The following is a 144,179-nucleotide window of genomic DNA, read 5'->3' as shown; positions in this document are numbered from 1 at the left end:
TCATTTTGACTATTTATGTCAAAAAATATAAATTATTTATATATAAAAAATTTTTTTACTTCACTTTACTCTCTATAATATAACTCTTTTGTGATGACTTTATGGTAATGTACATGACAATTCAAGAATCATGATAGATATTAGGGCAATCCCACTGATCTGCTCTTCCCAATACATTTTCTTCAATGTATTGGTCTACAATTTGACATATGTAGCACTTGATGAATTAGTTGTTTGAAGCTGATTGCAATAAGTTATGTGCTGTATCTGTTCTTTTGCATCACAGATGATTCAGGGAGGAGAGAGGATGTTGAGGATAGTACTAGAGTGGAAGATTTAGGAACTGTAGAAACAGGCCCAGCAAGAGCAAAACTCAAAGAATACCCTCTCACCAGCTTTGGACTACAGAGAAGTGGTTGCTACTGTGAAAATAAAATGGTCTGGGCTAAGCCCCGGATGTCCTTCAATGCTGGAAACGCCTCTGTTCCGGGTCCCTCCTCAGGTCCTCCTAATTCACAGATTCCCGGTTGGACATTGGCGCTGCGTGCATTTGATTAGTCTCTTTTTGTTCAGGACCTATGTCCCAGAAAATTTTTATTTTCTTCCACACCTCATATGACTTATGTATTTATAATCCCACCGAGGGTCCTTTCACCCTTTTTAACCATAGATTTGGATTTACACATGAATTGATCTAATTACGTCTTTTTACTTTCTCCTTTCTCTGACCACCCAGCCAAATTGCTGATATATGGCTCAGTATTATAATCTTATTTATTGCAAAACATCCATTATTTTGGAGTTTACTTCGATAACGGGCGACTTATTTCCTGTCCCATAATGCCACCCTTTTAATAATAATACAAACAATTTCCCGATCGACACGGTTCATGCAGAACAATAATGCAGATCAAATTCTCCGTCTTTTCCTTAGGACAATTACCGTCCTCTTCCTATTCATACCAGAATAAGGATATCCTTAAAACTGCTGCGGTCGTGGGGTTTTCCCTATATTATAATAGAGCAAAACCCTCCTTCCTATTTCATAACAGGGCAACGTCATCCCTGAGAAGGGGCCCCCGAGCAGAGTTATTAACGGAGTTAATATCGAGCCAAATTAAACTAAGTTTTATTCAATTTTATTCAATCTCTCATCAGACAGGAATACCTGATACTTAAATCAGTCTTACCTGTCTGGAGATATCCCGGACGAGCCCCCAAACTGTTAGATAATTTTGTCATCCAATGTATTTAATTTATTTGTTGATCTGCAATCCCCATCTCGATACGGCTCAGCTGAGGGAAGAAAGTAAAATTGATTGTAAACATTGCTGTGGCCATTAAAAGCCTTACCTGGAACGTCAAGTGCCCTGCAGAAAACTGTCACACTGGTGCCCGTGTGACAGTTTTCCCAAGAAGGACATGTGAAGCAGGGCACTTGAAATTAGACACCGGTGTTAGACATAATTAGCGCAGGTGTAAGCGCCCTGACAGCTTTTCTCTCCCGGACGGGTGCTTGACCACGCACCCGCTGCCACACACGGCTTGTAACAAAAAATACAAAATTTGCAGTAAACAGTAGCCTACCAAGAAAGTCATTGGTCACTATCTTCCTCGTCCTGTGCACTGAAACCACTGAAGTCATCTCCTTCGGTGTCGGAGTTGAATAGCCTCAGATTTAGTTGTCTTTTTGCACTGAGTCAATTCCTCACGCTGCTGTTTCCAACGTCTTATCATCGACTCATTAAGACCAAGCTCCCGTGCAGCAGCTCTATTTCCTTTTCCAACAGCCAGATCAATCGCCTTCAACTTGAAAGCAGCATCATATGCGTTTCTCCATGTCTTTGCCATGATGAGGGTGACAAAATGACTACCATAATCAGAATGATGGGAAGTTTGAGCGTGCTCGATTTAATCTAAACAGTAAACAAAAAAAGCTGTTTGACCTTAACCCGTTCGGCAATTTCATTGGTCTAATGAAAGCTTCATGCCGCCAAAAAACTGAGCACGTCACAGAATGTTTTTTTTTTTTTTTAATTATAAAATTTGAAAGCGGGAAAATCCATATATTAGCCGCGTCATTGTTTAAGCCGCGAGGTTCAAAGCGTGGGAAAAAAGTTGCGGCTTCTAGTCCGGAAATTATGCTACATGACCATCTGAATCCCACTCACTTAAACTCATTAACCGTCTTGTTATTGGACACTTTCGTTCTTGGATTAAATGAATCATGGCTGATTGTAAATAGTGAATTTCTAAAATGCATCTGTAACTGAGAACTATTGATTTTGAATGATGCTTCATCACACCACTAGGTGCCACTGTGAATCTTTAATTATGTGTGCAATGTGTTCAATGCATGTTTTAATATCTGTTTTTCTTTTATGGTGCTGTTTAATGTTGTCAAAGCCTGCTAAGGGTTGTTACTAGATGATCAATTCAAATGAATGACGCTTCAAAAATCATTAACATCAATTAATTCATGCATGGCTGATACCAGGATTCGTGCAACAAAATGCCAAGATTAGACTATACCAAAAACATATTACTTGAGTTATTGATACAATTTGCATAGAATTCAATGTAAATGTAAATGCATGTTTGCACGCAGGCCCATACATGATTAGAATAAGCTTGCTAGTAATGCCACAAATAAATACAGAATTTTCATTGAGTTGTATCGTTACTAGCCAGCAAGAGCAGTAAACCAAATGTTAAGAAAATAAAAACGAGAGCAGTTCACAGGGTTATTATATTCGTCACATAGCATTTTTACATTATCTCAGCCATCAGAATTTTCCAATCTGATAGAAGTCCTTGTATCCAACATGTTGCTATATTTGGATATTTGGAGGTTGGCACATATTTTATATGTAGCCAAGTGCAGAAATTTCATGACATTTAACTCTAGACATAAATTGCATGTAGCCCCTTTAAGAAGCAGAGTATTGCGTCACCTGTTTTCCGGCACTCACTCGTGTTGTGCAGGTGTGCTGGTTAGAGACATGAGAGAATGCATTGCTCAAGAGAGCTCCAAGGGTGTTTTGTTCATCGGTTGAAATGTTTTGTGTGAATATCAAATTTTACACAAAATGCTTATAAACTGCATTAAAAATGTGTTCAGAAGAGTCATATGTTAAAATTGAGTGTTTGTTATAGATCATTTTTGAAGGATGCATATGGATTGTATGTGTGGACTTTGACCATGTTTGTGCACATGCAAGGACTGGGTGTGTAAATTTAAAATGAATGTAAAGTTATTCATATCTCATTTAATGATATGTAGCCCAGAGTTTTTTCCAATTAAGTACACATGTTTAGTGAGAATTTTATTGTTTTAAACAATTATACATGTCCTGTAAGCCTGGTTAAAAATAAGTACAATTCTGTGAGAGTTTAAGCATGTTTAAATATGTATTAAGTATGTATGCATATGGGTGGGCTAATGCCCTGTTTGTATTTTCTTTTAATATTAGCCTCTACAGTATTTTTATTTTTTTACACACCTATCATATAACTTCTGAAGATATTGATTAAACCACTGAAGTCGTATGGATACTTTTATGATGCCTTTGTGCTTTTAGGAGAGTCACAATTTTAGCACCCATTCACTTGCATTGTATGGACCTACAGAGCAGAAATATTCTTCTAAAATCATAATTTGTGTTCTGCAGAAGAAAGAAAGTCATACACATCTGGAATGGCATGAGGGAGAGTAAATGATGAAAACATTTTCATTTTTGGGTGAACTATCCCTTTGAGCTTCCATGCAATTTGATTGCACTTGAACGCGCTTATAAATATAGTTACTTACGTAATGCAAATGTTAAAATGCATCGCCTTACATGTTATTTGATAGGTGAACTGATAATCTGTTGTTTTACTCATTATTTATGTGGAAGTGAATAAAAGTAATTGTTGTTGCAATGCTTCTAGTGTTTAGTTCACTAAGAAATCGCCACGATACATTCAACAAGCCACATTAAATTAATTTAGCTAAACTGTAGGTATATTAATGTGATTCCACGAGACTAGGTTGTTTCACAGACTGATCGGCCTGTGCATTTGGCAACATTAGGGCTCTGCTGCTGAAATCAGTCTGTGTTTACCAAAATTCAAACAACTGCCTCCATTGGATGAAGCAGTAAATATTGTTGAAACTATAGTCACATGTGATTTACAGTTTCTGGGTGAAATTTCCACAAAGTGGTGCCAAAAGTCAGTTGTATTTTAAGATGTAACTGATGTAATATACTCAACAGGAATGTATATTTCATTAAACTTACCCCTAACCCAAACCCTAAACCTAGCCATCATTGGAGTGTAACTTTAGAATGAAAATGCAACCTCCGAATCATGCTTTCCATTGTGTATAGGAACCTGATTACTTTCCAGTTCCCATGGATCCAGAATGTGCTATGAGTAGCACCAGAAAGAAAGGAGATCACATTTGATTGATTTCATTGATTAAAAAATGTCTGATGGGGATAGCAGAATGCAGAAGATTTCATGGTACACAATAAACATTCGGAAGCAACATGCCAATCCAAAAGTTTGCAGCTCTTTACTGGTAGTGGTGAACTTGCAGCAAACCTTTGGGAACAACGAAGAGTTTGCGCAAAGCTCATTTGCATGTGAAAATAATGAGTGTCGAATTTGCGGCAAGTTTGCAGCAAGGTTTCTAGAACTCTTGATTATAGTGAGTGGATTTGGGATTTCAACCCTTGTCTCAATTGTCTAAACAGACACAGTGATTTGGTTTGTTTTGCTGTTCTACAATACACTTCGAAGCATGGGTCCTGGACAGCCTCAGCCCCTTAATCACACATCTGAACAGCCAACAGCCGAGAGTTCCATTAGGGTCATTATTTCACCAGAAAGCTGAAACAACATTGTGGTGCAATGCACAGGAATCATCAGAAGACTAGAATTACAACCTTGTCTCATAGAATCACATTATTAAAGACCATATTCACGCTAGCACCATCTTTGATTTTTTTATGGGAATGAGATCAATGCTGTGAGGGATAGACTTACAGACTCTTCAGTCTGTAAGTGAGTGTTTTTGGATCGTTCCGCAGACAAAACATTGATAAAATATCTCCAAAGAACTCCAGACAAAATGAGTGGAAAATCAGATGTGATCTATGAGCTTTATCAAAGTCTTTCTAGAAAGTTTTTGATAAATCCTATCTTCTTCTATGGGGAAACACCGAAATCTCAAAAACGATAGGCCAAAATTATGATCAAATAACATATTTCAAATCAGCAAAAAATACTGGCAATGCTGGCGTCATAATGTCATGATTCCCTGGTTGTCTGCCCCATGTTTTCCGTGTCACCGTCACCATGTTTTCCGGTCCTCAACACTCTGTCATTGTTCGCACCTGAATGTCGTTTGTGATCATCCTGTGTCTGTGTATTTAAACCCTGCTGTTTCTCCATTCCCCTGTCGATCGTTGTTTGTGCATATCATGGTAGTCTGTGTGTTTAAATCCTGCCCGTACTCTCCGTTGATGGTTTTTCATGTTTATGTTGTGTTTTCCCCTCGTGGTTGTTTTGTTTGTTCCTGGTGTTGTTTTATTTTAGTTATCCTGTTCACCCTTTTTGCTCTTCTCATTAAAGAACTGCACGTAGATCCTCACTCCTCGCCTGCCTCCTTCTGCCAAACGTAACACATAAATTGTGCAGAAAAAACACAATTGTCCCGGCTTATATAGCTCATTGCATGCGCGTTTTGGAGATGATTGACAGGCGATGTCTGTATCTAAAAGATGATTGGCTCTTTTACCTGTAAGGCAGGACTTCCTTTCTACATCCGTTGGGCATTTAAATTTCTCCCATTCATTTAAATAGAAGTGGACCATCTCTGCTAGCTAGTCCATGGCTTTATACAGCTTTATACCATTCGTTCCGTTGAAGAGATGGTAAGTCTATCCCTCACAAAAGATGGCACTAGTGTGAATAAGGTCTTGTTGTATGTATTGGTCAGTTTCCTGGTGAAATGAACACTACAACATGTATATGCTACAATATACATGCTACAACATGACTTTTATTCCCTTTCAGACAAATCATGAGTAAGGTGAAATATGATCAGTTCATAAACCCTTATGTTTCACCCTGTTACTCACACAATGTTATCTTATGACATCAAGAGACTTTTACTATTTTGCATGACTGGTAAAGTGATAGCATTTGACGTTTGCATTAAATAACCAACAACATTCAAGCTTATTTGGGTGTGATTCAATTGTGCAGTAGCTCAATTCAAAGGACCGGAGTATAAGTATTAGTCCTAAAGAGCACCCATCGGGGCACGAATCAACACTTAAACAAAATGGCGTGGTTGCTTCAGCAATTGTGTTGTTCATTTCACATTTGCTTTTTGGTTTTAAGGTTTAGGCTAGGGAGGTCAGTTTTGTTGATTTAAAACTCGACAGAGCATTAACTTTAAAGAACATTTACTGTAACTTAAGTTTGGCAACACACAGTGGACATTTCATCTCAGAACTGCCACAATACATATAAGTAACCACATAATGTCGTCACATTATTTTAATATTTAGACAGATTACATTTATTCATTCAAAGGTATTACAATGAGCCTTCTGATGGTACAAAATATATGTAGGTGGACACTAAATAGCTATAACTGCAGGATAGAAATTCAGCAGGTGGTTAGCCATATCAAGCAGCATTCTTTAGAAGATAAAACAGACACTAAAGAAACTAAAAAGAACAATGGACTTTATGGTATTATTATGGTTAATAATTTTGAGTAATTTTTTAAACAGTGTCTATTTGCACCCTGGTGTAAATAGCATCTGTCACACCATGGGCACCTGCAGGATTTAATCTGAGGGTATGCACAGAAATCTGCCTGGAGGTCTGCATGGGCTTTAAAATTAAACACGACCCGAACCCGAGACCCCAGATTGTAAGACTGAACCCGAAATCTTTTACTATCTAATTTTTTCTCCTAGTAACTTCTCCTAGTATAGCTGTATTTTATGTAAGCAAATAGCCCACATTCTTAACAGTACTGAAACAGTAAACATACATAGTTTTAACAAGGCACAGCAACCCCTTAGTACACTAGAGCAGAAGGGAAAAAGCATTGCCTTACTGTTTCTTTGCTGAAACTTCACCTGGTGCAAAACAATCTGGAACAATATGAAACAATGCAACAGTCCCCTCTATACAGCCTGAACTTGTTTAGATTGTTGAATCTTTGTGATAAACTGCGCTGAAAACAATATAGACACATCACAAAGAATGAAACAGAGAGCAGGTGTCTCAAAAAAATGGGTTTTTGAAAATGTGAAGTTCTTTTTAACTTGACATGGTGTTTAAACAGTGCCGGTCCTGAGCGAGACGCTGAAGAAAAGCGAAATGAGGTGCAAATGTCAAAGATATTCGTCCAGCAAGTGTTTAAACAATGGGAAAACAGAACAGACGTACGCACAAACACATTCGGTGTGAACGGCCCCTAATTCGTCCGCTCGTGCATGTCTGTCAAATCAAATCAAAATCAAATCACTTTATTGTCACACTACTATGTACACAAGTGCAACAGTAGGTGAAAGTCTTGTGTGCAGTTCCGAGCAACATAGCAGTCATGACAGTGATGAGACATATACCAATTACAGTAAACAACATACTTACACAACACAATTTACATATCAAATGTACACATACTTACACAACACAATACTAATATACAATGTACAGTAAACAATACACACAATATAGAATACACATACAATAAAAAAAAAAAAATAAGAGTATATAAAAATATATATGCAGTAGTTATATTGTGGAGAATATATTTGACAGTCCAGTGTGAGATAATAAGATGAAGATTAATAAAGTGCAGTGCTGACTGTTGATCGTGAGAGATCAAGTGTTCAAAAGTCTGATTGCTTGGGGAAGAAGCTGTCATGTAGTCGGCTGGTGCGGGTCCTGATGCTGCGAGGGCTTCCTGATTTTGCCAAGTAGTTGTTGTCCTGAGACCAACATTTTGTATGATAATCCTGGGACAACAACTGCCTCAGCCAATCAACGTTTGCGATGCCATCACTCAGAGCCCTGCTCCCCTGCTGATCCCTAAAAAAAAAACGTCTCTTCAAAAACACCCCAGTTACAAGGTGAGAACAACATCAAAGTTTTCATCTTTTCTTATTAATTTATACTACTCTGCTACAACTGCTTTATTATTATGATGATAATAAAATGCATATTTGCTTTTTAGATTAATATTTTTCCACCATGGAAGTAAGGTAGGCCCTGCGATGGACTGGCGACCTGTCCAGGGTGTCCCCCGCCTTTCGCCCAATGTTAGCTGGGATAGGCTCCAGCCCCCCGCGACCCTGTACACAGGATAAGCGGTTGACGATGGATGGATGGATGGATGGATGGAAGTAAGGTAGGCCCTGCGATGGACTGGCGACCTGTCCAGGGTGTCCCCCGCCTTTCGCCCAATGTTAGCTGGGATAGGCTCCAGCCCCCCGCGACCCTGTACACAGGATAAGCGGTTGACGATGGATGGATGGATGGATGGATGGATGGATGGATGGATGGATGGAAGTAAGGTAACATTAGTTTGCATAGGTGAGTTTAGAGTTAGCCAGGTTGCTATCAGCCAAAACTGATGAGCATTGCTAACTTTCTGGCTCAAACTGAAACATTCTGAATGTAATATTTAGATGTTGATGGTTTTTTTAAAGCGTGCATAGCTAAAACAAAAAAAGAAAAAAGCTTAAACTTAGCTAGCTAGCAAACATGAGCAAGCTAGTAAACCATAAATCCAATACGATCCAGACTTTCAGTTATGCACTGGAAAATATCTAGCCTTAGCTAACAAAGCATAAACTTTCCTTCATTATTGATGTTGGTGGCGATTAGGGTAGTGCTACATTCTGCAAGTTTATGGGCAATGCTACAGGCAACAAGCAATTAATGCTCATTTATCAATGTTGATCTCAAGTCATCACTGCTTTATTCTCTGTTACTTGATGTTGACCTCAGACCATCATATCCATGTTGACCTCAAGTCATCGCTGCTTTATTCTCTGTTACATGATGTTGACCTCAGACCATCATATCAATGTTGACCTCAAGTCATAGCTGCTTTATTCTCTGTTACGTGATGTTGTCCTCAGAAAATCATATCAATGATGACCTCAAGTCATCACTGCTTTATTCTCTGTTACTTGATGTTGTCCTCAGACATCATATCAGTGTTGATCTCAAGTCATCACTGCTTTATTCTCTGTTACGTGATGTTGCCCTCAGACCATCATATCAATGTTGACCTCAAGTCATCACTGCTTTATTCTCTGTTACTTGATGTTGTCCTCAGACCATCATATCAATGTTGACCTCAAGTCATCACTGCTTTATTCTCTGTTACGTGATGTTGTCCTCAGACATCATATCAATGTTGACCTCAAGTCATCGCTGCTTTATTCTCTGTTACGTGATGTTGTCCTCAGACCATCATATCAGTGTTGACCTCAAGTCATCGCTGCTTTATTCTCTGTTACGTGATGTTGTCCTCAGACCATCATATCACTGTTGACCTCAAGTCATCACTGCTTTATTCTCTGTTACTTGATGTTGTCCTCAGACCATCATATCAATGTTGACCTCAGACCATCATATCAATGTTGACCTTAAGTCATCACTGCTTTATTCTCTGTTACGTGATGTTGTCCTCAGACCATTATATCCATGTTGACCTCAAGTCATCACTGCTTTATTCTCTGTTACGTGATGTTGTCTACTACTTGCAAAGGTACTTTTATGGGGCATTGGGTGAAGGGTACGTGCAGTCTGATACAGCTGGTCACAACGTCGACGTGAGAGACAGACGGGGAACAGATTTTTAAAATGAATGCGAAATTTAATAGGTAGCCAATGTAATGATGATAAAATTGGGCTAATATGATCATATGTCTTGGCTCTCGTCAGCACTCTGGCTGATGCATTTTGAACCAATTGAAGTTTATTTATTGATCTTGCTGGACATCCTCCCAGTAATGCATTACAATAATCTAGTCTTGAGGTCATGAACGCATTTTCGGCATCAGCAATGTGTCGTAATTTAGCAATATTTCTTAGGTGGAAGAATGCTGTTCTACAAACATTGGTAATTTGATTTTCAAAGGACAAATTGGTATCAAATATAACACCTAAGTTCTTCGCTGTTGAAGATGATGTAACAGTACATCCATCGAGAGTCAAATTATATTTTAGCTGTTTATTTTTAGAGGTTTTTGGTCCAATAATTAGTACCACTATTTTGTCAGGATTGAGTAGAAAATGTTTGGCCATCCAATCTTTTATATCATTGATACACTCAATTGTGAAATCTCATCAGGTTTTGAAGAAATATAAAGTTGGGTATCATTGGCATAACAGAGGATACTTATTCCAAGATTCCTGATAATATCTCCCAGAGGAAACCTATACAAGTAGAAAAGCAGCTGTCCTAAAACTGATCCCTGTGGAACTCCATACTTTACTTTTGTTTGGTTTGATATTACTCATTTACATAGACAAAGTGGTAGCAGTCTGCTAAATAGGAATGTGACAGGGCGGAGGACTGGGCCGGGTGGTGATTCTACACATCCGGTCGCTTATCAGGCTAATCAAGCCTCTGAGAGGGATAAAGGCTGACTACGGAAGATGGTGCAGGAGAGAGAGATCATTTACGGGCATGTCCGTCATGTGTGTGTGTTGTATCTTTTGTTTAAGTTTCTTATTAAACTATTTATATTGTCAAGCCGGTTCTCGCCTCCTCCTTGCCCATCTAAATCCCTTTACAAGGACCTAAACTATGCTACTGCAAGTCCACAAATGCCAACATAATTCTCTAGCCTATTCAAGAGAATGTCGTGATCTATCGTGTCTAAAGCAGCACTAAGATCTAAAAGCACTAGAAGAGAAATGCAGCCACATTCAGATGATAAGAGCAAGTCATTTGTAACTCTGATAAGGGCAGTCTCTGTACTGTGATGAGAAATAAATCCTGACTGAAATTGCTCATATATACTATTTTTCTGTAGAAATTAACATATTTGAGAGGATACTACCTTTTCTAGTATTTTCAACATAAACGGGAGATTTTAAATATGTCTATAATTAGCCAGCTCTCCAGGATCAAGCTCTGGCTTCTTAATAAGAGGTTTGATAACTGCCATTTAAAGTTTCTTGAGACATGTCCTAAGGTGAGTGAGGAGTTAATAATATTAAGAAGAGGTTCTGAGATTACAGGGAATACCTCTTTTAAGAGCTTGGGTGGTATTGGATCTAACAAACATGTTGTGGCTTTTGATGTTTTGATAAGTTTTGTTAGCTCTTCATGAACTATGACAACGAAGGATTGAAGTTGCATGTGAGGAAAATTATGAGACACTGTTTTCTGAGATGCTATGACAGATGATTGCATAATTCCTTTTTTATTTCTGATTATTTCCTTTTTTTTCAGTAAAGAAATGTATGAAGTCATTTATCTTGTGCTGCGACATAATATCTGTTCTGTTGAAGCTTTATTCCTAACCAATTTAGCCACAGTACTGAATAAACTCCTAGGATTGTTGTATATCCTTATATATTACTATATATTATAATAATTTATTATATTATAATAAATTATATTATAGGAGTTTGCTAAAATATGCTCACCTGGCAGCTTTTAGTGCCTGTCTGTAGCTACAGACACTATCCTTTCATGCACCGTGAAATACCTCTAATTTTGTATTCTTCCACTTGCGCTCCATTTTCCGAGCTGCTCTCTTGAGAGTATGAGTATGATCATTGTACTATGGTTCAGGGCTTTTTTCTTTTATTTTATTTAATTGAAGGGGGGTGAAACTATCAAGAGTGCTAGAGATGACTGTATTTATATTTTTTATTATTTCTTCAAGTTGGTCCTGTTACATTTTGGTTGACTCCAAGAGAGTTGAGAATATTGATAAATGCTAATCCCAATGTGTCATTTTCATTATCTATGTGGATGTTGAAGTCACCAACAATTAAAGCTCTATCTACAGTAACTACAAGATCTGATAAAAAAATGTGCAAATTCACCAAGGAAATCAGAATAAGGCCCGGCTGATCTATATACTGTAACAAGGGTAAAAGATGGCATGATCTATATACTGTAACAAGGGTAAAAGATGGCAGAGTTTTTTTTATTTATATCTGACGGTGTCACATTAAGCATTATTAGTTCAGAAGACTTACATTTATATCCTGTCCTCTGAGTAACCAATAAATTCCCTGTATATTATAGCAGCAACTCCTCGACCCTTCAGACGAGGCAAATTCACACACCTCTTTAACATTATCTCTAGTGACTTCCGACTTGTGAAGCCAGACATCATTAGTGCCGACATGAATAAAATCTTTAGAAAATCTACCTATAGCATTAGCCAGCACTTATAAATTTTATTTGATGTCAGATGCTCTGGCACACAAAATGCATTTAACAATAGTGGTTGGAGTCTCTATTTCCACGTTCCTTACAATAGAATCACCAATAACAAGGGCTCTTTTAAGAGGATTCTCAGTGGGTGAATCAATAAGTGTGGAGAATCGATTGGAAGCCCTAATAGGGTTTGCCGTTGAGACGTTACCCAAACGCCCTGCTGTGGGGGCTCTACAGCCGGAACCAAAGTGTGTGTGTGTTGCTCTCTGTACTGCCTGCATCCGAAACAGTATCTACTGGCTTCTCTTTCTTACTGACCTCCAATAGCATTCTGATGTGTGTCTCTAACTCATTAACCTTCTCTGTCAGCCTAACTAATTCCTTACATATATCACATGTGAATCCCTCACTGCTGACAGAAGTGGCTATTGTAAACATGTGACATGCAATGCAGGTAGAAATAATATGAGCGGATGCCATGACTTACCGCAGTTGTTTGTTTTTGGTTGTTCTTGATAATGGAGCTTTGAGATCGATGCAATAATCTGTGTAACAGAGGAGAAAAATGGGTGTGCCCTGTAAAATGCACGCAGTTTAATCGTGATAAAAATAGAAATCGGATGCACGTGGAAAATGCACACAGTCAAATCACGATAAGAGAATAATGTGGGAGAAAACTTGATGTGCACTGAAAAATGCCAGATATTAAGGATTAAAGGCTGAAAACAGATATATAAGCAATGCTAAAAAAGCTAGCAGGCTACAAACACAGACTCGAGCTAAGTACCAGCAGCAATAGGTAAAATACACACAGATGTGAATTTCGCAGAAAATAAATCACAGAAAAACCCAAAACGTGGTAAAATGACAAAGGATAAAAAGATGAACGCATGAGAATAAGAAAAAGCGGGCTACAAACACTTGTGCAGCGTGCCATCACCAATAGCAACAGGAAGTACAGTGACATGTCGTGATGTGGAGTTTTGCAACTCAGAGACACGTTTTAATCAGTTGAAGTCATCCTTTTTAACTTGACAGCATCTAAAATGCAGCGCTCGTGTGAGAGATGCTAAAAACACAGTGAAATGTGACACAGTCGTCAAAAGACATATATCTAGCAAATGTTTGCAAGGAAAACGATTGAAACAGCGTGAGCGGATGCATAAACACATTCTGATTAAAAAGCCCCTTGTTCACATGACACAGCACTAGTTGAATTTCTCAAAGTTACTGTATTCATAAATATCCCGATACTGTTTTACTGTGTGAGAATCCGCTCCCAATGAATTGTACTGAATCACAAATCAGACAGTTTTGTAAGCCTGTTTGGCCAATTCACTAAAAAGAATTATTCATTCAATTATTCATATGGGCATTGCTAGTTCTTTTAAACAGCCAACAGAAATAAAGCACACATTTCATAATTGATTAATTATTCTGAGTAAATGTTTCTCAGGTCAGTAGCGTTACACACAGTGCATACAGCTGTACAGCTGCAGCTATTTGCACCCTAATAGTCTGGAGGAACCACAGAAATATACGAAGTTGGGTGTAAAGAGTGTGTGACTGGTGTGTGAATGTGTAGTGTTGTCCTAGCGACTGTGGTTCAAATCTGTGTTTTGTACCACGTTTTTCCCCATCCAATTTCCTGTTTCCACTATTTCCTTTAATACTACTTTAGTCCAAAAGAGAGGGGAAGCTTGCACACAATGTGTAGAAAAAGTGCTTTTGGCCTCTCAATAAACTAAAAAATGCAAAGCCCTTTTTTACACATTGCACCTTTCAGTAGGCTATTTGGACTGGACGTCTTTACAGCTTTTGTTCTGCTGTTGGTTTACTTTATTACTACTTAAAGTACTACTACTAAAAATTAATAGAAATGTTTTTAGATATGTGATATCAAACAGATTTTCATATTTAACCAGTAGTGGACACCATCTGTTTTTGGAATTGTGTGAGTCCACTTTGAACCACATACTATTATGGCAGAGATTATGACCAATATGATTGTCATATGAATTCTTACAATAAGACAGTGTTGTGCTATATTAGACCAGACAAAGGATGTTGAGTTATTTTAGTGTATGCTGTAATGCTGAATGTACTGAAATGCTGAAGTGGAAAATACAACCTGGAAAAACCTGGGAGGAAATGGAGGAGATGTATGTAGTACTAAAAATGGATGAGGCTGGGATGACACGTGACGCCTTGCGAGAAGCAGAAATGTGAGCGACTAGCTGCGCACTTTGCTAGTTTTTTTTATTATTTTCATGTTATAATCTGGTGAGGTTCGATACATCCAGTTACATACTTGCTCTTCGAGGTAAACAAGTTAAAATCCTCAGACTCTGGAGACAGTAAAAGACACTTATGTGTTCAAGCTGAGGCCTCTGGCGGCCCTGCGAGCCGGGGACTCGATTTGGAAGGCACGTTGGGAGAAGAAATTCAGCGTCAACTGTCCAACATCTTGGTGATGCTGACAAAGATTGTTGCTGACTTGGAGGATCTCACTGTAATACATCGATCGATTACGGCGATGGAAACAAAATTATTGTCACAAGACGCAGATGTTGAGAGGCGAATCAATTATCTGGAGTCATCGAAGAGGGAATTATCCACTAATCCACCCGCGTCCAAAACAGACTTATAACACATTTTGAATTTTTCGAAAATATGAGCCAAAGAAAATAATAATATAACATTCCTTCCCAAGTCTGCTCGACATAACAGGCCATAAACTGGAAATTGAGCGAGCTCACAGATACTCGGCTTGCAGATCTGCTGAGGGAAACAGGCCCTGATCAATTCTGGCCAAATTTCTGAGATTATCCGATAAAGATTGTTGTTGTGCCAGGCGAGGAATAAAGGAAAGCTTTCTTGGAAGAATCACAATATTTTCTTGTTCCTGGTCTTTGCTAATTCGACAAGAGAGAAACGAGATCGGTTCAAGGAATGTTAGAAACTCTTACATCAATGTAAGATTGCTTTTGCGCTGATGTTTCTGGCAAGGCTGGACTGGTAATCTGGCATACCGGGCATCTTCCCGGTGGGCTGACGCACTTTGGGGCCAATCAGGGGCAAAATGGCCATCCGAAGAACCGAGCGGGCCGACGGGTTGGCTGCGAAATGTGCTGAATGGGCCGCAATAAGTTAAAATGCACTATCGTGTTATGCAGAACGGACCACAAAATGGTGCCGCTTGATTCTTAAAAAGGACAAAGATCCAAGCGCGTAAATATTACCGTCCAATTTCCCTGATCCAGCTAGATGTAAAAATTTTCCACAATTTCAACTAGCTGATTAGGTAAAGTTATAACACCTCTTATACATATAGATCAGGTGGGATTTATTTGGGCCATAGCTCTTCTTATAACATTAGGCGTTTCTTCAATATCATGTGGTAAGTAGTGAATGATCAGTCTCCGGTCGCTGCCATCTCACTTGATGCTGAAAAGGTGTTTGATATGGTAGAATTTACATTTATTGGTTGGATTAAGTTACTTTATAGACACCCTGTTGCAGATGTACAAACAAATTGATTAATTTCAGATTATTTTACTCTGAATAGGGGCACCCGACAGGGTTGCCTCTTTCCCCATTATTGTTCTGTCTTACCCTGGAACAATTAGCAGCTGCTATAAGAAAGAGGATGATGGCGGGAGGTATGGCACATAAACTTGTGGTATACACAGATGATATTCCAGCCGGGCACCTTCCAGTGGCCCAAACAGAGCATTAAGTATTTGGGGATTTTATTCCCAGCAAATTTGTATGATTTAGTTAGTGTTCATTTTGACTCTTTAATACAAAGGTTAATTAAAATTAATTTTGAATTTGAAATTTAACTACCTGAAACAATCTCTCCCTGTAAATGCCCCACTCTCTTATTTCAAGCAATTTGATAATACCATTTGGAATGGTAAACATCCCAGATTGCATTTCAATATGTTACTGTGGCAGCGGGGGTGTTGTCAAGTGCCCGTCCGGAGAGAGAGAAGCGGTAAGGGCATTTACACCTGAGATAAATTATGTCTAACATCTGTCTCTAATTCCAGTGAGCACGGGGAGAGCGGATAAAACGACCCACGCCACCAGCAGTCGGGAGACTGATTCTAGTTCCTGAACAATTGCAAAGCTGTATATGTGTAAATTAGAGTGTTAATGTGAAGCTGTAAGCTCAGAAGAGTTGACAATTAAAAATCCTTTCCTGAGAGGAGTTACTCGCCTTTCGTGTCCTCCTTCCAAACCTGTTACAGTTACATAGGCCGGTTGACAAAGGTGGGCTAGGCCTACCCGATTTTTTTTTTATTACTATGCATTCGGTCTCAGACATTTGGCTCATTGGTCTCTTCCTCCTGAGAGAGCCCCTTCCTCCAAAGTTCTTGCCCTTATTTCACCATTGCAAAGCCTCTCTTTCAAACTAATTGGATAAGTTAAGTCACACCCTGTTAATTCGCATGTAAATTCGGTATGGACAAAAGTGCCAGAATGTTTAAATCGGACATTTATTTAAATGTTGCATCGAGCATATGGCAGAACCCAAGATTGTGTATCGTTAAGTCCCCTTTCTGCTGGTTGGAGTGGATTGGGAGGTGGGTCACTACACTCGGTGACCTATATGAGAGTGGAGAGTTGAATTCGTTTGAAAATCTGGTTCAACATTTTGGGATTCTCAGATCTCAGTTTTATATGTATGTATGTGTGTGTGTGTGTGTGTGTGTGTGTGTGGGTGGGTGGGTTTGGGTGGTTTATGATAGGACATTTTATTAGGTTACAAACTGGTAATTACAAGGGTATTATGTTATAAATGTGTTTTATGAGGGCATTTCTAGTGTCCCCATAATTCAAATAACTTTAAAAAAAAAACATACTAAACAAAGTTTTATTGAAAATGCTAAGTTTCAGAAAGTTGTCCCCATAATTCAAACCACGTAAAAAAAAACATACTAAATTATGTTTTTTAAAAAATGCAAAAATTCTGAAATTTTTTGTTAGTGTTAGGTTTAGGGGTAGGGTTTGGGGATAGACTCTATAGTTCATACAATATAAAAATCATGATGTCTGTGGAGAGTCCGCATAAGGATAGCCGCACCAACATGTGTGTGTGGGAAGATCAAAAGGGCCTAATAACTGCACCTGTTCAAGCTAAAACTGTTCTCTCTCCATCTTTCACTCTTTCACTCTTTTTTCTTTTTCATAAAACACGATCTTAGTCCTTTCATTTCTGAGTACCTTTCCACTGTTTCTTTGTGCCTGTGTCTTTCCTTCCTTCCTGCTCTCCTTAGGAAATTTTATTATACAGACTTTTATCCATGCACATTTTATCCAAAATCACCTTTGTGCCTTTATCAACTCTTCTTGAGATTTTGTTAAAGGGTTTATTCACTCAGAAATGACTTTTTCATCAGCTTTGGCCTGTTTCTTTAGCTATATTCCACTCTTTTAACTCTTTAAACAGAGTTACTTTACTACATCTTAGGTAACTTGGATATCTAATATCACTAGTTAAACACTAGACTCTTTATGAAAGTAACGTTTTAAATTAAATTAGAATGTATTACAGTGTGTGAAAGATATTTGTCCATAAAACATTCCCTGAAAGACAAAGACATTTTTTTTTTAATTAATTTTCCAATTATCCCTGTAACATATATTAAAAAGAGGGTTTTTAATAACTGTTCAGTTGATTAAAAAGAAAAGTAATTTTCACTCCATCTGTAACCAATTACATGGAGGTAATTGATTTCACTATTCATATTTTGATTTTCATCACATGTATCCTATTATCTTGCAGCTGATAACAGTCATTAGAATTTGTAATAGAGACAGACAGAACATTAGATAGAAAGAAAGAAAGAAAGAAAGTAAGAAAGAAAGAAAGTTTAAATTCAGTCTAATTGAGGAAGCTAGAGAAGCTCTAATAATTTATTTGTGAATAACCCCTGGTGAAATTCAACTGACAGGGAAACAGATGGAGTAAAACAAAAACAACAACAACAAAATTTAATAATAGATAGTCTCTGTGTAGTACAGACTCATCAGTTTGATCAAGATTAAAGCTTTTGTGCTCCTGCCCTCTCCTGGTTGATAAAGAAAAAACAGCTAACCTTTTCACATGGTCATTTCTTAAATAACTTCTTTAAAGTTACTATATTTAGCAGTTCTGTCACCAACTCTCCTAATTAATTCCTTTAATTCACATTCATCAATAGTAATAAAAAAGATTAAAGAAACAGTACCCGCCAGGACCAATATTTTGTCAATTTTGGACATGCATTTGCCAATTCCTATTTAGAAAGTGACAGTAATCCTAATTTCTTCCGAAATATTTTCCCTACTAATATATTGCAAGGGGAAAACACTCTCACAAAACTGCCAAGAATAAATAAATCCAATCATATTAACAATTTAAAGAGAGTTTGGGATTCTTCTTACAGTGTTATAACCAGACACATTTGGAGACATTTTTTTTATAAAATCATAGTGTTTACACAATGAATGATCGTTGCAAAAATACTCAATGTGTGTTTATTGGTTTTTACAATGCTCTTTCATTGTGTATTACACAGTACTGTGTGGTTCCCACAAAGTCAAGTCACAAGAACACAAAATGTACAACAGCTTTGCACAACTTTGCATTGCCTTCCATTCCATTTAGATCAGACTCATTCCTGTTATGCATTTCCCTCGTCTTCATACATGTCTTAGTATATTAAACTCACATTTGAAAAATGAAAATCACTTAAGTTAGTTTTCTTCTATCACAACAAGTGGGCCTGGACACCTCCCTCTGCAACTGGATCCTGGACTTCCTGACTGGGAGACCTCAGTCAGTCCGGATCGGGAACAGCATCTCCACCACCATCACACTGAGCACTGGGGCCCCCCAGGGCTGTGTGCTCAGTCCACTGCTGTTCACTCTGCTGACTCACGACTGTGCAGCAATGCACAGCTCGAATCACTTCATCAAGTTCGCCGATGACACGACCGTGGTGGGTCTCATCAGCAAGAACAACGAGTCAGCATACAGAGAGGAGGTGCAGCGGCTGACGAACTGGTGTAGAGCCAACAACCTGTCCCTGAATGTCGACAAAACAAAAGAGATGGTTGTTGACTTTAGGAGAGCACAAGGTGAACACACTCCGCTGAATATCGACGGCTCCTCTGTGGAGATCGTCAAGAGCACCAAATTCCTTGGTGTTCACCTGGCAGAGAACCTCACCTGGTCCCTCAACACCAGCTCTATCACCAAGAAAGCCCAGCAGCGTCTCTACTTTCTTCGAAGGCTGAGGAAAGCACATCTCCCAACCCCCATCCTCACTACATTCTATAGAGGGACTATTGAGAGCATCCTGAGCAGCTGCATCACTGCCTGGTTTGGGACTTGCACCGTTTCGGACCGCAAAGCCCTGCAGAGGATAGTGAGGACAGCTGAGAAGATCATTGGGGTCTCTCTTCCCTCCATCAAAGACATTTACAAAAAAACACTGTATCCGCAAAGCAACCAGCATTGTGGACGACCCCACACACCCCTCACACAAACTCTTCACCCTCCTCCCGTCTGGCAAGAGGTAACGAAGCATTCGGGCCCTCACGGCCAGACTGTGTAACAGCTTCTTCCCCCAAGCCATCAGACTCCTCAATACTCAGAGACTGGTTTGACACACACGTGTCCTGAGTTGCACTTTAATAACTGTCACTTTATAACTGTCTGCTACCTCAATAACTGCTATGTGCATAGAACATTATCTCATAGTATGTTATGTTTACATTTTTAGAAACTGTCATCTTTTTGCACTACTGAGTACTGGTCGGCGCTGCACTGTCTATTGTCCTGTTCATTGTCAGTAATTTGTTGTACTGTCCTGTACTTTTTGCACATGTTTGCACGTGCACTTTATATAGGTATATATAGGTAGTTTATATAGGTATTATTTCGTTGTGTAGTCTCATGTGGTCCTATGTTGGTCCTTTGTTGTTTTTATGTAGCACCATGGTCCTGGAGGAACGTTGTCTCGTTTTGCTGTGTACTGTACTAACTGTATATGGTTGAAACGACAATAAAAACCACTTGACTTGACTTGACTTGAACAGGGCTCAAGAGACTTCTGCATGCCCACTTCAGCAGTATTTGAGATTCTTCCTGCCCTGCCAAAATTATTACAGTTTTTCTCAATTGCTTTGGCTCGATTCTCAAATGAGAATAATAATAAAAAAAAAAACATTAAGTTCAAATCTCTGAACAATTAGTACTTGTTCACGCCGGATTTAAATTTCTTATCCATTTAAGCAAACTGCAAGCGTTTTGGCACATGTGTGCAAAAGAGAAAGTACAATTGTCTACAGTTTGCACAATAACTAAATGCACACGGCTTGCTGATCAAAACTGATGAGTTGATTCTCAGTGAAACTGTCATACTCTTCACAACTTCTAAACATTATTTCATTGTGTGAGCCATCACATGCAAAATGATCCATTCAGTTATCAAAATCTATCAGACATGCATGTATGTTCCATAAATATCTATGACATGGAATGTTTTTTCATTGATGCGTCATTTTGTGGCAAGTTTCTGTTCACTATGTGTGATTTTACATGTAAGAAATGTGTAAAAATGGACAATCAAATGTGAATTGTCTGCTTGCATGTAACGCATTACTACAAAAATAAATGTACCGTATAAATACAAATGTGCATATCCCTTTTCTGTGTACTACAGTATTGTACAAAATTAACTTTTCCCAGTAAACTTCTATCTACTTTTGAAATCGGTATTTAAAAAGTTCAGTGTGATACACAATAGCATTCAGCTAGACAAAACTGACATTCTTGTATAGTACAGCAAGTAGTCAGTGTCAACAAAAAGTAGAACAAAAATGAAATTTGTATATAACAAACATTTCCAGTGTTCACTGCCATGGTGAACAATAATTTCAACATTTTGACCAGTACGGCTCACACGATGACTAAAATACTTTTCATTTTGGTGACATTGGCCAATTTACTGACACAATCACTAGGTTTTAAAGCATTAATTAAATGTTTTGGGTGAGTTACTAAATTTTACTCCATCTGTCCGTCCATCTGTCTGTCTGTCTGTCTGTCTGTCTATCTATCTATCTATCTGTCTATCCGTCCGTCTGTGTATATATATATATATATATATATATATATATATATATATATATATATATATATATATATATATACTACTTTTTTCGTACAAATTCACCATAGTGTAGACAATGCTGTACATCTTGATCAGACTTTCAATCTCTAATTTGAAACAAAATGATATACCCCTAGTTCCAGTTATGGCCAGATGAGGGAGTGTTGAGTTTAAATGCTTTTAAATTGAAACGGAAACTCCTCTGTTACAATCCATATTCCATCAACTACAGTTTATCCATCACCAATCAACCACCTACAGCATTACAATACCATATCATGCTAATGCAGAACATTTATATGTGTGATCATTGATTTGGTCTCCAGAAAAGTGTGTGAGAGTTATGGTACATTTAATTTTATAGAGAACAGTGGCTCAGACTGACAATATGAAGATTGGATGGAGACAAAGAAAAAGCATTATAAAGTAAAATAAAAATAAAACAAATAAAAATGAAGGACAGGGGCTTGGGGGATGACAAAGGGAGATAAACTTAATGAATAGATTAGTTGTGCGATGACGAAGAACCCTTAAGTAGACAAACAGTTGTATTGCACAACCAAGTACTGTGTTCTGAAGCAAAAGGTAAATAAACACTGCTGATAACAGTTCACTTGAGTTATTCATAAAGTCGAAAATATGTGTCATGTGCCATGAAGCTTAAGTTCAATTGATCTTTGTAGTAAATGTTCCTTTTTATGTCCATGAAAAGCCACAGATTATAAAAACATACAGAGCTCTCTAAATTCACAATATTGTCAGCATACAGATATAATGTTTGCTTGAACTTTTGCATACGCTTATTTTAGTAAAATAGTTATATTGTCAGTGTATTGGTTTTTGTTAACAGTATCACAAGTTATGTATTGCTACATTGACAAAATTAAAAGCTAAAGTTAAAGATGTTATGTTTGCTCATTTATGTTGATATTATGTTGTGCTCATTTATATAAAGGGGCTATGTTTGCTGTTTGCTTTTTTAAATGGATTTTTATCAAATGTTTATATTGCACCTGATAACTGCAAGAACACCCCACCAAAACATTTTAGAACATATAATAAATATTAACCTGGGTTTGTGGGAGGTGGCATAATTCACACACCCAAATGTAGGACTACGAAATCAACGGTATACTGCATAAACAGAGGTCATGAGCTGTAAAAAGTGCGTACAAGCAGATTTATCAGTAGGCTATATTTCCTAAACACCTTCATGTATCACCGTCACTTACCCAATGATTTTAGCTTATTTGTGTAGAACAATTTATATAAACCCAGAAGAATATAAAATCTAATTAGAAAAGGTAAAAACAGTATTCATGATTAATGTTATTTAAATCACCATAACAACACCTTGCTTTTAATGAATGAGCAATCTTCAAAACATTTCCAACTTTAGCTACACCCCTAAGCTGTTGTCTGATTGGTTAGGTAAACCACATGTTCATCTCACTGTAAGCTGATTGGCTACCAATACTGAGCCCATACTCCACATTGTTTTTCAAAACCAAACAAGAACAAATTTGAGCAGATTGCACAGCAAAGTTAAATACATTGAAAGTATATGTGTTGTTTTAAATTTGAATACAAAACAAGCTTTCCAAAATGTGCTTTTATGGATGCTGATTTTACTGCTGGAATATTTTGTCTCCAATTAACAACTTGCAAATTATTTCTAATGTGCAGTCTCAAAGAGCAACAATGTTTTGTTTTTCAAATAACAAGCTGTGTTCATTAGCTATTCAAATTGAGTACTTTTTTATTCAAAAAGTACTTGTTTTGTTCTTGTGTTCTTCTGAACAGAAACTATTTTCAGCAAATTTGTTTGGAAAGTATACAAGAGTGTTGATTCTAGAGGTCCCAACAAAACCTAAACAAAAAGAAATACATAGTCACTACATTTTAGACATCTGATTAATTGTTATAGACATACATCCAATGTAATGAAGTGCATTATAGTTATATTCATAATATGTTGTAATATGGTTTTTGATATCAGCAGTATCTATTTTAAACAAGAAACATAACAACATATACAATATGTTATTTAAAGGGTTAGTTTACCCAAAATGAAAATTCTCTCCTCATTTACTCACCCTCATGCCATCCCAGGTGTGTAAGACTTTCTTTCTTCAGCAGAACACAAGCAAAGATTTTTAGAAGAATATCTCAGCTCTGTGGTCCTTTTCAATGCAAGTAAATGGTGACCAGAAAAAGGACATAAAGGCAGCATAAAAGTAATCCATGAGATTCTAGTGTTTATATCCATGTCTTCTGAAGTAACATGATAGTTGTGGGTAAAAAAAACAGATCAGTATTTGAGTCATTTCTATTGTAAATCTACACTTTAACTTTCACATTCTGTTGTGGAAGTGACTTTCACTTCCACATTCAGCCACTGACTGGTTGGGGCTGGTCAAAGAAGGAGATTGATAGTAAAAAAAAGACTTTAATATTGAACTGTTTCTCACCCAAACCTATCATATCTCTTCTGAAGACATGGATTAAACCACTGGAGTCTTATGCAGGGCCGGCACTGACCAAATTGATGCCCTACACAGAGTTCTGCGATCGTCGGAAGGGGGGTGGGGGTGCACGAGGTAATAATCTGACATGGTGCAAGCTGCGAGGCGATCATCGGTGTTCTGTGACTGCTATCAGGTCCTTGAATAAAGTAGAAAGTGCGAGGAAGGGCAGCCGGTGAAGTTTCTGGTGCCCCTCTAGAGTATGTTTCTGGTGCTCCCCCCTAGGTAGTTATTGCCCTTTGTAGACTGTGTTTGCAGACCCTATTGTTAGTGGCGGTACTGGTCTTCTGGAGTACAGGTACTTTTATCCTGCCTTTATGTCCTTTTTGGACCTTCTGAGTTCTGGTCACCATTTACTTACACTGAATGGATCAACAGAGCTGAAATACTGTTCTAAAATCTTTGTGTTTTTCAGAAGAAAGAAAGTCATACTCATCTGGGATGGCATGAGTAAAAGAAGGGGTAACTATCATTTTTGGGTAAACTATCACTTTAAGTAAGAAAGCATCAAGAGATCGAGAGGAAAAGTACTAGGAGATTTGTTTAGGATGTTTCAACTCTTATCAAACCATTAAAAGCTAAATAAACAAAATTTTTATACACATAATGAATTGCTAAATATTTTGTGTTTTTCTTTGCATTTTTCAGTACAAGCATTCATGTATCTAATGATAAATCCAAGCATTGGAAACAACAGGAGATTTTAAAGAATAAGAGATCTAACTATTGATTGAGCTCATTCCACATATGTACAGATGAAGATGAGCTACACTGTATTTACTGCTAACAGAACGAGGGGAAAAAAACAGTGATAGAAATGACATTTGTAAAATGCAGAACATCAACAAGCATTTGCTACAAATTCTGTGAAAGAGGATAAAATTGGCCCTTGAGCTTAATCCCATGTCTCAAAGGATGGATTAGAATGTTTGAACCACATAACTTCATGTTGTGTCAGGGGAGGGTATAAGGATGTCTTTCCTGATGAGTCAATTTAAAGCAGTCACTTTAACATTTTCATCATTTTGAGTATGTTACTATTCCTCCCAGACATACTGCTTAATCTCTGGCATGCTTCATCTGGGATTCATTTGATCTGTCATAACATCCTGCTGCTGAAGTGTCTAGAGAGACTGTATGAGAGAAATGGGGTAGGCAGAGAGGAAAAAAGGGATTTTTACATTTTTGCTTGAATAAAGAGACTAGGCAGGTAATTTACATGCAGTTGTATGCAGGTATTTATGTATACAAATACTGTATATTGTGCCTTGAAAAAGTATTCAACATTTAAATGTTGTTGCCCTTATTTATACATTTGTTTAATTTTATGAGATGCTGGCATGCTGGTGTCCTTATCAGGCCTCTAAACTAGCTTTACCAGCATGCCTTGGCATGGAAATTGATGCTGGTCTTTTCAACAGGCTACTTTCATTTCACAATCACACTCTGCCAGGCATTTCAAGGCTTCTTTTTCTGTTTCTTCCTTACCATGTCCTCCAACACTTAGGTTGATTACAAAAAAAAACTATATGAAATCATTTGTGTGTGTGTGTGTGTGTGTGTGTGTGTGTGTGTGTGTGTGTGTGTGTGTGTGTGTGTGAGCGTGTATTTATCACTTTGTGGGGACCAAATGTCCCCATAAGGATAGTAAAACCCGAACTTTTTGACCTTGTGGGGACATTTTGTCGGTCCCCATGAGGAAAACAGCTTATAAATCATACTAAATTATGTTTTTTGAAAATGTAAAAATGCAGAAAGTTTTCTGTGAGGGTTAGGTTTAGGGGTAGGGTTAGGTTTAGGGGATAGAATATAAAGTTTGTACAGTATAAAAACGATTATGTCTATGGAAAGTCCCCATAAAACATGGAAACACAACATGTGTGTGTGTGTGTGTGTGTGTGTGTGTGTGGTATTGAAGTATGAGAAGTTGGGCAAGGTCTCACTGGGGCTTCAGTAGTGGAGGAGAAAGGATGGCCGTAGGGAGTTTCCTGTCTGCCCCACACTTCTGTACAACCCCTCTCCCTCCCCCTCCTCAGAAAATCTGCCTCTTCTCTCATGTTATCTTTCTCTCACACATTGCCACACATATGTTGTGCCACAAAGCACGGCCAAGTATCAGCCACTATTGGGATGAATTTCCACATGGCATTTTGTCATCTCAATTAGACAAAAATTTAATCTAGTCTGTAATCTGTGTTTGTATGTGTTGTTTGTGTATTTTGACACCGAATGCCATATACAGGTCAAGAGGCCAAATCAAAACTTGAATCTTCTAGAGGATAGAAAATCATGCATTTTAGGAATGTTTAAAGGTTTGTTCAGCTAAACATAATTATTCCTTGTTCAAAACTTAGGTGACAGAATTTCTCAAAATTGGTAGAACTGGGGAATTTAGACAGAATAAATGGTGGCCTAATTTATTTTTGGCTCAAAACAATTTAAAAGATAAATTGTGTGTTTTTATTTAATTTAATGTATTTATTTTATTAGTTTTAAAGTTTCATTCATTAAAAAAAAAAAGAAACAGTAAATCAATGGTTTAAGATAGGGTAAGGCCATTGTCAAAACATATAATAAGTCTCAAAGACTTGAATTAATGTACAGTATAATATGTACAGGTCTACATAAAATGTATGCAGTAAACATAGATTCAAGCACTAGCGTTACATTTTTTGTTTTTACTAAGATACTTTGTTTTGAACTGGATTACTGAGAAATTCCTACAGGATAACTTGAGTCAAGGAAGAACTGGTACAGTACATCTCTGACTTGTACTGAATTAGAAAAGCCCTCAAAACAGCAGCTCTTCTAGGTTTCTAGGTCATAATGTGCACAAAGATGACATAACTGAGCTTTAAATTCATTACTTAAGTGTGATCTGTCACCTTAAGTCAATATATGTTGAAAGAAAGATTGTGTAAACTGAATTTGCAATGTATTTATTGTTCATGCTGTAATGCTGTTCAAATTCAATGCCGTTTTTTCATTGCAATGTTAAAAATCAAGTATTAATAATTTTCAAATTAATGGAACTTTCTGCAAAATTATGGTAAATGACCTACTTTCTACAAAGTCAGTGTGTCTTTCCTGAGTGTCAGCAAATGAGAACGAGAGAACTATACAACCTTGAGTGTCTAAAATCAGCTGAACTACAATCATTACCCTACCAGTCATTGCATTTCTGACTGTTTGCCTGGGGCTTTGAAAAAAGTGTAAACATTTTAGAAAATCAATGTGCATGTTAAGATGGTTCTCTCTGGCATTAGCTTTCACTTGACTAAGAACATTCACATTCCAAAGCTGTCTGTTTCGGTTCTTTCACCCAGATAATTTGGAATAAATTCACAATGGATGTTTGTTAATCTCCAAACTAAACAATTGAATTGCGGTTATTTTCTTAACAATACAAATGGCTCGATGAGTAAGTCTAAAAGCAGAATACATTTGCCATTATGGAGTTTGAGATGTGTAAAAATGTGTGATTGATTAAGGCAAACACAACTCAAACCATACATCAGTTATGTATGTTGTTTTTGTATCTACGTGTCTACAATCATGTTTTGTGCAATTGCATATCCTCGCATGGAAGATAAGCCATGATGAGCATGTAGTTGTTCATTGTTGACAGTTAAATCTGACCTGTCTGGGAGGTGTGTACAAAGGTTCCACTCAGGTGAGAGTTTGAACTTTGCTGCTCTGCACTAAATCACTGGCAATCTGTCCTACGAGTAAAGAAGTTTGTTTACCATGGAACAGCCCACTGAGCATCAGTGACCCAATTCCCTCCTTTCAAAATCATGGACATCATCCAGCACATGCATCACGTACTGCACACAATGTCACGTATACACTTAAAGGAATAGTTTAAGGAATATTTTCACACTCCCATGTGTGTATGACCTAATTTCTTCTGAAGAACACAAGCAAAGGTTTTTAGAAGAATATTTCAGCTTTGTAGGTCCATGCAATGCAAGTGAATGGTGGCCAGAATTCGAAGCTCCAAAAAGTACATAAAGGAAACATAAAAGTAATCAATGTTTTTCCAGTGGTTAAATCCATATCTTCAGAAGCGATATGATAGGTGTGGGTGAGAAATCAATCAATCTTTAAGTCCTTTTTTGCTATAAATCTTCACTTTTACTTCCACGTTCTTCTTCTTTAGCGATTCGCTTTTTACGTTTTTTTACGATTTGCATTCTTATTGCATATCACCACATACTGGTCGAGGCTGGTTGAGATTTCTAGTAAAAAAAAAGGACTTAAATATTTACCTGTTGCTCACCTACACCTATCATATCACTTCTGAAAATATGGATTTAACCACTTTTATACCGCCTTTATTTGCTTTATGGAGCTTCAAAGTTGGCCACCATTCACTTGCACTGTATGGACCAACAGAGCTGAGATATTTTTCTAAAAATCTTAATTTGTGTTCAGCAGAGTAAATGATGAGAGAATTTTCATTTTTGGGTCAACTATCCCTTTTAGTCAAACAAGTGACTTTCATTAGAACAGAGAGCAAATCTTTTTAGGCATCCCTTCAACTATATATCCCAGGTCAGTGTAAAATGGTCAAAGACAAGCCATTAAAACTTCCCAGCAACCCAGAGGTATTTTGTTCTCACGTCAGTCAACAACCGTGCCACCTAACAGCTGACTGCAGACAACATCAACAACGCGTGTCCCTGAGAGGGAGGTGGTGTGCGCTCGCGTCATATGGCCCGCCGCTCTCTGATTGGCCAGCGCGACTCACCAGACATGACCGCGCTTGTTTTCTGCAGAGGAAGCGCGCGTCTGGGATGAAAGAGGCAGCAGCGTTTCAAGAAGAGGTGACCAAATAACACATCTGAAATTATTTTAGCAAAACATAGCAATAGTTTTAAAAAGCACCGGCGCGTGTTAGTTTAGACGAGGACACTGTTTAAGGATCAAGGTGAGTGTTCAAAACCTATACTTCCTCTGACATCTCGTTAAGAACAGGTTGTTGTTTTAATAGATGACTATTAAATGTATGGTACATTATACATACTTAACTTCCATCTTTGGTTCTTGTAGTGCCAAATGCCAGGACTAGAAGAACATTGTTGGACCTGCTCCCGTTCAACCAGTGTGAAGTCGAATGACCTGTCCAGCGCCAGCTGGATTGTTTGTAAAACGGGTGAAATGATGTCAATCATAACCTCAGTGCTCAGCCATGCATACGGCTCTGTGCACAGTCTCCAGTCTGCTAATTTAATTCGACGGGGGCTTGTGTTGTTTATTGTCGGAGTAGTTCTCGCCTTGGTGTTAAACTTACTACAGATCCAGAGAAACGTTACATTGTTCCCAGAGGAAGTGCTGGACACTTTGTTTTCGTCCGCCTGGTGGATTCCGATCTGCTGTGGAACTGCTGCTGGTAAGTCGAGTAAAATGTATATGTTTTGTTGATGTTAATAAGACAAAGGAGTGTGTGTTTTGACTACTCTGGGAAGAATCGCGTGCGTGTCTGTTGTTATTGTGTTTACATTATGTATCAGTCCTCAGACTTGTGATATCGGGACTGTTGTTGATATGCGTCGGACACTGGCCATTTTTGCTCAAGGGTTGTACTAGCCTGGAAATAGCCGGGCATTCGGGGTCGTTCTTGGGGTGCTGCTTTTTCATTGGTTGCACTCAGAACGGGTGAGCTGCGAGGGAGGCACGCCATTGGCTGTTGCGCTGAACATACCACTTACCCGAAAGTGAAACACGGAAGTCGTGTGCAGCAGAAATTATTAAACAATTCTGCCACGCTCGACTCCTCCCCTGCATTCCAGACAGTCCACATATAGTGGTGATGTGGACGCATACCAGCCCACATCCTTTTCAATAGAAAATCCCATTTAAAGAAGTGACATTTGCTATCTTTTATTTGGCCCCATGTGTATCTACAAAGCAAATGCAAAAAGTGTCTTCTTTAAATTGGTTTTGTATTTATTTACTTGTTGTAATAATAATAAAAAAAATGAATAAAAACAATGGAAATTAGACTCAGATTTCAACCTGAATATTTTGCCACCTATTTTTGACAATAAATGTTAATTGAAGTACTTTGTATGTTTTATCTTTCCTCAGCTGTTGTTGGTCTATTGTATCCCTGCTTGGACAGCCACCTTGGAGAGCCACACAAGTTTAAGAGGGAGTGGGCAAGCGTGATGCGCTGCATTGCTGTTTTTGTGGGCATTAATCATGCCAGTGCTGTATCCTTAACAGTGCCACTTAAAGCTTTTACTTTGTGCCTAATGAACACTTTTACACACATTTGTGGGTTAGTCAAAACATTTCATGCCTAGCACATCTGTGAATTCTAGTATGCACTTCATGTAGCATTACACATTGTTTCAAAACATTCCATTTATGTTATTCAAGAAAAGTGCTCCGCTCGAACAAACTGGCACATGTTTCCCTTTATTCAAGTTATCTCACAGAAACTGGACTTTGCCAATAATGTGCAGCTTTCACTAACTCTGGCTGCCCTGTCTCTGGGCCTGTGGTGGACATTTGACCGTTCCAGGAGTGGCTTTGGCCTGGGGTTGACCACTGCCCTGCTAGCCACACTCATTGCTCAGCTGCTGGTCTACAACGGTATCTACCAGTAAGTTATGACTGGCACATATTTAGAGATAAGTCTCATTTAGAAATTGCGGTTGTAAGTTAGTAGTTGTTTCAATGCTTTTTATTTATTGTTTATCAGGTATACATCTCCAGACTTCTTGTATGTTCGCTCTTGGTTGCCTTGTATATTCTTCTCTGGTGGAGTGACAGTAGGGAATATCGGGCGACAGCTGGCTATGGTAAGAATCTGTTCACCTGTCTGTAAAATGTTTACTCTAAATGCTTGCCCATATTTATGCCTGTTTATTTAATTAAATTTTTTGGCTGTAGGGCTCTACAATAGTCCTATGGTCATTTACACTTCCCTGTCTAGCTTAGATTTAAAAAAGAAACCTAAACTGGCGCACACACTGAAACAAAAGTGAAACGTAACAATCTGAGCTCACTGTGAATGCTTGCTTCATATCAGAACAAGCCTGAATTATAGGAAGCAAGTCAAACTGATTGGCAGATTATTATACACTTAAAGTTTAATATTTACAAACTGGAATTTTTTAAGATTCTGATTAGTTGAAGAATTGGCTTAGGAAGTACTTTATTTGAGGCTTGAAGACTGACATTCTTATGTGCACCCGTAGACAGTATTTTCTTGATTATCTTATAACAGCTGTGGCTCAGTTGGTAGAGCGGGTCAGCTGCCAATCGCAGGGTTGGTGGTTTGATTCCCGGCCCACACAACTCCACATGCTGAAGTGTCCTTGGGCAAGACACTGAACCCCAAGTTGCTCCCAATGGCAGGCTAGTGCCTTGCATGGCAGCTCTGCCACCATTGGTGTATGAGTGTGTGTGTGAATGGGTGATTGGGAAACAGTGTAAAGGTTTCTCTAAGGTTAAAAAAAAAAGCGCTATATAAGTGCAGACAATTTCCATATTTCCACATTTCCATAACACACTGTGTACTAGCAGACATACTAGCAGTCTTGCACCTGGGCTAAAATGTCATGCTTGGACATCTTAATTTATTGCTGGTTGTTTTCTGAGTCATGTTTATGCCATCCTATACAAGCCTTCTCAGTCAGCTGTGGCTCTTTGTCCTGCTGGCATAACCACCTCCTTTCTCAATAAGAGTGTGAAAGCAGATTACGTCCCTTGTTTTTCATGCTAATGGTCAGGGAGATGGAGCCAGTGAAGCAATTTGGGGTTTTTTAGGGTTTTTGTTTTGAGTTGGCAGTGGGTGATTTTGCTTGACCAACTGGGATTAGCAATATAGTATTTTTCTCATTTGCATTATTAAGTGTCCTGTCAGTTTGGTAGCAGCTGATCATTAGAGTGCTATAAAAAGTAGACTATCATTCCCAGAAATTATATATTCTAGACTGAAAATTGTTAAATTTAGAGACCCACAGATCAGATGTGCCTAAATATATCTGTAACTATGAAACTTTATGTATTCTGAAAGTCCCATGCTGATATCAGATCAAATCACTTTATTGTCACTCAACCATATACACGAGCGCAACAGTTGGTGAAAGTCTTGAGTGCAGTTCCGAGCAACATAGCAGTCATGACAGTGATGAGACATATACCAGTTTACAATATCTAATTAACATAATTACAACACAATATACAAATAATATACAATGTACAGTATACAATAAAAAAAAAGTTTATATAAAGTTGGTTGTTTCAGGCTGTCGGTTGATAGTAAGTTTCCAGTATGTTGTTAAGAGAAAATATAATTTATGACAATCCAGTGTGAGATTAATAAAGTGTAGTGATGATGTATATTAGTCGATATTGTAGTAATAATCTCTACCCCAGATGGCTGTATTTCAGAATATAGCTCTTGTGAATGAAACTTCTATATGTAATAGTACTGGGGGGAAAAAACCCACTAATAATTATGCAGAAGGTATTCTGACCACCAAATTATTATATAAGTTCATCTGGTTTTACTTTTGGATGCTTAAATATGGCAATACACCTGCAATTCATGTTACTGTAACTGGGGTCTATTGTTTTTCCTCTATTGGGGAGGTTCTGATTGCTCTCTGAGAGGTTGCATTCATAGAATTAGAACATGTATTTAAAAAAAAAAACAAATGGCTAAATATGTAGCACAGAGCCTGGTTAGGAGACTGGCCATGTGACATATGAACCACCAGACAGTCTTGACCTATGAAGGGCTATCATATTTTACAGGGCTTCCAATCCACTCAACAAGCCTTAAATAACTTGTGGATATACAAGGCTTGTGTCACATATAGTGCAAACTAATTATAACCATGGTGTTGAGGCACAAAGTGGTTCAGCCTTGTAACAAATTTTTTCCCTTGCTAGTTTCTGTGAGAACATTTGTTGGTGGCACCTTTTTAAATATACATAAATACACACCTAGGGTTCTGCAACATATTTGGGTAATAAGAAGGAAGCAAGGCCAGTGCTTTGAAGGTTAGTTTTACTTTTAGTGCTTGCTACATATTCTGGCCTCCTGATCTGAGTACTAATGCTTCTTTTTAGAGCCCTTATCCCTCAGCTACTGCTTTTGGTGTGTGTATTATACACATACAGTTTATACTGTGTGCACAATAATGTTAGGGTCTATGAAAATTAGCTACAAAATGCAAATAAAGCTTTTTCAGTTTTTATCTGTTTGGTTAAGCACAGCACTGTTGCTTCTGTATTTAATTACTTTCTCTTTCTCCACAGGGCTCGACTGAGAAGCCACATAACGACTAAGCAGATGTTGGAGGTCATGAAGTGAGATTAGTAGAGTGCCAAAATGGAGGGCCTTGCGAACTGAGACTCTATATTGGGTGTACCTGGATACAAAGACTTTTCTGTTCTAGCATAACTTCTGCTCTTAATTTTGCTCCTCTTTATAATGAAAAAGAACCTGAAGAGCGGGCTGGTCTGAGCTGACCCAGTGTGCCATGAACAGTTCCTCCGAAACACCAAAAGAACCCCTGTGGCATTCATTACAACTATAAGCATTGTCAATGTTACAACAGCTCATTGCAGTAGTGTTACTGGAAGCATCAGTCTCCTTATTACCAGGTTGCTGGTGTGCCGACTGTACAAACTCATAGCTAGTTTCACTTCTGAAATTGAAAGAGTGAAAAGTAGCGGTGAAGCTGTGTGTATTAGTTCTGGTCCTATGGATAAGACCAAGGAGATAAAGGTGGTGCAGAAGTGCACACTTTATTGTGTTTTACTTTTGCTGGAGAACTGATGGATAAATGAAAGGGAAAAAATTAAAGGCTGTGCAAAATACATAAAATATCCAAAGAGGTCCGTGTACTGACGATATAGGATTTGTTTTATTTAAAAAAAAAAAAAATGTATAACACTTGCAGCACTGCGAGGCTCACATACAGACTGACCTACCGCCCTGAGTATTACTATGAGTACCAGAGAGGTTTGATTGCCAATCACATTTGTGCCGACTGTTTAGTGTAGTCTATTGACTGAATGGATTGTTTTATCATACCTTTGAATATTTGTTGCTAACACAGACCAAAAGTAAAACTAGAAACATTAATTATAAAGTGGCACCTTGAAATAAGAATCAAACGTAAGTTAAAACATCATGGTTGCTCATATTTCTATAAATTTAGTTTGGAAACTTTGGATAACTGAGTGTCCAAGAAAACATACTTTATTACAGCAGCCTCAAAGTTTTGCAATCTGTGATTGCCTTTATATTAATAGAATTGAATGCTTTTGTCAGTACACTTGTCTTTTTTTTTGTACTTCATTGTGTGTTGCTTATCACATGTAGACATTTCTATATCTAATCTAAGATGTATTACTTGGCTAGTGCGTAGGTTTGGGGGTCTTGCCAAATGAAGTGCAATGAGTCATTATGAGCCTTAAATTCTTTGATATTTATTACATTTTACAATGTTAAGTTACCCCAGACGACTCAGTCGAATGCAGTATAGAAACAAACCAGCAATAATCACATTTATATATACATGTGAAGGAAATGGATACTATGACAGAAAACTAACTTTTAAAAGAAGTCACATACAAAAGATGCTTATGCAAAGAATACCAATGACCATTTCCACTGTTCTGAAGAAATGAAAAGAAGTCACATTGTATGTATTTACTAGCATTAGTAACAAAATGTTGTGTGCTTTGTTTCAGATCGTTTTAAATAAAAGGTAATAAAAAGGTTGCTCTAAGGAGCAACAGGCTCTTAATGAATCTCTGCTTCAGGGAATGAGAGATGTAAAACTGAATGAAAGCTTGAAAAGAATTGTAATAATTCTAGGATTATTATATTCATAGGAAGACATGGCACTGAACATTTTTGGCAAACATTGAATTCCTTAATTTTATGTATTGTTAACCTAGTTGCAACCATTGAAGTAAGTATAGACAGAAGGCAGACAGTTGCTTTACCAGTATGACATTGTTTATTCAAACAGACAACATAAATAAGATAGTGGCCTGTTATTAATCATACACTGGTTCTAAACTGCAAATTGAATAACATTAGCATAAAATGGCCTGCAAAGGCTCACTTTTCACCTTCTAAATCTAGGTCACAGTCAAGCCAAGTTGCCTAATAACCTCTGGCTCAGATGTCTGTTTGCCTTAAAAGGAGAAGTTCACTGAACTTTTTGAATTGTTCCCCACAACAGTGAGTCAACAACCACTGCACTGAAAACTGACCATTTTTTAGCATTTACATTTTTATTTATGATTTTGGTGATTAACATTAATGAATGGAACCTTGTTATAAAGTGTTACCAAAACTTTTAATGCTAAAAACTACAAAAATGACAAGCACATTTTTTTCATCTGTTGAATATTTTTTCGATGAAAATATGAATCACATTCAAGCAATAATTTTAGCTTTAGCTATATGTAATTACATCAATATTTACTGTAGATCAGCATGTCATGTGTTTTATAAAATATATTGTTTATACTCATTCTTGTATTTATCACACATGTATAAATGCAAATAAAAATGTAGAGACATATTAGTTAGATTAGATTCATTCCACTTTTGTAAAGGAACATTTATACAATCAGCACAGTTTTGATTACATAGTAGCTTATTTTATCATGTTTGTTTTCTTCAAAAAAAATAATAATTCCAAGAGATTACTAACATTAAATTATACAATATTTTGTGTTATGTGAAAACTGTGTCTATACATTGCTTTATAAATTTTAAACCTTATTTATTTATAAATTTTTTAAATTGAAAATAGTCAGTGAAAATAAACTTATTCTTGTGAGAATTCATTTCTAAAGCAATGTGAGTATTCAAGTTTTTCAGAATAATGTATAACTTAATGTGTTAGTAATCTCTAGATGGAATTATTTAGATATTTTAAGAAAAAAAGAATGATAAAACAAGCTAATCAAACTTGTGCTGATTGAATAAATGTTCCCAGCAAATCATTTAATGTGTGTGTGTGTGTATATATATATATATATATATATATATATATATATATATATATACATACACACACACACACACACACACTATTATTTACAATAATAGTAAAGTCATCAACACTATGGAATAACATAATTGTGACTAAATAAATCAAAACCCTTTGCCTAGAATTTGCTAATGTACTCTTGACATTTTCTCAACTCACTTCTTGAGGTATCACCCTGGGGTGCTTTTTCAACAGTATGTTGGGCACTTTTTGGCTTTTTTTGTATTATTAAATATTAGTTTTATAATTAAATAAATTAATATGGTGGCACAATTATATTTTTGTCTACAAAACTAATTTCAAACTTTTAAGCATTCGCCTTCAGATCATGAGAAACATTTCAGTCAAGTGTTTCAAACTTTTGTCTGGTAGTGTATATACAGTAAATACACACACATTTGGCTAAACTTCATTAATCAGAATGTGGTCTCAGATTAAGATTTCAGTCATTGAGGGTACAGCAATAATGGCACTGTTCCTCTTTTTTTTTGCCTTTGATAACCTAGATTCTTTTCTTCTACTTTTTATCTTCCTCTATACCTCTCCCTCTCCCTCTCTCTCTCGCTCTCTCTCTCTCTATATATATATATACACACAGGTTTGGGGAGTAACAGAATACATGTAACGGGATCATGCATTTACAAATACTGTATTCCACTACAGTTACAATTGAAATCATTGGTAATTACAATACAGTTACATTCAAAATGTACTTTGATTACTGAAGAGATTACTTTGCATGTTATTGTCATCTGTTTCATTTAATATTTAGTCCTTTCAGATAGAAAACATTTATAATATAAATGATGCGATCCAAAGTGCATTTGAACAGCAGTGAAACACTTTCTTATGATGTGTTACATTCATACAAGCAGACAGAGAAATAAGTTTGAAGTAAGTTTGGAGCAGAAGAAATAGAAATAAATCTTGTGTAAATTGTAAGCTTTACGCTAAGCTAAAATGCTATTTCTAGCCATTTTACATGCACATGTTACCAGACATGATCATATTTTTCATCAAGAAAATTCACGTTAGATCATAATTTATATTTTTCTAGTAAGACATTTGATATTAGGGCAAAAATTATATTCTTGATAATAATTTTACATTTTTTTTCCTGTAAAAATATACAAATAATCCTTAAAATGTATCTTGTTTTAGAAAAAACTGCATAAGATATTTTGGTTTTTCAGAGAATGTATTTTTAACATGTGTATTTTGTCTTACTGTACTGGCAGAGTTTTTATAGTCAAAACAAGTGAAAGAAATCTACCAGTGCTGAAGAAATAATCAAAAGTATTTAGAATATGTTACTGACCATGAGTAATTTAATGAAATATGTTACAAATTACATTTTACAGTATGTATTCTGTAATCTGTAGTGGAATACATTTCAAAAGTAACACACCCAACTTTGAGTATATATATATGTATATACTGTATAGATTGATGTTGAAAATGACCCTGTGTGAATGAGCACTTGGAAAGATGCATATACTGAAAATCTCAGCATACTAGATAGTCAGTCAGCAACCCAAATGCATAACTTAAAATCCGTCTTTGAGGAGGCATCCATTCTCTTTTGCTAACTTAACCATCAAGTCAAGAACAAATATAATCTTTCCTCATGCATGTTAAATAAATGTTAAATAGGATGGATGACAGAATTAAATGTTTATTCTCACTGAAGTGTCGTTAACTTGAGAAATAGTTGTGTCCATCTTTCAGAGCCTGAATGCTCTGGGTGTTAGGTTAAAGTTCTAAATCAGCAACAGTGGTATGTGCTGTTTGGAGAGTTCTCGTCCAGTAGACTCTACAAAATAGCAGAACAAAACACAATTACTTTTCACTCATAAATCAGAAGTGTTACAAATAGTGCATGTTTATTGTAAATTGGTCACTGTCATGACTGCAATGTTGCTTGGAACTGCACCCAAGACTTTCACCCACTTGTTTATATGGATGAGTGACAATAAAGTGATTTGATTGATATTGTTTGTTTGGTCTGGATTTCTGTGGATGCTCAGACAAATAAATACCTTGGAATAAACTAGGAGGACAAATGCCCAATACATGTGACTATTTAAAAAAAGTATGTGTTGCAATGTATCTTGCACATATTTATTATCTATTGGGTAACTAGAATGAGAGGACATGTTTTGCCCTCCTTTTACCTGGCAAAGAAAAGTTTGCTCCCAATTAAATTCAGTAGATGGCAGTATTGCACATTCATGAGGGTACACTTGGTTTCATGCCTGCTGCTAATCAAACTTCATCAGTGAATGGGCATGTCACTGTGCATACAAGCAAACATTATCCTTCAAAGATGAGATATCCCTCTACAATTAATATAAAAGTCAGGTAAACATTTCCTTGTGGATGTTTCATAAGTGATCCTGGATAGGGAATTCCCAGTGGTACAGGAACATGGCTTATAGCAGTGTTAACATGCCCCTTGTTTAGGATTTAAGCATCTGGTGAATGTGCCGCTATGAACCTGGGCTGTCATTGTGCAATTGAGCAAGACTCTTAGAGGTTTCTCTGGGTGGCTGTCCCTGAAAACTGCATATCTGTAAGTTCCTTTAAATAAAAGCATTTGCTAAATAACAGGTCACCAATTATTTAGTTAATAGCTCTATAGTACAAAACAAAAACAACAAAATAACAAAAGAAATGTTTGTGTTTGTGGATTTTCCATGTGTTTGTATGGAGATTACTTGCAGGGGCTTTAAAAGCCATTGAGGATTTAGATTGCTCTTTGGGCCTGGGTGAGGGCCCCCCACTGTTCCTCTAATGGAAGATGATTCAGCCGAACGGACGAGAAGACAGAATCGCAATTACCCAGACTTACTGAACTCACTCCTGACATTTCTTTGGCTTCTGACTGAACTAGCACAGGAGTACAAGAGGACAGGAAAGTAAGGGGGAGTGCTGAAGGGGGAGAGAAAAGCTAGAATATATTAAAGAAAAAGATATCTGAGACACTAAGAAAATGCAGATTAGAAACAAAGTCCACAAAAGCTCTTAAAGGTCTTCCACCTGAAAGATGTAATGTAATAAAACAAATACAGAGTGAATCGCCTTCTTTTCAACAAACATCTTAATTATCTTAAATTGGACAGCTAAGCTGTGAAATAATTTCTGCCTTAGTCAACACTGTCACAGTCCACAGTTTCTAGGGACTGACGTTTGCATGACAAGCTACAATGACAATATCTCTCCACTCCCTCACTCAGTATTTCAGTCTCTCATTCAAGTCTCTCATCAAAATCTCACTCAATCTTTGAGGGTAGCAAGATAATGAATAGAAGAATTAGACCTAATGGGACACAGACCAGCAACTCTAGATGGAGCAAAAAAAAATAAATAAAAATACAGCACAATTTCAGTCCAAATTGCACGCAATGCCATTCAAATGCCAGCCTGGCATTTAAACATGTCTTACCCCTCACAACTGACCAGGACTTCCATTCGCCTCAGTCAGTCTGATTCAGTCTGTTCTAATTTGTTTATGGATTCCATGGTCGATCACAAGACAAACTCTAACACTTTAAGATGGCATAGGGCTAGAAGGATTGTCAAGGTCACAGGCCAGATGTGTGCTCACTGTGGTCCAGACGTACATTTACCCACCTAAATCTGGAGGTTTCACTTTGCAATTTATTACATTTTAGATTTACAGATAATGATGACACATGAAGCGGGTGATCCGCGCAAATCTTTTACAGTGCAAACTAAAAAACTCATGGCAATACGGACTAGAATTAAAGTTTACTGTCATTTTAGTCCACCATTACAACAAAATCAAGCACGCACTGAGTAAATAGTAGCCTACACTGCAAATCCTCGTCGTTCAGTTACTCCGTCTTGGATGTACAACTAATAGATAACGATAAAGTCGAAATGAGTAGATAAAAGATCAAGAAAATAAACAGGCCTAATCATATCACCTGTAGGATGCTATCGACCGTACCCTCAAACGGGACACTAAGTTATATATGTATACACACACACACACACACAACTTTTCAATTTGGTGGCATTACGTTCATTTCCATGTCTTTTCCTAAATGTGTTGTCCCTGCTGTTGTTTGAAAAAAAAAAAACAATTATTTGACATTCTTCAGCGTGGGCAATGACAATTCACACTCTACTGGGTCTATTGAGAAATGATGCATGTATCCAAAACAGCCACAATTATGTTTGGAGAAGCCGGATAGGCCTACATCTTTTCACATAATGATTAAACGCTTAAAGAACAGCATCTTTCTTCATTATTGGGACTTCAAAATGTTTAAACCTAAAATTAAAGACAAAAATTTTAGATAGGGAACAATGAACTAATTGGGGTAGTCTGCTATAGGCTATTCACTCTTTTCATTTCCAAAGAAAAGAAATGACATAGACAACAACAAATTATGATAAGTAGAATGATTCTGGTTCGAATTAGTATAGGCTAACTGATCAATATGCTAACTAAAATATTTGTTGAATCTGAGGTAGCCACAAGTAGGCTACATCGTTCAGACACATTTGATGTGTTCGTTTTCTTTTTTTAGTGTGTGTTTGCAATACGACCTTTAGCCTGTTATTTAGAATGTATGTACATCTGCTCTTTTTAAGAAGTTTCTGAGATGTTTGTACACAAGAAATAAATTGAGAAGCTTTCCAGCCGAAACGCTCTTAAACAGGCATCTTGAAGATACGGCCTAACTGTGCTAGCTAGGATATTCCCAGCTTTCCAAACTTTTTAAACCAGCCTCCGAAGACCACTTCGAAGGGAATACAATCATGGTAGTCATGTTGCAAGATCGCTTCAAACTGATTTCCTAATGAACTTAATGACTTAAAAGGTGAGTTCAGAATGACTGATATTTTGGACAACTTTCATCTTCAAGTGCTCTCACAGTGCATGGTAAAGACGTTGAAGGGAGCAGGGCATATGGATGATCACTTCAATGGAACGCACCAAATTATTTGGGAAGCCATTACTGTGTCCATTACTCTCTCCATCGCATTGCATTTACATGTAACTTTCACCTTTCATGTTAGTATAGAGGCCACAGAAACAGGAGACACTTGTGTATGCGTGATCCATGGGTGCATAATTTAGGCTACCTACCCTTGCTTCCACCAATAGTGCATTATTGAATGTTTATCGGGCCACAGAGAGACGATTATTCACACTTCATCGTTGATCCGTTAGTTCAGCTATTCGGAGTGGTCAAAAGATTCATCCTAAAGCAGACCATTCAATTAATGTTATTAGCCAACAATTCGAATGTAAATTTGATAAAGTAGCCTACGTCAAACCATTGACATTTCTACAGTGGGCATTTTTCTTCTTTGAATTAACAAGTAGTGCTTTGAATTCATCAAAACACTTTATCACTGTCAAAACCCACAACAGTAGCCATCTTACCATAAAATGGAACGAAGAATGGAGAGAAGTGGAAAAACAGGCAACTGGAGATAAAAGATTAGTGAGTGAATTGGTGAAATGACGCATTCCCCATCACAAAGCAGCAGAGCAGCTGTGGATGAAGCAGGTTCTGGTCGAGTAAAGACGCACAAAAGAGGACTCAAACTTTCTCAGAGGGGCACTGGAAGGGAGACAGGGGTACAGACCATTCTACCCACCCTGAAAATATATGATGTACAAATTCTGCATTTAAAACTTTAAACTTAATCGAAAGAAACTTTCCAAAGTGACCTTTGGAACCCACCAGGTTCATGCGTTTCACCACGATTTGGCAACTGGTAAACGGTCTTTTTCAGTCGGATTTAGGATACCATCTCAGCTGTGGTCAAAACAAATATCTTAGGGGTTAGGTTAAAGGTGGGGCACACGACACATGGAATCAGCCTCTGTGCCAAAACACTCTTCCCTATATATATACATTTAAAATCTCTAAATATTAGCTGATGCCACACACGAAGAAACTCCAAGCCCATTTTCTTTCCTCACTTGCATAGAACTACATAATACTATACTACTACTAATAATAATAACAAACAGGCCAACAAAACAACGAAACCTAAGAACACGCGTCTATATGTCCACATAATGCTTCTTATAAAACTCGTTCAACATCTCTTTAGCGACGCGTTTTCATTACTGATTCATTGTCCACGTCTACTCTTTTATGCACGTGATCATTTTGCCAAACTGAACAGTGGCAAATGTGTTCATTATACTAATTTTATAAAACATTATTGCAAACTCAAGTGGAAGAAGAAGCAACAAGTGCACAGTAGCGTTGAGGTGGGCAAAGTGTTTAGAGACAAGTGTTTACTGCGCACATGTCACCTGCCACACTTGTCGCGAGGGTCGTAAACAATCACAAGCGTACGAAACAGGTGCTAACGGAATTCAAGGCATCTAAACTCCCGCGAAGTAACCAGTATAGTACGTTGTAGCCTAAGGACTATGAGCTGTCTAATGCAATTTCCATATATTTGTGAATTTTCAGGGGTGCCAACTGCCAACATCTTATATGCCGATTTTCTCTGGGTATTTTATGCTCCCATATATGCCCACATATAACGCCCCCTCCGCTTATGCGGGTGTTTTGGACAGGGACGTGAACCCCTTAACCCTATTGAAGGGTATGGCCATCACGTGGTTTTTATGAGTAGTTGTCACAAGTAAGACGTCTCAAAACGTGAAGGGTCCATTTACCCTCTTATTAGCGGTACTTACTTTACTGGTGATCTGGCCGAGAAAATAAATTCATATTCAGGGAGGGACGAATAGGCCTATTCCTAGAGGTCATATATATATACACAAATGGGTAAGAGCATTTTAAAGGCTATTTAACTTTATTAAATTATACCTTACTGATTTAAGTTTTTAATAAGCACGTCTAATAATTATTGCTAACTGAAATTTAGCAATCATCCAAGTAGGCCTATTAGAAAATAAATGTAAAGAAAATAAGTAGGAAGATGATTTCTTTAAAACGACAGTTGTTCAAAATTATCATCTTTGCATTGGTAAAATATGTTGGTCTCATCAAATAAACTGTAAGCTACATGAGAACAGGAAATGGCCCACGCTATTATTAATAACGAATTATTATCTCAAATGCTGGTTAGGCCTAGCAATATTAGACATTTTAAAATAAACGATGATTGTTAAATTAACCCCATCAGTAATTTTAGTGTGAAATAGTAGGCCTATATATATTTAAAAATATTTATTTAAATAAAAATGTAAATATAATATGTATATATTTAATGCTAATAATATTTTCAAATAAGTGGCCGAACAATTATATATTAAAATACCACTTCTATCAAAAACACTTATACAAATAAATATACCTTGGCAGAATTTCAACATAATGTGATTTGCGTTTTTCGTTTGAACCCAAAAGGCAAGCGACGCATTCCCGTTAATAACATTTATAACATGATTCCTCATAAGTTAGACAAAAAAAAAAAAAAAAAAAAAATCGTCATGCCCGTCAACGAACCTGACGTAAAAGTGAGACCAATTAAATACGGGAATTTTGCAAAAGTTACTGACAACTGAACAAACCAATTTGAGAAAAATGCGTTTGATCCGTGATGTTCATGAAATATAATTTGGGCTGACGTGTCTGAGAGGCACTCTAAATGCGCGTTTTCACGGTGAGAAAATGCTTGGTATTTGTGAGAGTGAAAATGCACCTGTGGCACTTTATGTCCTGTATTTACAAAGCGAACCATACAGTCCTGAAAACATTTTTCAAGTGTCTCCAATATATTTTGTTTAACTTTCAAGTTGTAAAAAGGTCCACTGAACCACGAAAAAACATTTTGTCACTCTGGTTCACTGAAATACGCGAAGTGGGATGCCTGAAGAGAGATAGCCTACATGGCTATAAAAGCTTTGACTGTCAATGAAGGCATTTTCTCCAAAAAGGGTCTCAAGATGGAAGCAGCATTCAATTAGCTTGATCCCATCTAAAGAGCCTTAATTAGGTTTGTGGAAGACGCCGCATGCACGGTGGGTCGTGGACAACAATATGTCTACTGAAAGAAGACTTATTTAGCCCTACGCCAGGACGATCAGACGTTTTAGAATTAAGGGCATTTAAACCTATCAACTCTATCCTCCCAGCGTTTTCAAAGTGTCCACTCTGCTAAGACCCGGACCCCGACAGTTCTCTGGCTTTGATGGAGGGATCTGGATTTAAAACAAGACGCATCAGTCAGGCATTTAGACCAATACCCACAGAGGTATTGGTTTCACTTCAAAACGGTCCGAATATTGGGTGGCGGATTATGGATATAGTTAAATATATTTAGGGGCGGTAATTGTAAGCAATTTTCAGGTAATAAACGACGGAAAATATTGTTAAAAGTGTACATTTAAAGTTCTTTCAAAATCTTTGGGTTAAAACATATTTGGATGTCATTTCAAAAGAAGTCCTAGTGTCTGTTATCGCAGATGCAGCTGAATGTAGGCTGTTGGATCCCCCCTGCATGGTGCAGGACTCATATCACAGGCGTGTTTTGACTGACCGTTATGGGGGCACGGCATGGGTCCATGGCAGTCGTGATACGGAAAGGGGGTCCATTCACAAATCGACTCAGCTCCTATTGTTGTGACTGAGCCAATGGCATATACTGTGACGTGAATCCAAAAGACAGAGCCCAAAAACAACACACCGAGGGTCAAACACTGGGCGTATAGCCTAAACGTGTTCATGGCGTCCATTCAAATAAAACTGACCTGTGCAGATCGCATCATTGATATCGTGACTTTATAATTTAAAAGGGAACCATTCGTTTGCAAGCACCTCCTGTTAATTTCCCACTAATTGGTAATAGTTTGATTTATTTATATGAAATAAACTCTGCAAAAGACCGAGCACTGCACTGTCGAAGTCCATTTTGTGCGTCTGGTTGTTAGATGAACACATCACAGAAAACACAACCAAAACCGTAAACCACCAAAGCATTTCAAAAAGAGTGTAATTGTGATGTGTACCTGTATTTCCTCTAAATCTGTATAAGCATTTGCAGGAATTAACATGTATGCATTAATTGCGCATAACCATAATTTAACCACTGCTTGCTAGCACATTTGACAGGTTTTGTGTGATCAGTATTTCTATTAAATATTAATAAATATTAAGTATATCAACTAAATATTCATTTTGCATAACCAAGAGTAGATTTTTAATTGTGTTAAAAAATATATTTACAAATACGGCTTCCATTGATCTAATAATGGATGCTGTGTAGCCTACCTTCCAAAGATATATTTTAATTCGTCTATACAAAAGGAAATAGGGACAACCGTACGCCTGTATGGAACTTAAATGGAAAATAATAATAATAGTAATAATAATTATTATTATTATTATGAACAAACAATCAAAAAACATTGGGACTACCTTCGTTTCAACAGCATCAATAACGACTATTAGCCTGTAACAAAAAGATGCTAATGACGAAAACACGAATGAATCACTTTGCAACATATCCACAACATCACTAAGGGTTATTAAAAAAAAATGTAAAAAGAAAGCACCCAAAGCACCAAAGCCATTGCTAAACCACAGTCAAGACAACCACAGCGAGAATTCTGCCTCTGGGTTTACAAACAAGTAGCCTAAAATTGTGCGCCAACTTAATGGGCAATCCAACCCAGTCTTATGAAAATTCGTACATATTTTATGAGTTGGTTATATTGTATTGTTGCGTATGACTTTATTTTATACATTTGTACGATTTTATCACCTGCAAATGCCCGGATGTGTAATGCGGAAGTAAGTGCTAGTTTCGTGGATGAGGCGTTAAGGACATACTTATTAATATTATGCCCATACCCAAACCCCTTATCTAAACTTATCCAATCAGTAGAGTGTGAAAACATGATAGGAAGCGTTTGTGTGTGTTAGAAGCAAGCAATTGTCCCATATTAGATGGAAACAATGTCCAGCGATGTCATTGGCTGTAGTGAAAGTCGTACGAATTTATATGAATTAACCAAATTTAGAAAGGGTATGAATCCTTACGATTTCAATGTGAGAGTGTGTAGCAACAATCAGTATCAGTGTCCTGGTCATTTAGTCAGCCTGGCTACACTGTTTTAACATTTCATAGGTGTAAAGCCAGTTGAATTTCTTGTAAATGTATAACACATTTACATAATAATAAAATTATAACAAAAACGTTTTGTACCCAGGAAATGGTGTAGAACCTCATTGTTAGCTCATTGTTTTGTTTGTGGGGATGACAGTGCTGTGAAATACATCTTTGTTGAATAAGGTGAAGTAGGCACAGTGAAAGCCTATACAGACAGAAAGCGCACGTGAACATGCCCTAGACACCACAGTAACACCAAAGAGTGATAATGTCATAATGACAAAACATCAAGGTATATAACCCTGTCCAGAGGTTTGCATTGCTACCATTGCAATTATGGCTGCATGATAGAGCAGGGCGTCATATGGAGTTGCATATTGTGAGGTGCACGTGAAATAAAAGTGAAATGAAAGACTTACATTCCTTGAGAAATTAAAAGCTTCCATAGGCCTGCGTAAATTAGCATCACAAACGGTTGTACCTATTATAGTTAAATACTCAGGATTGATATTTTAAGGATATTTTTTATTATTTGCTATTTATTGCATGCATTCAGTTACTATTTAGACGGCATTTGACCAGCTGTAGCCTATGTGCTTTCATTATAGCTTAATCTGTGTTTTGTAACAGAGGGTAAGCTTCATATTGGTTGAGTGAAATCATAGGGTAGCCTATACAGAACAGGAAAAAGAAGAAAAGGTGGGGGTAAACGAGGAGAGCGCTTCATTTATAGCATCGGTATAACACTGATCTGTTACATTGTTATAGGCTCACTGTAAAGTATTGTTATATGCACGCTCGATAATTAATTTATTTGTAAGAAAAAATTAAATAACTGCGTAAAATGCACGCGCGATCTCAATTCCTCGCCTAAACAAGGCCCGTGTAGCAGAAGAGACGTGGTTAGAGGGTAGATCTCGGCGCTTACGTTCTGTAAAATGTTCTGTTGTCTTTCATCCATTTCGCGCATCGAGATGGTGAAAATCTTGCGGGGGATTATTAATCGTCCTGTGTCATTATAAACAAGGCATCATTGAAGACCTTTCCACTCTTGACAAGACCTGTACAAGAGAGCAAAATCTATTGTCCCGTTATGGACTATTCGAAATGCTTGTTGTTGCGAAATCATCATCAAGCTACAACAGGCCAAAATGAATGTAGCCAATTAAAAGAAAATGACTAAATCTCTATAGCTATAGGCTATTCCTTGACAACATAATTACTGTGCAACAATTCCTCAGTTATTGTGCTGCAGTCAAACAACAGTAAACACAATACAAGAACAGAAAATATTGGCTATTCCAAAACACCTTAAGATGCAACACGAAAATTACTTTTTATAATTATATTTCTATTTTGGACATAAAAGGTGCAAGCTATGATACGGTGCAAGTTAATGTCATTTTCATGAGCTGGTTAGCCAGATATTTGACATAAGTTTAGTATAGGGGTGATCTTGCACGGTTTTGGCTCACCACAGAAACCTCTTAATAAGATGCAATTACAGAAGGCCTCTAAAAAAAACTCTTTTGTTAGAAAAGCCACACTGAACTTTCACTGGGACTACCCATCCATATTGGCAACTCCAACTGCAATGCCTTTACAGATATTATAGTGGTGTCTAAGATATTAATCAGATCGTTTGAACAAACATAAAAGTATTCAGGTCATTATGATACAATGTGTTATACACAGTAAAATCACAAACCAATTATAATCATAGCAGCATTTTATGGATTTACAGTTATGTAGTTCGTGTCGATAAAATGCAAAAAAGGTTTAGCTGTTGCCACTGTGCCTGCTTGGACATAAAATCAAGTGATAGAGAAGTCCCTCAAAGCTTCTTTGGCGCATATTATAATAGGCCTATGCTTGAAACTTTAGAATATTTTTAAAGAGCCGAAGGTATTTGTCCATAAAGCGCAATACATTTACATTTATGCATTTGGCAGACGCTTTTATCCAAAGCGACAGAGCCCTTATTACAGGGACAATCCCCCTGGAGCAACCTGGAGTTAAGTGCCTTGCTCAAGGACACAATGGTGGTGGCTGTGGGGCTTGAACCAGTGTTCTTATGATTACCAGATTACCAGTTATGTGCTTAGACAAGTACACCACCACCTGCAATAAGCATCCAATCAATGCAGAAATATCTCTGTATCTGGTTCTTTTTAGTGCTTAACATGTATCCATACATAGTTATGGTACGTGTATGATTATGTATACATATACAGCATGATCTAAATATCAGTACATAACATTTGTGTAGCACCCATTATTATATTGTACATTATATGGAGTAGCTTGAATTTCTCTGCATTTACAGAGCAAAATAGTTCTTAAATGGCCGGTTTGTTTAGTTTTGAAGCAAGAAGGCCAGTGCAGAAACCATTTGTCCCTCACACATTTTGCCTTGGCGCACAACCATCCTGTTTTAACATTAGGCTAGCTTACCAGTCTTTACATCTTCACCAAAACAGTGATTTAGTAACATAAAATTTTCTCTGCTAAACAAACTTAATAGAAGTCGATCGTATTGCAGTTATATCGTTAGGGCGAACATTTGCCGCTCTTGATTATGATTTTTTTAAATCGAATCTTAAAATCTGTGGTTTCACGAGCTTGGTTACAAATAGAGGGCGTTGACGAAATCTTGCTCATGAACGTAAAAGCATCTATAGCAGAAACGGCTGAAGTAAGCTACAAATAGGCTAAACCTCATTTTTTGAGGGGGTGGTAACAAATGTGTTCTGTATGCAGGCTGCGTTTTTGGCAGTGCCTGAATTTGTATTTTGGTGAAGCACTGTGTCTTTAAAAGCGCAAGGATGCGCGTTGTCTGTTACTCTCGAATCAGGGTCACGTGACTTGCTCTAAACTAATCTATTGGTCAAAGGCACGTGTCTAGGATACTGGAGTGTAACGTCACTGGGGGCTCGTATTAAAAATAAGATCAAGAATCCGGTGTGAAAGTATTTCAGGAGCAGTTAGGAGCCCCACTTCTCTGTAATCAGTCACATAAGGCCTATAGTTGCATTGCGCAAGAAACGGATAGCACCAAATTGACAAATTTCTGATCATCCGCCTTAAATAGAGTGCATTCCGTAATTGGAACCGAAAGGCGAAACTATGTTTCCCCTTTGTCACCACGGTGCGCAAAGGCTGTTTATTGTTCCCAAAACTTATTGAAAAATTTTCTTGCTCAGTTTTACATTTTCCTGAGGTGAACAAAGTGGACGGAGACGCCCGTGGAGTGGGGTGCGACAGCCCGAGTGCGGGAGAGCGATAAAGGGTTAAGTAGAGTGAAAAGCGCGTCTCAGCATGGATGAGAATGAGCAGAGCGCGAGAGACGCGGAACAGCGAGGAGCGGCGGACGAGACCAACAGTGCCATACGACCCCTTCTGCATGCTCCGGGGAATCTGCAGCTCCCGCACCGAATCACTAACTTCTTCATCGACAACATCCTGCGACCGGACTTTGGCCTTAAGAAAGACGCGAACATCAGGCGCGATGAGATCAATCACGGCGCGCAGGAGAATCACAGCCCTACGGGTCCTAGCACGGGACAGGTGGGAAGTATGGTACCAGCAGAGGGAAGTTCCACAACTCATACGAGCAGCGGGGGAAAGAAGACCGAGATAGTGAGCGAAGAGCCGTTGAAGACTCATGGAGAGAATGCGGATCAGTTCCTGAGTTCAGAAACGGATAGTTCAAAGGCCAATTCAAACGGACACTCTGCCCAGCCTATGTTGTGGCCCGCTTGGGTGTACTGCACACGGTACTCGGACAGGCCATCGTCAGGTAGGCTTTCCTTTGCAGCATGCGCCAGGAAATCTGTTGTTAAATGTATGCAAACCCTAAGCACTACATTGAAAGATTTTTTTTATCACGTAGCCTATATCTCAAATTTATAGGGCCATTGTAAATTTTAAACAAACTCAAAGTTGAAAATAGCGCCAAAGCCTGAAAATGTGAACAATTCGTAAAACAAATTATCTAAATTGTCGCATCTATCATTTTTACTGAACATTTACACTGAAGAAATAAAGGTAAGATTATAATCTATATGCAAAACAAAGTTCCAAAAACGAACAAACACAAGCGTTGCTTTTAAAATGTTCTAAAAAGCATACAACTTTTTACGTAAATACGACCGATACGTCTAATTGTCTTTAAATACCACTGGCTTTTGGTTGCTAGTCCAAATGATAAAGTAGCCTTTGAGGAGGGATAGAATCGAGTGGAACTGAGTCGAAATGGTTCCACATTAATAAAGAAGAGCAGTGCTGAATAGTTGTAAATTAAAGATGTTTGCCCTCTAAGCCTTCCGTTTTAGTTGATATTTAATTAGCATATTTTTGACAATGGAGCAGGCCTCGCATCTACGATAGTTGCCCATGAGTGTTTGTGTGTAGCCTTGAAGTAGCCTAAATTTTTTACCTCGTGTATTTAAGTAAAACTGCATTGTTTCGCTAGGAAATCAACATTTCATAACAGAGCACAATGTGCATATTCATTACAATAGTGGTCATTTACTATTGAAAAAAAAAAACTGTGTTGTATGAATTTGGCATTTTAATGCAGGCTTATTGGAAATATTCGGATCCGTTTTTGGCACCACATTCCTCGTCGCGCAACTGGTAAATTGCTTGAACTAGTGGAGTGTCCTGGTTGACAGTCGCGAGAGTGTTCATACATAACGTGTATACAATTTTATTTTCAACCAATCTTTCCATTTCCTACATTGTGAGGTAATAATGAAGTCACCAGCATTCGAACTCGCGTTGAAAATGTGCATTTAAAGTCAACGTCTTTTCGCAATGTTAACGGTGTGATTAGCTACTTTTTGTAAAGCCACATATACTCATGAAATTATAGATGAAAGACTAGAAAGTGTCTGTGCGTTTTTCAGCGTGGTACAGCTAATTTTGTGTTGCGTAAATTTTGTTTAGAGTGCTCTAAACAAGAGCCTCAAAACAGACATGATACTGAATGGGTTAATACCACGCAAGCTCGCGATATAACTATGGCCATGCCATTTCGAGGCTTCATTATAGGAAAAAAAATAGAAAAAAATATTTAACCAAGAAATGTCGAAATTGGAGCTAGCCGTGAATCCTCATCAATATTCCGCTTCATCTGTGAGATTTCCCGCATTACCTATTAATGTGCGAATCCGAGATAGGGGCAAACTAGCGCAGGCCTGCTGTTCTCACGCAAATGTGACGCAAAATAATAAATAAATAAAGCATACGTAAAACAGATTCATAAATTACAACATTTCGTTGAACTTGTTTACGCCCCCTTACTCCAGACCCTTTACTCCAATCATAAACAGATTACACACTGGGCCTGATTGTGCTTCGTTCTCAAAAGAATTCTTGTTGTTTTATTTCATCCACGCAGGTCCCAGATCTCGTAAACCAAAGAAGAAAAACGACATTAAAGAGGACAAACGACCACGCACAGCCTTCACGGTGGAGCAGCTTCAGAGACTCAAGGCCGAGTTCCAAACCAACCGCTACCTGACCGAGCAGCGACGGCAGAGTCTGGCGCAGGAACTCGGCCTCAACGAATCTCAGATCAAAATCTGGTTCCAGAACAAGCGGGCCAAACTTAAAAAATCCAGCTGCAACAAGAACAGTCTGGCATTGCACCTGATGGCGCAGGGACTGTACAATCACAGCACCACGTCAAAGGAAGACAAATCAGACAGTGACTGAGACAGAGAATGCGGGAGGGGTGGAGGTGCTGATGGTGGGGTGGGATAAGGTTATATTTACAATGCAATAAGAATGAAAGAATAAAGGGCCAGTGAATAAATATACCAGCATTAGCCTACTGAAGTTAAATATGGGCTCTACTGAATTGAACAAAAATACATTTATTGAATTCTGCTATAATAAAATAATGGTCGAGTTCTTTCAAACGGCTGTTATCGGTGCCGGTTTTTTGTGCACTCAGCAGAGGATTTCTTTTGAGAAACAAACGTTTCTATTGCGCTTCTTTTCATGCCGTCACCAGAACCAAGCGTTTGAGCAGCTGACGTTTATATGGGGTCTATCTGTGGAAAAAATGCGAAAAATCTTGCTTAAATCCAAAGAGTCTTTCTGCTGCATCCAGGCAACTGTGAATTGTATCAACTGCATTTAAGTCGTTTTTTCCCCACCATTGTTGTTTTGTTTGATTTGATACATTGGATGCAGCAGTCGTCGGATCTCAGAATATGATTAGTTAAATATTCCTTTTTATTGTAAATAAGTTCAAAGTATTTGCCTGTCTAATTTCAATGAGTGAATTGGAAAAAAATCGCGATGGACTATACAAATCGCAAGAACTTCTTTTACTGTGCATTACAAAATAGGTTTTATGCTTGAACTGTGTAATAGCCTAACATGTGTAAAAACAATGGATGAACCTTCATTGCCTGGTCAAAGCATTTCAACTAGGTGCGCTAAATAAATAAATAAATGTACCGACGCGTCTTAAATCGCATTCATAGTTTTTATAAAAGAGCAATATAATCATCTTTTGTAGCAAAGTATGTTTTAATCATTTTAATGCTGCCTATAAACGTGTAGCACACTGACAATTATTTACTCTTATACGCACTCTTGACAATAGCCAGGGTAAGCGCTCCAACACATTACACACTGAAATATAAATATACAACTATATATATAAACACAATATCAAACTATCAAGTAAAAAAAAAAAAAAGCAAACCAGCTGTTTACTGTATTACAGATGTTAAAATACTGTTTTATTGTTGACTTCATATTTGTTATGTATTTATATAGATTATATTAAGGAAAAACTTTATCCAATGAGCAGTGTTGCTTTTTATGTGAGAGTAGATTTCTAAAGTGTTACATTTGCTTATTTATATTGCAATAATTCTTTATGTGAATGAAGCAGTATTGAGGCCTTTGCATGAAAGCTGCAAATTGTCATATTAAGGCATATTCTCGCGTGTTTAGAAAGTAAAAAAAAAAAAAAAAAAGAAAGTATGATCGAGATTTAAGTTGCAGACTGTATATCCATATACCAAATTGTTTTTTTTTTCTTCTTTTTTTTTAAAAAAAACCTTATTTGTTTTATATCTGAAAAGAGTGTGTGACATAAAGCCACCAAACTTAACACACTTTGCCTTACAAGTTCAAGTGCGAACTTAATAACATAGAACTGTGCCGAATCAGATAACCAGTGTTAGTTCAACTGCATATGAATTATGGCCTTCTATCTGGTGTACGACCTAATGAATTTACTCATCAGCGGAGATCTATCTATAAAAATCTATGTTGAAAGCTAAAATGACAAAAGATGTGTAATACAATGCTATTTTTATTTTGTGTTTACAAGTACTGTTTGTTACTTGTGTAAATAATTTGTATCACGTACGTATGTGGAATTAACTGCCTCCTGAAATCTTGATAAAAAATAAATAAACAATAAAAATAATCATTTTAAATGTCTTATTAGCTTCCCATTTTTTGGTTCTTCTCTAAGGTTTAATAACTCTATAAGGATTATTAAGTTTTTAATATTCTCAAACGGCAGCCTTATCTGCCTCTTAGGTTGAGAAGAACGTGCCACCCTCTCATTAAATGGGAGCTGAGCCCAGCGGATCTGACGTCACGGCGCTGGCACACAAAGCTTTGCCAAATCAGGAGTGAGTCGGTAATGCACCATCAGCAATAAGGCATTTGAGGAGCACTGCAGATATCAGATGTTATATAATAAACACTACACAACGCCAAATGGGTGTTTGTTATACTTACGAATCCTCTGTTTAGACTCAATTTGGTTGTAAATAACTACACTGGTCTCTGACTGGGACGGCAGAGACATTACCATATGCACTGGGTAGTTTGTAAATGATTTTAATCCATAACTGAATAGACTCATCAACAGTATCGGTTCCAAATTTATCAGAAATATCACTGTGGCAATTAATGTTTACCTGCAATTTACTGAAATGCATGCCTAAGTGTTCACAAACGTATGTTTACACCAGAAAACAGTAGCTCACAGTCATGTTTATCCGTAAAAATATTTGTAGCTTATAATTATATAATTATAGGCTAACTAATATATATATATATATATATATATATATATATATATATATATATATATATATATATATATGTGTGTAATAATGTGTATATATATATATGCTAAATAAATTAATGCATCAATAATCGGAATCTATTAACGATTTCACCACATTTTTAGGGGCGACTTTTCGAGCAGAAGGTTAAGGTGAACTTCTTTGTTATTTTATAATATAATATATAATGCCAAATTATCTTCAGTTGGAATTAAACAAATAAGTCCAATATAAGCACATGCCAATAATTACTGGTTGTACAGGCTACACCAGGTAAGAAACAAATAGCCTAATGACTCTGACCTTACACACACAAAAAATACAAATCAAAAAAATAACTGACTAATTATTTTACAAATATATAAATGATTCAACCATCAGTGATTTCATTGTTTATTTTTTAAAACCCCTGAGAAAAATGTACAACTTCATACTTTCTTATAAACAGTTAAAACTTTAAACAGAATAAATTGTACAACTTAATTCACTTTCTGCTAACAATGTTGAACAAAATTCATAAAATCAATTCATAATCACAAAATTATGCAGATCATTAAAGGTCAAAATCATCACCTTCACAGCCTTTGCATATTGAAAGTCATGAACTCTGGGCATTCGTATTTTGGTCTTCTTTATAGACTAATTACTGCAAGATTTAGTCAAGAGTTAAGCAGCACTAATATGTACAAATGTGGTATATTGTGCCTATTTATTTAAAACAGAAAAAAATATTGAGCAGTTAATATTAGGCATGTAAAATCTAGAAAAATCTACTGGGGTAAAAATTAACACAACAAACTTCATACAAATATTAAATACAATGACTGCGGTATTAACAGGTCAACAATTATTTATATATAAAGTGTTAATGCAAGCAGGAAACATTGACTGTCTATAAACAGACAAAGTGAGTTAACAAACTTTCAGTTGCATGTCATGTGTAAAACTATTGGTTGTTGGAAAGCTCAGTGAGCCAACAAGACTCAAACTAAATAACATCTTATTACATATCTCAACAGATGTTATTTATTGGTATCAGTTTTGTATGCCACTCAAACAATAACTCGACTTTCCTCAAGAACATACAAATAAATAAATAAATAAATAATCTACCTGTCCTCTGGGGAAGGTGAAGGGGGGCACAGACAACTGGCGTTTCCCATGCACTGACCTGCTAAATGACAATGGCTCATCTACATTTCTTTTCTAGCACCCCTTGTATGAGGAAGTGATGCCCAATGGTTGAGGGGAGAGGTCCCTGACTGGCTCCTTTCTATAGAGCAAAATTATGTGTGTTTGTGTGCAAAGTAATGAGAGAGGCAGACAGAGAGAGATTTAGAGACAGAGAGAGAGGGAAAAAGAGACTCCAAAGAAGGTCAAAACCTCCTGTCATGGCTGCAGGTGGCTCATTTCATTTGCAAGGAGCAGACCCCAATCCTTCCCACTCCCCATTTAGATTTCACTCTCTCTATCTTACACCCTCATTTAACCTTTTTACACATCACCCCAGCACAATTTTTTTAATCTCATAGGGTAAGAGCGCACATTTTCAGCACATGAATCATGCTCAAATGTCTTGAACAAGGACACTACTGTCTGTGATTGCATAATGTAGTGCAAAAATCCAATATTTAAACTACTGTATGAACCTTAAACATTGAGATTAAGCTTTTCTGGTCATTAAATGATTTAGATTGTCCAGTCTATTAGAAAACTCCTAACATATGTAGTGTAAACAAAAAAACAGTCAAAAAAATTCTCAACTGTAACTTTGTCTGAATCTTCAGAAAAGCCACAATACCATTCAAACAAGAGAAAAGCTTGAGGTGGAGGGAAAGTATCAGACTACGGATGTCTACTCATCTGCTTTCCATACAAAAGATACACACTCTCAAACTACCCCCCCCAACCCCACCCCACACCAAACACTCCCACTGTGCTTTTCTGCCTAGAGTTTTCCAAACGCTTCCTATGGACCAGCGAGGAATGCGCCTGCAAGGTTCGGAAGCGTCGTTAAAAAGAGTGAGGGATGCAAATGGAGGACAATAGGAATGACATCAGGCTGATTTCACACCAGGCCCTTGGATGGCCAGACCCAAGCCAGGGTCCTTACTACGCATGGCAGATCAAAAAGACTCCTGCACATATGCAGGCCAGTCCAGCAAAGGAACGAAAAGGATCGTGAAGAATGCTAATCCACAGGACAAATATATTTTAATCTTGTTAGAATACAAGTTAATGCTGCAGCTAGAAGATGGGAATACGTTGAGGAAAAGGGACGGATGCATTCACCATCTCAAACCCTAACTCAGCACTCTCATTTATCTGTCCATCCGTCCGTCCGTCCGACTGTCTGTCAATCTATCCATCTCCTTATGTACACACAAACTCAGGAGTTGGTTTTTCATTTAGGGGAAAGCTCCACTGGTAGTGTCAGTGACCTCTACTGAAATCCCAGCAGGGCTCTGACATGCAAAGGAAATGAGTCTGAGTGAATGTGTGTGTGTGTCTGTGTCTATCTTCTGAGCACCTTGGTAACTCTTGATCTCTCATGTATGGAACTCCAGCAATGGGCTCCTTAGAAGTCAACTCAGAGGACAAAAGGAAGCAGAGGCATTGACACTCAGTCTTTTGCTTTTTCTCACTCGGTCTCTCTAAGTTTCTCACACACATACCATTGCAACCATGCATTAGTCTAATTTAAAGAAAATCTTAATGACCATGAGCTTAAATATTAGTACTTGAAACATACACCTGTTAACATGACAACTCTTAAAGTGTTTTCAAATAAGTGGCTTTTGATGCATTGTGAAATCTGTACTCTGAAGACTAAAACCTTCATGAAGACCACAGAATAAATCTTTTGGGTGTCTTTAAAAAAGCAGTACAAATTCTTCAAATTCTAATGTATTACACATTCAAAGACATGGATGATGTCATATTTCATGCAGGAGAATTTCTAGCATTTAAAGGTGTGTGGTGATATCTGATTGCATGTACTCCTCGAGTTACTTTCACGATAACATGTTTCCTGACTGCTAGTGAAATATATTCAGTATATATACCAATTCTTGAATAAAATAGTAATAAAAACAAACAAAATAACAACACCATCACAATGCAAAAATCTGATCTAACTGCATCAACATCCAGTGTACTTACACACCAGAAGCTCTGAACCATCAAAGTGTGTGTTAGTGAGGGTTGAAGAATTGTCTTTACATTCAGAAGTGTGCTCAGTATCAAGTACAACATTCTAAAATTCTAATTAAAATAGTCATACATTAAAACTAATGAACTATAAAAAAGAAATGGAAAAAACTACTGTCCATATTTTGAAGTCTTAATGGACAGCTCTCACTGAGAACATTTGGATGAAGGTTCTCATTACACGGGGAGATCTACCATTGGAAACAAACAGAGTGTCTGACCTTTCAAGAATGGTTTGTGTCATCTTTTTATTACAGAACAGCGACTTTTGACCTTATAATGTACAACATTTGCAGACATAATTGGCTGTGGCCCCCACTAACCATGAGCAGGACAAAAATAACCATTTAAAACATTCATTTCATCTTAAAAGTCTACAAATATTAAGCAAGTGGTGTGTGTATGGGCCAGCTCCTACTTGTTATGAAAATTGAATATATGTCTACATATTTAAATTTAGTTTCAATAAACATTAAAGTCTAAAACAAAAAGCAGAGACAGTTTATATTACAGTGTCTGTGTTAAACATTTAACATGTTACTAACGTGTTTTTGTGTATTATTATTAATTATTATTAAAGTATTACTTTGATAAATTGGTCAATGTGACACTTTTATTTTGTCTGAATCTATAATGTTATAAAAAAAAAAAAAAATTACTTGAATACAATTATACTAAAATATTTTCAATTTTTGAGATAAAAGTAATTTTGGTATTTTTTTCTGGGGTTAATGTGAGAAATATGGTGTAACCTTCTGAAGTAAAATAAACAAATCAATCAATTTAAAAGCAGGAAATGTTGAAAAACAAACAAACAAATTTGTTCTTAGTTTGGAATACTCTTTTAGTATTGTCTTAAAATAAGCAGTGAATCAATAGTTTTATTAATATTTGAAAAAATGTTGTCCACCAAATTAAAGTCAGGTAGTGTAACCTGCATGCTGGTAGCCACTCCTGCACAAAACAAACAGGACCCCTTTAGACCCTCATGACTGTTAAATAATAAAATAAATATATAAAATGTAGTAACCCTAAGAAAATTCACAATATTTGTAAAGTTTTTAAATAAGTTTGAAAAAATATGTTTCAAAAAATATTAATGATAAAGTTGTGTCCAAGTATTCGAAAAGAAAGAAAAGTTTTTAATACCTTTTACTTGATGGTTACACAACTTGACACTTTTAAAGAATTTGTTTATTTATATATTTTTAGAAATACTACAAATGTTTTTCAAAAATGTACACAAAGATTACATTTATACAAGGTTGATGCATGTGTTTTAAACTAGATTTTAAAAGATTTCTTATTTTTATTACCTCCCAAATACACAGTAACGCAAATACTGTAAAATACAGTGTGACCCTAAAGGTCTACTGATATCCTTTATGAACACACCTGCACTAAAAGCACTACTGTTCAATAAAATCAGTATAAGGTAACTGCATCTTAAATGGCATAAGATTACAAACAGTTGTTGCATATTGCATATTACAATCTAATGGTACTTAATGCATCAATATGTGGTTTATGTATAAGTATTTTAAGCTGTTGTCGTGTGTGGTGCCATTTTAAAAAGCGACCATATGGATGAGCCTTCAGGTAATGATGAAAGGTCTTGGATGACCTGAATACAAGCTAAATACTAATTTATCTAACTTTAGACTCAATTACTTTTTAATATGTTCATCTGGATAATGACAACAAATAACAGGTGACATGACGTATCCACAATATGTAACATGTTAAAAGTACTTGAAAGAACTTACTATCTTTATTGTGTTTGTCATCACCCTGTTAACGTAAGCCATATTTGTATTGTTTATATGAAAGAAGTTAATAACAGTTCCCCATCTGTTGCTCACGCCGACGTTGTGTCGAGGAAGCAACACTAGGGGTCTCTCTTGAGAGCCATTTGCATCTCTGATCTATGAGAAAAGGCCAATGAGAAATTGGCAGACAGAATTTGGATGTCCCGCCCCCGGACATGCGGATATAAAGGGAGGGAAATGCGTCTGTTTCATTCAAAAAATTTCTTCCGAGCCGATCGGTTGTGTATGCAGCGAGCTGCGAGTCACAGTCTGTTTCCTCCCATCTCTGAGCGATTGCTGTTGGATCTACGGCGCATATCAGTGGCTTTCTCCTTCTCTGCACAGCAGTGCAGCTTTGCCCCTGGGCGCTTTGACAGCGCTAGTAAAAGAGAAATTTTCACTAAAAGAGTATTTTCTCTAAAAGCACAATACACAGCGGCATTGAACATCCTTTTCAGGACGCATCTTTATAAAAATGCCTTTCGCCCCTGTGTAGTTCCTGGATGCGGTCGAGTGCTCTCCGCTCCGGACGGTCACAGGCGCTGCCTCATGTGTCTGGGCCGCGATCACACCGAGGCAGTGTTTGTGGATGGTTTGTGTTCTCACTGCGAGAATCTTACCATGGCAACGTTGCAGTAGCGGCTTTCCTTCCTAAGAAGGAACGCCACTCCAGCTGCCCCCTGTGTCACTACTTCTTTCAACGGGACTGAGGAGGACTCGGTTGGCGATGGAGGAGATTTGGGGTTGGCAGCGGGCTCGGTTTCGTCGGGTACGTCCCCACGAACCACCCGCCCCCCAACACGCTCGTTGACTTCCGTCCGGGCTCGAGGCAACAGCGGCTCGCCTCACGGACAGCCTGCCTATCCTCTTGAGCCCCCCGAGCCGGATGAGCTCGCCGCTGCATCGGAGCAACAGACCTTGCCCTCAGGGGCACGAAGGTCACAGCGTGGTCACTCGGGCAGGCGATGGCCACTTTGGTGCTTCCGGAATGACATCTGAGGCTGAACCTGGTCGAGATGCGCGAAGCAGACAAAGCACGCTTCCTCGACGCTTCCTGTCTCCCAGTTCGGCCTTTTCGGCGACACCGTTGGGAACTTCGCCTAGCAGTTCTCAACAGTGAAAAAGCAGACGGAGGCCATATCTCACATCATGCCAAGTTGCAACTCCAGCGTGGGCCGTGCCCCGTCTGCCAGCTGAGGGCGTCCTCCTGCGGTGCCCAAGAAATGTGGAGCTCTGCCTCAACCCGGGCCCAGCTCTCAGCCCCAGCGTCCAGCACCCTGCAGGAGGCGCACGACCCTATCTCACGAACCCCTTCAAAGACCCAGAAGTCTCCCAAGCGTTCCTGAAACGGACGACCCAGGGACCAAGACATTTGCTCCGGAGCTGCTAAGCAGACCACTCTGTCCCCCAGTGGAGGGCTGGGAGGAGAATCATCAGTTAAGTTTATTTACTTTGCCGCACCCCCTTTGGGCTGCGGTACACATATTCTCAATAAAAGAGCAATTCCCTTTGTCTCTGGGTCACCTGGCCCGCAAATGCCATTCTCACGGCATTCTGCTGCCACACCTCAATAGTCCCGGCACATTGGACGTAGACCTCTCGCCTCCAGCCCCACGACTGCTGTCCCCTGGCCGGCTGGTTCTGACGAGTCTAGAGGACGCCTCCACCTCCTCCTCAGTCACTAACCCGACCCCCGCCGGGTGTGCAGATCAAGGTAAGTGCTTTGAGTCTTCTCTCAGCACCAGAGCCTCGGGACGCGTTTTTGCGGCATTACCTACTCCGCCCCGCTGCGAAGCCCCGACGGGTACGTCAAAAATAATCGTCCCCTTAGTGCCCCTAGCACGGAGCTTTGACGCATGGCTCTCTCTTCCCAATCCGTCATGCTGGCTGGCCAGGACCATTCGACTCGGTTATGCAATTCAGTTTGCCAGGCCCCCTTCGGGGCGTCCACTTTACCGCAGTACACGGCGAAGATGACAAATCCCTGCGGGTGGAAATCGCAACTCTCTTACTCAAAGACGCGATAGAGCCTGTCCCTCCAACCGAGATGAAGAAGGGTTTCTACAGCCCTTACTTCATGTAAGGCTTACGACCGATAATCAACCGGGCCTTGCACAAACTCCCGTTCAAAATGCTCACGCAAAGACACATTTCAACTTGCGTCGGTAGACCTGAAGGACACGTACATCCACGTCTCCATATTGCCTCGACATCGACCCTTTCTACGGTTCGTGTTTGACGGCCAGGCGTAGAAGTACAAGGTCCTCCCCTTCGGCATGTCACTGTTCCCTCGCGTCTTCACGAAGGTCGCAGAGGCAGCCCTTGCCCTGCTTCGGGAAGCAGGCGTCCACATTCTCAACTACCTTGACGACTGGCTCATCCTGACCCACTCCCGAGAGTTACTATGCGTCCACAGGTACCAGGTGCTCAGGCACCTCAGCCATTTGGGCGTCAAGTCAACTGGGAAAAGATCAAGCTCACCCCGGTTCAGAGCATCTCTTTTCTTAGCATGGAGTTAGACTCAGTCTCAATGTCAGCGCGCCTCTCCAACGAGTGCGTGCAGTCAGTGCTGAAATGCCTTGCTGCGTTCAGGCCGGGCACGGCGGTCCCCTTAAAACATTTCCAGAGGCTCCTGGGGCATATGGCATCCACCGCCATATGGCGGCATATGATGGAGGCTGTCCCCCTCCACCTTGAAGGTGTATGTAGCTGCTATCGCGGCCCACCACGACACAGTAGATGGGAAGTCTTTGGGTAAGCACGACTTAATTATCAGGTTCCTAAGAGACACCTGGAGGTAAAATCCCTCTCTGCCAAGCCTGTTCCCCTCCTGGGATCTCTCAGTGGTCCTCTCTGGCCTTCAGAGACCCCCTTTCGAGCCACTAGAATCAGTCGGACTCAGGGCCCTCTCCTTGAAGACAGCCCTCCTGATCGTGCTCGCCTCCATCAAAAGGGTCGGGGACCTGCAAGCATTCCCTGTCAGCAACACCTGTCTGGAGTTCGGTCCGGCAAACACTCATGGAGGAATTCGCCGACCAAGACCAATGCGGGTACTCAATTTACCCTGTACTGGAATAGGTGCTCCACAGGACAGGCTCCCACGTGGATTTTTCCCCTGTGTATATTTTCCGCGGTACAGTCCCCTTGCGAGCGGACCCGCGTCTCCCTTGGGTAGTCCTCACGGACCCCCGGTCGCCGTGTTTGTAGCAACTCCTCCCTCCCAATGAGGTAGGATCTACCACTGTACCATTCTCCACATGTGACCTAAAAGCCCATGTGATGTATTTCACCACTCTTTACCTCCCAGTCTGCATAGGTGTGGTCTCCGCTGGGTCTTTCCCCCCTGAAAGAATAGGAAAACTGGGAAAGAACGCCTTCCCCGATGCGTGTGATAGCGTTAAGATGGCTCCAGAGGCTTTTACACTATGAGAGAAACATAGAGAGAGAAAAGGTGCGGCTGGCGCAGCTTGCTCCATTGCTTGGAACGTTGCCTTGTTCCCCCTGTCGGGGTGTAAAGAACCAGAAGGTTTTGACGATTTTAAGGGGCGTTGGGGAAGGGTACGTGCAGCCTGGCACAGCCTGTTGTTTTGGCACGCAAGCTACTTGCCAGCACCTGTATCAGCGTCGCACGTACATGGTTCAGCGAATGGCCTGATTTAAATCGGACCACTAGTGTCGCTTCTTCGACACAACGTCGAAGTGAGCGACAGACGGGGAACGTCTAGGTTATGGATGTAACCTCCGTTCCCTGATGGAGGGAATGAGACATTGTGTCCTCCTGGCCACGTCGCTGAACCGAGCCACTGTTGCGGCCGAACCTCACTGTCGGCTCCTCAGAAAAATCCTGAACGAAACAGACGCATTTCCCTCTCTTTATACCCGTATGTCCGGAGGCGGGACATGCAAATTCTGTCTGCCAATTTCTCATTGGCCTTTTATCATAGATCAGAGATGCGAAAGGCTCTCAAGAGAGACCCCTAGTGTCGCTTCTTTGACACAACATCGCATTCCCTCCATCAGGGAACGGAGTTTACATCCGTAACCTAGACAGACGTTCTGCATTCACTAGAATTAAGGAAACAGTGACAGAAAGAAAATGAGGGAAGAGAGGAATGTAGTAAAGAGAGATACACATTACATACAATTACTTGAATAGTATACCCGTTATATCTCAGCAGGCACATCATCTCTGTTCCATTTTGCTATCCTGTGAATAAAACAGACAATTTCACAAAGAAAGCATTTTATTGAAAGCAAATTAATGTAAAATATATATATCACTATATATATATATATATATATATATATATACATTATATATATACATACACACATACATACATATTGCCTGGCCAAAAAAAGTAGCTGTTTGGATTTAAATAAGCAGATATTTAAGATCCTATGATTGGATCATTATTGCAGTGATTCATATGTTTAATCTGGCAACAATTCTTTTAACCCTAACTGATTCAGTGTGTAGCTTCTCATTTCTTAAACAACCATGTTGGAAGACATATCCTGTGGTTGTGAAAAAGATGTTACTGTGCTTCAGAAGAGGAAAATTATTGGCCTGCATCAAGCAAAGAAAACAACTAAAGAGATTGCTGAAATCACTGGAATTGGCATTATTAAAACCTGGAAGGATAGTGGTGAACCATCAGCTTCGTGAAAGGAATGTGGTCAGAAAAAATTCTTGAATGATACTGTTTGAAGATCACTAAAATGATTGATGAAGCCAGATCTTAAAAAAAATCGACAGCAGAACTCACAGCTATGTTTAATAGTGAAAGTAAGAGCATTTCCACAAACTCAATGTGATGAAAAATTCACAGGATTGGCACTAAACAGCTTTGTAGCCACAAGAAAACCACTTGTATGTGAGGATAATCAGAAAAACGGCTTCAGTTTACTAGGGAGCATAAAGATTTTACTGTAGAGAATGGTAAAAGGTCATGTGGTCTGATGAGTCCAGATTTACCCAATTTCAAAGCGAGGGGTGCATCAGGGTAAGAAGGGAAGCACATGAAGCGATGCACCAGTCATGCATCATGACCACTTTACAAGGCTCTGGAGGATTATGATCTAGGGTTACTTCAATTGGTCAGGTCTAGGATCAGCAACGTTATGCGGCAATAAAATGAAGTCAGCTGAGTACCTGAATGTACTAAATGACAGGTTATCCCATCAATGGATTTTTTTTCTTCCCTGATGACACGGGCGTATTCCAGGACAACAATGCCAAGATTCAATGGGCTCAAATTTTGAAAGAGCGGTTCAGGGAGCATGAGGAATTATTTTCACACATGTATTGGCCACCACAGTGTCCTTACCTGAACCCCACTGAAAGTCTTTTGGATGTGCTGGAGAAGACTTTACTGAGTGGTTCAACTCTCTCGTCATGAATACATGATCTTGGCCAAAAATGAATGCAACTCTGGACAGAATAATTGTTGTGATGTTGCATAAGTTTGTCGGAAAAATGCCACGACAAATGTGTGCCGTAATCAAGGCTAAAGGCAGTCCAACAAAATATTAGAGTATGCAATTTTTCTTTGGCCGGGCATTGTGTGTATATATATATATATATATATGCATATATATATATATATATATATATATATATATATATATATATATATATATATACTGTATATATACTGCATACTGTATATATAAATTGCAGGCTTCATATTTAATGGCACCATCTGAAAGTACGGCATTCAAGAATACAGAGTGTAATTGTGAGTCTGACATGCAATGATCTATTCATTTGAACTGCCAAGCTCAATTTTAAGATCAACTCAAACTGGAAAATAGGTAGGGTCACATGTTTTCAAAAGAATAACCTTGAAATAGTTTCCTTACATGCTCTCATACACAAACACATACAAAGAGAGAGGGTAATATCAGAGAGGGCATACATGCTCCACTGTAATATATTCAGGGAGAGCAATTTTACGTCCTTCGTGGAACATTCTGGTGTGTTGGCAAAGCCAAACACAATATAGGCAAACAAACTGGGTCATTGTTTAGACCATTTCTTGGTAACAATGATTTAATCAGACACTTCAGTATGTTAAACTATGACTGTCAAAAAAAGCTTACTTTGGACTAGAAATGTAGTAACACATTATTAAGCTGCACCTGGATTTCGGAATTTACAAGCAACTTTATGGAAATGGGCACACTTGTGTGAATAAGGCAGAAATTAAAAGATTCTGCAAATGTTCATGGTATCAGTAGTATGAAAATCTAGTATTTTATGCAATCTAGTATTTTATTTTCTATAAATGCTAAATAATATACATACACTAAATTTGGTAGTACAACCGTCCAGTTTAAAAAAACAAAAAAAAAAAACAATCACAATAAGTATGTTTAAGATGTTCAAAGAATGGAGACTTAGCCCTCTGCAAACACCTGAGTGTTTTCCAATCATTTGTCATGTGAGAGTACAGCAGCAACAAACCCTGACAACATCCATTTGTCAGAAATGAGATACAAATGACAGCATTCATTAAAACATTCATGGCGTTTTGACTGCCATAAAATGAATTTATTGGAGGATTCTCCGTATGAGGCCAAATTAGTCATAATTCATTCTTCATGGTTATGTGCCGTAGAGTATAAATTGAGAAGAAGTGTCTATGTGCAAGGATAGGCATGACCAAGGGATAACAGCTACTTTATTTTCTCTAATAAACTGCTATACGTGCAGTATGTTCAGTCTTCGTACACAAGCCTAGATGGTATTCAAAACATTGGCATGAGATGCGATAGTGGCAAAGAATATTTTGATGCAGTAGTGTTAATAGCATCAATGCGAAAAGGTTGAGACATTCAGACTGCAGAGGACAAAATAATCTAATTCATTTGACTGCAAAAGTGACAAAACATGGGAGAAGGAAAATGGGTGGGGGGACTGGGGGAAATGGAGGGGTGGGTGGAGAATCAGTGTTCTCTTGGCCGCTCACTGCAGCTGCCATTTTCTTGGCTCTGAGTGGCTGGTTAGAGGGCGGGGCAGGAGCAGCCACACAGTACAGTACGCCATAACAAATCCCACCCCGCCTGATCTACAATCCATCTTTAAAAAGGCATTCTCTTAAGACTGTTCCAGGGTCAGATTTATGTAAACCAGTCAGAAACACAATTGACAGAACACTTGACTTTTACAGATTCTAGGTCTGTTGGGGATACTGCTGCTGCATGACACTGGAGGGAACCGGCAAAGAAGTAGTAGTAGTGCGGGCACCCCCCCACACAGGAACAACATCAACGGCACTTCCTGGAGTTTCAGTGAGAAAACGATGCCTACAGCCATTCATAATGAAAGGAAAACCACTGTGTACACAATATTCACAGCAGCATTTCTGAAATATTTTGAAATTGCAATATTCTTGCGACCAAATATTTCACCTGTCATCAGGTTTTGTGTATCTAACTCCCAAAAGGTGCAATCATCATATTTTCCCAGAGCCCTTGACTCAGCATAATACAAGCAAGTAAGAACAGTGATGTAGTTTTAAGATGCAGTACCTTCCACATTATTTGTAGCAATTAAAAAAACATTACAAGAACATTATTCTATTTTGGAGGGGGTTGTATCTAATGATTACTCTATGCATGTAGAAATTTGTTTAGATTAATAATGAAATTAACATATATGCAATGCAGAAGAAACATAATACATAATGTTCTACTTTACTACCATACTGTATGTGATATTCCAGAAGTTAATTAAAAACGTCTGCTTGATCATGATTTAGAATCAATACAAACAGCAAAGAAAGGCTACATAATTAGAGTCATCTATTTGGTTATTAAAAAAATACTTACATTACATGTGGAGTTTTCTGACATTTGAGGCAAATGTCAAGAAAATTCACTGTTTAACAACCAGTTAAGCCAGTTTAAAAGTTTAGAAAAAAAACTCCTCAAACTACAGTGTAATTTTTGACCTTAGTTATCTCGAATACAAAAAAGAGAGGGCGGAGTCACATTATCCATTTGTTAACAACAGAGTCTAGAAGGGTCAAGGTGCATGATGTTCCTTCCAAAATGCCCTCTCTCAATATCTCCATCCCCCTCACATGATGCTCTTTGGAAGGAGGGGTCAGCAGTGGCCAAGTGCAGGCTAATCAGGGCAGAGGGTAGTGTGACCTCCCAGTGTCTTCACTTGGCTAATCAAAGCCGCTAGTGCTGGGTGTCAGGCTCTGGGATGCAGAGACCAATGGGGACAAAGATGATGGGGGAGTTGTATCCACTCTTCTATGTCTACTTTCAGACACAGAGACAAGCTTCCAATCAAACGGATGACACCAGAACAGGTTCTTTCACTAAGGACACCCCTGATTCCAGAATAAAAGTGTAGACAGATGAACTGACAAACAGAGGCAGACAAACAGACAGACACACTTACGTATAAACACATGCACACACACAAAGCTGCTTTCACACCCCTACACCATCTGGGGCCTTCATATCCCAAAAGGGCAGAGGAGGGAAACCAGGGTTTAGCACAACTCCTATTTTTCTCCCTCCCTCCTTCCTTCCTTCCATCTTCTGTTCTTCATTACTCTGGGCTTGTTTAAACAGATAGCCAAGACAGACACGGCAAACATACTGAAAAGCTCCTCGAAATCCTCATGCAAATCACAAGGCAATCTGTGTAGAGAGAGACAGAGGCATTTTGGGTTTGGGTGGAAATAATTAACTCCCTTTTCTTTGCTATTTCCACCAGACAGGGCTCTTCTAGATGAGTCTGTAAAGCCTGTGGAGGGTACAGTCCAAGTTTTCTATGCAAAAACTGGTTTTATTAACTTGTACATGGAGGAAGACTTATATTTTGTTTTTGTGGAAGAGCATTACTGAATTACTCTGATGTTAATCTACAGTAGGAGTATGCAAACATACATTTTAACAGAAATTTCTTGCACACCATCAAAACACAACCTATTACTGAATAAGTAGACATCATTTTTATCACATTACTTTCACTGTAACATTTTGCTACTCTTTTTTTCCAATGGCTAACACATTTCTTGCACAAAAGTTCAGTTTATGCTGATACGCTTTAAAAAATAAAAATAATAATCAGTCTATATGAACTGGTCACACATTAAAAAACATTGGAATTATTATATCCCTGCTAAAAAGAATAAGCAAAATTTAACCATTATTATCTTGTTAATAAATAAACCCCTAGTTTACTCAAACAACATGAGCTCACATTTTGCACTTTATTTTACAACATAAAAATAAACACTGAAATGCCCAATTTGATAATTTGTATGACTTATTTACACTGATGACTATGAAGTACAGCTGAATAAAATATGCTTTAGCTTTTTCCCCATCATGTCAAAGCTCTATCAAGTCAATTACATTGTCGCTCTTGAAGTTTAAAAAAAACATTGCAGGGTTTGATGGACATACACACAGCTGGAAGGCCGGAGACAGTGTGTGTGTTTTATTCCTGCATGTTTGCCTGAAGCAGCCAGTTAATGAAAGTCTGCGCAGCATCTTTATTAAAACGAGTGGAGAGGGAAAATGACTTAAGAACATGAAGAGAAGTAGTGTGCAAAAAACATCATACAACTACTAACATTATTTTTTAATATGCTAACTGACATCAGATCTTAAAAAAGAATCTAAGGCTGAAGCATGTAATGTGTATTTGACATTGAGTTACACGTTTCAGCTTCCATAAGTACATATTGAAATAATTCAGAAGTAACTGAACAGCATTTTGTTCTAATATGCTAACATAAAAATGAAGGATTCTGTCTGGCTACAAGAGATCGCATCATCGGTGCCCTTAAAGTTATTGAAACATATTACAGTTATTTTGGTTTGGAATGAAATGAGGGTGAGTAAATTATGATAAAATTCTCATTCACTGGTGAACTATGCCTTTAATATTGGACAACGTTTGCTTTCTCAAAGAGAGGCCCTAAAGTCCTTCTTATCTTAATCAATTTTGATAAAATAAGTCAAGCTAAATAAGGTAACTACAAGATGACACAAGAGAGGTGAGGTATCCAAGTCACATCAGCTACTTAATGGGGTACCTCAGGGCTCAGTGCTTGGGCCATTTCTCTTCTCTATATACAAAACATCACTGGGACCAATCATTCAGGCACACGGATTCTTTTACCACTGCTACGCCGATGACACAGCTCTACTCGTCTTTCTAGCCCAATAACTCCAAGGTGACTGCTCAGATCTCTGCCTGTTTGGCAGACATCTTGGCCTGGACCACCTGCAACTTAACCCAGACAAGACTGAACTCATAGTCTTTCCAGCCAACCCTGCTCTTGAACACAACATCACCTTGCAGCTGGGTTTAACTACAGAAATTCCATCCAAAACGGTCAGAAATTTAGGGGTAACCATAAATAACTAACTAAATTTCACAGACCACATCTCAAAGACAGCATGGCCATGTAGATTTACACTACAATATCAAGAAGATAAGACCCTTTCTCTCTGAACATGCCACACAACTGCTTGATCAGTCACTTGTCTGGACTGGACTACTGTAATACTCTCATTGCAGGCCTCCCTGCATGTGTAATTAGACCTCTGCAAATGATCCAGAATGCAGCAGCACATCTGATCTTTAATGAACCAAAAAGAGCGCATGTTCCACCACTCCTTGTCTCTCTTCACTGGCTGCCGGTTGATGCATGTATCATATTCAAAGCTCTGATGCTGGCATACAGAACAGTCACTTGGTCTGCTCCAGCATACCTTAAATAATTTCTGCAGAGCTACATTCCCACTAGAAGCCAGCGGTTTGATAAGGAACAGCACCTTATTGAACCAACACAAGGCACTTTTCTACTGCACGTTACGGTTCGACTCGCCTCAACTCTACTCGCTTTACTTTTAGTCCCACCTCAACGTGGCTGGGATTATAGGCTGTTTGTCATAGTTGTGCCGCCTCTATTGCCGTGACATCATTTTAAACATGACACAAACTGACCAAAACAATAACACGACCGCTAGCTGTTAGCAACTTGCTCATTGTGCTACATAAAGCAGCTGTTGCATGGTGATTTTACACAAGTGTAACAGTTAAATTGGCCTGGTTGTTTTAGAAGCAAGCTTCCAGTAACTGGTCAACTAAATAAAGCGAAGCTTTCAAGCAGAGTATAGAGTTAACATAACAAAACATACCATCCTCCATCGTGGATCAATGGTGTGGCACTCTCCCTCCCATTGCTCACCAGTTTAGATAGCGTCCATTTGGTCGAACCACTTCCACTATTCCTTCATGGTTCTGTAGTCACTTTTAATTTTTTTTTAACGTTTCCCTACACTGTCGGTAGGTCCGGTGGTAGCCGTGTGCGGCCAAAAGCTGATACACTTCCTGAGATACTTTTTCTTTTCGCTCATCACTAACGAGTGGACCGTCTGCACCTCGTTAATGACCACGGCGTGGTTTTGTGCACAGCCGTTTCTTTTTTCACCATTCGAACGTTGCGTGAACAAATTATACTGTTATCTCTGTTGCTAACTTTAAAACTAGTGGGTTGATGTCGCGTGTCGGAAATCCAGTGGTAGTGATGATTCTCTCTTACCAATCAGTGATCTGCAGGATTTTGACGTCACATTTAGTATCGGCTCTGCTCGCTTGGAACCTCGACCGAGGTGGTTCTAAAAATAGTATCAGGAACCAGGTACTATCCACAGTGGAAACCCCCCAAAAATCCAGCAGAATTGAGTTGAGTCGAGTTGTACCGTGCAGTGGAAAAGCCCCAAAAAGGCACCAAAACACTTTCCCGGACATTCAGTTTCATCGTACCACGTAGGTGGAATGAACTTCCTAACTCCATCCATGAAGCTGATTCACTTTCTGTCTTCAAAAAACGGCTAAATACACATCTTTTCCATGAGCACGTAACCAGTCACTAAATTAAAAACATAATAATAAATTTGTATTTGAAAAATAATAAAAATAAAATAATTCTTGTTGCACTAATCTGTTTTGAATACTATTCTGTTGCTAATGAATCTTTGTAATACAGCACTTTTCATACACTGTCTCCTAAAGATGATTCGCTTGCAATGTATTTCTCTTTTGTAAGTTGCTTTGGATAAAAGTGTCTTCCAAATGAATAAATATGTAAATGACACAAAAATTATCTGATATTATGTACATTGACCTTTTCAGTCAATAAAGTCAATAAGCAATCTTATTATCTTAATATGAATTAATACTACTAAAAGAATTAAGCTCTATCTTTCACTAAAATAAAAAATAAATAATATTGAGTCTTCAACTTTACATTTTGCAAAAGAGACATCGTCAAACACACACACACTAGACGATACTGGTATGTTTCTGTTATGCAGGCAGACAAAGGCAGACGAGGAGTGAGGATCTAAATGCGGTTTTTATTGAAAATGATAAAGACAAACAAGGCTGGAACAAATGAAACGTCCACGATGGGAAAACAAAACGAAAACACGAAAAAGATCCAAGACACAGGCTGGAGAAACATCCACGGAGGGCAAAGGTAACATTACATATGAACAAACAAATCCAAACATATACATTCAACGACTGACAGGAACTGAACTAACAACGGGGCTTAAGTACACAGGGAGAGTGATGATCAAAGGAGACAAAGGTGAGAACAATGAATGACAGGCAATGATGAGGGCAGGGAATTATGTAGTTTATTAAAGTGTAGTTTATGACAGTTGACAAGTGAAACACAGGACAGACATCAGGGGACCGTGACAGTTTCGTTAATTTTAGATGTGTCCGCTGATAAGTGACTGAGCCCCTAATCCATGGTGCATCCAATAATTAACTTGTTTGGAAAATATGAAACCACGCATGCACACACACACACACACACACACACACACACACACACACACACACACACACACACACACACACACACACACACACACACACACACACACACAAAACCTACAGAATATCAATGTCAGTACCTACCTTAAATAAGGGTTGAATAACTATATATTAGACTTCATTTGTAAGGATTTAGAGCTTTCACTGCTAGTAATCTGATGTTGTTATATATTGATCTTCATCAGCTTTAGCTATTAAAATTATTTTAGCTGCATTTTCGGTTAGTTCTCGTTAGACCTTTTATAGAAATTGTAAAGAGTTAAATTATTTTTCTCAATTGATTTTTGCATTCAATTGAATTTTCCCATGGTAACCCAATAATAGAAAACAATCTTCTGCATTTTTATTCACCTATGAAACACTTCTGATAAATGCTGAATATATTCAATAAACAAAGAAAGAAACAAACACCACACACACACACACACACACACACACATGTTGGTGCGGCTATCCTTATGAGGACTCTCCAAAGATATAATGATTTTTATACTGTATAAACTATAGATCCTATCCCAAAACTTAACCCTAATAAAATAAATTCTGCATTTTAACATTTTTAATAAAACATTGTTTAGTATGTTTTTTAAGTGATTTGAATTACGGGGACAATAGAAATGTCCTCATAAACCACATTTATAGCACAATACCCTTGTAATTACCAGTTTGTAACCTAAAATTTTTTTCCTTGTAAATCACAAAAACCTGCCCATACACACACACGTCAAAAAGCATGTTGAACGTTAGAGGTGCATTTTCCTCTCAAATGCAAAGGATAGTTGCAATCTTATATGTAGGACTACTGATTGTTAGGTAGGACTATAGATTTAGTGGCTAAAATTTGGCAGCATTTTATTCTAAAAAAAAGAAAAAAAGAAAAATTGAGGTCCAAATGTAATTAATTATTTTATAAACCATGCGCTGCTGTTAGCACACTAGCACACCAATGAAACACACAACATTCTGTTTCATAGAGAATACATATTCTGTGCTACTAATGTTCCATGAATTCGTCTTCTTGGTCTTTTACAATTTCAGTTAAAAATGGGGAACATCTCTGCTACTCTATTGATAGGGCCATTTGGTATTATAATATTTCCTGTCAATCATCAATTATTATGTATTCACACTATCTACACAAAATTTAGGATTTAAATGGAGCTCAATTCCAACCCAAAATTCCTGGTACACACAGAAATAAGAATATATATCCAACTTCTTGCAGAGAACATCCATCCAACAGCCAAGAGAAATTACAAGTGTTCTTTTCCTTACTGGACCTCCACCTTAATGGAGTTTTGCCTGGGACATGTTGTTCTTCAGGAACTTTTGCACCCATCTACCTAGAGGCAAATTTTGAACACACAAATGCATTTTTATAAATAAAGGTTTATAGGAATTGTAATTTAACTACTGTACTTGACCAAAATCCAAACAATTAAACAGGATTCCTTTTTTTTATTGTTAAGCTCCAGAATGATCTATTCCATAGCTTCTAACCCACTTATGCCTTTGTGTGAGGAACAGAAAGAAACATATGTTGTTGAAACTCTTGCCTTCCATCATGATGATATTGCCAAACAGCCAGAAGTGAATCGCTCTCGACACCATATAAGAAGGAGAATACATTATTAACTTCACTGGTTCTTGTCTTGTGACATGTCAGGTTTGAATGTGTGCAAGTGTGAATGAAATTTGAAAGCTAGGGAAGAAGGCAATATTTTCGGTCTTTTTTATACACAAAGTTTAGATGGTTTTACAAGACTTGGAATATTGCACATTTGTCATATGGACCACTATTATGGTGTTTTTGTTATGTTACGTTTGGCCTTTTTGGAACTTGGCAGTGTAAACGACCATCTGTTTTAATAGTATGGAAATAGCAGCCTGGACAATTTTTTTAAATATCTAGTTTTTGCATTCCACAGAAGAAAAATATCATGAAGGTGTGCAGATGATAGATTTTCTTTTTTTTGGGGTGAACTATAGCTTTAAAGCTGAAGTGTGTAATTTCTGCACCACTAGCGTCACTAAATTATACAAAAAAATTTAACTTTTATTACTGATTCTACAAAAAACTTCCATTTGCATTTATTAAACAAACAGATAGATCCACCCCAAACTGAAACCACTGATCGAGTCCGTGGTGCTGTGTGTGGATGGACGGGCCTGCTCATACATACAGAGGAATGTTTTACTAGCGCTATAGACTCTGCGTAAGAAGCTGGCATTTGAGAAATAATTGAAACATCGAAGAATCGGCTTTATAGGCCTCTACACAAACCAGCAATCAGTAATGAAGAATTTTTCTATCTTTACACCTTTTGCGATTGTTCCATTTAAACTGCCAAGGCAAGCCTGTCAAAACTGAAAATGACTTATATAGTAAGGCCTTTTGTAGTTATTGTTATAACTACAAAAACAAAACAAAAAAAACTTTTCTTGAGGAATACAGAAGTTTTACTACAAGACCAGTACAAGATCATGAATGTAAAGGTCAGCTACAGTTTGTTCCCCGATTGCCACTACACACCAACATTAGGCAGACTCAAACTGTGAGTTTTATTCTGCTGGCCTTGTTATAAGAGAAATACTGTCAACACTGAACACATTGCTGATTCACTCTGACCTGAACAATGCCAGCATACACCCCACAGCATGACTTATCATCTAATATCTAACCATCCTTCCCAAAGACACTCATGATAACATGTCCACAAAAACTCTCAGCATATCAGTCTACATCCCCTATTAAAATAGTGAATAAAAAAGACAGACAGAGAGTCAGCGCGAAAGGAGAGAGAGAGAGAGAGAGAGAGAGAGAGAGAGAGAGAGAGAGAGAGAGAGAGAGGTCATCACTAATGAGGGAAGCAGGTGACCCCTGCAATTCAGCAGATGCACACATTGATCCTATCTGCTTCCTCTGTTTTGGAGGGGTTAATCCTCTTTAGGCACTAATTGATAGGGGATAACATGATACTATTGCCAAGGCCCTGTTTGGTCTAACCCCTGTACTCTCACACCTAGTGTGTCAGTGCGAGATGAGACGTGAAATTGATATTTGGGAAGTTTGTGTGCTTAAGCGCGGCTCTTTCTTATCGAAGAGTCGCAGTGTTCATTTAGTACTAATGTCACAGACCCTTTGCTGGGATTAACCACTTGGCCTTTAATCACTGTGACCAGTTCATTTGGTTTTCAACCCATCAACACAAGCTTTAGCAGACTGGCATCAAAAACTAAATTCACTCCCGTTACTGTTAATGAGTCTGAAATCTTTGACAGCTTGGTGAGCCCCAACACCTTACAAAATAAACATGGGGCCAAAGTTAAATCTGAGTTGTGTATCAATATAAACCCATATAGGAAAAATCTACAACCACTGCAGGAGACAAGGAAAGAACAAAACAGAACTGCAGTATAATATATGTTAATGAATATTGTTATTGTAACTTTTAACAAAATATTGCTAGCAAATATATCAATAGTTGGCATATCTGTAGACACAGTTAGGGATGGAGAGATCATGTTTGAGCATATCAGTGATTTAGTGTCAAATAGTAGCATACGGGAACTTATCCGCACCATTCAGACTAATTAAAAGGCCATTAGGTGAACAGCAGCTGTGAAAAAGGAAACAGGGCTGAGGGAGAGAAAAGAGACAAGAGTATCAGGAAAAAAAGAGATGCGATTTCATTCAAACAGAATGTCTTAAGGGACGGTGGAATGAATAAACCTTCAACAAATCATTGAAAACTTGATGAAATATTCAAACAACTTACGAAGTATGCCTATAACAATGAAGATTATAAAAGAGTGAAACTTAAACATAACTGGAAAGATGTTTGCAGTCAAAAAAGGAAACATAACTTATCCAATTTTACAGTTCTACAAAATAGGTGCCATGCGTGATCAGTTCCACAAATACCACCAGCAAATTTGGAAATCAAAGGGATTTGTCCACTCTTGATGACTGGCATTTTACCTACAGTGGGTACGGAAAGTATTCAGACCCCCTTAAATTTTTCACTCTTTGTTATATTGCAGCCATTTGCGAAAATCATTTAAGTTCATTTTTTTTCCTCATTATTGTACACACAGCACCCCATATTGACAGAAAAACACAGAATTATTGACATTTTTGCACATTTATTAAAAAAGAAAAACTGAAATGTCTTAAGTATTCAGACCCTTTGAAATATTGAAAAATATATTTCTGAACATAAGGGCATGTGCCACTTGCATCAAAACAGTCCAACTTTGTGTTTAGAATAACCTGTGCCACAGCAACAATTTTCAATGAATCTTCACATGACTTGAACTTCTGCAACACTTAAAGACAGACTTCTTTTTTAACCATTCTTTATTTACCATTCCCTGTCTACACATGTAAGCCCCAAAAGCCTTAAGTGTACAATGTTACATAATGTGTACATTACAACTGTGAGTCCTTTAAAAAAAAAAGTAACATTTATACATGTCTATCTGCTAGGGCTGACAAAAATCCTAACTGTTGATCATTTCCCTTGATACTGTAGTCACAATTATTCATTTTGATTAATATAATGCAAATGCAAACCACGGTCTTTATGTAAGCTACATTTCCAAAAATAAGCTAAGAACAGTTTTCCTAAATTCCTTCATTGCTATTATATTGTTAAATTACAATGGGAGTTCTAGTTCTGTTGCACCAGACTTTGAGGACTCTCCATGTACATAATGATTTTTATACTGTACAGATCCTCTAACCCTACCCCTAAACCTAACCCTCACAAAAACTTTCTGCATTTTTACATATTCAAAAAAACATAGTTTACTATATTTTTAAAAAGATTTGAATTATGGGGACACTAGCAATGTCCTCTTAAACCACAGTTATAGCATTATACCCTTGTAATTACAGTTTGTAACCTAAAAATATGTCCTCGTAAACCACCCAAACCCGCCCACACAGTCAATGGCACTGGTTTTAGCAGCTCATACACCATCTACACTCCAAACCAGTCTCACTCATATTTAGCATAGTTTCGACTTACATTGGGCATGTAACTCATGAATCCATCTTTTTATCAAAACAAGCAGACCCTGTTATATTAAAGCAATTAAAAATATATATTTTATTACAATTACAACTATAATTATTATAATTCTACTCACACAACTATCTTTTACTGTTCAGGTTATTGTACAATTATGTTAAAAAATAACATTAATTTAAGCATATATTGTTTTATCAGAGCAACTTAAAATTATTTTTAATTGCATTTACACAAACTGATAAAACAATGCCATTTAACATTTATGAATTTCCATGATTTAAAAAAAAAGAAAAAAAAAGCTTTGAGATATTATACTTTTTAAATTCTAAAAGACTTTTTTGTGTGTGTGTAATTTTTATTTACCTCAATGAACATTTGATTCAAAATCTGCACACATTTTCATTGCATCCTATACAACAAAATATTGCACCATAATAAAACACAATTTCTGAATTAAGCAATGACACATTTTATTCATAATGAGACAAAAATCAAATGAACAAGAAAAAACAAACAATCATAAATAAACGCTTACATGTACAACAAAAGACAGAATCTTTATAGAGAACTTTGAATTAACATTGTTGTATTACTGCTTGAACCTTGCAAAAGAAACGTGCAAGGTAAAACATTTCATCAGTCATGTTATCAGCCAAATGTGCATCTATGAGGATAAAGCAAAATATAACATATTTTATTCTATATTGCCCTTGCCGTAAACTAATACAAATAAAATATCACAGCGGATTAGAAAACATAACTGTTTAACTGTGAAATCCTGAGGGCACCATTATATTGGGATATTATGGGCTTTTTGCTTTGTAATATGGGCTTTTGCCATTTCAATTCCAGAAATGTGTTTTAAAAGCCAATTCAAATCTGTCAGTGTGGACATCCAAACATAACAAGCTCTTTAAGAGTGTCGAAATAGCAGCTGCAGAAACAAAAAGAAGTGTACAGCAAAAATACAAATTCTTAAACTGGTAATCTATGCACCAAAGCATGCTTCGTATTGCAACTGCAAACATTTTAATAACTTTTATTAAACGTTCTTATATAACACCACAAGAGCACATGAATCGCAAATGGGACTGGTTACAATCGAATAACAACTAAACACTACAGTTACAATTAAAAAAAAATAATATTTCGGATAAAAGCGTCTTCTGAATGACAAAATGTAAAAACATTGCAAAATAATCACAGATGTTGCCACAAGTCCAAACTGACTCGTGTTCCAAATTTTGGTAATGTAAAAAGGGTATCCATCTTCCTCTGCAAAACTCCTCCCTAAAATGGAGGCAGCTGTCCTAACACATCCAACATCTTGCTTCAGCACTTGGGCAAAGCTTTGAGAAGAGTCAGACGTTACACTGCCATCAGCACAAGGACATGAGTAAAAGGAAGAAAGCGAGTAAGCCAGGACAGCCACAAAAAGAGGAGAGGTTAGAGGAAAAAGAGAGGCTGTAAGTTTCTGGCTGCCTGCCAGTGATCCCTTTAAAATGCCATTGTGGCTTTGATATTGAATATATGCACGCAAAGAAAGAGAGTGAGAACCTTGTTCTGTCACACAGATACTCCAGAAGTTCACTCCATAAGAGCTTGAGATAGACCTGGGTGGCGCTGTTGAGCTTAGTGCATCTTGTCCTACTAACATTACAACAAACATGGCCGCCATCTTCATTTTGCAATAGCTTATTTCTCACAAAAAAGGTCCCAAAATAGATACGGGTATAAATGCAAGCCAAATCTCACAAACAATTTGTGAATAATCTTCTTGTATCCTTTTACATTTAAATTCGGCAATAGCCTCTCTTTATGCAAAGCTGCCTGAACAATATATTTTTAGTAACTGATCTATCTGTCAAATCATGGTGTTCAATGAAGAAATCGGTAAAATATTCTTATGAGAAGTGAACACTTGGAAAGATTGGTGCACCAAGCTGAAGATGCGATTACTCAGCAACATTTCAAATGTCACATCTGACAAAGAAAACAGTGACTCATTTCGGTTAGCATTAGCCTCTCTGATGCTCACTCATTAGCCTGCAGGCTTTAATGATAGCACCTTTGTACACCTCCCTGCATTCCTGCCATTCCTGCTATCTTTCTCTCCATGACAGGCCTAAATGTGCTTCACAGAGTACAGGGTAGGAAATGCCCTTTTAAACCTACCATCAGTACAGCAGCACAACTCCAAGAACATGGGTATCACCTTTTAGTGTTGCTGATTCTGTGACAACACCAAGAGGTCATCACAAGGTACCAGAATGCCATTCTTCTTGCCTGTAAAGAAAGACCAATTACAAAGTATTAAACTGATGTTTCTTTTAAAAAATATTTTAAATGTATTTATTCAATGGAAGCAGTGCTACTAAATACCACTTGTTGTCCAGATGCATATTTTCATATAACTGCCAATCAACAATCAAAAAATAAGTTATAAGAATGCTTCTTCTCCTTATATTGAGATAAAGTTAGAGATGTATTATATTTACAGATTTGTACATTTATTGTCACACACAATGAAATAAAAAAAATTGCTATTAAAATGTTATAAGATCATTTTTATCATGTTAAATAAATGTACAATTTTTCGGAAGGCTATAAGACATTTAATAACTATGTGCAAGCATAAAATGTCAAATAAAATTTCACCTGGATTGCCACCTTGACATTTTTATGAGATACCAACTTAAAAGCAAAGCCACTTGATGACGAAATGTATTTATTACACATCTAATCGAGGAGTATAATTTTACTAACAGGTTGTACTGTAGAGTACTTTTACAAACAAATGTTTTACAGGCCTGTGGGCTGAATAGACATGACACGCAAGCACACACACACACACACACACACTCACTTTCCTTGACCGGTTGAAACATGACATGGAGTACTGAAGTTGGACTGCGAACTTATATACAGATGTGTGCAATGGAGCATTTATAATACCATCAAACATTACAGTAATGAAAACCTTGAGTCAAGAACAAGTGAAAACGCACATCTTCTACACTCACTGAACAGCTCAAATTGGCCGAAAATATCTGTCCATCAGTTTGTGATGTATGCAACAAAAATGGCCAAACCGACAGATAACAAATTTCTCTCATTAATTGGCCGACGTATGCCAAAATGTAATACAATTTTGTTTACAAAATACTAAGGTTAGCAATAAAGTAAAAGCTTATTTCAACGTAATAAACAATAGGATACTTTTAATATTAGAGTCATTCAGTGCTCGGTTTAACTACTTTTGTGCAAAAATACTGCGACATGCAAGAATTTAAATTCTGCATACTTATTAATGTATTGGGTTGTAATGGTGGTTTGAGAAACATCCACAGCAAAGTATGCCTAAAAAAATAATATTTAGCAATTCAACCGTGCATGGGTACACATTTTACTTTTTTGTCTGCCACTTTGTCTGCAAATAAACAATTTTGTGCCGTAACCTTGTGTGACCGCCACCGATTATTAAAATGGTTCATGTTGATTCCTTGTGCTTATTTCATAAAATTATAAATATATTAATCACCTGCACCATGGAAGGGATGAAACGCGATACATCAATTTACAGTAAATCTACACAATATTTGTTTATATAATCTTTTTGTTTTTTTGATCACACAGCAGCTTTGGGTCAAGGCATGATATTACCCTGTGAATGCAGGGTTCCAAACTCTCCTTATGCTAAATAAAAACATTTTAACAAGCAAGGACAATGTATACACTTCTGTTTATACAGTAATTACTTCCTGTGAAGCAGCCATCTTGTTTTGTGTATGGCTGAAAAGCTGAATCATATATGATTCTGCTGCTTATGATAGCAAAACCAAAGACAGATATCTCCTTAAAACTATAAATGCGTACGCATATCCAACGACAAGACACAGCGTATTTATGTTGCCTTCTCAAATCTCAGTAAGGACATAAAATAGTTTAGAAAAAATACAATTTTGTAAATGTAAAGAGCAGAAAAACAGCACTTCTCTGGCTGGGTTGCAAAAACATTTAAGGAAGGAACAAAGACCTAGTCTGTTCCTCTACACCACACAATGGATACATGTAAAAGTGAGGTAATTAATGACAAATTTGAAAGACAGCAAGGATGCTTTTTTTTAAATCTGAAATGTTTTAGTCTGCACACCACAAATGCATCCTGAAAGAATGCAGAGCACAGGGTGCAATGATTAATATTCATGATTGTGAATCTAACACAATTAATGTAAAAATGCAAAGGGTACATAATATATTAGGCTAGAAAAAATTAAAATACCCACTTTACAAAAATAGATATATATATAGGCCTATATATATATATATATATATATATATATATATATATATATATATATATATATATATATATATATATTTTTTTTTTCAATATCCTTCTTTATGGAAATGCCCTCATTATTTTCAGGCACATTATATAACAGGACAAAAAAAAAGTGTTTTCCCACTCTCTCTCAGATGAATAAATTAAACCAACAAATAATTAGATCATCAAATGCATTTTCAGTACATTTATTTTACCATTACTAGGTCTAATGCTTTTAATATTGATGCCTTTTAAGGAACAAACCACTTTTACATGCTACCATCATCTAAGCGCGAGGCAACGCTCCAATAACTCCAGTTGCGCGCTGATCAGAGTCGTCATAAACAAGTTACCCCGTATTGCAGACACACAGACGCGTCACAGAATAGACACGTGAAGAGTTTTAGGGTTTAATTTTATGTGTTAACGCTCCGGGTGCCTCTAAAATGTTAAGTTCTGTATTTAGACTAACCACCCCTGGCTTTCAAACACGATATTGGTGCATTGTGTCTATATAATTTTTTATCATTTTTTTTTTTTTTTTTAAACATGAAATACGATCATGCGCGAAAATCTCAACTGAATGACCTAAAAGGAGGGGGGAGGGTGGGGGCTTAAAATGCACGGATAAACAGCAACTGTTATGGCGCATGGATGTGCCAGAGTATAGTCTTTGCTGAATATCCTCTCCAGACACACTGCAGTCTATTTAACATCACGAGGTCATGGGGTTAATGAGAGAACGTGCTCACGTGAGCACAGGTGCGTCATATGTCTGAAGACTTCATCGCGATGCTCTAAAACTCTTCGGACGACATGCGGTAACGCGTCATGTAGCCTAATCACATTAAAATGACGAGCTGGCAGCCGAACAGCGATGTACATGCGCGGATTTGTTTGCTACTTTTAAGCAACATCGCCCAATTTTCACACAATTGAATATATAGGTTATTCATGAACAACACAGTCACCAAAATAATATTAGATTTAAAAAGACTTGCGCCCCACAATGATCGTCTTACCTGTAAAATAATGAACTGTCTGATGAAAACATGGAATAAAACTTTGAAATGCGCTACAACAGGATCTAGTTTTACGGAGCTACGAAATAGCTACAGTGTAGGATGACTGCAAAATTCCGGTCTGTCATTCTAATGAATATGAGCGAGACTCTGGAAACTCCATCACCATTTTTATCAGTTTCAGACAGACTCCAGACACTCTCTGGCCACTTGCGTGTCGTGCACTGTCTGCGCAGCGCGTTCACGAGCGTCGGCGCGCGCAGACTGACAAGCAACAGACCAATAGCGTCGCGAATTGTTGCATGATATCCAATAACAACAGCCAGAAAATTATAACCTCTAAATGGTGAATTTGATGTCAAAGTTGAACCATATGAGGGAACAATAACAATGTTACATCTTATAATGGATTTCTTCTGCACGTGTGGCTTTGAATAAATATTGCGTGTATTGCAACACATCGATTGTTTTATATCACCCTAATAGAACTGAAGTCTTAAAATAAATGACTATGCATTACTTTTTTATATATGGACATTAATTGTATTTTAAGAAATTTGACAATGTCAAAATGTAATTTATCAGTAACATCAGTAGCTAACACTTTACAATAAGGTTCCATTTGTTAACATTAGTTGATGTATTAGGTATCATGAACAAACTATTAACAATAATTTATTCTATTAAAATATTTTTTACAGCAAATATTAATCGTCATTAATGTTATTTAATAAAAATAAAATTGTTCAATATTAGTTCATCGTGCATTAACTAACGATAACTAATACACATTTTTATTTAAAAAATGTATTAGTATGTGTGTTAATTAAAATGAACTAAGATTAATAAATGCTATAAATGTAGTTCATTGTTAGTTAATGTTAACTAATGTTAACAAATGGAACCTTGTTGTAAAGTGTTGTAAAAATCGGACATGTAGCCTACTGTTGTTTAATTGCATAAAATAAATGCTCTAGAAGGCCTAATAAATAAGCCAATCAACAAATTAATAAATAAATCCATGTTGGCATGTTTTGTTTAGATTCTTTGACGAATTCACATCATTTAAATATAGATACAGTAGCAATACTGTACTTTAAAAATAGCCTAACACCACAGAGCACAGTTACATTTATTAAACACTTTTATGTTTTGTTTTGATGTAGTGCTAATGCAGACCAAGGCTGATCAAAGAACTTTGATATTGGAAATTTAAACCCATTCCATTAGACTTGATCAATATCTTTGCTCATTTCAAGAAACATTTCATGAGTTTGTGAATATATTAACCTCATTTACAAATTCTAAAACCTACCTAAAAATGACATAAATAATAATAATTAAAAAAAAACCAAGGGAAAATGAAATTAAATACAAGACCAACTCACAAAATGTTTTCAGTACAAGTCTAAACATAATGGTTTCATGGGTTCTCAAAACAGTGAAGATGATAGTGGACTTCAGGAGTCCTGAAGTAATCCCCCCCAAGTGAATTACTGGGGCTGTCCATCTCTGAGCACTGTAGGCTACTACATATGGCTCATGTACTGTATTCCAAGATTTCTAAAGTCATACGATAGGTGTGAAGAACAGACCAAAATTGCAAATGTTCCACTAATTGCAATGTAAATATAGAAATAAATAAATAAATACAAATAAAAAAAATAACGACTGTGACTGTTACATACTGACAAGCGCTGAGAAAAGTAACAGATATGATGTGACAGGCTGTCAACTTGCTGATTTATCACAACAGCATTGACAAATTCAATGTGCTGCAGTAATTTTTGAATTTATATTTAATGCGAAATAAGGCACTGTTTATTTTTTTCAAAAGTATTGAGTTGCATTATACTCAATATTAGTATATTGCCTGGACAAGGCACCTCTGGGCTTGTGCCCAACTCTATATATGGTTAATGAACTTTAGTGAAATAAGAACAACACTATCAAATTGAGATGTTTTTAATATATGCTAGATGCTGGCTGTAACCTACCTCCCATGCCAGAGACACCAGTTCCGAGTCCCGTACGGAGCAGGTAGAACAGGAGCGTTACACCTGCACCCCTGAGTCTTCTCTTTACTGTTGTACATAAAACTGGTGTTGAGCATGTAGAATTCAATGAAGCTGTCAGTTGAGGACATGTGAGGCATCTATTTCTCAAACTAGAGACTCTGATGTACTTATCCTCTTGTTTAGTTGTACATCTGGCCTTTCACATCTCTTTCTGTCCTAGTTAGAGCCCGTTGTTCTTTGTCTTTGAACACTGTAGTGATCACCTTTGTATGAAATCTTCAGGTCTTTTCAGGGGCAATCATTGTATAGCCTAAAACAATGATTGACTGACAGGTTTCTAGAGAAAGCTGTTTCTTTTTTTGCAATTTTTGACTTAATAATGACCTTAACACATGCCAGTCTATTGCATACAGTGGCAACTCAAACACAAACACAATGTTAAGCTTCATTTAACAAGCCAGATATCTTTGCATTGTGTTTGATATAATGGCAAGATTTGATCAAAAATGATTTTTTTCAAATAGTGATGGTGCTGTTTTTTTACATCAGTAATGTCCTGACTGTGCTTTGTGATCAGTTGAATGCCACTTTGGTGATTTAAAGTACCAATTTCTTTCCAAAACAGCAAAATCTGTGCATTTTTCCAAACTTTTGGCCACCAGTGTATATATATAGGCTACATAATGTATAAACAGCATATATCCTATTACCATTGTACGTTCCTGGTTCGTTTTCTACAACATGCCATTAAAGCGCAATAAAATTAAAAACAAGACTGTGTTCTCTTTCTTTCGACATATACATGTGTTCTCCAGTCTGAAACCTGCAGCATCCCCCACCTCGATCGCACATCCCTCCTCTCAGTTTCATACCCATGATGCATCGCTGCTCAGAGCGGCCGCCATGATTCTTCTGCAGATGTTTTCAGTGCTCGGACTGAGGGGAATTCACGCTAAGATAACAGCCTGAAGCTCTACACTTAAACCTGTTTCAATGCACTCATCGACGTTATAGAGATACCAGAGTCTCCAAGATAACATACAGTATTGGGTTATGGCGACCAATACCGGTGGTATGATATATCAGTTATATTAATTTGCATTCAGTTTAGCTCACAGCTAGTGCTAACGAGTTAGCTGCTTTTGTTCCATAATTTGCTGGGCTTCAGATACCTGCTGCTCTGTTTACAGTTGAAATCAGATTGTCTTTAGATTAGATTAACTGTCTGGCTGTTTTAAACTGTAGTGAGCTTGTGTCATATTAACGGCCGTGGAGGATGAGTTATGAGCAAACGTGTATTTACATATTGCAATTCAGCTGCGGATGCGAACTGGCTAAATGAAAATATCAACTGTTGAAATGAAATGTCTCTGTGTTTAAACGCATTAATGCAGTTGCACGATTGTGATTATTTGTGTCTTCTGATATCATGAAATTAATGTGGTTAGTGTAGAAATGAGGTCGGGTCTGTGTTGGTTATGTAAGCATTTAAAGCGCTGTCTGAACAGGCAGCAATACTGTTGTTTTAACCAGGCCAGAGATACAAAACAGGCTTTAACCCGTTTTAGAGAAGATTGTCTTACATCACATCTTCAATGTCGTTATCGCTGTTAGCCACACAGATAGGATCTGACTGAAATGAGCTGCTTTTTAAAGGAGTAGCTCATTGGAAATAATTATGCTGGGAATTGTTTTCTTACATCTTCCGAAGATTAATGGTAGTTTAGTAGCTTAGGAGGTAAATATCCATGGAACTGCACTTGATGTAATCTTGTAGTGGCCTCTCATATTTAAAGATTACATCTGATTAAATTTTGATCTTATCTCTCTGGAATATTCACCCGATGATCTGTTTTCACTGTAGATGGTCGTTGCTGTATTTTGATTAAAGCCTAAACTTTTAAGACAAGTAGATTTTCTCCAAAGAAACATTTGCCACTTTCATGACTAGTGGGGGTGCACAGAAGAAAAGTCCTTGTGTCAGTTATACAGATGGGTATAAATACTTTTTATCTGTTCCATAGTAGGTGATTAATGTATCCCTGTCTTATGTCTGCATGTAGATGATGAGTTTGATGAATATGATAAGCCTGGTGCTGAAAGGTCAAGAAGACGAAGAGGAGATGACGACGATGACTTGGAGAGGTATGTCTTTATCCAAACCGATCTCATTAAAAGTCATACGTTATTTATGAGTTGGCTATTTCGTATTATCTCACATGATGTTGTTCGCATAAACTTATACGACTTCCATCACGTGCAAATTCCCGGAAGTCTAATGCGAGGCGTAAGTTCTGCACATGAGACGTTAAGGACATACTTATTAATATTATGCCCTTCCCCAAACCCCTTATATAAACTTAGCCAATCAGTAGAGTGTGTAAACATGATAGGAGTGTATTGCCTTTGCACAGTCTGAATTTTTTGCTCTGTTTTTCTCTTAACATTTCTAGTTTCAATGAGGCAGATTGAAAAAAATGCAAAAAGAGCATAATTTCCACAGAAGCCCTTATAGCATTTTAGGATAATGTGTCATGCCAGGAATCTAAACAGTATATATATATAGATTTATAGATTTCATTGTTAAGTTTGTTGCAATGCTTCACTCTGTAGAAATGGTATCAGGACATTTCAGAGAGACTTGGAACTACAGATGGTGATATTAGCACTTTTTTAATCATTATTTTATCAATTCATAGTGATCTGGAGGAAGACTTACTTGAAGAAGATTGGCTGTTGTCAAAAAAGGTAATTTTTTTTCCATCACTGCCATTTTCATTCTCCTCCATTTAAACTCATTATCCTCTGTTGTGTTAATGGTTGTGAAGATCGTTTTTGTTCTTTCTATTGCAGACTTTCAGCTGCTTTACTGTTTAACTGATTAATTATACTTTTTCCAGAAAAGCTAATTTTGCTCCTTTTTTCTAATTTGCTTTACTCTTAGAACCCATCAGAGCTTTCAGATGAGGAGCTGAACGATGACCTCTTGCAAAGTGACGAAGAGGACCAAATTGAAAGGTACTACAAAAAATAAAAGAAACCCTAGGCCTTTAAAAATCAATCGATGTGGCTTTGTGGTGGTTTTCATTTTTTGGCAATTACTGTTCAAAGACAAAGGTAATGATAGTGAGTTAAATGTACTGTAGCTTCCAAGACCATATTTGTTACAACAGCTGGACTAATAGTTTTACTTACAGTAGACCACTACTATTATCATTATGCCCTGATATAGTCCTGTGCTACACTATTACTTAGAGGTGTGAATCTTCACTGGCCTCACAACTCGATTCGATTGTGTTTCAAAGGGTAACGATTTGATTACAAAACTATTCTCAATGCATCACGATGCATCTTGTCCACCAATTCTTTTTATCAATAGACACTCAGTATTAAATTAATAATTTTGAATTAATTGATCCCTAGTCTATAACTATAACCACAACTATTGGTTCGCTGGTCCAGGATGGCTACATGAAATACTTCTGTGAGAGTGCAGATGTCAGCTTCTTATTTCCACACCACAGGTGGTAGTAAAGTGACACAAAGTAAGGTTGCAGTTTAAGAAACTAATCAAGCATCTCCAATGCTCTCTGTCCCGACAAGCGAGTGGTACAATGACCAACAGCCAAAGAAGTAGCGCTTGTAAGAGGAAAGAAAGACATTGGCAAGCAGGAGACAAAAAGTAATTAGAAAATAAAAAATAGCACCCTCATCACCCGAACTGCTGTCTCATTTTTTTCAGCAGTTTTTTCCCTTTCTGTGTAATAACGGGCACAAGCTTGTCTATCATGTTGTTTGTTGACGTGTTATCATGAATAAACTGTCCCGTTGCTATGTGCTTGAATTTGTGAATACATTTCAGGATCGTAGTTTCTATCGGGGAGGTTGGTAATGTTGTTGAACAACTACTCTGCGATCAGTATGTAGTGTGTGCTTGGCTTTAGTAGCGCGGTATATGCTAGTCTGACCATTTGTTTTTAGCATCTCACTGTGTTTCTGGTGCACATATAGGTGCCACTGCACTGCCTGATTCTGAATTTGAGAATCGATTCAGAATCGTTGAAGAAACACAACACATCAGAGAATAAATGTTTTTCTCTCACCCCTACTATCACTCTTTTGTTTTCATTCTTCCATTCCAGGAATGTGACCACACATGGTTGATTTTAGTGATTGTAATAAGCATTAGAGGTAGTGAATCAAAAATCAAAGCTAGTAAAATCTTTCTTGTCAGATGGTTGGGTTGAAAGATTTGGCCACAAAAAGCATTTATTTTGACATATTGTGATTGTGAAATGATCTGTGAGATGTTTTACATTTTACATCTCACATCACTGCTGCGTATATATCAAATTTAAAAGAACAAAGTTATAAGCTATCATGCTTAACAGGGTCTGCAAAAACAGAATTTTTCCTGGATCACAATGGTCTTCGTTGGTGGCTGACGTGTACTCCACATGCTCTAAGTTTGTTTATTATTTAACAACAATTAAATTCTAATACAATGACTTAATTGCATTCTTTGCATATAAGATACATTTTTATTTTTATAATCTAGAACTTATAGAATTTTTTAATTTAAGGTAGTATATGAAATCAGACTAAACTAAATTAATGCCTTGTTTATATAGGACTAGATATAATATCCTGAATTTACCCATGAGTAGACCACTTTAGGTTACAACTGTTGAGACTGTGCTTTTAGTCTAAATGTTAGTTTCCTACTCCATAACAGATACTGTTGTCCTTTAATCAGACTTTTAATAATTAAATTAATATTTAGGAAAACAAGGCCAGTTTATTTCCTAATATAAACATAATTCAAACAGAACATATATAACAGAGGAGGAACATTTTCTTAAGTCTTGGAGGTTCAGATTTTAAAACCCTTTATGTACAGTACTTGCACTTATATTTACATTGCAATATCATAAGCAGAGGTAAGACCATGGATGGCTCGTCATATATGTGGTTAGGTCAATGTAGCTAGTCTTTCTAAAAATAAATATAGTATTTAGAATTAAACAAATTGTAGCCTAAACACTAGGACTTGCCACAGACCTCCCAATTCGATATTACAATATTTACTAGCTGATTTGATATGTATTGTGATATTACAATACAATTACAATATTACAAAAGTATAGTGGTTTTCAAATAAAAACTTAATAAAAAGAAGATAAAATAACATTCCTTTTTTTTTTCAGAAAGTCATGTCTACTGAAGAACAATTGTGTTTGAAATGACAATTGTTTTCACTTTGTAATATATCATTTACAGGTAATGGGTAGGGATAAGCAAAACTACCAATTAAAAACTACCAATCGACAAGTCAGTGTGTTTTTTGAGCTAGGTGACAAGTTATTGCAAAGAAACCCATGCCTAAAGCTGCATTATTCCCATTTTATTCAACAAATAAATGTGTACAATATATCATTTTAACTTATCTATCTAATTTGTGAAAATAGCTTTTATTTCTAACATTCCCAGTGGGTCAGAACTTTACATACACTTTGTTAGTAATTGGTAGCATTGCCTTTAAATTGTTTAACTTGGGTCAAATGTTTTGTGTTGCCTTCTACAAGCTTCTCGCAATAAGTTCCTCCAGACAGAACTGGTATAACTGAGTCAGGTTTGTAGACCTCCTTACTAGTGTTGTCACAGTACCAATATTTCAGTTCCAATACCAGTGAAATTTTCGGTACCAAAGCAAAATACAAAAACGGGTTACTGAACAACACTCTTTTATTATCAAAGTTAACAATTTAACAGCATAACTAAGAACAGAAATATACCATTTAGCAACACTTCAAGTTAAATATATTATTTTTGAATTATAACAAAACTGTACAATGTATGCTTAAATTATTTTTGAACACTTATATAAGATTTGCTTCAACGTTTACTTTAAGTTTTTGCCAAGTACTAAAATAAAACCTAAATAAACAAGCATACAATTGCACAACAGAATGAACTAATGCGCAGTGTTCTCATGTTAATAAAGCTGCATATTGCCAATTTTCTTCATGTTAAGAAATACACAGTGACATATATTATGATTAAATAAGTCGCGAGCCATTGCGTTCTCTCCCCCTTAGATCGGGACATTCGTGCAACTCATAGAAGAGGCACCGACCACACAGAGAAATGCCAGTTTCTGAGTTTATAGTTATTAACATGAGCTGCTTCTGTATTACTTGGACTTTAATAAAGCTATAACGCATTAAATTAACTGCATTTAAGATGTAACGCATGTTTCCTTTAAAGAGCTCCGACTCTGCTTATTCCAAAACGAGAGTGCTTCTGAATTTATTATTATTATTATATATATTTTTTTTTTATAATTCCCTAATACTTTTGGATCTACATAAGATGAAGCTGTGAAAGCTTAGAGTGAATCTGGACTGTGATCTGTGTAATTCTTCTCCTCCATCAGGCGTGAACTGCAGCGCTGCTCTGGCGCTTCATCATTACAGTTTAATATGATTTCACGTTACGTTAATTGAGATCAAACGACTATTAGACAACTAAAAATTTTCTCGACCATTTTTTATTTTCGAAGTTGTCGATAATATCGACTAAAGGTTTCAGCCCTAATGCAAATGATAATATGCTTTTAAACTCACCTGCTTCATTTGCTTGAATTAATCTGGGTGTCTGTCTTTCAGGTGCTTTATTAAGTTTGATGTGTTTCCTCCTTTGTCAGAAAATTTTGAAAGCAGCGTTTACAAATAGGTTTTTGCTGATCTATGATGTTTCCCTTTTCATCATCCTCAAATCCAAAGAATTTCCAAACCTGGCTTTTTCCACTTTTCTTTTCGACAATATTCAGTTGAGACTCCTAAGCAGCTTTGCTTGTCGTCATCTTTTGCTTGTTGTGAACGTTCGAAAGTTCCCAACTCTGATTGGGAACCGGGTAGACTCGGTACTCCGGTACATTCAGAAATTCTGGCATTGTACATTTCTTTTTGTTTGAGTACCGAATTGGTACCGGAGTACCAGTATTTTTTACAACACTACTCCTTACTCGCACATGTTTTTCAGTTCTGCGCTAAAAATTTCCTATCGGAGGTATGCTTTAAGTCTTTGCCCATTTGGAAGACCCATTTGCGACCGAGCTTTAACTTCCTGGCTGATGTTTTGAGATGTTGCTTCAATATATCCACATCATTTTCATTCCTCATGGTGCCATCTATTTTGTGTAGTGCACCAGTCCCTCCTGCAGCAAAGCACAACATGATGATGGCACCTCATGCTTCATGGTTGGGATGGTGTTCTTCGACTGGCAAGCCTCATCCATTTCCTCCAAACTTAATGATGGTCATTATGGAGAAACAGTTACATTTTAGTTTCATTAGACCAGAGGAAATTTCTCCAAAACGTAAGATTTTGTCCCCATATGCACTTGTAAACTGTAGTCTGGCTTTTTATGGTAGTTTTGGAGCAGTTGCTTCTTCCTTGCTGAGCAGAATTTCAGGTTATGTCGATATAGGACTCATTTTACTGTGGATATAGATACTTGTCTATCTATTTCCTCCAGCATCTTCATATGGTACTTTGCTGTTGTTCTGGGATTGATTTACACTTTTCGCAACAAACTATGTTAATCTATAGTAGACAGAATGCGTCTCCTTCCTGACCGGTATGATGGCTGTGTGGTCCCATGGTGTTTATACTAGCATACTGTTGTTTGTACAGATGAATGTGGTACCTTCAGGCATTTGGATTTCAGGCAATTGCTCCCAATGATGACCCAGACTTGTGGAGGTCCACAAATGTTTTTCTGAGGTCTTGGCTAATTTCTTTTGATTTTCCCCATGATGTCAAGCAAAGAGGCACTGAGTTTGAGGGTAGGCCTTAAAATACATCCACATACACCTCCATTTCATTACACCTCCTATTAGAAGCTAATTGTCTAAAGGCTTGACATCATTTTCTGGGATTTTCCATGCTGCTTAAAGGTACAGCTAACTTAGTTTATGTAAACATCTGACCCACTAGAATTTTGATATAGTCAATTAAATGTGAAATAATCTGTCTGTAAACAATTGTTGATTTGTGGCAAGATCAAATCACTTGCCACACTTGCAAAACCAAGCTTCAGTCGCACCGTGCAAATGTGCATTTCAAATGAGAGGCATATTAAGAACAGAACACAAGATGAATATTGTTACATTTGTTTCTGCTGCACAAATATTGCTTGGGTGACCACTGAAAAATTTTCTAGGGAGAAAAAAACCTTGACATACAACAAACTAGCAAGCTATTCGAGGGAACCCACTTCTCTTTACAGTCACATTTTACCTGTCCACTTTGTCTTTGTCCACTTTTCACTTACCCTTATTTTCTGAACCCTGTCAAGATTCATATTATTTCAATATAAAGCCAAAATATATTTTAAAATGTCAATGTAAAATCCAGGGGCTATATTTAATATCAATTAAACATTGAAGGAATAGTCCACCTACAAATTATAATTCTTTGCTTAATTCCAAAACTGTATGACTTTGTTTCTTCTGCAGATCATTTTGAGTCATATCATATTAAATATTTTAGTCAGAATAACTGTGCACCTAGAATTTTGTGAATTTTGCACTGCCTTTTTTTTTATATGAATGCACCCGTGCTTGTTCTTAAATATTTTAAGTTTAACTGACTTTCACAAAAAAGCTGTTGTGCAAAATGGAAATACTTGCATAGCTCTGAAAATATAGCATTTAGGCTACATAGAATTTAGGGTACAGATAAGAATATAAGAGTAAGATTTGCACTGGGAGAAAATGCTGCCTTGAACAGAGCTTGCAGTCTGTCAAGCACTACATGGCAATCTGCTCACATTAACCTCCTGAGACCCGATCGTTAATGCTGTGTGCATTTTCCATTTCCCTTTTTGATTTGTAACCAGTAGCACTTAATAAACATGCAAAATATATTTTTTTGAAGAGCAAATAGTTTTGCTAAAAATATATGTCCTCCTTTGGACACAGAAGAACTAAGTTGTGAAATTTAAATCATAAAAAGCTATAGAAATTCTTATTCGGATTCTCTACTCACAGTATATAAATTGTTTTACAATATCGCCTAGTCTTTTACTGTTACCAGATAGTCCAGACACAGACAACAAGAGTGCAAAATGAATGAAATCCCTGATGCAGTTTATTGTGCTACTCCTATCCCAATCAATAAAGAAAAACAGTGGTACACAATACGGGACTTTTAATTATAAAGAAGCCCAATATACACTTGGGAAACTTATTTCGAAATTTCTGCACTCCCATTTGTGAGTTCACTGACAGCTGATTCACTGAGAAAGTGAATCTGATTCAAACTGCTATTCAAGATCTGGTTCAAAAGCGTAATTTGGGCATGACTCTCTCACACTGGGTTTGTTGCGTGTGGTGCAGCAAGCTCATCAGAAACCGAAAAGTTAAAAGTGGCATGAGACACACTGGTGCATGCTGTATAGATGCATTCAGTAACTCACAAGATGATATCTGACGAAACCGCATATGAACACACACTGTCGCCAATGGCGAATAGATTTTAAATTAAAGTCGCAATAAATAATTTTTGGTCGCATTTGCGACCATTTTATTCGCAGTCTGGAGCCCTGAAGTAATCATCCAAAGCTGAACCTTTGGTCAGTGTTAGGAGTGAATGCACTTGACTGCATAGGAAATCTATAGGATGCTCCCTATTTAGTGAGTGACTTAACCTCCAGTGTGCTGTCCATCTGCACTAGTCTCAGAAAAGTTGGATATGCACCTTATTTTCATCCTAACAATATAAAGCCTTTTGAAAGCAAAAATATTCAGCTTTTGGATGCGCCTAATATAGTGCACTAAATATAGGGTTTCTAAGAAAAGAATGGTGCTAGAGTCCACTTTCGTGGTCATTGTGTTAAACAGTGTGCCGATAAACACCCACGTTTTCAAAAAGACATATCGGATGAAACTTGAGGCTCTATTGTTACCAGATGTAGTTTTAGTGGCAATTCTCCCAAAAACGAACTCTGCTGTGATCAGCACCATGTTGTTTTGTCACATGACTCAAAGTGTAACTCTTTACTGACAGCCCCGATTGTCTTGAACTGAGATCAGTTGGTTTAAAATAAATAGCAAAGAAAAAATGCAATGTCTGCATAGGAGGATGTGGGGTTGCACGAGGTTAAGCTATGTGCTATGTATTTTCAGTGAAGTGTTTAATACAAAGTGCTGCCATGATTTGGACAAACGGTTGTGCTTCTTCTCCAGGGCAGCTTAAATGTTGGTTTCATCATTTTTCAAATGCATTTTTTACTGCTGCGAATTGACCACTAATGGAAGTTTTCTGAGCCACAGCACAGCTATTCAACTGTTTGATAATGAAATGTGTTGACTGTTTTCATTATACATTTTTCATTGGTTGTTGTTACTTAAATAATTTGAACTAAAGTAAACTACTTAAACATAATTGTTATTTTGGTAAAGATAATCTCACAATTTATATTAAATACAGGACTACTGTATGTACACTGTTCATAATCTTTGTTTTTGCAGTTTAGTAAAGTAGCTACTTTATAATCAAAACTGACTTTTCAGATTGTGGGGTCAAAATTGTCTTAATTGCCCATAATTTATGCAAAGCCTTCAGTATTATGACAAAATCAATAGAGCAGTTCATCCAAAACATAATTAGAGTTGACATTGAACTAACTTTGACACCTATGGTGGAGCTCTGAGGTTATAAAAACATCTGTTTTGGCTGTGTTTTCCCTCAGTTAATTGTCGTTCTGCATTAGTGAAATTGCTTTCTTTTTTGCAGTAAAAAATACTTGTTAAAAAATGACAATTTTAAGTGATGTGCTTGGAACATTGTTACAGAATTTAAATTGTCAGTATTTTACTCACCCTCATATCATTATAAACCTGTATGTTAATATTTTTCTGTTTAGCACAAAAATATTTAAGAGTCTTCACACAGCTCTATTCCATACAAAGACAATTCATAGTGGCCATGTCTGTCAAGCTTCAAAAAGGAACCCCGTTGCTCTCAATTCAAACATGGCGTAATAGATGCATTTAGTCAGGTTTGATGTCAATGAAGTTTGGACACGAGACGTGAGAACCAATGAAGTTTGATGTACAGTTACTGACGTTTAACTTGGACCATATTTGATTAGAGAGTCAAGGTGGAGAGGAAGATGTTTAAAGAAAGGCCTATTCACCCCAAGTCTGATTTACTCTACAAATGTACATTCTGTACGAGCCTTAGAATAGGAACAATGCATTCCTATGGCTCTACTCATATTGGGTCTGACAAATCAACCACCGACAATCCAAAGTTTTTGTATGAAGCAGTCTGTTTTTTTTTCTTTCTTCAGACTGCGATGAAAACTAACCAAGAAGATAAAGCTTTTTGTAATTTTCTTAATCCAGTGTGTTGGTCACACAAATCAACTGGTAAACTCCGGCATTGGATGTGCAGTTGATACACATCCCATAAAAATTTAAATAACTGCAGTTCATGAACCACATGTTCATGTACTACAAAATTAAACCTGGTCTTGTTTTGAAAGTCTGCCTAGGCTATAATAAATGTTTGTTTTATAAATGTTTATAAACAAAGACATCAGAATGTATTCTGGTGCTCTTTTACTTGTCTCATGCACAAAAACCCTGAATTCAATGCAAATACAGTGCATACGGAAAGTATTCACAGCGCTTCACTTTTTCCGCATTTTGTTGTGTTACAGCCTTATTCCAGAATTGAGTAAATTCGTTATTTTCCTCAAAGTTTTTGCAAATGTATAAAAATAAAAAAAATAAAAAAATAATCACATGTACATAAGTATTCACTGCCTTTGCCATGGCACTCAAAATTGAGCTCAGGTGCATCCTGTTTCCACTGATCATTCTTGAGATGTTTCTACAACTTGATTGTAGTCCACCTATGGTAAATTCAGTTGATTGGACATGATTTGGAAAGACACACACCTGTCTATATAATGTCCCACATTTAACAGTGCATGTCAGAGCACAAACCAAGCCATGAAGTCCAAGGAATTGTCTGTAGACCTCCGAGACAGGATTGTATCGAGGCACAGATCTGGGGAAGGGTACAGACAAATTTCTGCAGCATTGAAGGTCCCAATGAGCACAGCGGCCTCCATCATCCATAAATGAAAGAAGTTTGGAACCACCAGGACTCTTCCTAGATGTGGCCACCCAGCAGCATCATGCTGTGGGGATGTTTTTCAGAGGCTGGAACTGGGAGACTTGTCAGGATCGAGGGAAAGATGAATGCAGCAATGCACAGAGACGTCCTTGATGAAAACATGCTCCAGAGCGCTCTGGACCTCAGACTGGGGCGAAGGTTCATCTTCCAACAGGACAACGACCCTAAGCACACAGCCAAGATAACAAAGGAGTGGCTACGGGACAACTCTGTGAATGTCCTTGAGTGGCCCAGCCAGATCCCAGACTTGAACCCATTTGAACATCTCTGGAGAGATCTGAAAATGGCTGTGCACTGACGCTCCCCATCCAGCCTGATGGGAGTTTGAGAGGTCCTGCAAAGAAGAATGGGAGAAACTGCCCAAAAATAGGTGTGCCAAGATTGTAGCATCATACACAAAAAGACTTGAGGCTGTAATTGGTGCCAAAGGTGCTTCAACAAAGTATTGAGCATTTTTATTTGTAATAAATTTGCAAGGATTTCAAACAAACTTCTTTCATGTTGTCATTATGGGGTATTGTTTGTAGAATTTTGAGGAAAATAATGAATTTAATCGATTTTGGAATAAAGCTGTAACATAACAAAATGTGAAAAAAGTGAAGCGCTGTGAATACTTTCCGGATGCACTGTATGTTGTAAATAATGTAGACGATGTAACCACATTCTTTCTTATTAGAATATTTGTCATGTGCCGATACCTCATATTTTACAATATACTGTACCTTTTGTTTTGTCTTTAAGTAAGGTTTAATGTACAGTCAGCCGGTTGTTATTGCACAATAAACTGTAACACAGTGATCAGGACAGGGTCTTGCTTCAGCCTGAAGGAGTTTATTTTGCAATAACAACCGGCTTTTTTACATAAAACTGCTTATTACACAGCTGCAAACCAAATAAATAAATACGTGGACATATTATATTGATTTGTGTTGAAGTTATGCAATTTGAGAAAAAAGAAATCGCTGAACAGCTAAAATTCACATGTGGTTTGATTCTTAGTTCTGTTGTTGTTTATTTTGTGAAAATGACCATCTGACAGCTCATTATTAGCCTATTACAAGACTACTTATCAAATAAATAAATGGAAATGAAACATTGATTTGAGTTGAAATTATTTTATTAGCTTACTTGTAGAGATTGCACAGTGAGCCGAAAAGCAGGAGAGACTGCTCACAGAACCTGGATGAACGGTCTGAATCGTCTTAATCCCAGGATGTGTAGTTATTACAGAGCAATATCTGATCGCTGGATGGCACCATTGACCAATCAGAATAGAGTATTCCAGAGAGCCATGTAATAATATACATTATTTAATATGTAGCTTTATTTCTGCCATTTAAAATAACAGTGATGTTCAGCTATACGTTTGGACAAAGCTCGCAATAAAATATAGCATAAAAAGACTCTTTACATGCAATATTTTACTATGAGTGAAGAAAAACGTATTGTAGAACCTCATTGTTATTTTGATTGCAAGGATAATATAGCAAAGTATTCCTGAAATGGTGCTTTTTTTTTTTCCACCTTGGACAAGAAACCCTGAATTCAATAGAAATATGCGATCATTTAATATAGAAAAGCCTTGAACTTGTGTTTTCTTTAATAACATTTTTAATGTTATGCTTTAGGGCTGCATGATTTGGACAAAAAGTCATATTGCGATTGTGATTTGAACTGCGATTATTGTAATGTTTTCCACATGTTCAACTGCAAAAAGGCTACTGGAGATTTCACATTTGAGCCTTCTTAAAAAGAACCAAATTGAGACTTTTTTTAATTATCGCAAAAGGTCATATCGCAGTTTCGATTTCTTTCGATTAATTGTGCAGCTCTATTATGCATCATATTTTCTATATCTGTTTTTCTTTAATGTACTTTATTCTACATGTATTTATATTGAATGAATGAACGATACATTTATATAGCGCTTTTCTGACACTACATTCAAAGCGCTTTACACAGTGAACAGGGGACTCTCCTTAACCACCAGTGTGCAGCATCCACCTCAATGATGCAACAGCAGCCATAGTGCACCAGTACGGTCACCACACACCAGCTATTGGTGGAGTGGAGAGAGTAGAGAAAATTCATGGATGGGGATTATTAGGAAACCATGATTGATATGGCCAGGACACCGGGGGTACACACCTACTCTTTTCGAGAAGTGTCCTGGTATTTTTAATGACCACAGAGTGTGAGGACCTCGGTTTAACATCTCATCCAAAGGACGGTGCCTTTTTACAGTATAGTGACCCCATCACTACACTGGGGCATTAGGACCTTCACAGTCTGCAGGGTGAGCACCCCTGCTGGACTCCTTAATGCCTCTTCCAGTAGCAACCTAAGTTTTCACAGGATGTCTCTCATCCAGTACTAACCATGCTCAACCCTGCTTGGCTTCAGTAGGCAACCAGTCTTGAACTACAGGTGATATGGCTGCTGGTAAAAAAAATCCTTAATGCATCAAAGACATGGAAAAAAAACAATTAAACAGTTTTGCCAAATCAGGTAAATTAATGCCTTAACAGAATTAAATATATTAATCTTATGCATTAAAATGCAGAAGAATGTCTGCATAGGAAAACAATATCAACATGTTTGTAGAACAGCAACAGCACCACCTTCTGTACAGGGTGGAAACTTATTAATTTTGTCATGGTCTCTGTTTGAATACAACTTTCATCAGCAGTTTGTCTCACAAAGTTGTCAAGATTTTGGTGTGGGTAGGCCTTAATGACTTCAATTTCAGTCTGTTCATCACACAAAGTTATCGTATGTTTTTAGAAGACTGTAGCGCAGAAGTCGTATGGAACACATCTGAGGGGTTTATTTATTTTCATCCTTTTGGAGCTTCACGGACATGGCTACTATGATCTATTCTATGAAAAAGAGCTATTTGAAAATTCTTCACAAAATTCTTCTTTTTGTTCCACTGCTATTAATGACAGTAATAATGTAATTCATTCAACATTGTCATATTTAACACTTCCTTAAATATAAAACGTAGTTATTGTGGGCTCTTGGAACCAAAAATCGAACCAAATCTACACTTTATTGCCCAGAACATTAACACATTTTTCTCTGTTTATGTGTGTATGTCTGTGTTACAGTGGCCAGGGTGAAGTTTTGAGTTTAAATGCAACCCTGGGTCTGGAGACCTCAGGCCAAGTTCAGGATGAAGACACTGAAGGGGGCCAATATACAGAAGAGGCCTTTGAACAGACGGTTGGGCAAGAGGGTTTAGCTAATGATGAGAATGAGGAGTACCAAGCAGAGGAGGAAGGGATGGAATACACAGGAGAGCAGAATTATGATGGATATCAAGATGAAGTGCTGGACCTACAGATCGATGAGCCACTGGATGATGATTTTCAAGTAAGGAACTGTGTTTCTCTTGCTATTGCTTACTTTCACACACTCGCCATACTCCCCCCTCCACATTTCCCCCACTTCTACACCTTGACACCTCATGCTTTGTGACCCTCAGGCCTCATGGTTTTGTACAGGGTGAGAGTCTTTGTTCAGCAGATGTCCTGCCAATCCATGCTGGGTAATGGGAAGAGCTCTCAGACAGGATCTGATAAAGTTGGCTGTTGGTGAAAAGATTATTGACCTTTTTTAAAGTGGTCTTTAACTAGAGTGACACTAGGGCATGATTGATGAGTTGTGTCCTTTCTGTACATGTTTATTTATTTGCTTAACTTAAGATAACAGACAAGGAGCAATTTCAAAACACTTAACAGGGTTGTCATGAAGTCTTATTTTGTCCTGCATGATTGAGTGTGACAAAATATTTGCGACAAACACAAACGTGACAAAATATTTTGTCACATTTGTGACAGTGACAAAATATTTTGTTGTGAATACCAAGAAGATGAACCACATTTGTCAGCTTTTTGCAGCATCCTTGAAGAATATTTGTATTGCTTAAATCCCACTATGTGAGTGTTTTGTTTGACCATATGATATCTATGTTTACAAGGTCGCTTAGCTGCTGGGGCTTAGCATTTCCATGTTTGCTGTTATCCAAAGTTAATGTGTGGAACGGTTTAAAGGATTAGCTATGTGCCCTGTAGGTGGTCAGTTTATGTGCTCTGTGTGCAGGATACATGTCTAGTGATTTGGTCCTATCCAACTGTCTGTGTTAGGGTGGTTTACAAGCTGTTCTTCAGATTTAACCTCCTGGCACCCAGAATTTTATGTTTGTCCTCTGTAGGGGACATTTGTTTTAAGCGAATTTCTCTTAAGGAATGTTTTTTTTTTTTTAAGTAATGTTCCTGGTTCAATCAGAGATGGGCCATTTCTATTAAAACAAATGGGAGAAATTGGAACACTCAGCCAAGGAGCTCTGTGCACCCAATGGTCAACGGATGTAGAAAGGAAGTCCTACCTTATAGTTAAAACACCTTTTAGATACAGTTTAAAAGATTTGGTTGCTTGGGAGACCTGGCTAGAGTCACTTAGCACACCCTGGATTCGAACTCGCAACTCCAGGGGTTGTAGTCGGCGTCCATACTCGCTGAGCTAATGAATCACAATTTTGTATTGATTCCATTCAAGAGACAAACACAACATAAATAAAGAATCAATATATGCATAACCCTCCCCCCCATAGATTAAAGTCTCCTCCCAATATTATATCATGAGGGTACAAGCGGATTGCAACATCCCTTCAAGATCTATAAAAAAAGCCCTGATCATCAACGTTAGGTGCATAAGTATTAGCCAATATAAGACTTTGCTCTTGAATTTCTGCTAAAACAATAATGACTCATCCTAATTTATCTTTAATCTGTTTGAAACATATTAATTTTAGATGCTTACTTATCAATGTCATGACTTCCCTGCTCTTACTTGAGCCAGCACTAAAGAAAACATGTTCACCCCATATCTTCCCAAATTTTTCAACTTCCTGCAGAGAAAGATGTGTTTCTTGAAGAAACAGGATTTTGAATTCTTTGACATATTGTCTTCCTAGAACAATTAAGAATCAAGGTGTATAGAATCTCACCGGTTTATGACATAAAAAGTATTAAAATTAGTCAAGTGCACAGAGCTCGCAATTCACACGTCCAAACCGCGCATGGTGCCACGCAACTCTCTGAAATATGTTCTTTGATTGTAACATAGATTGTAAAAAAAGATGGACGACACCCCTTCGCTCTTTTCCATTGGTGAGAACTGAAGCCGCCAGTGTCCCCCCGATATTGCGCTGACATCTTGGGACTTGAGTCTGTGCATCAATGTGATAGTTTCTTTAATTTACTGTAGTTTCTATCTTTGGAAAAAAGATATGTGAAGTGTAATTGAATTGTTTAGGTGGTCTCACGTCCCGTTGAATAACATGGGGAGGTGGGGTTTATGACCTATACTAGGACCAGTCACCGGGGGCGATCGAGACGTTTTGGCTTCACTTTTGAGGGCTTGTGCGGCACACTTGGATTGTAATCTTGACCAACCGTTTTTTAATTTTGGTCTTTTCCCCATTCAAGTAGATGGGATCTGCACTGGCATGACTGGAAATAGCCTTCCAAGATCATTCCAAAGATACCCGACAGTGGACTGACTTGCTAGAAAGAATTTGGTTCAATACAAGCTCAGTCGACAGCATTTGTGGCAGAATGTTGAATTCCACAAAAAATTTTTTCGACTTGTCCCTCCTTTTGCTTGTATTGAACCCGGAACATTTCTTTAAGAGATGCCAAATCTTTATGGGTTTGTGCACTACCACTTCGCCTCATTGGTTTTAAAAATGACTGACATCACAATTTAGCAAATATTATGGAAAGGTATGGAAAGGTTATTAAGGCAGGGCTTCAGACAAAAAAAAAAATTTGGTGCTATTGGCTCCTAAACTGAAACTTTAAGGAGCTCAATGGCTAAAATGGTTTTTTAGTCAACAAATAACATAATTGCTCAATTTAGATTGCTGAAAGTTAGAAAACTTTCATAATTTATATAAATATAAGAGATATTTTCTTTTATTTAGTACTTCTCTACAGAATCTTCATTAGATATTTACATAAGTTATAGTATGCATATAGAAATGTGTTGTCTTCTTGAGCATCAATGAATGTTTGCACCTTGTGTAATGGTTGTGTACAAGTCCCTCAATAGACCTTTTTCACACTTCGGGTTTTGGAACGTGGAACTAAACATTTGCAGGGTAGAATTAGTCGTTCCACACATCACAATGTGTTTTTATATATATATATATGTTTTTTTTTTTTTTCCTGAAAATCATATACTAGTGGTAATCAACAACAGCCCATGTTGAACCTGATGACATATATTTAACTTTATTATTACTTTTAATGTGTTTGTGTTGTGTGTGCGGTTTCTGTTAACCAATAAGACCAGAAAAGTGAAAACAGGCGAACGAAAGTGGGGAACTGTCATGGTGCTGCCCATCGGCTGCTCAGGAAAGTCGTGGGTAGCAGGGGGACGCAAGCAGGCCTTGTGGTGTACTATTACAGTGTAATGGGCACAGGACCTGTAAGCTATGTCGAGGGGACCAGTCAAGACCTGTGGTGGAGGGCATGTGTGGTTCAGCAAGGTAGTCAGCAGAACTCATCTGTGCCTGTCTCTCTGGGTGCTTTTGTGTATTCTGTGCACAAGTATGTATGAGAATTTGCTCTGAGTCAGATGATGATATTTTCCCTTCCACTGATCTATGTGTGTGCCAGAGCTTTCTTTGTGTCTGTTTGTGTGTGTGCAAGGACGACATAGTCAATGATATTTTCACCACCACTGAGCCGTGTGCATGTTTATCTCCCTTTCTCTGTGTATCATGTCAAACATTTACATCTCATTGAATTTCAAATATCAGCAGGAATGGTAATAGGGCATAGTAATGAGGCTGGGCTCCCACTGTTATGCTAATTTAGAAAGACTCCCCTTCAGCACCCACCCTCCCCAACATCAGATCGCTGCACTGGGCCTTTCTGGATTCTCTCTCAGATGTGGCATTAACATTTTCATTCAGAAGTGATTTTCCTTCAATCTAATGTTTTATCTTCATCATCAATGTCTCTTTCTGTGTTGAACAGGCCTTGGTAGTGCTGAACTACTACACACCCCCACAACAGGTGTTTTATTAGATATAGATTTTTATTAGATCAGCTAAGCCCTGATGTTAAGATCAAGCATGAATTTCCATTGAAGCATCTTGAATTTAGCATTAATTTGAGACGTTTTGGGAGTCAAAATTTGGTTGTTCTTCATAGGTGGATGACTATCCGGCTGAGTATAGTGAAGAGCAGCAGGAACAGCAGACTGACCAACAGGAAGTTGAAAAGGAACATGAGGATGAAACAGAGTATGGCTCTCAGGTCCCAGAATTAGAAGAGGTAAATGACAGCTGCCTCAGTGGATGTGTTTAACATAAAATGATTTTCTCAGCTTCGCATTTTTAGGGCTGGGAATTGATACAGATTCCCCGATTCGTTTCCAATACACTGCTTTTCTATTCTAATCTGAATTTGATTCAGTTCTGATTCATATGGGTATATTTCAGTTATAATGTCTACTTGGTGCATTTAAAAGTTTTCGGAGAAAAAAAATTGTCTTTTTGAGTGGCGTTCAACCCCTTCACTAAGTGCCCTTTAAGAGTGCAAAATGCTGTTTAGAATTTGCCCCTTACATGGTATAGTTTATTTTTCAATGAGCTATTTTCCCTTCCTTCAAACACACGTCCAAATCTCAACGTGTTAATTTTGAGACCGCATCTGTGTTAAGAATTAACACACTATCGTGTGGTACATGATACTACTTATCATACTACTTATAGCTATAGTACTTGTGATACTTAAGCTGGTATAGTATCGTAATATATGATTATAGTATTGTGACAACCCTAATTAGAATAGTGGAATCGTTCATAGAAACTTTACTTCTCCTCTGTCTTGCCTGCACTCGACAGTCTTTAATCCTATTGGTAGTCAATGCTGAACGTTGCACCCTATTTGCTGTTAAACTTTTTAAAGTTAACATTTTCTATACACTCTGATGTTGATGTAAAATGACCACATCTAGCTGCCAACAGTTGCTGTCACTCATGTCAGTGGATGTGGCCAACTTCCATTGAAAATTAATTAGATCATTTTGCTTTGCCACATGTGTAAATGTGTCCTGGTTCTCAGTTTTTAGGCACAGTTTTGCTTTTACTGTCAGTTTGATTATTTATCTGTCCTGTGTCCTTCAGGCAGAAAATGACCCTGTAGCTGAAGCTGAGCCTGACCAGGACATGGATGTGAAGGAAGAGTCTGATGAGGAAGAGGAAGATGATGAGGAATCTGGCCGCCTGCGATTTAAAACAGAGCGCAAAGATGCCACCGTAGTTAGGCTGTCAGATGCCACTACTAAAAGAAGGAACATCCCAGAGACATTAGGTTTGCACTATCAAATGCCTTCTCTAACTTTTATGAGTGTAAAATCTGATAAGGTCTTATTTTGAATCACCTGCCATTTGAGCATGACCAAAAAAAATAAATAAATTCCTCCAAGAACTTTTATTGAAAGTTGGTTTAGATAATGCTGCTTTTATGAATTATTGGCATAATGAATGGCATCCCATTTGTCAAAATCAAACAAATAATACCATGTGTGTGTGATCTCTCTCTTTATTTTTTAGAGCTCTCTGAGGAAGCTAAAGCAGACCTGCAAGAGTTTGAAGAAAAGGAACGTCAGAGGAAGCAGGGCCGTTTTGGAGGGCAAGGGAGAGGTGGAATGCGAGCAGATGGAGGAAGAGGAGGAATGGCAGGTAGAGGAGGGGTCAGGGGAAGAGGAGGACAAGGAGGCGGTGGAAGATGCGAATTCCCTCCTTTTGGAATGGGGAATTTCCATGGAGTTGGAGGGCGAGGGAGAATAAATGAGCAAAGGCCTCCACTGATGCAAATGAACTTGGGGATGCAGGTGAGATAATGAACGTTATCTGAAATTACACCAAATATGAATGCCCCAACCTTTTCTTTGATGGTATTGGAGTAATTTTTTTGCAATGTTAAAATATTTTTTCTCTATGACTTTCTGTATCTGTATAATTTTATAGAGACTGCTAAGGATAAGATTCCAGATAAGAGTAAAAGCTGGCTCTATGTTGCTTTTAATATTAATCTTTTGTTTGGTGTAGGCAATCAGACAAATCAAATTTGGACTTAACCAATGCCTTTTAGTTCTGCTAGTGGTGTAGACATTACATAATTCAATTTTAAAGTTAAAGTTTGTTATAAAAAATAATCACTGTTTTCATACAAATTCCAGCAGTTTCACTTTGTCTTCCATTGGTTGTACAAACATATAAACTTGTTCCACACCATTGGTTGAGCCAACGTTACTGTGATGGGCTGGTAGGGCCACTCAAACAAACTCTTTGATAACACATTTAGTGCCACAGTGTTATGCCCATAGGTGAAAACAACATAAAAAATTGCAACCATTTTTCCTCTGTTCAAAGCATTCTATAATCACTCCACATTGGGTTATCATATCCCGCTCCCCCCTCACTGATAAGAGAAACCTGCTCTGCGTTTGCACCATGGACAAATTTGCACCTAACTACAGCTCCACTGTAAAGTTATTACAGTATGCTTTTAATTATCACAAGCCTCTGTGCACAAGATATGATTAATTGAGAAATAAATAAACAATACTAGGAGAAGAGCTTCAATGTGCTGTATTGTTATTATACGTATTATAGTCTTTACTAAATTCTATATTAAATTATTGTTTAGCTTGCTTTTGAAACATGTCCTCTGGATTAAAAAAAAAGATTGATTGAATTATATTCTCAGAATGTTATACAGTTTTTTTCAACCAAGACTAGATAAGACAATCAAAATATACGTCCAATGCTGAGTTCACTTTTAGAAAGAGGCGACTAGCTATTGAATCTTTTAACTGAGCTACTTCATTCGAACATGTAAATTGCATAAATTACAGCACTCAAATTATTTTTATTTTTGCAGTTAAAGTCAAGCTATTAATATTAGCAAATTGAAAAGATAAATTGGTGTTTTAGATTGTTAAAAGTTCAATTCTATATAATGCAGAACATAATACAGTTGATTCTCTTTCGTCATAATTAATTTTCACTATACTTTTATATTTGATCACATTCTTTCTGCTAATATTTCAGAAATGCCATCTGTAGTGTTTAACACACCACATTTTATGACACTGTGTCAAATGTAAAAGTTACACCTTAAAAATGTGGCTCGCGACCCCTTCATTCTTTTTCATTCTGATTTTTTCAGTGTGGTGCATTTTTCTGCAGCGTATAGTGCAATATGTGTTTCAGTGTGGTAGAAGGGGCTCTTTGAAAATATCAGTATCAATCTCAAAATGTCCTGATTGGTTCTCCACGCATTCTTCAAAACTGTTGGACACTTAAATGGTGAGACAGCATTTTGCTTAGCTTAAATTTTTATATACTGTGTGTTTGTGTGTGTGTGTGTGTGTGTACATACATACATACACACACAACCGGTCAAATGTTTTGAAACACTTACTCATTCTTTACTCATTCACATTTTAGAATAATAGTAAAGTCATCAAAACTATGGAACAACATAAATGGAACTATGGGAATTATGTTGTTACTAAACAAAATCCAAAGTAAATCAAATCTGTGTTATATTTTAGCATCTTCAAAGTCACCCTTTGCCTAGAATTTGCAGAATATGACATTTTCTCAACCAATTTCTTGAGGTATCACCCTGGGATGCTTTTTAAACTATATTGAAGGAGCTCCCGTCTGTGTTGGGCACTTATTGGCTGCTTTTCTGTATTATTTGGCCAAATCATCAATTTCAAAACTTAAATTTTTTTTTTATAAAATTTTCGTTTTACAATGAAGTAAATGAATATGGTGGCACAATTATATTTTTGTCTACAAAACTAATTTCAATCATTTAAGCATTCGCCTTCAGATCAAAATAATTTTAAGATCATGAGAAACATTTCAGTCAAGTGTTTCAAAACTTTTGACCGTTTGCGTGTGTGTGTGTGTGTGTGTGTGCGCACACACACGCACACGTACCTTTTTGAGAATTTATTTTTATTTTTTTTTCAATTTGGAATACCCAATTCCAACTACTTAGTAGGTCCTCGTGGTGGCGCAGTTACTCACCTCAATCCAGATGGCGGAAGACAAGTCTCTGTTGCCTCCATTTCTGAGACAGTCAATCCGTGCATCTTATCACGTGTCTCGCTGTGCATGACACCACAGAGACTCTTAGCACGAGAGGCTTATGCTATTCTCCACAATCCATGCACAATTTACCATGCGCCCCATTGAGAGCGAGATCCACTAATCGCTATCAGGAGGATCTGACTCTAACCTCCCTAGCAACCATTTGGTTGCTCAGTAGGCCTGGCTGGTAGTCAGCATCTCGCAATACTCGCTGAGCTACCCAGGCCCTAACTTATGAGATTGTTGAAATGTTTTGCAGTAGTTTTATATGATGGTCCATGTACATATGTTTTGTTCGATTGTCTCACTGTTGTTGAGTGGAGTCGGTTTGCTTTTGAGAAAAAGTCTATTATCACCATTCTTACTCCCCCTCTTATCCATGTTGATATATGGATTACGGGAAATAACTTGGCGGGAGTCCATTGAGGAAGCATTACACCAAATTAAATTTGTACTTTGCTGAAGGATTTAGCTTCCTATGCTTATTTTATTAATAAATATCTGTCGAGGGTTGTAATCCCTTTGTGCTTGAGCTGTTCGTTCGTTTACGCTGCACATTTTCCTTTTTTTTATTTTATGGAAATGTTCTTGATCGAGAAGGTAAGCCTTTTCAGGCTTTTGACATAACATGTCATTCCTTGACATTGATGTGTTCTTTTACTTTAAGCTTAAAGCAGCAGCATATAGTGCACTGCCGTAGTGATTAAATAGAATTTCCCTCTACTGCTGTCAATGAGTTGTTTTATGGATAATAAGTTATCTTTATCTGCTGATGCGTTAATGAGCATAGTATCCATGAATATCCAGGCCTTTCTAAAAGAGAGTGCAGTATGTGTCTGAGGTAGAAGTCTTTATTTGATATGAGATAGTGTCCTTTAATAGGGATGCACCAATACCATTTTTCTCTTCTGATTCTGATATCGGAAATCTCAGTATCCACCGATACATAGTTTTTTCCATTATCAGTTTAGAATATCTTTACATTATTGTGTGGAACTCATTGGGAGTACTCTTTAATATGTAAAGAAACACAAACCTCTAACTACACATTATTTTAATATAAATGTGTAGCTTATTAAGAAAAACTTGTTAACTAGTATATCAGATAATGTAGCAACAAAATTAACAGTAATTCCAGTATAAGTCATCAGTAGAAAAGAGATTTACTCACAATGTTTCAATCATCTGTTCAATAAACCCTGCTTCTGAGTTCATATCTCTGCCTCTGTGGGGCTCTCCGTGACACCTTTAACTTTTAAACCCTCACTCTTTTATTTTGACATTTCTGAACTATCCAGGAAGTCCTGTATGTGTCTGTTTATAGGGAAGTTCACAGTAGTTCAATTTGCTGCTTGTTCAAATTCTTGTTAAAAAAATATTTCTAAATGCATGTAAGTGAGACGATCTTTTGAGCATCTACATCAGAGATGATGTTCGTGAGTAGAGATCAAATATTGCACACCACGTGAAGGCTAAAAATAGCGCGTGTGTGTAAACAAAGCAGCGCCATTCAATAACGCGCTGGAGCTGTGTGTGTATTTTATATATTTACTTATTAAACACAGCTTTTTGTGATTCACAGAGCTATTGCACATCTTCAAGTGGCTTTGAATTAAATGCATGAGTCATATGAACTACTTTAATTGCGTTTTTATGGTTCTTTTATGTAATTTTTTGAGGTTGACAGTAATGAACATGGCTAACGCACAATATCGGTGCTGATGCCGATCCAGGTATAGGATCATTGTATTCCTATCCTTTAGTCCTTGGAGTGATTGTTTTTAGAGGGTGCATTATCATTTTGTATTCCTCTTGGCAACTCTTTGATTCAGTTCCAGTCACAGGATTTTATGATTGATTACTTAAGGGGTTGTATTTAGTCCCAAGGTCACAACCCAATAGACCGGTAATGATTAAAAGTTTTGGTTAAATTGCAAGCTTAGGATATTGATTGATGGTCTGTCCAACTCTTTCTGTTTCTCCTATCTTCCTCCTTTCTCCTCTGCCTCTCAAACCAGCAGCTCAGAATGACTCCTCCACTCCAACATCATCAACAATCTCGTCTGACTGTCCATAGAGGTGCTGGAGGTCCAGGGCTTTTTCCAGAACCAGGCGCCTCACTCCCTCAGCAGCCATTGCAGCTGTTGATGCCACACCTGGCCCACCGTTCGCCTGGGCCATCTCCCAGAGCCCAACACGACACACACGGACTGCGCATATTGAGCTCACTGCCACGGCACGCAACCCCACACCCCAACCAGCACCAGCAGCATCAACAGCACCAACAGCACCACTCCAAGAACATTCACATCAACCCTCACTTCAGAGGACCTTCCTCCTCACCTGTGCAAGGTACAGCCACAGAGACAAAACCTTTAGTCTGTTATTATATATATTTTTAAGTAATGAGTGGGGGTGATGGATTAAGTGTACATTTCTCCCTCAAAGTGCATTTGAACAGCTTTCTGAAATACACAAATTTCTGGAGGTGCAATGATTCACAGTGAAATTCCTTCTTTTGACTGTTAGTTTATCTTATTATTTGGACCAGTCTGCTTAAGAGAGAGGCACACAATTTAATCAGAAGAGCAGCCCTATAAACAGCATCTCTGTTACCAACTGTGACAAACCATGATTTAGACACATGGCAAGAAGAGACTACTATGGTGTCTGTTACACAATCTCTCTTGCTCCGCATCCCTTTTTCTGTCTGTTTAACTTGTCCTCTTTTATTTCCATTTAATCTCAGTTCCCTCAATGCCTCCTGTGCAGAACCAACCAAGGACAAACATCGCTCCACAGAGACTCACAGTATGTAACCTCACTTTTCTTTAAGTTAGAATTAAGTTTTTCACTCTGCATAAAACTGTGGTGTGTTACAAATAAAATGTCTAAAAAAAACCATGGCTTGTCCTGATTTTTGGATAATTAATTTGACTGGCTCATACCCACCATTGCTCTTGCTGTGTGGAAGGTGTAGCTCTAAAAATGTCCTCATGTGGGAGATAACTGAATGATGGAAATTTAAAATGGAGACTGTGCAAGCACTGAACAAGATGTAAAAGCCCTTTACTGCCTGGTGATGATAAGCACTAGTAAGGATGTAGAGGAACCATTAGGCAGCTGCTCTGTGGCTAAAGTGATTACTGCTATGGAGGAGACCATCTCAGTCTCCCACACTCTTTGTCCCCTGTTCTCTTCCCTTTCCTCTCTGATATGATACTTCAGTGTTTTTCCTTCTACGGTTGGTGTAACACAGTGTTATAACCAGGCGTTGTGTGACAACCAGCTACTGTCTACTATTTGTGAAACTGCTTTATAACAAGACACAGCCAATCAAGAGATATTTAATGTTAAATGTAAATTTATTTGGAGTGGGATTTGGGACTGATGAGATTTCACAATGGGCACGGCACCAGCACTACACCACAGAGAAACCAAAGTATTGACGAAATTTATTTTTCTTGATGTGATGGCTGCTGGATAGGACAAATAGCTGATTTACATAAAAGTATTTATTATCTCTTTATTGCCTTGCGTCTCATTAGGCAATAGTCTGAGGGCTGCACAATTCAGCATTTCAAACTGGCATATCCAGAGTTCCCTAAAGTTCTCCCTTTAGTTTTGGGACATCAGTGAGCTGACTTATGATGGTTTGTTGTCCCTCATCTTGCTGAGGAGGTTCCACACATGTTCAAGACACATTTCCTGCTGTAAAGACAGGGCACCATTTAAAATGCCAATGACTGAACAGGCAGCAGTGTCCATTAGCCCTCTGGGCGCTTGATTATCATACATTAGCATACGATCACATCTCATCCTACAATAGGCTGATCCACAATTTCTCTATGAATATTTACTACTGCAGATTTTTGGAATATTAATCTCCATGCTACATATTTATGTTTGATAATAGTTGTAGTAAAAAATCACAACAATTTAGTATTTTTGTAATTTGGAAATCAAACCCTGGCTTCATATGGTAAGTCAGTAAGAGTTTGCTTTTAATATGACAGATTTTTCCTATTCTAGTAACATTTATTGCACAGTACTATATGCTCTTATTCCTGTTAACTAGGCTTTCAGTATATTACAAAATGCTATCAATAACATGAGTGACTTGCTTTTCAAACACTTTCTATATTGGACTGATTATCTGCACTGAAACTATGTTTATATGTATACTAGGGCTGTCAATTGATTCAAATTGTTAATTGAATTATTAATCACATATCAATATTTACTAAAGAACCCAAATAAAGATTTTCAATATATAACCATTTGAATAATTCATATATATATTTTAATGCAGATAATTATTAAACATTACATCATATACATACAGTATATTGTGGCAGCAGAAAATGTAAGTATTTAGACAAAACAAACAATATTTGGACTTTAAGCCACTTTTTGGTTCAGTTTCACATCATTAAAAATAAACCCATCATTGGGCTAATTCCATGTGCGCTATTTTTAATTGTTGCAGACGGACGTTTTTGGTGTGTCTCACTTCGTTTGCACCACATCACTACTTTTCAGTATCTCTTGTCATAAACACTGTCTTTTGGGTGCTGTGTCATTGAGGTGTGAATCTTTACTGGCCTCACGTTTCGATTACGATTCAAATGGTAATGATTCGATTATAAAACAATTCTCGATGCATCTTGTCCTTCAATATATTCCTTTTTCAAAATGTATTTTTTACTCTTATTTTTTCTCTTTCAGCTTTTTATTTAACAGCTGTTTTATTTTTTCATCTGAACAAATCTCATTAAATAAACTGGCTTTTTACATTCAGAATGAGCTGTGAACAAAACATGGAACATCCACAAGAATAAATAAATTGTTCTATAATTTAAAAGATTATATCAGTTTTTCAGTTTCTTTCTTATAAAACAATGGTATAAAAAAATATTGGTTCTCCGTCAAAACACACTGAATACTATTACTTCAACTGATTATATTATTATTTGTATTTATGCTTAAGCAAGGTAAATCATTTAATAGTATTTAATTATTATTTAAAATTAATCTATGCTATGCTATTCATTTTCATTTTTAAGCTCAAATGGAAGTTGCTGGTCATCAATTATCAGTTTGTTGGCTTATCACAAATAAACTCTCCTGTTGCTATGTGTGTGGATTTGTGAAAGAATTTCGGGATAGTAGATTCATTCAGGCACAAATGGTCATGTGTTTGATACAGCTGGTCTGCAAACAGTCATGCTTGTGCACTTGACTTTTGTGTATGCACTTAACTCGCATCTTTGTTTCCACATCTGTCTTTGCCGCGCACCACTGCTCTGCCGTGATTTAAACTGAACTCAGAATCGATTCAGAATCGTTTGATTATGAATCACGATGCATCGCTGAAACAATTTTTTCCAACAGCTCTACTGTGTCAAGTAACATTAAGTTTGGAACTTTGAAAAATAAGTCTCGAGACCCCTGCGTAGTGTTGTGCTCAGTCCAGATGTCATCAAGTGCAAAAGCATGTCTGTGGAAGACTGCCTGCTCTCATTGGCTTGACATAGGGGGAATTGGGCATGCCAAATTGGGGAGAAAAGGGGAGAAACCCCCCCCCAAAAAAGAAAGAAACATAAAAGATTTGTTTTGCACATTGATTTTTACCTTGAATTTTGAGACTTGATGAGATACCAGAGTCAATCGCAGAAATCTACTTAAGTTGGCACATGAGAGGCTTTTCTCCAAAATGGCAGCTGCCTGGGTTTAGCATTTGTCTTTTCCACTCCCTCTATATCTTCTGGGCCATTCATAACCAGTTACATATTCAACAAATCCATGGGTATTTATGGAAGATTAGCCCCACGTAAGGACATACATCTTTTATCAAACAAATGCAAACTAGCTAAGGTATTGTGAAGTACTTAAGCTCTCATTGTGTTATAGGAGCTGACCTTTTGAATAGAGCAATGAAGTCCACAGTAACAATGTGATTCTCTCTGGCTCCCTCCTGTCCTTTGCTAAAATAAGCTGGCTGATTGTCTTTCTGTTAAGCAACTTGGCTGGCCTTGGTGACACTTATTGGCCGTCTGAAGATCATAGTTGAAAACGTGGATTAAAAGTTTGATTGTATCTCAAGTCATTTATAATGAGTAAAGAGCTGCTAAGCATCACAATTTGCTAGAGTTGTGTCCCTTTGAACGAAGGCTAATTTCTTGAGAGCTAAGGATATTTTAAAAGAATAAAGGAGAGGGGGATTCGTATTCAGCTTCAGGATTAGTGAGGATCGTTATCTTTTTGTCTCTGGAAAGGTAGAGTAGGGATTTTAAGTTTTATGAGCAATGGGTTGGGTAAGCACGGAGAACAGATAAACCAAAATCAGAAGTCAAAATCAAGGACATATGCAAATTGTTTTCTTTCTGGCTAAAAGATTTTGCAATTGTATAAGCTGATATGTATGATCTTAATATGAGAATTTACATTTTGACATGAAGATAAGCTGCCAAAATAAGCTTTTGTCTTCTGAAATTGTGCTTCAACAAAATGTATATTAGTTTTCTTGCACAGTCATTGTCTTTTCTCTGAAGTCAGTGATTTTTGTCTGTTTTCAGTACTTTTTTCTGTCCTCCTACAGGCTCCTCCTGATTTTCAGCGGCATCTCCAAGGGAATTTTGGACCACCTCAGCGGCCCCTGCTCCCCCAGGAGCAATGGAGAGGATCACTACCTTCTCATCAGGATCGAGAACACTTCTTCACTGGTGGTAAAGTGAAATCATTTGAAGTTTTGTTGCTAATCTAACCATAGAAAATAATCACAGTGGATAGATTTGCAGAGATTGTGTTCCAGCACATCAATAGTAACTTAAAAGTTGCGCTCAGTCTTTTTTTTTTTCATAAAATATTTTAACACTGAGAAATAAATAGTACTTTAAAAAAAAAAAAACATTTTTTGTGTAGAATATCATTAAATGACATATCAGTAACCCAGTGAAAGGTGTTTTAAAATCATTTAAGTTGTTTTCACATAGAGCAGGCCTTCACATAACCAACCAAATAATTACTCCCATTATCTTGGTAACCCCCTTTTGGACCCTGTTGAATAGAGCATTTCTACAATAGGCATTGGTAAATATTATTGTTTGTGTAAGTGATTCTGCATCCACTCCTCAGTGTAAGTCCAACATGACTGCCATATTGACAAGTGCAACATAATCAAAAATTCCAGCGAGTACCTTATGTCTTTGTACACTGTTTTATTAAAGTAATAGCACACCCAAAAATGAAAATTCTGTCATTATAGCACAGCCTCATGTCGTTTCAAACCCTCTGCTGATATTCCTTCCATAGAACACAAAAGAAAAAAATATATTTTGCAGCTCTTTTCCATACAATGACAGTGAAGTGAGCATGGCTGTCAAGCTCAGGTTTGACGTCAGTAGCAAGTTGCATTGATGTCATGATGTCAATGACGTCAAACCTGACATGGTGCATCTTAAACCACCATATTTGAATGAACACAGATGCATATAAGATTTCCAAGCTACAGTGTAGGGCAAGTTTGTCTAGCAACTGCAGCCAGTGACATCAACACTGCCTTTAGAAGTGACGCTGTAGGTTCCCGGCTTCTCATTCACACTGTATCTCCCCTTCTGTTCTTCTTTTTAGAACCTCGTTTTCCCGGCCAGCACCAGTTTGATCAGGCTGGCCCTCCCCCCCTCATGAATAACAATGTTCTTCCGATGTCGGGACAAGGCCCTCTGCCTTTCCCCCCACAAGGGGGGCTTGGAGGTTCTTTATTTGGTCCTCTAGGACTTGGGCAAAGCCAAGGGCCTCAGGGAGGTGGTGTTTTCCAGAGAGAGTCCCCACGTCAGAGTCTGGCCCCACAGCATGCAGGCGCCCCTGGACCACGTGGCTTTGTGGGTCACAGACAACCCTTCTCTCCCCAGCAGCAGGGACCCCCCTTTAGCCCTCAGAACATGCCGTTTGGTATGCAGGTACGGCAGAGAGTAAGTTGGTTTTTCCAGAATCTGCATGGCATTGCTGGGTGATTGACATTGTATCTGTATTTACAGCCTGGCATGGAACCAGCATGAAATAAATTGTTCTATTTTGTTGGCACAAGGGTCTGTAGTAGTGCTGAATAAATAATTATTTTCTATTTTCCCATTTGTTTTGTTATTGTGATATGGATAAAATCACAGGCCTGAAATTTAGGTTCAGGAATGCTGTCAGTGGTATGGGGAATAAAGACATATTGTGTTTTTGTTCTGATTAAAACCTGACATAAATTATCTATGCATGGGTACATAGAAATTATTTAGAAATACCAGTATGGTATAGTGATTGGGTGTGCGAGAGGACCCTCAATTTATTCAATCCAAGCAGCAGACAAGACTGCCCTCTTGTGTTAGCACCATTGGATATTTGAGGTTAGTTGAGGTCACTGGGTCACTTTGATAAAAATACTTAATTGTGATAAATTGATGTCTTCAAACACAAATAGTTTTTTTTTTAAAGCTATGAAGTAAACAAGAAGTTCAGCTAATAATGACAAGGATCACCAAACTATTTGTTTGGAAGATCATTCATTTTTGGTCAAATCTAGTGAGTTTTGTTCTGTTGCACAAGGGATGATTTCCAGGGTAAGCCCATTATCAATTGTGGTTGGCTTATTTATCTGGTTCATTGATAAAACACGTTTTAAGGTTGCAACTTTGATACATTTATTTCCTGCACAATTGAATGTGTAGTTGTATGTATTGTTGTATGTGAAAGATGACTTTGTTTCATTGTTTACAAAGGGTCTAATGCAGCAGCACTCTCAGCCCCTGCACCATGATTCTCCACTATCCCATCAGCACTTAAACCAGCAGCAGCACCAGCAACACAGACAGGACTTGCTCCCCCAGGGCCTGCCTCACTCCCAGCCACTGCCCCAACACCAACAGCTCTACCAACACCACCCAAGGGACCAACATCCCACTGTGCACCTCTCCCAGCCTCATTTCTGCCAACCTGTTCAAAGTGGGCATAGACCAATGCAGCCCCGCCCACAGGGAATCCAGCAGCGAAACAACCCTCCCAGACCCAGAATGGTAAGTCTTCCAAATGTGTCGAAGTACAAAGATATGTGGTGGATTGCATTTACAGTAGTTTTGGAGGTATTGCAAGCCTCATGGTATCTCAGGGGTCATTTGGTATTTTGACAGCAGTCTATGTTCTCTGACACCTTTGAGTTTAAATGGGTCTGGTGTTGCAAAAAGTGCATTTCAGTGGAGTAATTTTCAGTAATGGAAATGGTTCCTACAAATGGTAATGCATTCTTCTGCCCTCCTCTTCTTCAGATATCTCCTTCTCCCCTGCAGAAGATCCCACCTCAGCGCAACAGCAACCTTCGTGAGCTGCCCATTGCTACTGGCAACAATAATGTCAACTTGTCAGTGCCTAGTGAACAAGCAAAGCAAGTTACCAGGGCAACACAGAATGTTAGGCCAGGACAACCTGTTCGTGCTGTACCTGCAGGAAGAGGAGGACCTGTGGCACAAAGGCAGGGTGCTGCCAAAGTACTGCAGCAGCCCAGTGCACCTCAAATGAAGAAAGAGCAGCCAGCTGCACAGTCAAGCACCACTCCAGAGGTAGTACTGCATCGGATGACTGTAAACACACCCCTCATTATAACATTCATCATTTCATCCACCCATGGACTTTTCTAAACATTGTGTTAAATTATTGTTTCTTTAAGCTCTTATTTAAAACTGTTGTAGAATTAGGTGCTTAATTAGCAGTAGGGGTGGGCGTAATGACAAAAATCTTATATCACAATATGACTAATTTTATAGCACAATAACGATATATATCATGATATAGTTTCATTTTTGAAAAAAATCATATTGTAATGTCTATTTTAAAATAATAATTATATACTTTATAAATGAAAACTATTTTTATTAAATGTTCTCTTTATTTGGATCTTGAAAAACATAGTCATATTAAATAAAACAAAACAATATATTTTTTTTTAAATCATCCTTACCACAATGCTAAATGTATTATTATTATATTTCCTCAAAAACTCAACATCATCTGTTGACAAAGCAACAAAGAAAATAATCCATAAGTAAAAACAAAAAAAAACACTTAATTTGGCTCCAAATTATTTTAGTTATCTTTGTAGCGGATATTTGAGATGTTAGATTTACTCCATACCATTTTAAGCTGAAACTCAAAACTCAAAGTGATCCCGGTCTGCGTTCTCCTGTCTAGGACAACCAGGAAGCCTACTGGACTTGTGCGCACTTTCATGCTTCAGAGATAGCACAGCTGCGTGTGTCAGATGAGAAGCTGTCGAAAAATTGTCAGTATCTGAAAAACCCGGTTTCTTCAATTCTCTTAGTCTCACGTGAAGACTCTCTGCCCTCCTCCTCCATGTGTACAGAGTACATGTAATGTGAATAGAACAAGATTCACATTTTTTGCCATGTGGTGGCGATTATGTTAACATGATACAGACGATAATCCAAAATGTATATCAGTTGCCTAATTTCTACCAGTTTATCCGGTCTACTGGTATATCGCCCACCCCTAACTAGCAGTTATCACTGAATGCGACATGATTTTTGTCAGTGCCACGACTGCACACAAATTTGTTACATTTATTTTCTGAAATGAAGACATAATTTAGGATTTATTCACACATAAAAAATGTTTCGGTTTTCAAAGTTGACAAGTAACACCTTCTGAAATCACCTTCAGGTCTTTGGTAGTCAAACATGGTTGGTATTTTTTTATATTTTTGGTTTGTGTTTCTTAACTTAATGGTTCAAAGTCCCTGACAATCGCATGGAAACTTTGAAGACTGTAGTAGATGTAGATATTTCTATTACATGTTTTAGCATTTAGCGCAATGGAGATTGAATTAAGACTACACGAGAAGCATGGCTTCCACTAAAATTTCATAAGAAATGAATAAGCGAATGAGCTCTAATGGCTGGGACTTTGCAATAAAAGTACAATAATTGAAACAGTAATGTACATGATTGACAGCTTAGGAAATGTAAAAGAAGAGTTATCAAGCAAAAGGTGTTCAGTGGGTCGTAGATACACCTGCAATGTAATGAAACCATTTATTTCAGCTTTAATAATTAGATATTTTGCCTATTTTATTGTAAAAATGGTTTTGACCTTTAAAGGTGGAGTAAGCAATTTTAATCCAATGCTTTTTTTTGTCAAATTCCACATAACACTTCACAGCCTGCTAGCTGTCCATACTGTGTGTGCACGCTGATAAATTCAGGTGTTTGTACACAGCCTTGGCTCTGTAAATGGAAAAATAAACAAAGTGTATCGGACTGATGCACACAACACTATTGTGCATGCTTGAATTTGGGGGGCAGAGCTTCTGAAGGAGTCCTGAAGGGAGGGGTGTGTTAAAGGTAGTCCACCTTTAAGAAAGTATTACAGTATTTTGTAATTTTTGTTTTACTGTTTAAGTAGTTTGAGCAGCTTTTGGGAGCAACATTAGATACCATATACAATAGTCAGTGCTTCCCCATTTTTAAAAAGCCCCGGCTGAAAAGTAATACTGATATCGTTGCGACTAATAAGCTTTCCTTATCCCGACTGTTCCTCTGCTTATATTCTTTTACATTCAGCAGTACTAGCTCCAACAACATTGCTTAAAATTATCTGCCTATGTCCTTTTAGAATTTTATATAGTTGTATTTCATCTAACAAAAACTCTAGTGCTTGTTTTGCTCCTCATGAAAATTGTATTCATGTTGGTTTAGGACCCAGATGAAGATGAGGAGACACGTCAGTACCGGCTAAAGATTGAGGAACAGAAGCGTCTGCGAGAAGAGATCCTCAAGCACAAAGAGATGCGCAGGCAGCAGCAGGCTGGTGTTCGGAAAAAAGAACTGATGGAAAGAATCAGTGGTCAGAGCCAAAACCAGACCTCACAAACCCAAAACCCCACACAGATCCCCATAGCCCAATGCCCTTCTCAACCCCCGCAACAGCTCCCTTTATTGTCCTCTAATGGTACAACCCAGAACCCTTCTTCAGGTCTGAGCACCCCTCATGAGAATGTTAAAGCCCGTCTACAGAACACTAAAGCTCAGACACTGGCTTCAGGCTGGTCTGGGGCACAGCAGCAACAGAAAACTGGTCCTCCTGTCAGCCAGCAGGGCCAATGGCAGCCACAGCAGAAGAAGACCATAAATCCACAGAACACTCAAGGACAGGGCAATGTTCAGACTAACCCAACTGTAGGGCAAAGCCTGGGTCAACCTCAACCGGGGGGAAAGAGAACAGTGATGCAGCGTACAAACAGTGTGGAATCACCACAGGTTCCACAGAAAGTTCGAGTGATTAAGCTTTTAGGGGAGGTGAGTAAATTTGTTAGCTGTTTAAGACTTTAGACATGATCTTTAAAGTTCATATGCCAGTGATTCTTTTATTCTTTCTTTTTGTCTTTGTCCTTTGGTAATTTTCTTGAAGTGGTTGTCACCAGAACTCTTGATAGAATAAGTCAAAGAACCTCAAAGACAAGGATTTCCAATTACTCTAAAAGTCAAGATGTCTTCTTTTTTCAAACAGCAAAGTTTTTAGCGTTTAAAGATGTTTAAAATATAAATTAAATTTCTCTTTTTGAAAGAATCGATACATAAAGTGGTCCCTTTACTGTGATTTTTGACACCTTGATTAATCGATGTAACACTTTTGCCTTTTAAGTCTATAAATGGCACCATCCTCTTGTCATTAAAGTGAGTCATTTGGCATTTGCGCCACACTGAGTGACAACCGATCCTGCCATTCTAAAGGTTTGTGTCTTTAAGTCAAGGTGCTATTCTAAGTGCACAGTCAAGCAAGATCTAAAGTTTAGGTAGAGATTGACGCTAAAGGATTCATCAGTCATTTAGCATTAAAAAATACTAGTTTTTGATGTGATTATTTACAAATCTGACAGGGAATTTCATGCATCTCAACCAAGAAATGCAGGGCCAAAGGACAATTTATGGGGTTTAAGAGATGATATGCAGTGTTGAATGAAGAGAACATCCTTTTCCGCTCTCCTGCCTGAAGCAAAGCTAAATATCTCTTTTGAGCGCTGGATTTCTGTGAATGAAGATAACTGTGTGTCAACTTCGTTAATAGAAAGCTACACACAGCTATCTGAAGTGCCATGGCTCCGACTGACAAAGAGGAAGAAGGGGGAGGAGATGTAAGACCGAGAGATGCTGATCCTCTATGTGCTCTCTTCTTCTGCTGTCAACCTTAGCTGTCTGACAATGTTATCTCTTTCTTTTTCTGCCTTCTAACTTTGCTCTCGTTCTCTCTTCATCTGTGTCCTCTCCCCCTCCCCTCGCCTATTGCTTTATCCATCCATCAGTTCATCATTGAAGTGTGTTAGAATAGGTGTCAATCTGGGGATGTCTGCAATTAATCTTCCTCGTCTATGTTGATATCAGTCTAATAATACCTGCGAGAGTCGGGAAGAAAGAGAGATGTCAGTTTGGGCGGATTAGTATTTTTCTGAGCTTAGCCGCACAGATAAGAGCAAATTAAATTTTCATCAGGAGGAATACAAAACCTGCACCGTACAAAAGCAGCCAGGGGTAGGGAGGTGACAAATTTGGTGGGGGGAGGGGAGATGCTTGTCAAGTGTTGTCACCCTGCACTGGTGTATTGTAGTGGAGTATCTGATAGGTGTAAACTGAAAGTGTGGATTTTGTATTGAGTTGGATTAATTCCTTAACCACCTCAGATGGCGTCAGACAGAAGAGAGATTGTTTAGAATAGGAAATATGGGGAGAAAGGGATGGAGGTTTTCAGTGTAAGCAATTATGCCTTTGTCATTGACTGAAGGAATGTGTTTACAAGAAGCATAATTAAGCTGTGTCATATGAGCAAAAGTGTTGTTGTTGATAGATTAACAAAATATGACCAGATCTGGCCTGTCACCAAAACGAGAATTGTTCCGAAAGAAGCCAAAGAAGTATCAACCATTCGCAGAGAAACACACAGGTTGACAATAGGTGTGGACGATATGACCAAAATCTTATATCACGATATTGCTCATTTTATATCATGATAACGATATATATCACAATATAGTTAAAACAAATTGGTTTATATATTAAATAACCATATTGCAATCCAGTCATTGAATTAAATACTTTATAAATGAAAACTACTTCCTCTTATATAATTTTCTCTTTATTTGGAACTTTACCACACCTTACCACAATGCTGAATTTCACATTTCAGTGTAAAGTTGTTGACTAGTTTTATTATTTTATTAGGCTCTTAATGGTTTTAACAGTTCAAGGATGGGCAAGGAGGTGGCAGGAACTGGCTGAACAGTAAACCTAAAGCTTTACTGTCAAACTTAACTTAAAAAAACTTAAACGCAGACACTCATACAACGCGGCCACGTGCGTCTCTCTCTTTCGAACTGGCCTTTATCTTGCTCTTCTTTATCTTGCTCCTCAGCTGATTCAGCGCCACCCATGCACCATCACAGCCCGGGCACTCCCTCCTCCTCATCACATTGGTTTAAGTAATCTCGTTAGACAATATTTGAATATCTATAAGCAAAGCTGGTTTGTTTTCTAATATCTAACATAATTTTTCAATCAATTTTATTAAGGATGATGATATGTAGTTTAAAAAAATCTATATAACAGATGACTCATAATTGTTGCCGCATGACACATTGTTTTAGCTGTTTTCCTCATCGGTGTTGGTTAGAATGTCAGGCTCTCTTGCCGTTTGAGATGTTTGACTTTCTTTATAGTGCTTTAAGGTAAAACACTCAAAACTCAGAAGAATTCAAATAGGTCATGCAAGTTTTGAAGTGCCACGAAAGAGAGAAACCAGGTTGAGAAGCGCAAGTGTCTGTGGAACCCAATCTGGAAGCCAGCTGGACTTGCGAAAGTCGCGTGAAACACTGCTGCGTGTTTCTGATGAGAAGCATATTCAGAATGTGAGATTTATGTCTTTGAATATGCTTCGGTGGCACCAAATTTCACTTGGGCGGCTGACGAACAATTGTCAGTACCGAAAGAACCCTGTTTATTTAATTCTCTCAGTCTCAACTGAAGCTGCTCCACCTTCTTCCATTTCTCAGACTGAATGTGTACCGCCACGTACGTGTTACGTGAATAGAATGAGGTGCACATGTCTTGCTATGAGGTGCCAGTTTTGCTTAACCGCGATACAGATGATAATCTAGAATGTGTACCGGTTGCCAAATTTCTACCGGTTCATCATGTCTACCGGTATATTGCCCACCCCTAATTGACAGCATGATTCAAGCAGTGCAAACATACAAGCTGAGTGATACAAACAGCAAAATGTCCCAGTGCTGTTTTACATTATATCAGCATTCTTGGAATGCTGCTTGATCAATCAGATTAGAGGACCAAAACAAACTGCTGTATAATTTGTATTTGACCTACTTGAATACATGTTATCTTCAAATAAAGTTTGGAATATATACAAATGTTTATCACTTTGCAGGGCTTAGCAAAGATTTTTGTCAGGCTGGCCCTGTCAGGCCTGTAGTTCTAATATTTACATGCTCTGGTGACATTTTTAATGAAGTATCAGAAGCATGTTTTTTTTATTAAAATTCAATAACATGACAAATTTACAACACATAACTTTTGAAAGAGTTTGATATTTGCAATAAAAGCTGTAAATAAAAGCATTTTGTAATGCAGAAGACTTGATAGGCATAGATTCATGAACGTATGGCATGAACTCTTGTCCTCCTCGCCACGCCACCAGGACCAAAGTAATAAAAAGATCAAATCAATAAATAAGATCTCAAAAAATACAAGTTTGAATCGATTTAAAATAACAGAAGGCTGCATATTTTTACTTTATTGTAAAAAGAAAATGCATCACATGCTTGAATTTGACATCTTTGACTAAGTTGCCTTTTGTGTTGATTTTCATGATATCTGTCATATTTTCCTGTTCATTAATGTTTGGTGATGCAACGGAAAGCTTATATCTGCTGCTCCATGTTTATGGCTGCAGCAAATCAGCTTCCTCCGCTACCTGCTTTTGCACACATGAACACATCTCTAGATTTTTTATGTTTTTTTTTTGGTTGACTTTTTTTTTGCACTGCTGTAAATCAAACAACAAATCTACATTTATAAAAAATATGTCCAGGTTTATCCACAATTTACTAAATTTGCTGAAATGGTGGAGTGGCTGAAGAATTCAACATTGTAATTACTTAACACTGATTAGTACATCTCTGGAAATTAATGAAACAAAATGGTACCATTTAAACATTTTATGGAAATGAACCGTTTAGGTTAGAAAATACAATAACTATCTGAATTCACAGTTGGCATAGTTATAGAAGCATTCATATCATAAAAGAAATTAAACAAAAAATTGCTTGCAGGAAAAAAAACTGCTCTGAAAAAGACTTCAATAGGCGTTTTTGGGACATTTTTTTCACTAGAAAGCAGAGCTCAACAGTAAGGATGTCAATGTCGGTGGTAAATTAAGTTTGCTTGCCAATAGAGCTGCGGTTGTGCAATCAGATAACAGCTGAGTAACGAACCTTAGTTTGTTACCTTCAAACATCTATGCCATTAAACCAGATGCCACATCTAAGATGTGTTATATCTATCCACCTGAATACTGTTTAGAACATCTTGCTCAGCAAAATTGTCTTCAAATTATTGCTTCTCTATGACAGTAGATGATCTGAAAGAGAACACTTACCATAGAAGAGGACAGTCTCATATATATATATATATATATATATACATACATACATACATACATACAAACCACTATAGCAGACATCAGATTGAAGGGATCTCCAGAAGATGAGTAAACACATTTTATGAGGATTTCCTGCAAGAGCCAGAAGCAGTTTGTGCAGTCTCAGACAGGACCTCATCCGTGACATTTAATGTTGTCCTTGAAGTTTTTTTTATGAAATTTTCAGCCCCTCCATCAATTCAGCAATACCTTGGCCTCCCCAAGTACCATCTCAGATATTTACACTAGAAAGAGATTAATTATGCCATGAGGAGATGTTTTCAGATGAAGTTGAAACCATTCACCATTATTTCAGGTTTTTTAATGAGAGACACATTAAGTGAATTTGCTATTTTTGGCTTGGGCAGGAAGTGTCTAATATTTACAGGTATTGTTTGTGCTAATGACATCATTTTTATTGGTTGTATCTTTTGTTAAATGTTTTTTTTTGTTTTCTGTTTACACATACAGGTGCACTGTGCAAGTACAAAGCTAATGACAAATTTGTGTGAATTTGATTAATGCTGAAGCTGGGTAAAATTCATGAGTTTTGATATGAGCTCTTTTACTTTGAGTTTGTGTGATATAATTGAACTCATTCCAGCAAGATTGAGTGTAATATTTTATTTTGTATTTGATGGTAATCAACAAACTCCGCTTTGCCAAGTGTACCCAGTGTGTTTGTGATTTTCTGTGTGTGGGTCATAAGATGTGTCTTCTCTGTATTCTGTAGGCAGATGCTGGTCCTAACCCTGGTGCCCCACCTCAGCAGCAACTTCAGCAGCCAATTGGTCGGCCTGCCCCCCAACAGAGGCTCAGTCCCAGCAGGAAAGTTACCATGGCAACTGGCACTGTACAAAATCAACAGGCTGGCCGTGGCATGGCAAACCAAACAAACCGGGTATGACACTGAATCTGGATTAATCAGATTAATCAGACAGATGCACAATACCATTTTTCCACAGCTGAAACCAAGCATTGACCAATACTTGGTCAAAAGTATAGCTTTAGGATACTATGCAGTAAACCAACGCTATACACTTGGCAGTGTTTCGAGAAGCACTTTAAAGAGTAAAGCAAGCCATATTGAGGCTAGTTATTACATCTACATGTGCAGTTCTAATCAAGCCACTGCAGGTTTTTGTGTATTTGAGCAACAATCTTCATCTTTCTGTCCAAGTATACATGACAGTGCAGAATTGAATATTTGATGGAACGATGTGAGGAAGTGGTATAATACATGTCGCGTGTCACGTTCTGTCCTTTGATGTATATATCGTTTTAGTCCCACTGAAATCAAACTTTTTAAAGTTTATGCAAACGTACTGTGTGTGTGTGTGTGTGTTTTTTTTTTTTTTGGACTATAGACTATAAATTTCTTGTTGGGTGGTATTGCATATTAATGTAATTCCTCATACAATGATACCACTGATTTATATGAGATATTCCTCAAAGTTTTGTGTAGTGCCGTCCAGAATATAGAATTCACATCTTCACTCTTTTCTTGACTTATCATATTTGTTTTTCCCCATCATAAAGAGCTGTTCTAAGCATTTCTCTCCCTCACACATCTGCACTGGTAGAGACGGTAGATTTGGTTTCCTGCTATGGCTCAGCTGTGCCAGTTCTCCCAGGGGACTGGAAACTGTTTTGGAAGAGAGCTGGAGCAGTAATGATATGGAACATAGTGCCAGATGTGATGATATTGACGAGCTGAAATAGGAGAGATGAAGATCCCTTGGCCTTTACACACACTGCCATCTCTGTACACTAGTCCATTCTCTTGGGACAAATGTGGTGCTTACATGTGTCAGTCAGTCACAGCAGAGTGCCTTCCTGCACAACCACTCACCAATTCTCGCTTTCACCCTGTCTTACTGCATCTGCCTGGGCACTCATGTTGAGTCAGATATTGAAAACTTGCATACGAACACGTCCTGCTGTTTACTGATATACACATGCCCTTGTAAATCACTCATTGACATTGTACCTAGTGTCTTACTTGGAACAAAAGTAGATTGTATGCTTGATGATTAGTGGTGTGAGCATTTCTAGCTTGTTGCATTGGGAATTCGATAGGTTTTAATTTTGTTTGACAGCCAATTTGTCCCTCTTGATGCTTTGCTTTCATTTGTAAAGGTGGACTAGATGTCTTTGCATTGTACTACACCTGCAAATTTGAATATATTATATTCCTGAATGGAAAATGTTGAATATGTCAACACATTTATTAAAAAGGCTGTTCCTTTGTTATGGATGAAATACTTATATTTCCTATTTACCGAGTATACTTTTAGTACAAGGCCAAAGAGCTCAGCTTCAGTCTCAACAGACCACAACATTTTCATTCATCATGTTTTGTCACATGGCCTCTAGCAAACTCCAGGCATGACTTAATGATGGCTTTTTTCAGAAGCTTCTTCCCTCGAGCCACTTCACAGGCTTAATTATTAAAGTGCTGAATTGATTTGTAGACAGTCTCTCCCATTTCAGACAAAAAGCGCTGGATCTCTGTCAGTGCTGTAGCTGGCCTCTTGGCTACAAATATCCATTTTATTTCAGAAAAAAATAATATCCATTTTTATTTATTTTCATAGCTGAATGTATTGAACAAAAGTTTTTAATTAAAGTTAAGAACTGTTAAGTTAAATGTATGAAAAGTGTGTGGTCTTAGTGAGAATAATATTTAATATTATGTAAATGTGAAAATGGTCTATAGCAATGTTCTGAATGAGTACCATTTGTAAACAATCTTCTAGACTGAGTGATAGATGCCCAATGCCTTGTTTTACATTCAATAGAATATTCCATTCCAGATCTCCTCCATGCTTATTATTTTCTAATTTAGATATTACAATATCTGGACTGAGTTCCAAGTTGTTATATCGTCAAAAATTGACCCTTCACTTAGCTCTTGGCCCTCTTAGCTATTGTTGCTCGCTCTGACAAGCTTTGCAGAACTCCCATAGGAATGAATGGGAGATTGCCGTGAACGGCATTGATTTGGCTGAATATTCTCATAAGCGGAATTGATAATATTCTTATGAGGGCTGGAACAAAGAGTGACAATTTAAAGCATATTTTACTGACTTATTTTGTGAAAGAAATTGATCAATTACACTTTTTAAAATTTTATTGAAAACTCTGAATCAGAATTGAGGTAAACGATAATCACAGTCACTTGAAAAGAGAAAAGCGTAATTTAATGGTGAATAAACACTTGAAAACATTAATGTATGTGAACAGAACTGCTCATAACATCTCACAACAAACTCACTGTGATGCTGTGAACTCTTTATTCACTATTGCCTTCACTAAGACCTGAATCAATACATGAATGAATTTTTATTAATTTGCACAATTTAATCCATAGCTTTTGTCACTACTACTAGTGACTCAGCAACAACTTTTTAAATTTTGCCGATTGTTTCTATAAAATTCCACTTAAAACTACTCAAACACCCATTACTCCTGTAGACTCTCATTGGGGAAAAAAGCAAACAGTTGTCAGAGAACGGCAACTGTTGCTAAGATAGGATTGGTTAGAAATGCTGTTAAGGTGGGGCTTAGCGAAGGGTCAGTTAAATCAAGCTAACTGCATAATCCACATATGAGGCCCGCATCTCTATAATTCTTTCTTCGTGGTCTGCACTGGTATTAACACCTGACGCATACCTGAGACCACCTGCCATGACAGGTATCTTCACATTTTTATCCTTCAGCTGAAATTGCTCACTCTCTATATTTTCCTCTCCAGGCAAATAAGATCAATGCAGTATACACTTTTTTTTCAGCATCATAGGCAACATTTATAAAATTGTAACGGTCAACAAACACTTATAACTAGGCATGGCAGCCTCTCAGCACACCTGTGCAAAAGGGCGAAACATTAGCGTACCTGCTATGAAGCGCTGAGACTTTGCTGACTAAAAAACAAACTGGAGTCTTGTGTAACGGTATAACAGTCATCCTTTAGAATCCACTTTTCTTGCACAACCATTTACACTCAACACCTCTCAAGCAATAAGAGTTGTGAAGGAAGTGTTAAGTCGAAAGTTAAAACCGGAAGCTAAGCCCTGCGCTGCACATGACTTGTGAGCTGTTTATCAGTTGGACGTTTTGGGTGTTCCTGCTCCTTTTGCAATATTAATTCGGTTTCCCTTACCATTTTTTTTCACTAATTTGTCAAAGCTCCCTTAACTCTTACACTATATTCTTTTGGGGACCATATTGTCAATGGGTCTTTTAATAAAATAAAAATAATAAAAAGAGGTCTTGGTCTATGAACAGACAATCACTGTCTGTTCATGCATCTACAGTATGAGTGAGGGCATGTGCACGAAACAAGTTGTAGCATATATTGTTCTTTCCATTTTTATTTAATTATTGTTATTAATGAATGTCCACAGGTGGTAGTTCGGGGTCGAGGACGAGGCCGTGGTGTGGGGCGTGCAATGATGCAACAGAACCCAAGACCTCAGGATGGTCAGCGCAGCACCGTCTGCATTGAGGGTTTGTCTACCACCACCACCAACAAACAGCTCATGAACTTGCTCAACTCTATTGGTCCTGTTGAGGTAAGGCCACCTTAACCTTCTGTTTTCAACTATCATTAATGTATTTATAATGTGTGTAAATCCAACATCAGTTTTAATTTTCACTGTTTTTTTATTTTAGTCATACTATTTGTCTTCTGATAAAAATGTCCTTTAAATTCAGCTAAAATTTGGTCGTTATATACAATAATTTTAGTACATTTTACTGACTAAAATGGCGTATAATATTTGTCAAACAAAAATAACTTATTAACCAAACATTTGGGCCTATCAAACTGTAATGGACCAAATGAATATTAAAATATGTTTGTTTAAATATAAACTGCTTACAATTATTTAAACATCAAACATACAACCCCACTTCTGAAATATTTTGGAACAGTATGAAAAATGCTAATAAAAATAAAAAGGACTGATAAGTAAATACTATTGACCCTGTGCTATAATGAAAGGACTTAAAATCAGATGATTGCAACACTGTCCAAAAACGTTTGAATGGTTGTGTTTTTACCACACTGTGTAACAATTTCTTCTAGAAACACTTTAACATTTGGTCACGGAAGACACAAGTTTAAGTTTAGAAAGGGGAATTTTCCCCCATTCATCCATCCACTTCAGTTGTACAGGGCCTCCGCTGTATTATGCCATTTTGGATGGCAGTATGTGTTACCCCAAAATGTGTACATATCTTTCTGTAATTTTAGTGCCCTCACAGATGTGGAAGTTACCCATGCCGGGGGCACTGACACACCCCATATGACAGACACTGGCTTTTGGACCTGACGCTGATAACAGCTTGGATGGTCCTTTTCCTCTTTGGCCGGAAGAATACAATGGCGGTTTTTTACCCAAACATTTGAAATGTATAGCTTCTGCTTTGCATAGTAAAGTCTTAACTTGCATCTGTTGATGCAGTGTTGAATGATGTTGACTGACAAAGGTTAACAGAAGCATTACCAAAACCATGTCATGACATCTATTACAGATTTTTTCACAGTGATGTCTGAGGGATCAGAGATCACACGCATTCAGAAGTGTTTTGAAAATTCAGCTTGCTAAACTTAAACTAGTGTCTTCAGTGTCCAAACACTTAAGTGTTATAAGAAGAAATGGTGATGTTTAAAAGTGGTACTGTAAATAATCTGTAAATATGAAATGAGTGTATATTAAAATATCAAATAATTATTGTTCTTGTAGTGCTTTCAATATAGCACAGGGTGAATCGAATTTGTTATTAATAGCATTTTCCATCCTGTCCCAAGTTTTTCAGAATTAAATTTGTATTAAAGATAAATGTGTCTAATATGTAAAATTAAACATGAGTAAACTGTCCTGAAAAGCAGAGTTCCTGATATAATAACAGATATACTGAAGTATTAGCTACTTTATAGAAGTTGTCTCTTGTGAATTCCTCATGTTTAGACAGTTAAGGTATGTGTTGCATGTAGCTCATTCACAACGCAAGTTACGTATTCCGACTAGATGTAACTTGGTTGAAGTTCAACTGTTTATTTGCTACATTGTCTGCCAGGGTAAATTGTGAAATATTGCATTTACGTTGTGGATAAAGCTGATTAATCTTATCTTATATATAAGATGTGTTTGAGTGTGGTAAATTAACCCATTATTAAAGTTCATTGTTAAGGTGTTCAGCTTTGGCAGCTGAAGCAGGGAAGTAAGTCCCCAACATACTATGACTGGATCATTTTGAATCAGTGCTTACAAGATTTTCTTTCTTTTAAAAAAAGGAAGAAATAAATAAAACTATGTTAGTGCATTGTTAATATCTTGCAGTATTATTTTTTTTTTGTGTCATCTTTTAATCAACAGGATGTTCTAATCAAACTCTTTGAATTATAGCCATGATGTCTTTCTCATCTTCGGTATCGTAGACAAAATCAAAAAACCCTTAAAGAACTTGTTGATGAAATTTACACTGTCTAATCTAAGACCTCTTTTTATTATTTGAATTAAATTTATTAAAGACCCATTGACAATACGGTCCCTTCTGTGTCCGCTTGGTGACTAGTAGGACGTATTTGGCTGTTCTTCAAGCATATCTTGTACTACTACTGTATCTATCAACTAACAGCTCAGTTAACTATTTTAAACACCATTATAATAGCATAAATGTGATATGGATGAAAATACTAGTTCTCACCGGGCTCTGAGTAGTGAAGTGTCTTAATTATTACAATAGCACCATCTAGTGAATACATTCAGTGCTACTCTTAAATATTTTTGACTTTTTTCTGCAGCTTAGGTATCACCCACTCTTCTAATGTTAAGTAACAGAGGTCATCCCTTAATGAAAATGTACACCGAATTAAGAGAATCTACATCTAATAAATGTCTATTTGTGTGCATTTTTAGAGGTTTACAATGTTTCCCGAGCAGCAGAAAGCCATCGCCAAATTTGTGAACCCACAGCATGCAGTGAGTTTTCAGCACAGCTTTCACAGGTAATCTTCTTGCTTTCATTCTAAAATTCTTTATGCTTTTATCTGCCCAAAACGTGACTATGAATAGAGTCTCACAGATTTTATGAGTACTTCGGATTTGGGGCATTTTTGTGGCTTTCCCATTATTTTATAGAATAAGGAGCAGAACTACTGGGAAGCAAGAAAAAACTCTTGAGCTACAGCAGAATAACAAAAGTTACATGAATGTTGTTCTTCGTAGTGGTGTCTTTTCCTTTGGTGTTATTGACTGAAGCGGATTTGAATAATTGTGCCTTATGGGTTCTGTTGATGAAGGGTAAATTATATGTACCAACATGCAGCAACAGCAAGTATTCAAACTCATTCAAACAGCAGATGCCTTTGTAACAAGTTCTCTACTGTGACACCTAGCTGTCATGTACTGATGGAGATGTGTTACTTTAATTAGTTACATCTCACTTTGTCTTATACCGCTGAGTGTCTCATTCAATCACATGTTTCCTTGATTACATAGGCACATGATAGATTTGTCTCACATCGATGTATCCATTATTGATGGCTGAGGAACAAGTCAGTTCAACAGAAGAGAAGAAAAGACAAGTGAGCAAGAAGCTTTTCTGTACAATGGATGCACAAGCAGGAGGCCAAAGCTGAGGAAGCTGTGAGGAAAGTGATGTCGTCAAACTCAAGCCACTTGCCTGACAGAACCAAAAACAAAGAGCCAAAACACTAGCAGTGTCCTGCTGAACATGGCAGCAGTGGAACTGGTGTTGACAATGACTTTGACATGAAGTCTCGATCTTCTTTTTGTATCTTCATTAGTAATGGGAAAGTAGTAAATAGTTGGGAAACTCTTGAAGTGAAAAGAGACATGAGGTATAAAGCCAGGGCTTTTTATGTGACTGTTGATAATAGTTGCTCCCATCCTGTTGCTTGTGAGACAAACATTAACAATTTTGAATGGCTTATTTTTGTCAAGGGATTTAAGAATTCTTGCTGCTTTGGATTTTCATCAGTCATTGATTTGACAAAGTGGCCTCACTTTGTATTGTTCTGCAGTTGTTGGTGCCACCAGTAGAGGGCAGCATTTGAATGCAAATGTGTGCTGTGTGGAGCTCTTCGGATTGTGGCAGTTGGACATCACTGTGAAAAGCACTGCTTTGCCTTGCAGAGAAATTGAAGTGAGCCTGTTGTGGGACTTCAGGGTCGTGTTTGGTTGCTGTTTCATTAGTTACGTAACTTTCAGAAGCCACTGTGAGATTGCAAGCCACTCATATTTGTGCATTTGTCCCATGACCGTCAATGCTAAGTTTATTCATTTTCCATTTCACCATTATATTTCTGTTCCAGTTTTGCTTTAGGTTGGTTTTTGTTCTGTAGAGCATGGCTTGTGAGTCTTTCTTTCCTAGAGACATGATCTTTTCAGTGTTCAAAATTATTTGTCAGTAAATGGCTTTTATTCTTTGATTTTAAGTTTAGATGCTATAGTATATTTAGATTGTTTTAATTGTTGACAATGGCTTCTAAGAAAGTATTAAATGCTGGCATCAGTCATAAAGCATTTCATGCCCCATACTCCCTTTTAAAGTGTTCGTTTTTCATTTCTCAACATTTTGCACATATTGTGCATGAAGGAGAATGATAGAATCATGGCCCATGTAACGATTCCATAGGATTTTATTGTGTCATTCCGTTTGCTTACATGATCCGGATTATCTAGTGCACTAGCACTACATGTAACTGTCCTGTTTACAAAAACGACTTTTTGTTATTTGGGCTATTCATATTGCGTGTATGTTAGAACTTTTGTTTCTAATCAAGTGGTCTGTTGTTTTGAAGTTTGTCAGGGGGGGTATTACGGGTCACTAATTGAATTATAGATAAAGAGATTGCCCATTGTCAACTGTCAGGTGACCTTCAAGAAACCTTAGTCTTGAAATTTGTTACCTAAGGCTTAGATTTTTGGAAGATGGATTTTTGGAACACATGCTTTATGCAGAAATCGTCAGTATCCAGTTAACATATTGCATCATACTAATAATCAGCATTCACTCTGGATTTCCAAGCTTAAATTATGATTCAATTAATTATTATTATTATTATTATTATTCTTGATAGTCCATCCCTACTGTGTAAGCATTCTAGTTTGTTTAGTCTAACTGCACAGCTTAACCTAAACATTCACACCTTTCTTCGATGTAGTTCATTATAATGTTCATATGTGTGATGATAAATTCAATCTCTCCACTTACATTATAAGTTACTTGTGTATCAAAAACAAGATCTTGTTATATTATATGGAGTGTCTTGTAGAAGTCTCTAATACATAAGAGCCACCTCAAAGAGTACAAGACAGAATAAGGATTTCTGTAGCTATTTGCACATGCTACGATTTCAAAGGATTATGGAGCAACTATTATCAGTGGCCTCTTATGTATATGAAGGGGAAAAAATATTTGTATGAAGCTGTCCTTTGAAGTCCATTGTTTTCTCATCTTGAAATCTTTCCATGTTTGAAAGTAGTTTGAAAATACCTCTTGGTATGTGACAAGTAAATATATTTTCTCAGTTTGATTTTATATAGAACTATAAAAAAAACTATTTCTTGGTCATTTTACAACAGTTTTGTTTATGAAATACTTTAAGCTTATTATTTGAGGACATTTTAAAGAAAAAAATAAAAGATGGTCATGTATATACCATGTAAATATGGGTATGTGAAGCCAACTAACTCTATCACCCTTAACTGTTGTCTGATGTGCATTTGTGTTTAAAGATTCTCCTTGCAATTTAAAAAGTGCTTTTTATTATCTGAAGATAGTATTCTCTTTTTCCTAATTCTTCGTCCCCCTAAATGTTTCTCTCTATTCTGCCAATTGTAGAAATTGATTTTTCTGGGGAAATGATATTGTTCTTAGTAAGGTGCAACCACTGATCTCAAGTCAGGTTTTGGTGATTATGCTCAGACATAATAGCCCAAGGTTTTGGCCACACTGAGTGTATTTAGTTCATTTTGTAAAGCTGCTACCCTTAACCACCCACTTGTTTTAAGAAGTACTTTTAATTTGCTAACTTACCCTCTTTTATTATAGCGTGGTTAATTCCAGTGCACTTTTTGTTTATTTTGATTATTTGCGTCTTGAGTTTCTAGGAATAATAGAAATATACACAACGGGTAAGATTGTGAATAATGTTAAAGAAGTTTATGGATCTAAACTTCTTTCTTTTTTTCTTTTTTTTTTTTGCTGAAAGTTGCATAACGCACAGTTGATTTGTTTGCCCAGTTGCACAAGTTTATCCATTTTATTGGATTTGTTACTTTTTTTACTATATATATAGAGAGAGAGAGAGAGAGAGAGAGAGAGAGAGAGAGAGAGAGTGAATCTTGTGGATTTAAAGAGTTTCAGCTAGGCTGAATAATGTTTCTTAAGACACCTTTTCTAAGTCTTATAAGACGTGACATTTATAAATTGCTTGTCTTATAAGAGAAAAACTGATTCACATTGAACTTTTAACTAGTAACTTCATTGTAAATATAGCATTTAAAAAAACTGTAGAGTTGGGGAAAAAAAAATATTTTTCCAAAGTAATATCTCAAGTGATGTAAATTTAAGTTTTTAGAGGTTCTCTTAAATTGTTTTTAGAAAACTTATTGCTCAGATACTTTAGACACCCTGTTTGGTGTAAAATTATGTATTATGTAATATAGATAAGAATAGGCTACATTTTGACTTATTGATTGTGTTTTTATTTTTTTATTTTATTTAGTTTTGTTTATGTCTGTCAATGAAGTGTCTGGCACACTCAAATATTTTTTATATGGATCCTGCTGCTTTTGTAATTGGCAATTGGCCAGTATTTTTAAAGGACCAGTGTAGCCTATTGTTTCAAATTAAAAAAGTTTATTTATATAATGGTAGCCTAAGTGTAAGACCAGAAATGTAGCATTTTCTCCCATAAAAATGGGAAGAAATGGTGACTTTCAAATTCAGGTGCTCCTTTTGCTTAACCATTTTTGCCTTTTTTACTCAAATATTTGTGTGTGTGGTTTTTTTAGCATCAACACAAGCTTCCCATTGGCAGCAGTATGTAATTTAACCAATCTTCTTTCTATTCCAGGACAGAGCTTCCAGAAACACAGGAAGGAGGGTTTTTCCATAAAATAAATGTACTGTAGCCCTTTTTTCATTTTAAGATTTAATATGCATTGGTTCTCAAAAGGACATTTTAGCTGTGTCGATTGTTAATACTAACATTACTTTATTTGTTTGTAAATCCTTTGATTTTATAGTTTCATTTGTGCTGCAAAGTAACTGAAAAGTTGTTAACTATTTTGTGGCTAACGTGCCAACATTCCATTTGTTGGACGATAATTATCACAGTAAGGTTGAATCATGCACAAGTTCTAATTAATTGTAATGAAATTCTGTATAGCTGTGTAGCTATGTTGGACATGTGGTGGAGTCATCCTGTGGCATGATTTGAGAAAGGTAAACCTTGCATATGTACATTATAACATGGTGTGAGTGGACATGACCTGACGAGACCATGTTTTGAGAATAGACAGACTATTTCAGACTAGCAAACAACAGTTTCTGGTGCCATGGATATCTATGGCACATGGTGGGATAATGCACTAGAACTTCATGTTCTTAAGTCTACGGACTGGCAAGTTAATTTTGAATCTGGTCTTGTTTTGCTGTCTTGAAGAACTAGTGCTGATAGTATCAGAGATTGGAAGATAGTATTTTGCAGGTAGTATCAAGAGATTGGAAGATAGTATTTTGCTGATAGTATCAGAGATTGGAAGATAGTATTTTGCAGGTAGTATCAAGAGATTGGAAGATAGTATTTTGCTGATAGTATCAGAGATTGGAAGATAGTATTTTGCTGATAGTATCAGAGATTGGAAGATAGTATTTTGCTGATAGTATCAGAGATTGGAAGATAGTATTTTGCTGATAGTATCAGAGATTGGAAGATAGTATTTTGCTGATAGTATCAGAGATTGGAAGATAGTATTTTGCTGATAGTATCAGAGATTGGAAGATAGTATTTTGCTGATAGTATCAGAGATTGGAAGATAGTATTTTGCTGATAGTATCAGAGATTGGAAGATAGTATTTTGCTGACAGTATCAGAGATTGGAAGATAGTATTTTGCTGATAGTATCAGAGATCGGAAGATAGTATTTTGCTGATAGTATCAGAGATCGGAAGATAGTATTTTGCTGATAGTATCAGAGATCGGAAGATAGTATTTTGCTGATAGTATCAGAGATCGGAAGATAGTATTTTGCTGATAGTATCAGAGATCGGAAGATAGTATTTTGCTGATAGTATCAAGAGATCGGAAGATAGTATTTTGCAGATAGTATCAGAGATCGGAAGATAGTATTTTGCTGATAGTATCAGAGATCGGAAGATAGTATTTTGCAGATAGTATCAGAGATCGGAAGATAGTATTTTGCTGATAGTATCATAGATCGGAAGATAGTATTTTGCTGATAGTATCAGAGATCGGAAGATAGTATTTTGCTGATAGTATCAGAGATCGGAAGATAGTATTTTGCTGATAGTATCAGAGATCGGAAGATAGTATTTTGCTGATAGTATCAGAGATCGGAAGATAGTATTTTGCTGATAGTATCAGAGATCGGAAGATAGTATTTTGCTGATAGTATCAGAGATTGGAAGATAGTATTTTGCTGATAGTATCAGAGATCGGAAGATAGTATTTTGCTGATAGTATCAGAGATCGGAAGATAGTATTTTGCTGATAGTATCAGAGATCGGAAGATAGTATTTTGCTGATAGTATCAGAGATCGGAAGATAGTATTTTGCTGATAGTATCAGAGATCGGAAGATAGTATTTTGCTGATAGTATCAGAGATCGGAAGATAGTATTTTGCTGATAGTATCAGAGATCGGAAGATAGTATTTTGCTGATAGTATCAGAGATCGGAAGATAGTATTTTGCTGATAGTATCAGAGATCGGAAGATAGTATTTTGCTGATAGTATCAGAGATCGGAAGATAGTATTTTGCTGATAGTATCAGAGATTGGAAGATAGTATTTTGCTGACAGTATCAGAGATTGGAAGATAGTATTTTGCAGATAGTATCAGAGACTGGAAGATAGTATTTTGCTGACAGTATCAGAGATTGGAAGATAGTATTTTGCTGACAGTATCAGAGATTGGAAGATAGTATTTTGCTGACAGTATCAGAGATTGGAAGATAGTATTTTGCTGACAGTATCAGAGATTGGAAGATAGTATTTTGCTGACAGTATCAGAGATTGGAAGATAGTATTTTGCTGATAGTATCAGAGATCGGAAGATAGTATTTTGCTGATAGTATCAGAGATCGGAAGATAGTATTTTGCTGACAGTATCAGAGATTGGAAGATAGTATTTTGCTGACAGTATCAGAGATTGGAAGATAGTATTTTGCTGACAGTATCAGAGATTGGAAGATAGTATTTTGCTGACAGTATCAGAGATTGGAAGATAGTATTTTGCTGACAGTATCAGAGATTGGAAGATAGTATTTTGCTGACAGTATCAGAGATTGGAAGATAGTATTTTGCTGATAGTATCAGAGATCGGAAGATAGTATTTTGCTGATAGTATCAGAGATCGGAAGATAGTATTTTGCTGATAGTATCAGAGATTGGAAGATAGTATTTTGCAGATAGTATCAGAGATTGGAAGATAGTATTTTGCTGATAGTATCAGAGATTGGAAGATAGTATTTTGCTGATAGTATCAGAGATTGGAAGATAGTATTTTGCTGATAGTATCAGAGATTGGAAGATAGTATTTTGCTGATAGTATCAGAGATCGGAAGATAGTATTTTGCTGATAGTATCAGAGATCGGAAGATAGTATTTTGCTGATAGTATCAGAGATCGGAAGATAGTATTTTGCTGATAGTATCAGAGATCGGAAGATAGTATTTTGCTGACAGTATCAGAGATTGGAAGATAGTATTTTGCTGACAGTATCAGAGATTGGAAGATAGTATTTTGCTGATAGTATCAGAGATCGGAAGATAGTATTTTGCTGATAGTATCAGAGATCGGAAGATAGTATTTTTTCTGATAGTATCAGAGATCGGAAGATAGTATTTTTTCTGATAGTATCAGAGATTGGAAGATAGTATTTTGCTGATAGTATCAGAGATCGGAAGATAGTATTTTGCTGATAGTATCAGAGATCGGAAGATAGTATTTTTTCTGATAGTATCAGAGATTGGAAGATAGTATTTTTTCTGATAGTATCAGAGATTGGAAGATAGTATTTTGCTGATAGTATCAGAGATCGGAAGATAGTATTTTGCTGATAGTATCAGAGATCGGAAGATAGTATTTTGCTGACAGTATCAGAGATTGGAAGATAGTATTTTGCTGACAGTATCAGAGATTGGAAGATAGTATTTTGCTGATAGTATCAGAGATCGGAAGATAGTATTTTGCTGATAGTATCAGAGATCGGAAGATAGTATTTTTTCTGATAGTATCAGAGATTGGAAGATAGTATTTTGCAGATAGTATCAGAGATTGGAAGATAGTATTTTGCTGATAGTATCAGAGATTGGAAGATAGTATTTTGCAGATAGTATCAGAGATTGGAAGATAGTATTTTGCAGATAGTATCAGAGATTGGAAGATAGTATTTTGCTGATAGTATCAGAGATTTATTAAAATAATATAAAAAACATTCATAATTAAACTGCACACTAGAGAATTCTTTTCTTGAACAAGAATTAAACAAAAATATTAGGCTGTAAGTATCTCTCCATTAAAGGAAATTGTTTGTGAAAACCATTGCATATCATCTATAAAAACTGAATTCCTATGAATGTTTGGGTGTAATGCATATCAAAAGACATAATACACTAATACATTAATGATACGAAAAACCCTCCTTTTGGTAATAATGTTGCATGTCTCTCTCTCCAGATGACACTTATTTGTGTACATTTTTCAACAGGTGCTCTTCAGTTTGTGGTACCAGATACCAGATGTATTCCTTCTGTTCTTTCTGTCTGTCTGTCTGTCTGTCTGACTGTTTGTCTTTGTCTTTTTCAACTCACTTTATGTCACTCTCTTTTTCACACAGTGTCTTTGCTCTTTTCATTGTGGAATAAGGGTTGATGGGAAGCTTTTAATGTGTTGTGTGAACATAATCCTTCTGTATCCAAGCAGGGGGACCTTGCCTCTGGATTTCCTTTCAGTATTAGCCCACGTCCGTGGAAGTTTTGCATCTCTGGGACCACTCCCTACTGAGTTCCAAAGTTCACAAACTTGCACAAAGCCACAAGAATGACCTGTACACTCTTACCAATTGTACACATGTTGGATGAAAAATAACACATTACTTGAAAATTAATGTATGAGGGGAAGTGATTTATGCATTGCACTGTTTTTATCACTGTTTTTGTTGTCCCTCAGTCTTGTGTTAATGAAATTGTTTTGATGTGTCTGAAATGTTTACTCCAGACTTGCACCTTGAATTATGTGGAATCGAAATGGTGTTTGTTTTCTAGCCTTTATTTTGCTTGTCAAATGAAAACCAATAATATGCCTTGATCATACTTGAAGAATAAATAATTGTATGAATGAATACTTAAATTCCTGTGCCTGGTATTTATGTCATTGACTTGTTCATGTCCTTGTCATTGTGTGATAAGGACATTTGATGTGTTTTTTGTTTTTGTTTTTTAGATTACAGTTACAAACTGATGTTTGGCCCCATTTGAAAGTGTCCCTTGATTTTTTTAGACTAAAAATATACCTCTCCAAGAAGTGTAGTACTTAACACATCAGATTTTGAGAATGCAATAAACGTAATGGTCCACACTAAACTTTATGGTCAAAATCTGTAGTCTGTTCTGTGTTAAATTAAACTTTAGATTTTGCATACCCTTATTTTTTACCTTCAAATTTGAGTCTTGTATAAGTGATTGAAACTTTGGTAAATATTTCTGCAATCAAGATGAATGATTGGAATTTAACATTATGCAGCCTTTATACCTATCACACTTTATAACAGTTGCCAGCCCAGTTTTGATTGCAAATGCCAGCAAGCAGTTTGTTGAAACAGTTGCTTTCTGTGCAGACGCAAGGCCCCTCTGAAGGATTAGTTGGTTTTATTTACCTGCTTCGAGGAATGCTTTCGCCTGGCCGCTTTTGTGTCTGTGTAAATGTTCAAGGTCAGGGCTGAGAGTGAGCCTTACCAACAGTTTGTAAAGCAGCAAAACCTGTGGCACAATGAAGTCTTCTCAAGAGATGCTCATGGAATTTCTGTTCGTGTTGCGACAGAGTTCAAAAGCTCAAACCTCCTTTCACTCACTAGTTAACACCCTTCAAAGTGTGCATGCACGCACACACATGCACCTATTCATCACAAAAGAGAAAAAGGGATGTATTTGTATATTTAGGTTTATATAGTTGGTAAAGCAAAGAGAGCCTACTAAAGACACCTGTCCCATCTTTTATATTTGTTGATCAAATTGATGCCTCTGTTTTGCCTTCTTAAATATATAAATTCATGAAGTCAAGCAAGAAAATTCCATTCAGACTAGTGTTCTCTTAGAATAACACTCATTTTATCAGCTGTGCTCAGACTGACTCTTGGTGATTGTTCCTCAGAGATAATATTGTTAAATGACCACTGCAGAGAGTTCACATATAGGAAGGTGCATGTGAAAGTTTCAAATGTTCTCAATTGGCAAATAAGCCGTTTATGCTTTACACATCAGAACAATTTCACTTTGTTATTGCTGTGCTATGTGCCATTACTGTGGTCAACATTTTAAAGAGACTTTTGCTTATTCATTACAGACACATTGTGTGTCCTGGGAAAGTCTGCTGAGCTTGTAAATGGATTTTGGCATCATTAAAAGGAAGATTGCTTGTTGTACACAAGTTAAGCTCAAAGGACAGCATATGTGGCATTATGTTGATTAATAGAAAAAATAATTTTCTTGCTTATTTGTTAAAAGCGGTAAGCCCGGGTCCCGTTGGTGACCACTAAAATACACACTTTCAAAAGTAGCCACAAGATGTAAACACTGTTAACTAGACTTTAGTTATATTGGTTAGTGTGGTAAATCCCTGATTTTATCACACTAAAATCATGCTAAAACGTATAATGCTTACGTCTCGTGGCTATACTTTTGAAATGGTTTAGTCTGTGTGTATTTTAACGTTTATGGACTAGTCCCATTCGCTTCCATTGTAGCCTAAGTAGTCCCTCATTAAAGATCTCGGTTACAGGTAGTCAAAATTATTGTATGAGGTCATCATGCAAAAAAAATAATAATGCTGTCGATTAAGCTCAACAGTCCGGAACTGTCGTTTAATAGATGGCTGCACAAGGTCCGTTGAGTCTTCCTTGCTTAGACGAAGAAACAACATGTTACATCTCAGACATAACTAAAGGAAACAAAGAGCCTTCACGTTTGGGACGTACAAAACAGACACCCTTTCTCGTATTGTAGAAGTGAAGAGCGCCCTCACCTCCCCCCGTCGCACCTGATGGTAAGAGTAATACAAAGATGACGTGTTTCGAGTCTTCAACGTCCCAGTTTCCACAGCGTCGAATTTTCCTCGTCGATTAACGGATCAACAACCACTAAAGATCCTGACTTGGGAAATCCAATGGCTACAGCGAATAGCGGTTTCCTGTAAATGGGGTCTGTGCGTTTTTAGCACATAGGCCTATGCACTGGCCTTTTTAATCTGCGTGAGAGATTTTCAGATGTTATTTGCGAAAGGCAATCCTCTTCATATTTAACATGGGATGACAAGTTTTCGCAAGCACACTCAATCCAGATCAAAGACTTTTCCTAATTTTACCGATAGCTTTTGCAAAAGTCCGATTTACTTTAATTTCACATTTTCACTCGATTGTTAGAATGCACTTTTTTTCTCCTGCCCGAGCTTTTTAATATTACTAAGATACACGAAACAGCTCGATGTATGTTTAATAATGTGAAACTATACTACGCATCAGATATATTTCAATAGGTAACAGTTCAATATTTACTGCACTTATAGGTACTGTGAGCCAACCTGTTGGCTATCATTTTCTTTTGTCATTATTTAATATGAGTTTTAAACACGACACATATAACACAATCATATTTTAATAAACAGCCACTGAGACAGCCATTTAAATAACATAAATAATAAAATAATATTTATAAGCATTAATAACCTGCCATTCTTGGTTATTAAGATTACAGGCAGGCCAGCATTCGATTTATGCGTTATCAAAGGACATTCTTGAAACAAAAACATACCAGCGAGCAGTTTGAATATTTTCTTTATCTCGTTTGATAATAAACATATAAATTATAAATTATATACATTTCCTGACACCTTGCCTTAATGAAAGGTCGGCTAAGTATGGCCACTCAATCATATGCTATCCAAACTGTGCATCAGTTGCATTTTATTTCTATAAAACTATTTACCTATTACAAAATATGAAGAAAAAAAATTAAAATAATAATTATACAGTTTTAGTAAATGTACAGTAGATACTTATGTTATTTAACGGAACAGTTTGCTTTGTAGGCTACTATGGGACAATTTTCGTCACTGAATTGTCAGAATGTGCATTTCGTATTTTCTCAAAAACACAAATTACATCAGGAAACAATGAAAACAGAGAAAACTGTGAATTTTTCCAACTCTGACAACAAAACCAATGACAAAATAATAGAAAATTCTAAAACAGAAAACAGCACAAGACTCTGCATCTATTTAAATTAAAATATATTCTCGTATCTTACACTATTTCAAATAACGAAAAGTGATTAGGTAACGATCAGTCAAAATCTAATGTACAATTCTGTGTATAAAAATATAATTTCTGGAGTCCCACGGCGTTTGCTTACCCCTAAAATATAACAGTCAGTTGCACACTACAGCCTGTCATGAAAGTTTTTTCCTCTCTTTTTTCTTGCAGTATCACTTTTTTTTTCTGTTTACATGAGACATACAAAAATAGATTCTGCACCATCGACTGGTCACACTGCATTAGAATCCGATGTGTGCCACCAGCCTGAGTTCACGCGAGAATAAATTATGCAAAGAAAACTTTTAAGGCTCCATTTATTCTTTGAAAATGACACATTTTCAAGTCATTGTAATAAATATACCACCCTTGCTCGGGAACTTTGTCTCTCTCTCTCTCTCTCTCTCTCTCTCTCTCTCTCTCTCTCTCTCTCTCTCTCTCTCTTTCACTCTCTCTCTCTCGTACTAATATTGTCTTATATCCTACATCAGTGTGATTTCTCGTTTTATTTCCATATGAGGG

The 144,179-nt window shown here is 37.3% G+C and overlaps 4 protein-coding genes across 7 annotated transcripts in view; 3 read left to right on the top strand and 1 right to left on the bottom strand.

The window, feature by feature from the left end:
* Nucleotides 1–28,816: 28,816 nt before the first annotated feature.
* Nucleotides 28,817–35,508, top strand: LOC127628765 (insulin-induced gene 1 protein). Its single transcript, XM_052105671.1, has 6 exons — nucleotides 28,817–29,061; nucleotides 29,184–29,523; nucleotides 30,222–30,346; nucleotides 30,575–30,741; nucleotides 30,841–30,940; nucleotides 33,411–35,508. Exons 2-6 carry the CDS (start codon nucleotides 29,190–29,192, stop codon nucleotides 33,438–33,440), a joined length of 756 nt encoding a protein of 251 aa, XP_051961631.1. The 5' UTR covers nucleotides 28,817–29,061; nucleotides 29,184–29,189; the 3' UTR covers nucleotides 33,441–35,508.
* A 13,736-nt stretch (nucleotides 35,509–49,244) lies between these two features.
* Nucleotides 49,245–53,697, top strand: LOC127628591 (homeobox protein engrailed-2a-like). Its single transcript, XM_052105397.1, has 2 exons — nucleotides 49,245–50,054; nucleotides 51,660–53,697. Exons 1-2 carry the CDS (start codon nucleotides 49,574–49,576, stop codon nucleotides 51,974–51,976), a joined length of 798 nt encoding a protein of 265 aa, XP_051961357.1. The 5' UTR covers nucleotides 49,245–49,573; the 3' UTR covers nucleotides 51,977–53,697.
* Nucleotides 53,698–85,587: 31,890 nt separating this feature from the next.
* Nucleotides 85,588–137,179, top strand: rbm33a (RNA binding motif protein 33a). 4 transcript variants are annotated; one of them, XR_007968513.1, is made up of 20 exons: nucleotides 85,588–85,751; nucleotides 86,743–86,824; nucleotides 87,379–87,427; nucleotides 87,624–87,697; nucleotides 100,006–100,270; nucleotides 104,122–104,244; nucleotides 105,099–105,285; nucleotides 105,528–105,808; nucleotides 110,105–110,438; nucleotides 110,836–110,897; nucleotides 114,688–114,814; nucleotides 115,719–116,059; nucleotides 116,855–117,148; nucleotides 117,398–117,688; nucleotides 119,840–120,439; nucleotides 125,581–125,748; nucleotides 129,257–129,424; nucleotides 131,777–131,865; nucleotides 132,359–136,599; nucleotides 136,669–137,175. XR_007968513.1 is itself a non-coding variant. In XM_052103195.1 (19 exons), the coding sequence occupies exons 1-19, from the start codon at nucleotides 85,733–85,735 to the stop codon at nucleotides 132,405–132,407; spliced, it is 3,603 nt and encodes a 1,200-aa protein (XP_051959155.1). In that variant the 5' UTR covers nucleotides 85,588–85,732; the 3' UTR covers nucleotides 132,408–137,179. The 4 variants fall into 4 exon arrangements, 3 of the variants coding, with proteins under 3 accessions (XP_051959155.1, XP_051959239.1, XP_051959320.1); XM_052103195.1 differs by having other exon boundaries at nucleotides 132,359–137,179; XM_052103279.1 differs by having other exon boundaries at nucleotides 110,108–110,438; nucleotides 132,359–137,175.
* Nucleotides 137,180–142,994: 5,815 nt separating this feature from the next.
* The window catches only part of LOC127628161 (sonic hedgehog protein-like), an 8,008-nt gene continuing 6,823 nt past the window's right edge, over nucleotides 142,995–144,179 (bottom strand). Inside the window, exon 3 of the mRNA XM_052104926.1 lies at nucleotides 142,995–144,179. This exon is cut by the window's right edge and continues 698 nt beyond it. The gene's annotated coding sequence lies outside the window, so the exon portion shown is untranslated.

The sequence above is a fragment of the Xyrauchen texanus genome, chromosome 1 (assembly GCF_025860055.1).
Source record: "Xyrauchen texanus isolate HMW12.3.18 chromosome 1, RBS_HiC_50CHRs, whole genome shotgun sequence".
NCBI lineage: Eukaryota > Metazoa > Chordata > Actinopteri > Cypriniformes > Catostomidae > Xyrauchen > Xyrauchen texanus.
Note: the sequence above shows the minus strand (reverse complement) of the source record. Positions and strands in the feature narration are given on the sequence as shown.

Coding starts and splice junctions, on each gene's coding strand:
- LOC127628765 (XM_052105671.1), top strand. CDS start 29,190: ATGCCAGGACTAGAAGAACATTGTTGGACCTGCTCCCGTTCAACCAGT. Junction 30,742..30,840: donor GTCTACAACGGTATCTACCA/GTAAGTTATGAC, acceptor ATTGTTTATCAG/GTATACATCTCCAGACTTCT. Junction 30,941..33,410: donor TCGGGCGACAGCTGGCTATG/GTAAGAATCTGT, acceptor CTTTCTCCACAG/GGCTCGACTGAGAAGCCACA.
- LOC127628591 (XM_052105397.1), top strand. CDS start 49,574: ATGGATGAGAATGAGCAGAGCGCGAGAGACGCGGAACAGCGAGGAGCG. Junction 50,055..51,659: donor CTCGGACAGGCCATCGTCAG/GTAGGCTTTCCT, acceptor TCATCCACGCAG/GTCCCAGATCTCGTAAACCA.
- rbm33a (XM_052103195.1), top strand. Junction 87,428..87,623: donor ATTGGCTGTTGTCAAAAAAG/GTAATTTTTTTT, acceptor CTTTACTCTTAG/AACCCATCAGAGCTTTCAGA. Junction 129,425..131,776: donor ACTCTATTGGTCCTGTTGAG/GTAAGGCCACCT, acceptor GTGCATTTTTAG/AGGTTTACAATGTTTCCCGA.